Source organism: Plecotus auritus, assembly GCF_963455305.1.
Source record: "Plecotus auritus genome assembly, chromosome: 13".
NCBI lineage: Eukaryota > Metazoa > Chordata > Mammalia > Chiroptera > Vespertilionidae > Plecotus > Plecotus auritus.
In genome coordinates this window covers 7,994,387-8,119,672 of record NC_137779.1, presented here as the reverse complement: position 1 = coordinate 8,119,672, position 125,286 = coordinate 7,994,387, and the positions used below count along the sequence as shown (strand labels likewise).

General features: G+C 49.4%; 1 protein-coding gene across 5 annotated transcripts; it reads right to left on the bottom strand.

The window, feature by feature from the left end:
• Window positions 1-8,597: 8,597 nt before the first annotated feature.
• Window positions 8,598-111,265, bottom strand: NOS1 (nitric oxide synthase 1; the record flags this gene model as incomplete). Of its 5 annotated transcripts, none has more annotated exons than XM_080649548.1 (30): window positions 111,059-111,265; window positions 86,759-87,850; window positions 78,145-78,271; window positions 62,337-62,465; window positions 61,587-61,732; window positions 60,371-60,533; window positions 59,589-59,680; window positions 55,776-55,917; window positions 53,284-53,423; window positions 51,711-51,885; window positions 48,307-48,408; window positions 47,451-47,645; window positions 46,936-47,021; window positions 44,166-44,310; window positions 43,045-43,149; window positions 42,423-42,481; window positions 41,380-41,481; window positions 39,603-39,719; window positions 35,657-35,831; window positions 32,546-32,684; window positions 31,883-31,961; window positions 25,596-25,789; window positions 24,043-24,212; window positions 20,650-20,860; window positions 19,942-20,029; window positions 18,029-18,150; window positions 16,914-17,062; window positions 15,725-15,919; window positions 15,041-15,159; window positions 8,598-14,110 (listed from the first exon to the last, which is right to left on the bottom strand). In XM_080649548.1, the coding sequence occupies exons 2-30, from the start codon at window positions 87,445-87,447 to the stop codon at window positions 14,095-14,097; spliced, it is 4,371 nt and encodes a 1,456-aa protein (XP_080505674.1). In that variant the 5' UTR covers window positions 87,448-87,850; window positions 111,059-111,265. The 5 variants fall into 5 exon arrangements, with proteins under 5 accessions (XP_080505674.1, XP_080505673.1, XP_080505676.1 ...); XM_080649547.1 differs by having other exon boundaries at window positions 8,598-10,035; XM_080649550.1 differs by lacking the exon at window positions 41,380-41,481 and having other exon boundaries at window positions 8,598-10,035.
• Window positions 111,266-125,286: the final 14,021 nt, after the last annotated feature.

Below are 125,286 nucleotides of genomic sequence, written 5' to 3'. Positions count from 1 at the left end.
CAAATGCCCAACAGAGGTCAAGTTCTCTGTGCTTCAGTTCGGGGAACAGAGAAACACTTTTCATTTCTAAAAGATAACTCCTAATATTTCTCAGATCTGGCTCCTCGCTGTCTCCTCGGCCTCGGTCCCAGTCCACGTCTGCCCTGTGGCTCCTAACTGCGCTCCTAGCTTCTGCCCTGGCCCTCAGAATGTGAAAATCAGCTCCCATGACACTCAGACCTTGACAGAGTTTCCAACTTGTTAGGTGGAAGGCAGACTCCACAGCTGCACAGATGATTGGTGCCGTTCTTATGAATGACTATTGCTTTCTTATCAATGACATCCCAGCCCTTCTTCTGTTTTTCTTTCTCCTGATCTAAGATGATTAAGATGTTGTGTGTGGGGGGCGGAGGGGGAGGTAATTAAAAGCTCCTTGCCAATCCAGTAAGTCCTCACCACAACTCTACCAAAGAAGAGCAGTTTTGTTATGAACAAGCATTAAACTAGACTGTGATGTACCTCACTGGTGATCTGCTAACGAGATTACAGAGGCAGAGAGAAATCCCACCCTTTTTAAACACAGCCAAGCATTGCGTTACGTACATGCTCTTGAGATTTGAGATAACTTGCTAGCTCAGCCGAAGCTGACGTGGTAGTTGGGGTACCCACTGTGCTCTCTGATTGCTTTGGTCTCGAGGGATAAGAAAGCTTCTCATTTTTGTGACAAGCAGGTGATTACAGTTTGGAACAGGGCACTCGGGCTGCACTCCCACATACAGGGACGTAGAGACACTACCTGCCTAGAAATCTCATTTCAAGGAGCTGGTTCCCAGGACCTTAAAAAACATTCCTGCCCGGCCTGCGTGGCTCAGTGGTTAAGTGTCAACCTGTGAACCAGGAGGTCATGGCTTGATTCCCAGTCGGGGCACATGCCCGGGTTGCAGGCTCGATCCCCAGTGTGTGGGGTGTGAGGAGGCAGCCAATCAATGATTCTCTCTCATCATTGATGTTTCTCTCTCTCCCTCTCTCTCCCTCTTCCTTCCTCTCTGAGATCAATACAAATATATTTTAAAAAGAAACTTCCTGGTTGTCATACGGGCAAGAGGCTTATGTATTTATTTAAGATTTGTAAACTGTAGTATATTCACACAATGGAATATTATTCAGCCATAAAAAGGAATGGAGCACTGATATAGGCTACAACGTGGCTGAACCTTGAAAACATGATGCTGAGAGAAAGAAGCCAAACAGGAAAGGACAAATATTGCATGATTCCATTTTCATGAAATATCTAGAATAGGCAAATAGGGACAGAGTGTAGATTCTAGGTTGTCAGAGGCTGGGGAGGAAAGAATGGGGAGTTATTGCTTAATGGGGACACAGTTTCTGTTTAGGAAGGTGAAGGAGGTCTGGAGAGGACTGTTAGTCAATGCTGTGAATGTCCTTAATGCCGTTCAATTGCATTTTTTTGTGGTTAATCCTCAACCGAGGATATTTTTCCATTGCTTTTTACAGAGAGTGGAAGGGGTGGGGAGAGACACAGAGAGAGAAACATCGATTGGTCGCCTTCTGCATGAGCCCCGACCAGGGCCTGGGATCTAGCCTGCCACCGAGGCACCTGACCCCAATTGGAATCGAACCCAGGACCTTTCAGTCCACAGGCCTGAGCCAAACCGTCCAGGACTTCAGTTGTATTCCTCAAAATAGTCAAGTAGTAAATTTTCTGCTATATCTGTTTTACCAACATTTAAAATAACAGCACACACAAAATGGGTTTACACACCTATCGAAGACAGGAATGACGCTCACTCACACAGTTTCTCTGGGAGATGCTCTAAGAACGCGAGGAGGGATGTGGCCACAGGGAAAATTCTGTTTTAAAATTTACCCTACGGTACCCTCTTGCTGAACAGCCAACTGTATTCAGCTGTTCACTACCCTGGAACTTGCTGAAATCAGCTAAACCAGCCAGAACCCTAGAGCAATCCCCTCTTGCTTTCCACAGTGTCTCCAGGTGCCCCGCCTGCTGCGGCAAGCCCAGAAACCTGCCTTTGAGGACTATGGATGTCTCCGATTATCTTTGCCTGGAGTTTAAACATTCCTGCCCCATAAGATCGCCACAATCCAGCCATTTCAACTCCCTTCAGGATTGTCACTAGCTTTCCTTCGTTTCCAAATAAACAAAAACATCCTTTCTCTTCTGGTCCATCTTCACAGACTCTTCCTCCCACCCGACCCCGAGGGACTTTGGGGATCCACTTGTGTTTCCCTGGAGGGCTGGCTTCCCAGCTCCTTTAGGTTTCAGCTCACACCCCTGCCTGCAGAAACACACGTCTGCTGACCTCAGACCCTGTCCCGCACTCTCCCAGGACCCCCTTCCTTTCATCCAGCCCACATTCCCAAGTTGCTGTAATATGTGTCCACTTGACTCCTGCATTCACCCACCAGCACGGGCAGGTCTAGGTTTTGTGGGTCCTAAGTCAATAGGAGAGCGTTTGTGCAGGATGCGAACAGAGGCGCCTTGAGTGGGGTCTTGCAAGGGAGGGACCTGAAGTTTAGCTTCCTTAGCTCCAGGGCACATGGGTCTCTTTCTAGAAAATGGTAACCTCCGTGAAAGCAGGGCCTCTGTCCGTTTTGCTCAAATACGGTATGTATTGCATGTCCTGGCTAGGTGAGAGGGTCTATGCTATGGAGACAGTCTGCAGACCAACTAACCCCCGCTCCAACGCCTCAGGGACACGGCTTGCTCCCACCTTCCTCAAGTCTCCCGAGAGCCACCTTATTGATGAGGCCATCCCTGACCACCCTATTTACTCTGTCACTCTGCCCTGCTTTGTTTTTCTCCAAAAATACTCATCACCATCTAACATCCTCCTTAAAAAAGCAAAAACTAGCTGATGGTTTCTCTCCTTCCAGGAGAATGCGAAGGAATCCTGGCTGATCTCCAGTGCCCACAAAAAGGCCTCGTTACATTTCTATCGAATGTGTGAATTAATCCTCTAAATGCAGATCAATTGAGCCAAATGTGCCTTGCATGTGAGTTGTGGACAAGAATCTCAGAGGGCCAGAGGGAGGACTAAGATTGCCTGAATAATGGCCCCCAAGCATGTTCATATTCTAATCCCTAAAACCTGTGAATACACCGGGGTGGGCAAAAATAGGTTTACAGTTGTGAGTACTCGAAACAGAAGACTTTATTCTCCTATTATTACTAGAGGCTTGATGCACGAAATTTATGCACATGGGAGGTGGGGTCCCTCAGCCCAGTGTGTGTCCTCTTGCAGTCCAGGAGCCCTCGGGGGATGTCCGACTGCCGGCTTAGTCCCACTCCCCTAAGCCTGCAGTTGGACATCCTTAGTGCTGCCTTGGAGGCAGGAAAGGCTCCTGCCAGCGCCACTGCGTTCACCAGCCGTGAGCCGGCTCAGGGCTTCTGGCTGAGCAGCACACCCGCTGTGGGAGCGCACTGACCAGTCTGCCTCCTGGTGGTCAGTGTGTGTCATAGCGACTGGTCATTATGCTGTTCAGTCGATTTGCATATTAGTCTTTTATTATATAGGATTATTTATTAATGGTTGTATTATTTGTATTACAGCTTAAACCTATTTTTTAAAAAAATGTCTTTATTGATTTCAGAGGGAGGAAGGGAGAGGGAGAGATGGAAACATCAATGATGAGAGAGAATCATCGATCAGCTGCCTCTTGCATGGGTCCCCACTGGAGATTAAGTTGGCAATGTGGGCATGTGCCCTGACCGGATTGCACCATGACCTCCTGGTTCATAGGTCAATGCCACATCAACTGAGCAACTGTAAATGTATTTTTGCCTGGTATTACTATTATGTGGGGGGTTTTCCTGATGCCACCAAGCAATTCTTTGACACTGCTTAGGTGTCCTGAAATTCAACTCCATTCTGACACGGTCCACCTGACACTATGACCTGGAGACAGGCCCCGGAGGTTAAGGGATCAGTCCTACAGGACTGCTCACCCCCTTCAGTGGCCAATAGCAAGTCCACGTTGTCCCCTGTGCTTCTGACGGACCAGCTATGGGTTGGAGGCGCCCACAACCTCCTCCTCCTGTTCGGCTAATTTGCGGGAGCGATTCACAGAACTCAGAGAAACATCTGACTTACCACTGCTCTAAGAACGCGAGGGGGGATGTGGCCACAGGGAAAATTCTGTTTTAAAATTTTGGCTTGAATACTACTCAGCCATAAGAGGAAACACTGCCATTTGTGACAACATGGAGGGACAAAGGATCAATATAGAATATATTCAACTTCACAGTCATTTAAGTAGTAAAAACGGACTCATTCACAGTTTATAATAAGAGGACATATTTCAGGAAGAGCCGGATGGAAGAGATGCACAGGGTGGGGCCTGGGGAACGGCCCAGAGCTTCCACGCCCTCTCCAGGGGCCCTGCTCTCTCAGTCCCTCCCCACCATCACCAATCCGGACTCTCTCTGACCCTCTTCCTTCTTTCATGGAGGCCTTGTTATAAAGGCATGATTGACAAGTCACCAGCCATTGGGGATTCAACCTCCAGCCCCTCTGCCTGCCCCAAGGTCAAGGGGCAGGACTGAAGATTTCAACCCTCTAATCACCTGGTCGGTTCCCTGGCAACTAGCCGCCATGGCCAGGTGCTTTCCATAAGTCACTCATTAAAATAAACGCAGGAGTGGTTGAAAGGGTTTGTTAAGAATAACAAGGCACCTTTATTGCTCTGGTCACTCAGGGAATTCCAAGGGTTTTAGGAGCTCTTTACCAGAAGGGGTGTGTGTGGGGGGGGAGACCAAATAGATACTCCTTCTTATAGATCACAATATCACGGTTACCTTTCATGGCAAAAGTAATGGTGGATGTGATTAAGTTAGGAATCTTGGGTGGGCCCAGTGTGATCACCAGAGGTCTTACAAGCACCAGACAGACAGATCAGGGGTCAGAGAGGGGAGCTGTGACATTGGAAACAGGTTGGAATGGTGCTGGGCCATAAGCCAGGATATGCTTGCAGCTTCTAGACATTGGGAAACATAAGGAAATGGATTCTTCCCTAGAACAAAGCAATCAGAAACTAATACAGATTTTAGTTTTCTATTGTTGCTTGCATGAATCACCCCAACCTCATGGCTTAAGATCACACGCCTTTATTATCTAACTGCTGTGGATGTCAGAAGTCACAGAGGGTCTTGCGTGGCTAAAATAAAGGTGTCGGCAGAGCTGTGCTCCATCTGGAGGCTCCAGGCTGCCTGCATTCCTTGGCTCACAGCCGCATGACTCCAACCTGCACAGCAATGACGCCCTAAGCAAGGGAGATTTCTCCACTGCTGCTCAACATTATTGTGGCAAATAGATAGCGGCCCCAGAGCGGCAGGTAACACGGACACACACACACATCATGCTGCATAGCAAGACTGCCAAGGTGCCCCGTGACTGGTTCCGACAGAAAGTACAGTTGGGAGGAGAGAGTCCTGAAAAGACAGGGTTTGAGTCAAAATGTCACCATAGACAGGGGGCTCGGCTGAGGTGAGGAAGGAGGTGGGCTGCAGGGAGGGGGAGCGGCGGAAGCAAAGGCCAGACAGGTGGAGAATGAAAGCCGTGATTAGAACGAACTACTGGGGCAAATCTGGAGAAAGGATGGTTTGTGTGACACGTGGAGGGAAACAAATAGAGAAGGCTGCTGGTGGCCGAGCAGGCACTGAATCTTGGCTGGGGCGGGGGGCGGGGGGGTGGGGAGGGTTGGCCCACCTCTTCTGGACCTAGTGGCACCGGATGCCTTTGAGCAAAGGCATGACCAGATGAAAGAGATGTTCCTGGAAGGGCAATGTGAGGGCAGTGCGTGTTTTTCAAGGAAGGCCATGGGTGGCCTCTTAGAGGGAAAAGAAGCAGGTGTCTCTCTCCCTGCAGCTCTTCTGCTAATAACTGCATTTCCATGAGCGACTCTTTAAAGCCCTAACAAAACTGATTCAATTACTCAGTGCCTAAGGCTTAATTAATGCCACAGACTCGACAGCTTGAGTTCACAGGATGTCTCTGAGGCTTTCTTGCATTGATTTCTTTACCCGGTCACATCACTCCCAGACCAGGAAGGGAGCGGAGTGGAGAGCAGAATGCCTCACCCTTGAAGATCTCAAAATTCTCGGAGACAGTCAATGAGGGAGCAACTGAGTCAGGCTTCAGATATCAGCCTCCACACTCACCTGAGTTCCAGCAGAGAAAAGAGTTACAGAGAAGCTGGGAAACCACCCACCCCGTCCCTCCCCAGCCCCCAGGTCCTGTTAAAGATTTAAGATTTTTTAAAAATCACCTTATTAATTCCTCTGGCTTTGATCTTCTGTTATTTGATTAACAGTCTTATTTTCCTCCAGAGGCCCTTGTCCAAGTCATTTCCTTTTGGGGATGTGGGTTAGGCTCTGTCTATAGCCATCCACCTGACTGTAAACACTTTCCCTGATTTTGCCAAGGGCACAAAGAAAAAAAATAAGTCCGTTTTTACTACTTAACTGACTGTGAAGTTGAATATATTCTATATTGATCCTTTGTCCCTCCATGTTGTCACAAATGGCAGTGTTTCCTCTTATGGCTGAGTAGTATTCAATGTATCACATCTCCTTTATCCAGTCATCTATGGAAGGACACCTTGGTTGTTTGGACCTTGAGAATATGATGCTAAGTGAAATAAGTCAGACAGTAAAAGCTGAGAACCATGTAATTCCATTCATTGGTATATAAAACTGAAACTCACCGACACGGACAACCGTGTGGTGGTCACAGAAGGAAGGAGGGTAGTACAGGGGACCAAATATATGGTGATGGAAGGTGATTTGACTTTGGGTGGTGGGGACACAATGCTATATACAGATCTCCTATCATAGAAACCTACCACCGTCACCCCAATAAATTAAATTTAAAAATCCTTTGTTTACCCCCCACCCCCGCCTTGTTTCCCACCCCCTTCTCTTTTGGGTTTGAGATTGGGAAGGTTCTGTTTTGGTGTAAACTTGGATTTTCACATGGTTGCCAGGCAACAGACGCCACCCCAGTCAGGATGCATATAAATGTTAAATGGTGCCCAGCCACCTCTGAAGCTGAGCCTGCGAATGAATCACACAGGGGAGATGGTTAAAAATGTAAGCAGGTGTGAGACCTTATTCCCAGTGAATGCTAATGGGTGGGCAGGCCAGGTGGCTCCTATGAGGGCAGGTGGGCTGAGGAGGCCCGAGAAACCCAGCGCCTAAGTATCAAATGGCAAATGACATCAAGATGGGCTGCTTGGCCTTCAATAAGGGAAACAGCTGAGAAAGTTGGGAGGAACCAGAACACGGATCTTAGTTTACTTGTGTGTATGAAACCAAGGCTCCTTAAGACTTTGATTAAACCTAGCTTTAAATCCTAGCTCTAGACATCATCTCTCTCTCTGTCTCTTTCCATCAGAGACCTAGCCTTTCCCCTGGATAACCAGCAACCCCCGAGGCAGCAGGAGACCAGGGCCCGGCCTGACTGAAGATCACACGGTCCAGCCTCTGGCAGGCTCAAGATAACATCTTGACCTAAGGTATCTTTCAGTTCCTGAGCCCCAAGGTGGAACAACCCCCCGGCTACTTTCCGAGGAAACCAGGCAGAGGGACGCCAGAGCAGACCTCGGAGGTGTGCTCCGGGCTGAAGAAATGATTTACTACCCTCCCACCTCCGACCAAGCCACTCCCAGCACGACCCTCACCCCCTCACCCACGGTGTCCTGAGGTTTTGCCCTGTACAGCCTGCAGCCTCCACGCCATGGGGGAGTTCAGGCTGAGTATTCGCTTCCCCTTCGTAATAAAATAGCCAATCTTTCTGTACCGCAGTTCTCGGTGTTTAGTGTTCGGCTCTGCTAGCCCCAATGGGTGAACTCTTTGTTCTGTAACATACGGCTGTTCCGTTCCGTTCCGTTCCGTTCCATGTTCGTGTTGCATATCTTACAGCGTTTAATCTTATCTCAGTGCAGTGAATTTGAAACCATCGTCTTTATTTTACAGTGAAGAAATGAAGGTACAGAGAGGTTGTTAACTTATCCGAAGTCACACCGCTAGGAAGCGGAGGAGCTGGGATTTGCACGCGGACAGTTGGGTCTCTCAGCAGCAGCACTGGGTGGTGGTGCAGAATGCAGACTCTAGCGTGGAGCAGTCTGGGCCCTAACTCTGCCTGTGACATTCACTAGCTATGCCGACCTTGCTCAAACTGGCCGACCCCCTCCTGCCTCCGTTTCCCACGTTTTAACTGGGGAAAGCAATGATAACACATCTGAGCGTTCTGGTGAAGAATAGTATTTAGTAACCGTTAGCCATTATCTTCACCAACTAAGCACTTCTGACCTGCATCTGACCCTGAAGGTCACCTTCAGAATTCCCTGCAGGGCTGGCGGAAGTTTTGGTTGAGACAATACTGCACCCTTATGCTTTTCCTCTAACTTGTTGGTCTGTGTTGCCCGCTCTGCGCCCGTTTTCCTTTCCTCAAGACTGTCCCCCAATCAGCCTCCTGACCTGTCTCAGGGTTGGCTTCCTGGGGACCCCTGGTCTGTGACAGTGGGCGAAGGCATGAGAAATTCCAAGCAAACCAAACAAAAGACGGCAGTCAGCCGAGTCAAGTCCACTGTTTAATGTTTTAACCATAATGCAAACAGGCATAAGTAGTTTTTGTTTGAATTCCATCCAATTAGAAGATGAGAACTACACAGAGGAAGAGCATGCGGTGAACACAGCCTGGACAACCTTGCAAAGAGCGTGAGGCGGGCGTCGGTCCCTTGAGGAAGGTGCCGGAGCGCACGGGACACTTGGCGGAGATAGCAGCATTGAGAGCTCAGAGGTAGGGGGAAGTCCGCGTTCCTGGTGGTGTGTGTGGTCAGATGAGACACCGCTCTGCCCACTGGCCCAGTTCCCAACCCCGGAATGGAATCCCACGGGGACCGACCAACCGACCGACCGTGCGCTCTCACTCAGCCTTCCGGGAAATCACTGCCGAACCCAGAGTGGGTCTTACAATCACAAGGACAACACAGCAACCTGGAGAACAGGGTGAAGGCAGGAGGCCGGGCACGGAGGGCGCTGGGCCTCTGAGGGTCACAGCCTGTATGGAAACGAACTGTCATCCTTCTGACTTGGGAGTTTGTGAAACCGCATCTTTTCATTCCCCCTCCACATCCTTCCAGTCTCAGTGGGGCAGCAGGTAACAGAAACAAAACCACGGGGCTGAGGAATGCTCGGCTGGCCAGGGACATCTGGTAATGTCCGAAGACCTGTGCGGTTGTCACCGTTAGGGGGCTACTACTGGCTCAACATCCTCCAATGCCCAGGACAGCCCCAACCCCCCAGCCCCAAATGCCCACAGTGCCGAGGCTGACAGGCCCGCGTCTCCCAGAGCCCGATCTGGGCACTCTGATGTCCTGGGGTCTTTTTCTAGAAAACTATGCAGGGCAGCACCTCAAGGCAGATTTGTTGCTGCCTGAAGGGGCCGCCTGGTTGAGAGTGGGCTCTGTCCCGGACCAGACAGGCACGGCCTCCTCATTCAGAGCTGCCCAGCGATTCTAGGACAAAACAGAACACATGGAGGCACATGTGCTCCTGACCCCTCTCCAGCCCGTGCTCTGCCCAGAGGACACCAGGACAGATTGCTTCCCAGGTGTGAGCGCTCACTAGGTCCTCACACCTGCGACGCAACAGTGTGTGGGGAGAGGCAGCTTTTCCTGGGCCACGCTGCCGCCAGGCAGGGACTGGAGAGCCAGGCAGGGGTCAGCTGCCAAGTTCATAGGAACCATCTGAGTTGAGTCCTTGGGAGGCAGGGCCCCTCCCTCAGACTGTCAGATCTCGGTTTCCTCCATCCCTGCTGCTGGCCTGTCATTCTTGAGCCAAACGGGACATTTGGATGTAGGAGGCATGGCAAGGGCCGGGGAGAAGATACGGCGTACGAACAGGTCGGATGGGACGCTCAGGTTAGTGTTTCTCTCTTCTGGTCCCCTGCAGGCGTCTCATTAGCTGGCGGATTCAGACAGAAGGCTTTGTGGACAAGGCGGCACAGTGACATGCTGGAGATAGAGGCAGTGGGGGTGGAAATAAACAGATAAACACGACCGGCTGAAAACAAAACCTTAAGGCCATGGGTTTCCTAACGGCGGTGCTGCAGGGCGAAGGGGCCAGACATCTGGCTTGCCCGTTCTGGCAGGACCCGTGTGCCCCATGATCTCGGTCAGAAAATCTCACGTTTTGGACGTAGGGCAAACCTGACCTCTTTTTGGAGCCCCAAGCAGGTGGCTGGCAGGAAAGCCCTCTGTTCTGAGGCCAAAGTCTCCTGGCCAGGGGGCAGTTCTCTCTGTGCGGCCAAGCCCGGCTGACCCTGGGAAGGATCCACCCTGTGGACTCGGGGAGAAGCTGGCTATCACGTCCGCATCGCAAACTCATCTTTCCCCGGGGCCTGTTTCACCTCCCGAGCCCCGTCTCAGCTGAGAGGCCAGAATCTCTGCGTTCTTGTTTGTTGTCATCTTTCAGGACGATGGTATCCAGGTCCTGTTGACTCAACCCCTGCAACCTCTTGCATCACAGTATCTGTTTCTCTCCTCATTCCAGCCTTTGTTCCTTGTGATCACCTGCCCGGAAGTCAACAGGCCGGCCCTCCGTGCTCTGCGCTGCAGCCAGAACATTCTTGTCCAGGCTTAACTCCAATCACCACCTTATTCTTCCCTTTTAAAAACATTCTTAAGGACGCTCACTGCCTACCAAATACTGGTAAAGTCAAAATTCCTTAACATGCCTCTCCCCCTCCCCACTGCCTGCTTCCTGCCCATCTTCCCAGCATCTCTCTTGCCATTCCAACCCTCCCCAGCCTTCCAAAGCTGGGTACCTCTGACACCATCCCCCACTTACCCTACATGCCCCACCCCAGTCCTTGTCTTTGCTCTCACCCTTCCTACTTTGTGGCACACGTGTCTCCCAAACTTGCTGGTGGAATCCACCCACTTCTCGAACCCCAGACATTTATGTTGATTCTAAGAATCGTGTCTCTGCATACGGATTCTACCCATCTATAAAAGGGGAACTGTGTTCTGCTCTGTACACCGTACCATGCCTTCTGCATTCTGGAGAAGCAAGCATGTTATAGATTAAGTGAAAAAAATAAAACGTGATCTCTTACAGTGGGTCAGGGACTGTCACCGGGCACCTAGGGGCAGTATCTCATATAATCCACCTTGTCCTACAGGTGACTATGCAGACTCAGAAAGGTGAGTAATCCACCAGCCCACAGTTGTCTGTGGAGACACAGGCGGTAGAGATGAAATCTACACGTAAACATGGCGAGCTAAAAACAAGAGGGCAAGCTCTCCCTGGCCACATGAACTCAGGCCAGCTCCCAAACCTCCATGTTGGCGGGTCTGAAGCCTTCTCCCCCAAAAGAAAGTTACCTGGATCTCACTCCATAGAAACCAGGGTGCGGGAATAGATCCTTAGTGATGACAGGAGAGCGTGACTGTTCAGGGGATGACCCATTCCTCCTGCCAAACTCACTGCTGTCTAGAGTTCTGTTTAAATGGGGTTGGAGTTACTGCAGACCAATTCAATGGGGAGAGGGAAATCAAAGGTCTGTAAACTGGGGGACCCCCAAATGCCCAGCCAACCCTACTTTTGCTCACCTCTTGCTAAACCAAATTTTTGGTTACTGGGACTGAGCTAAAATCCGCCACAAGAGGGCAGCATTTACACACCTGGATCAGAGCTAAACCCTCTAGGACTCCACTCTCCATCTCTTGAAAGGCTCATTACAGCCAGGCTTTTGGTGTCAGGGATTCTGACAAAGGAGAGAAACAGATCAGTCTAGTCCTCTGTCTGCGAGCCAGGAGCGGTGAAGCAGCTGTGTTGCAGTGGAAAGGCGTTTACTTGAAAAAAAAAAAAATCCTTCTGGGAAGAATGATGAATCCTGGTTATCTAATCATTTCTTTGGACTCCCTGATAAAACAAGAGGATGTTTCCCTCTGTCTGCCTGCTTCTCCAAGGACGCGGATAGAGGAGGAAGGCGCCTGGCACAGAGTGCTCACAAGTATTTATTCGGCGATGGAAAAGCATTCGTGCATAAAGCTTGATTTGATGGAGGTTGGACACATTCCCCGGGGAGCTAGTGACATTGTAGGCGGTATCTCCAAAAAGCTCAAGGGGTTGGAAAGCTGCTAGGAGACAGACAGTGTCTGCAGGAGAGACGGGGTTTACGAGGGGCTTCCCTCCAGGTTAGAAAGGGTCGGGGAGCATGCTAAGCGTTTGGTCTCGATGCCCTTGGAAGTCTGAGGAGAAAACAGGACTCAAGGAAGGCGGGAGGTCCTAACTCTGTCCCAGGGGACGGGGCACCAGTGGGAGCTCCTAGGGAGGGTGGACAAAGACGAGACAGAATTTGCCCTTTGACTTAGAGTCTTGGAGATTGTCCTCCCAACACCTCTTTGGCACCCCCATTCTAAGGCCTTTCCCAAGAGGCCAGGGCACTTTCTCTTTGGTATCCCCCCCCCCCCCCCAAAAAAAAAAAAAACAAGCACACACGGAGCATCGAGAAAAGAAATGCCCATTGTGCAGGAGACGCTGTCTTTCTGTGACAAAACCAAACAGAAGGATGGGCCTGGCCGAATGCTTCCCTCCCAACCGCGGGGGCCCAGAGCAGACCCTGGAGCCAGTCCCCTGGGGTGGGCACTGGGACTTTTTGGCTCTCTCTAGTGGGCGCTGCCTGCATTGATTGGTAGCACTTCCAAGCCTCCCGTGCCATTGAGTCTGAGAGGGTAAACGCAGCGGCTTGCCTGCCAGGGAGAACTTGTACCAGCTCTGATTCTTGCTAACGACTCTGCTGCCCATTTAAAAAGAAGTCTGTCGAGCACAATTTATTTGTCCCTGTTATTTTAGCAGGTTAAACATGTGGGGGATGCCTTGTAGAAGGCCTACAGCATAGAGGCCAGGCCCTTCCCACCCTGGGCTGTAGGCCTGCAGAGGAAGCCACGTGGCACCCCTGCCCAACCTGATCAACCCTAACTGGCTCCCGGGATTTTACCGCTGAGGGTGAAGCAGCAAGCCCTATTTGGGGGAATAAAAACAAAACGATGACACTTCCTTAATATTGTTTCCAGTCTTCACAACTTTAAAGTTGGATCCATTCATACTTAGCTTTACAGCATTACAACGAGGGGAACCTGGGACCAGAGACTTGTCCAGAGTCAGGGGGTGGCAAAGATGAGAAGATTCCATGTCCAGCCCGTTCCCTTGGACAGCATTACTTCTGGCCTCGTGGGTGGGGCTGCTCTGGGAGAGTTTGGGGTGGGTGGGCTGGGGGGAGGGTTGCCCAATCCAATAGATGGGTGAGTTTCCCAGCCAGGGCTCCCTCGTGGTGCAAGAATCTAAATGCATCTAGTTCTCAGATTCCCCCTTTCCTTGGAGATTTCCCCCTAAATCATCACATGCCCTCTCCATGCCCGGACCCTTTATTTCCGGGACGATTAGGGTGCTTCCAAGTGTTACAGGGACCCAGGCGCAGTCCCTCAGTAAGGACGTGTGAGCAGCCAACGCAGACCGGGCCGGGATTCTGGGCCCCCGGGGTCTGCAGGCAACATGCTCACATGGGCAAGAGGCCTGACCAAGACCCAGGCCCATTGCACGCGCACACACACGCACGACCAGACGTCATCCTATAAAAGGTAAGGTGGGACTTCAGCGGCTGCTAGACTGGCTCAGAAGACTCTTCTGTGTGATCCCTGCGCCTCTCCCGGGGAACCTCCGAAAACAAGCCCGCTGTGAGCGCTGCACGCCCCAGGGCCCCCATGCACCGAGGACTTGTCCTTGTCAGGAGGAGGGCGGGGCAATGCTGCGAGAGCTGCTGCGGAGTGTAAAGGCATTGCATTGCAGCAGGAAAACTCAGGAGGAAACCCAAGGAGGCCAAGGACACACGGAGAGGTGAGAGCCCAGGAGAGGAAAGCCAGGACAGGCAGCGACAGGATGAGGCAGAGCGGGGCCACGCGGGTCCAGTGGGAAGGATTCAGCGGTGTCCACGCTTATGGAACCTGCCGCCACCCCTGCCGGAGCGCATGGGGCGGACCCCCTGCTGTCCGTCGGGGAAGAGCATCCGGTTAGGAGCTAAAAACCCTGTGGGAGAAGTGAGGAGGGAGTTAGCGCCGCAGGGCCAGGCTGCTGTGTCCTTAAAGATACGGGGACAGCCACCTACACTCTGCACGGGCCTTCCTTGCTCTCACTGCCTGCCCTGGCACCCAGCTGGGACCTGCAAGGAATGACCGAACGAATGAGTGAACGCTGGCTCCCAACACACCGGCCAGGAAGAGGGACATTTAAAGCGGCTCAGTGACAGCCAAAGGCGTTGCGGTGTTCACAGCAATAACGTGAGCCTCCTGGACACACGAGTATGTTTTTGAGACAGCCGATGGTAAGGGGAAGACCGTGAGGGTATGTGAGAGACGGAGCGTGTGCCCTCTGCTACTCTAAACGAGACGGCTCCATTGCCACCGAAGTGAAAGGGCCCAGGGCAGGGGTGGCGAGGCGTTCCGGGGCAGGGAAAGGGGGTGTGAGGTTACACTCAAGCTGGTGTGTCATGGCACTGCAGTCAGTCTAAAACAGTGAGACTCAATCCCAGCCTTGTGGAGCCCCAGACTGTTTCCAGCAATTTCTAAGGGAGGAGTGAAGCTGTCAAAATAATGCCAATTGGAATTTGCATCAATGAGAGCGTTCCCAGGATTCTGGGGAGTGAGAGACATGGTGTGAACCCCCAGACAACGTTGCAGAGCCCTGAGCCATCGTTCCACTAGGGGGCGCCCCGGGCAGAAGCTGGGGTTCCTACACTTGAGGGCACAGTCTCCCAGAGGAACCACTGCACCCAGAGGTCCAGGCTCTGCAGGCCTGGGCCTGGAAGGTGCACTTCCAACATGCTCCCAGGCGCTGCTGCTGCTGCGGCCCAGGGACACCTCGGTGGGAAAGCCCCGTTAATGAGGTCAGACGTCCCTGCCCATCGGGACCCAGAAGAGAGGGCTCTGCCACCCCTTGCCTGGGGCGGGGCCAGCTTACTCGTCGGTGTCCTTTTTGCTCTCCTCAATGAAGGCAATGGATTCAGATCTAAGGCGGTTGGTCACTTCATACGTTCGCAGGGTGACCCCAAAGATATCCTCATGGTAGCGGTTGTCATCCTAGGGGACGGAAACAGGAAACAGCCCTCAGAGGCCAGCCCAGGGCACAGAGAGGGCAGGCACACTGACACCCGGTATGAACTCTCCCTAAAGAAAACGGGCCCAAGAGAAACGAGGCGCTCCAGCACCCCGGGAGTGACCTTGGCCTCCAAGACTCTGTTGGAGCAGGACCCTCTGCCCTCCAGGGCACGGGGTCTCTCCAGCCCAGACGACAATGAGCCCCCTGGGTCCATCCAGGAACAAGCTGCTGCTCTGTCGATTCTGAGGACAGGAGGGGAGGTCAAACGGGAGCCTTGGCACCCCCCGTCCTCTCCCAGTGATCTGCCCGCTGCTGCCGTCACACACCACAGCCCCAGCCATATTCAACCTGCTCCCCTGCACGCCCAGCCTCCTTCCTCCTCTCAGCGGGGGTTGGGACACCTCCATCCTCTGCCTGAGCCAGAGATGGCAAAGTGGGAGCAGGGATGTCGTTATGGCTCCCCAGGCATTGAGACAGGTGGGGTGAGGAAGAGGAGACAAGACCACGGATGCCGGGAAAGGGAAGTGAGAGGCCAGCGCCACTCACCCTCAGTCGGCTGATGAACACGCCAGCGTCCTCCACTGAGAGCTTCCCCTGCTGCGCCACGATGCGCTGGATGGCCTTGAGGACATCGGCGGCCATGGTGACGTCCCCGCACACATAAATGTGGCCCCCTTGCTCCTTCAGAGCTTGGTACACCGGTTCCGCCAGCTTCTCTTGCAGGATGTCCTGCACGTACTTCTGTGGGGAGCAGGGGCTGTGTGAGCCCCAGGGAGCAGAGCCAACGTGGGGGCTTGTGGGCAGGGGGTGATCTCTGGGGTCTCAGGAGAGTGAAGTGGGGAGGCGGAAAGCCAACCCGAGGCTGTGGGAAGGAGCGGCTCCCCACTTTGGACTTTGCTCTGCTGAGGCCCCCAGAACTTTTCCTGGAGGGGCATTAAAGGGGAGCATTGTCTATCTGCTCCTCTCTCCAACCATCAGGGGTCCCCCGCGAGTTTAGAGGCCACACACTTGCCGGAGCAGATACATATAATTGATTTCAGAGAGGAAGGAAGAGGGATAGAAACATTAATGATGAGAGAGAATCATTGATTGGCTGGCTGCCTCCTGCATGCCCGCTACTGGGGATCGAGCCCACAACCCGGGCATGTGCCCTGACTGGAACTGAACCATGACCTCACCCACTGAGCCACGCTGGCCTGGCAGGAGTGGGGTTCTTACAGGTGTCCTATGCTGACGTGGCAGAGCAGCCCCAGGCAGACAGCAAGAGGTGGGGATAGGTGAGGGCTCCAGGCCACCTGTGTAAAGCCAGCTGCTGTAGCTGGAGCAAGAAGTGGGCTAAGGGAACGTGAGGGGGGCACCCGTGAGTTTGCTACAGCCTCCAGGGAGTTTGTCTGGCTTGTTCCGATGCCTCTGGCCCAGGAAACTCCCCTCGGCCGAGGCTGACATTCAGCTGTTCACCCTGGCTTGGCTGTCCTGATGTTGACGTACTTCTACAGCAGCTGTCAAATGGCCCCGGCCCAGGTTCTCTGTTTCCCCCTCATCCCAGCTGTCCTGGCCTCCTTCCTGGGATCCCTCCACCCCAGGCCTGCCCCAGATCCTGCAGGAGCGTGCTCCAGGCCTGTGGCCCTTTCCACTTGGACTGGTAGGGTCTCTTATGGGCCATTCAATGTTTTTTTTAAATTCACATCGAAACGTTTTTCCGGCTGGGGTGGGGGCCGTGACAGAGCAGGGTCACCTTTGGTTTGTCTGGCTCCCGGGAGTAGGCCGTGTACAGTTCTCTGAAGACCCCCGAGCTCTGGGCCTGCAGGGTCTCCTCCCTGTAGATGTGGTCCACCTTGGACTGCCGGCACCCGAAGACCAGGATCATGGGGCAGGGACTCATTCCTGGGGACCAGAAGATCTCATGTCACCCACAGCCCTGATGCCTGATTTGGGGGGTGGCTGGTGATGCTGGAGGTGGGTACTGGGAACCCCAGCGGGTGCCATGTAGCTAGAGGGACATTAACACAGGAGCAGGACACACACACACACACACACACACACACACACACACACACACACGGAAGCAGGCGAAGTGTGCTCAGACTTTGGCAAACCTCCCTTCTCTGGGTCTCAATCTTCCCTCCTGACCCTGTGGGAGGGTCTCAGACCCCAAACTTTGGAGCTACACAGCCTGGGTTCCAATCCCAGCTCTGTCTGACAACAAGCAACTTGCTTAACTTTCTCTGTCTCCATTTCCCCCAGGTACAAAACAGGAACAACAACAGCAACTACCTGATAGGGTTATTGTTAGACCTGAATGTCAAACATCAGAACGGGCCTGGTACAAATGTTAGCTAGTCTACGTGAGTGACAGTTCCATAGGGGCAGGTGTTTTTTCTAAGTTGTTTCTGTCTTGTTCATTGGTATGCCTCCAGTGCCTACAACAGTGTTGGCATTTACTAGATGCTCAATAAATCCCTGTATAACGCCAACACTGCGGCTCTCTCCTCCCAAAGCTGATCTGTGTGTATCCCACACAGCAAAGCCTGCGCCTGAATACGAGCCTCTGAGAGAATCCCATAAACACCCCCAACTGAGAAGGCTTCACGTTTACCCTGCTTGAATTGTAAGGGGGGGTCCAATCTTAACCGTCCAAGGAACGTGGGGTTTCAGGACCCAGCATAAGCTGAGGGGAGATTTGTTCGGACAGGTCCTATGAATGGCACCAGGAGTCAGGTTGGAGCGAGGCTCCCCAGCCCTCCCCGGGTGGCGAGGCTCTGGAGAGAACGGTCACGCCTCTCCTGAGACGCTGGTGGCCGTCCCAGGGCCAGGGGGTGGACACCCTGTGGCTACTGGGCCAGGACCCACCTTTGTGTTGGATATCAAATTGCCGCTGCTGCCAGAAGCTCCGGAAAGGGGCGATGCCGGTGCCCGGGCCAACCAGGATGCAGGGCACGTGGGGGTTTCGGGGCAGGTGGAAGCCGGGCGCTCTGGACAAGGAGAGCAGGTCAGAAGGCTTGCAGGGTCACCTGTGACTGAGAATAGCTGGGCCACCCTGGCCAGTGTGCTCAGCGGCTAGAGCGCCGGCACGCGCACCGAAGGATCATGGGTTCAAGTCCTGGTCAAGTACCTGGGTTGCAGGTTGATCCCCGACCCTGGTCGTGTGTGTGTGTGTGTGTGTGTGTGTGTGTGTGTGTGTGTGTGTGTGTGGCAACCAATCAGTGTGTGTGTGTCTCTCTTTCCCCTCTCCCCTTCACTCTCTTAAAAGTCAATGGAAAAAAATATCCTTGGGCGAGGATTAACAATAACAAAGAATAGTTGGGTCTTAGAGAAACCAGGGGCCATCTTGGGTAGAATACAGTGGGATCTGCAGCTCTTCAGCCTGGCCAAGTGCCCCTAGTCAGGGTGGGGGTCCCACAGATTTGGGGAATCCCCAGAGTCTGCCTATCCTTCCATTTCCTAATGATCCCCGTTGCTGAGCTGAGCCACAAAGGGCAGTGGGGTTGATCTGACTTAGGGTTTCCTACCTTAGCTCTACTGAAGTTGGAGGTTGCATATTTCTCTGTTGTGGGGACCATCCTGTACATGGTAGGCTATTGAGCAGCTCCCCTGGCTGCCACCCACTAAATTCCAGGAACACCCTCCAGCAGTGACAACCAAAGATATCTCCAGAATCGCCACATATAAAAACATTACCTCCCCCCCCCCCGCCCCCGTTGAGAACCGCTGATTTAACCACCCATGAGCGCTCCTATTACCACCGACTCCAGGGGACTAAAGAACCACCTGGGGGTGTTAAAAGGAGTCAGGCAGTCTGGGTTAGGACTCTCTCTCTCTCTCTCTCTCTCTCTCTCTCTCTCTCTCTCTCTCTCTCAGTCCTCACCTGAGGATATTTTGCCATTGATTTTTAGAGTGTAAGGAAGCGGTGGGGGGCGGGGGGGGGGGGGGAGAGAAACACATAGACTGGTTGGCTCCTGCATAGGCCCGGACCAGGGCCAGGGATGGAATCTGCAACCGAGGTACATGTGCCCTTGACTGGAATCGAGTCCGCAGGCCGACGCTCTCTCCACTGAACAAACTGGCCAGGGCTAGGGCTCTATTTCTGAAGCACCCCGAAGGTATGTGGACCATCCCATGAACAGCTGAGCAAAGTGGCAGGCCAAGGTCACTGTTCAGGCGGAGAAGTTACTGATTGACAAAGCAGACACTTACAATGGGCCTAAGCTCAGGCATGTCCTTTGTTTGTAAATTTTTTTAAAGTAGTATTTTTTATTTGGTTGACTGACTGTGATAAGAACACGTAACATGTAATCTACCCTCTTAACAAATTTTTAAGTGCACAATGCGGTACTGTAATCATAGGCAGGAATATCCTTTACAGCGGAGTTTGGGAGGAAGGCTCTGATTGGTGGTGGTGAGAGATGCTCGGATCTCCCGTTTCTAAGGAACTGGGGACAGCGGGTGTCCTTTAGGATTTGGATAGAGCCTCCCCTGGTCTGCAAATGCCATGGGGGCTGAGCCTGCGCCCTCTGCATCGATCTGAGGACATGCACCGGATACACGCCCGCTGCGCTGACTTGCCCTCGACTAGAGGACTGTCTTAGCTTCTGCTGGTCCTGTCTCGTGATCCTGTTGCCTTTACAACTTGGAGGGATGCAGAATGCTGAGCCCATGTGATCCAGCTGTCTCTCTAGAACCCTCTGGGCTGGTCCACCCACCCAACTCAGGAGAGCAATGTGCAGACTGGGGGTGGCTGCTCATTTCTCTTCCTTTGCACTCACCCTCTCACGAAACAGGGGACCACGTCGTCAGACTGGATCTGGTTGAGCCAGGAGGAGCACACGCCGTGGTGAACTGGTCCTTCTCCATCTAGCAGAATAAACAAGGTGGGCTGGCTTACCTCCTGTCCCCAAGCTTCCCGGCATTGGTACCCACTCCCTTCAGTCCTGAAGGCCCCCAGCCCCAATGCCCAGTTTCTGCCTTGGAGCTCCTTGTCTGGATCCCTTCCTCTGACAGGGAAGAGGAGGTGGCATAGCTGGGGGAGCCTGTGAGCTGTGAAAGGGCCCAGGGTGCTGTGCGGGAGGGGTGAGCCGGATTCAAATCCCGCCACTGAAAGGGCTTTGGTCAGTGTGTTCCCCCTGGGCTGCTGGGATCCCAGTCTCAGAAAACTCTCCGGCACTGTGCACTTTGATTGCGTGATCAAGGAGGGAAAGCACGGGAGAAAAATGTCCAGTTGGCTGACTGACCTAGGACCAGCAGGGCACCTGCAGCAGGGAGCTCCCCCCCCGCCCCCCTCCGAGGAAAGGCGTTGTTCTAGCTGCCGCCTGGCGTTGGCTCTGCCTAAGGGGACAGTGTGCCTGCTCTGCTTCTTCCCAAAGTTTCCTGGCTGTGGGCATGGGTCTCCAGCTAGGGACTTGGGATTTGGTAGAGTTGCCGGGAACCTGGGGGGGGAACGCAGACCCAGAGGCGCCCCCAGCACCTCTGCCCACCTCCTGTGTGGTAAGATACGATGGCCACAGTGAGGTGCACCTCCTCGGGGTACATGTCCGGGGAGGAGCTGATGGAATAGTAACGAGGCTGCAGAAGGGACAGCTGGGTCAAGAGCAGGCTGGCAGGCATTTGGATGGACTGGAACTCCTCCAGCACCTCCACGATGGTGGGGTTCTTGTTCCATTTCCATTCCTCATACTCCTGCAAGCCCTGCACCAAGGAGAGGACAGAGGAGAACTCGCACTCAGCTCCAGGTACAGATTTCCACTGGAGGCTCCAGGGGGCCGGGGAAGAAGGCAAATAAAAGTAATAATAGTCCATCCAGCTGGCTCAGTGGTTGAGCATCGACCTATGAGCCAGGCGGTCACAGTTCGATTCCCGGTCAGGGCACATGCCCGGGTTACAGGCTCGATCCCCAGTGGGGGGCGTGCAAGAGGCAGCCGATCCATGATTCTTTCATCCTGGATGTTCTCTCTCTCCCTCTCCCTTCCTCTCTGAAATCAATAAAATAAAAATAATCACTAACACTTAACATTGTCAATACTCTGTGTCAGGTTTTAACTCTTGCTCAGACCTGATGAAATAGGTATGCTTGTTATACCCATTTTATAGATGAGGAAACTAAGGGATATAAGAGGTGCCACGGCTGACGAGGTGGTGATTCTGGGTTTTGAATCTAGGTCAGGGGGTGAAACTTCAGCCTGCGAACCAAATCTGGCTAATCCCTTCTTTTGTCCGTTTAAATGGTTTGAGGGAAACATCCGAAGAATACTATTTTATGACCTAAGACTTCTATATAATAAAAGGCTAATATGCAAATCGACCAAACAACTGGTTGCTATGATGCACACTGACCACCAGGGGGCAGATGCTTAGCGCAGGAGCTGCCCCCTCGTGGTCAGTACACTTCCACAGGGGGAGTGCTGCTCAGCCAGAAGCCGGCCTTAGGGTTGCAAGCGCAGCAGCGGTGGTGGGCACCAAGGATGTCTGACTGACAGCTTAGGACCGCTCCCCCAAGGGCTCCAGGACTGCCAGAGGGTGCAAATGGGCTGAGGGGGACCCCTCCCGCCCTCCCCGAGCACATGAATCTCATGCACTGGGCCTCAAGTATGACATAAAATTCAAAATAGAATACTATTTTATGCCCTGAAATACGATATAAAAATCAAATTTCAAGTTCAAAATCCATAAATAAAGTGGGATTGGAACCCAGTCACACCCACTCACTTATGTGTTGTCTAGCTGTTGACTACAATAGCAGAGCTGAGTAGTCAGAGACCGAAGGACTGTGAACCTCAAATATTTACTACCTGGCCCTTTACAGGGAAAATGTGCGGAGCCTTACCCTAGGCAGTCTGGCCCCAGAATCTGGGCTCCTGACCTTCACACTGTCCTGCAGTATGTGAAGGTCAAAAGAGAGGCACCGTGGAGGGAGTCATGACTCCCAGGTATAGAATGCTAATGTGCAATCTGTGGGTTTGCAAGGGTACAGGTGCATCTGCAGAGAGCATGCTCAGACGGTAAAGGACAGTCCCGAAGGAACAGATTAGGGGTGGGGAACTGTGTTCTGGGGCAGGTTGACAGTAAAGCCCAGCTGTGACTAGGGAACAGGGGGGTTCCCCGGGGCTCCGGAGTGGTCCTTCCTACTAGATCTCAGAAGCTGCCCTGGGCAGTCCTTTTTTGGGCTTAGGAGGTTCAGATTTTGAGGAGGGGAAAGGCCATTCCAGTGCATTGGATAATAAAGCCTTTTCCCAGGCCTCTAGAGACCATCCTTGGGTTATTGAGAGCGTGTGGCATCGGTGAGGATGTGACTCCCACACCTTCAGTGACCTTCAACTGCAGGGGCCCAACTGGCCAAGAGCCCCAGCATGATCACCTGTGCTGGCCTTGCCTTAGCATGCCTGTGCGACCAGGACCTGTCCATTCAACCTCCTCTCCTCTCCTTCACTTGGGGTCAGACTGGTTTTGACGTCTGACAGTTCTCCCAGACTTATCTGACTTCCTTCCCATTTTCTCTCACCCAGGTCTTTCCCCTGATAAAAATCCTTGTTCATTTAATCTTGTAGTTTGTGTTCTTTGGAAAGAAATAAAAATACAGTTATCCAATTCTACTTTAAATAATCCTATTGCCTGACCAGCGTGGCTAGGGGTTGAACATCAACCTATGAACCAGGAGGTCACGGTTCGATTCCCAGTCAGGGCACATGGCTGGGTTGCAGACTCGATCCCTAGTGTGGGGTGTGCAGGAGGCAGCTAACCAATGATTCTCTCTCATCACTGATTTTTCTCTCCTTCTCTCTCCCTCTCCCTTCCACTCTGAAATTAATAAAAATATATTAAAATATGTATTTTTAAATCCTGTGGAAGCAGAGCAAGTTCTGGTTCCTCTTATTAGTCACACTTCCCATTAACTTAAAAAATTTAATCGAAGTTATACATAGACAGTTTAAAAAGTTAAATAATTCTGCAAAACTTATGAGGAAAAGAATGCCCTTCTACCTCTCCAATCTGTTTCCGGCTCCCCAGAGGCGTTTCTTCTGCTGTTTACGTATCTATTTCTAAGTCATATGCACCCCTTGCATTGGCCTCTGCCTTGCGGACCACCATGCAATCCCCTCTCTGGGACAGCAGAAGAAAGCGAAACCACCTTTGCTGGTGGCTTGCATACCAGGGAAGAGCCCCACTGGGAGGAACCCGGGGGTCTTCCTGGGTGGGATTCTTACTGGGCAAGGCTTTGCAGCAGCTGGAGCAGACGGGCCCTCGGTTTCTAAGCAAGGGTGGGAGCAGCTGTTTGCTGGCTTCACCTTTCCATCAGAGCCCTCCCTTACCTTAAACCAGGCATCCTCAAACTACGGCCCGCGGGCCACATGCGGCCCGCCGAGGATGTTTATCCGGCCCGCCAGGTGCCGCTGCCTGTCCTGCTTAGCAGCCGATTCGTCCCGGGCCCGCAGTGCGCATAGGAATTTGTTCATAGTTCTTTTTTTTAAACTATAGTCCGGCCCTCCGACGGTCTGAGGGACAGTGAACTGGCCCCCTGTTTAAAAAGTTTGAGGACCCCGGCCTTAAACCTTTACCTACAGCTCCTCTGCACCGGCAAAGGCTTAGCTGTGAAACAGGGCACTGTGAGATTCTCCCTTTCTTTTTCCTCTAAGAAGTTTCCACTGTGGTCCAAGAACTTTGAGATTCAGTGAGGTCACTCTTGTCCTATCAGGGCTCAGAACCAGACGAGATGGTCTGGACTGGACTAACCCCAATGGACTTTCTGGGAACTAGAAAACGGCAATGTCTGCTCAAGACTGCCATCTGCTGGAAGTGTGCTGTAATACCAGACAACTAGGCAAGGCCCAGGGGGTGGAAGGCGTGCCCTGGGGTTGCAGGGGGCCAGGACCCACCTTGCTGAGGATCAGCAGCTGCTGCTTCTCTTTCTCGCTGGTGGCCAGGGAGGCGAACTGCTGCAGCTGCAGGGGCGTGGGCGGCGTGGTGATGTCCAGGTAGTACTTGAAGGCCTGGAAGATTGTGCAGGGCGGGAGGCGGTGCTCATCTGTCCAGTTACGGATGACTCCTGTGGAGGCACAATGGTGGTCGGGGGTGGGTGGGGGCAGGAGAGTGTGAGCTCTGAAGGCTTGGGTCCCAGTCAGGATGGGGCTGGGTGAGCCCAACAACCCCTCGCCTCTCCACCTTCCATATCCCACATCTACACCTCATGTCCAAGGAGCATATCCAAAATCCATTGTATGCAAACTAGTCCAAAAATTAAAAAGCAAGTATTCAAGTAGCATGAGACAGTCCCCAGGCATTCTACAGTGAGCCACCAACTGAGCATGAGTTATGTCTGTCCTCTGGTGGAATCAGCCTCTCCCTCCTCTGAGCGGGATTCCAGTGTTTAAAATGACGAACATGCTTAACACTTACCTAGTATATTCTATGTGGCAAGTACTAGGCTCAGCACTTTATATTAACTCCTAGAATCCTTCTCATCTCCCCAGACTCACAACCATCCTAGGTGGTACGTGCTATTATTATCTCCCTTTTGCAATTGAGATCAATGGGAGCCCAGAGAGTTGAAGGATTTTGCCCCAGGTCACACAGCTCGTAAGTGTGAGGTGAGTAGTCTGTCTTGTAACTATCACACTGTACTGCTTCTGTGTACTTTTCATTCAATATAACCCCCAAACACAAGCCTCTCCTTCGTCAGGGACTCAACCCAAGATAAACAGGCGCAGTTCCAACCTGGAGTAAAAACCGGCTGTGTGGGACTGATTACGAGGTGTGTCTCTCCAAAGTGGTGCCCTCCTAAGGGACCTTCAACAGGGCTGTGACTACATACTCTGCTCATGTTCTACCCTGGCTGCACACCCGAGCTCCTCTGTAGAGGTGACATGCCCCTGTATCACAGGCTGCCACGCAAGGCCACTGCCGTTCCTCGTTCTGAGCTCACCTGCACCTACTGAGATGAAGCACTGACCCCTGTGCCTTAGCAAGTTCTTCAGTGGGAATGTCAAGAATGGCCACGGAAGCAGGTGGGGACGTGAACAATGAGGTCTGATATGTGGTTCCATGCCTAGTGGGCATGGGGCTGCATACAGTGCCTTTGGACCCTAAGAGGAGGCAGGGTCAGACTCCAGCTGCCGTTTACTCTGTGGGCAGGGGGGCGGTGGTGACACAAAAGGAAGCAGAGTGGGCCCAGCTCAAATCAGTCTCCCCATCGATGTCCTGGCATCCCAGACAATACAGCAGCCCGTTGGGACAAGGATGTTCAGCCAAGAGAAATGCGGTGTTCCGTTCCATAAGCTGGAGGCAGCAGAGACCCACTCTCCTACCTGGGTTGGTGATTGGGACCAAGAAGGGGGTCTCCTCTTCCCCAGACACCCCCTGCCTCTGGGACTCCCTGAGAAGGGGAGGGCCTAGGAGTGGGCGGGTGGGGTGCCCGCGTGGCCATCGTTACCCAGAGCCGTGCTCCGCTCTTCTAGCAGCTCCACTTTCACCAGCTGGTTGATAGGGGGCGCGTCCTCCAGCCGCTCGATCAGGGCATTCACCAGGTCCTCCTGGTTGCCAGGGAAGACGCCCAGGTGGTCCCCAGGCTGGTACTGCAGCTCCTGATGCCCATTGGTGTGGAGACGCACGAAGATGGTTGACCGGCTGGAGGGAAGGACCGGGAACAATGAGCTAAGGCATCACCAGCCACCGCCCCCTTTCTTTGCTCCTTTGGGGGTCCCGTGACTGCAGTTTCCCTCCTTCATTCTCCTTGGGGCCCAAGCCAGCCAGACTTCTGTCCCCCTCACTTCCACAGCCCGGCGTTAAGCAGGGTCACCTGGGAGCTCACAAATCCAATAGCCAGTTCTAGTGCTCAAGCTGGTCATGGGTGCAGCACACGCACAGCCGCTCGTGTCTTCCTTCTCGCGGATCCTGGCACCGAGGCTCTGCTGCCTCCTCTCTGGCTGCCCTGGCTCAGTCTCCTTTGCTGGTTCCTTCTCATCTCCCCAAACTCTGGACATTGGAGCTCCCAGGGCTCAGTCCTCAGATCTCTTTGTTTTTCTATCTTCCTGCCCCAGCTTTTCTTTTCTCCATTGCAGGGACCATCCCCTGACCCACAGTAGCATTTACTTCATGATCCAGTCTCTGGTCTGTCCCCCTGCCCATCCTCTGGCCCCCACAGCACCGTAAACTCTAGAGGACAGGGGGTTGGTGTGTCTGTTTTGTTCAGGGCTCTATTCCTGGCACCTAGGACAGTGCATGGCACACAGTAGGTGCTCAAGAAATATTTTGTTGGTTGAAGGGACCTCAGTCTCCCAGATGCCAGAACAAGCTTTGTCTCAGTAGCAATGGGGGTCCTCTCGACACCCGGAGCTAAGGCAGTGCTGATCCCTCCAGAATCCTAAACTTCACACCTTTTGCAACTGGATGTCCTCATATTGCCATGGGCAAAGGGAAAAGGACCTGGCCTGAAGCCTGGGTTGTGGTTAAACACATATCCACCCGATATTACAAAAATGGAGAGATCGTAGGAGAAACCCAGAGAGAGCCTCATTCCCACCTGCCAGGCACCCTTTCTCATGGATTCTTGTATGTCAAATGCAGGGAGGCCTGTACCAGGTGAATGGGGGCCTCAAGAAAGAATTCTCAGACTTTGGTTATTTTGGTTGGTGTAAACTTTTAGTACAGATACTACATTTTACACAGTATTTGAAAACCTGGGGATTGATCACACGTTGGTCAATCAAATCCCTCATACACCTCAGGTTATGATCGCATTTCAGCTCTGCTTCCTCTTCTTTGACAACTGGTTTTTAGTTGATAGAGAACTTGACATTCAATATGAAGTTTCTATTCTCCCTTGAATAATCAACATTTGAGTAAACCAATGGGGCTTGTTATTTAAAGGAATTTTTGATGGAACCAGAGCCCTTTTGTGCTGCAAATTGCCGCCATTAATAAAAATAGCTGTGCTGGCACACTTGCTTTTTGGTGTGTCAAGTATTTTTTTGAAGTGGGGAATTTGGTGACTGAAATTGTGAATGGCAGTGTTAGGGTCTGGGGTCCCACTCTCCATCCCTGGGCAGATTATGCCTTCTCTGGGGCACTGATTTTATGCATGATTGATCCTGCTTTGAGCTCACACCCATGTTGGTTCCCAAAGAGCCAGAACATTACCCACTGCTAGCTCCAGGGAGGGAATTAGCAGAGACTGACGGCCAGCAGGTGGCGCTGTGGGGTTGCTAATTTGGGAACCTCCTGAGACAACCACAGGAATCCTTTGAAAGGCCTGCAATCAATTCCACTTTCTCCCAGATCATCACGATTTCTTTCAGAAGTGTATTTGCCTCTGTTCTTTCGGCTGGCACAAAATACAAATGCAGAGGACACGAACCTGCTGAGCTGGCTCACGTTCACAGCCACTGGCCCCAACTCCTCCTGAACTAGCAGAAGGTGGTCAGGTAGATAAGGGGCAGGGATGGGGGTGGAGCTGGCAGGTTAGCTAGGAGGCCGGCCTAGGCTCTGACCAGGTTGGGCTTGCTGACAACCCCAGCACAGAATGTCTGCATGGTCCTAGGGCAGTTTGCCGACCACTGTCCTAGGGCACCTTGATGGGCTGGTCTTTGAAGCTTCGCAGGAAGCTGCCCCTCGTGGGTAACACTAGCCTGGAGACCGAATGCCTTAAATCTCAGTCCTGTTGGAGGTTTCTAAGTGTAGGACTTTCTAGGCCTTCTTAAAAAAAACTTGGGGCACATATGGACCATTGAAAAGTATTAGGGGAGAAAGAAAGGGAAGTATTGGGGAGCAGCCATTTGGGCCTTCACCTCCTCCCCCAGAGTAACACTTGCCTATACTGTATTTATATCCACACACAGAAGCAGAACACACACACACACACACACACACACACACACACACCCGCGTGCATGTGCTTGGCAGTGGTTCAATGCCAGGTTCCCACAACAAGTCTGCTAATGTGCAGCATTAAATGGAAAAAAAAAAAAGCTACTGCTCAATTTTCCAAGAAAAGGGTAAACACTGTCTATCGAGAGCAGTTTGAGTTAATAGGTTCATTCCACAAATTTATATTGAATGTCAGGCACTGTTCTAGGCACTGGGGAGACAGTGGCAGATAATGCAAAGTACCCTGACTTCATTGGGAAGTGACTTAAAAAGATCTCAGATGGAGTTGCTGATGTGGATGGTGGGTGGTGATGGGTTGGGGGCAGTGGGCTGAGACCACCAGATAAGAGTGATCAGGGAGGCCTCTCTGAAGATTTGACATTTGAGCAGAGACCTGAACAATGAGAAGGGGTAGACATGCAAAGATCTAGGGGGAGCGTGTTCCCGAAAGGAGGAGCAGCACATGCCAAGGCCCCGAGGTAGGAAATAGTGTGGTGTGGCCGAGGAAGGGAAAGGAGGCTGGAGCGTTTGGAGAGTGATGGACACAGGGCTGTGTGGTGGAGAAGGAGGTCAGGGAGCTGGGCGGAGGTCACCACCTGCTACCGCAAGGAGACCGGAGGTTTCGTACGTTCAGTGGGAAGCCACTGCAGGGTGTGCAGCTGTGGAGGGACAGGCGTCAATGTACATTTTGAAAAGATTCCTCTGGCTGCTGTTTGGAAATTGGATCTTTGAGAGAAAAGCCAAGAAACAAGGAGGCAGGGTAGGTGCCTATTGCAGCCCCTCAGACCAGAGGTCATCATGGTTTGGCTCAAGGTGGCAGCTGGGACCTGGATGTGCAGTGTGAGAGGAGGTGAGGAGACTTGAGTTTTGGCTTCAGCCAAATGTTGATGTTTTCTGTTGCGATGGTGAAAGCTGGAGAGAGGCAATGTATCCGAGGGGAGATGGAAATCAAGAGCTCAACCATCTGAGCACTGATCCATGAACCAATAGGTCACTGGTTCGATTCCTGGTCAGGGCACATGCCGGGGGGTTGCGGGCTCGATCCTCAGCAGGGGGTGTGCAGGAGGCAGCCAATCAATGTATCTCTCTCATCGATGTTTCTACTTCTCTATTCCTCTCTCTCTCAAATCAATAAAAAAGCAGTTATACTTAAAAAAAAATTCGAACATCAAGACCTCTCCTTTGTATGGTCCCACCAGTCTCTAAGGCAGCTCAGGCCCTTCTGTACCTTGGTTCTCTTCTGACAGGTCCCTCCACCACACTCACCAGCCTAGCTCAAGCCTGTCCTGCATTTCCCTCCTCCTTCTGCTCCAGGACTCCCAGGCTCATCCCACCCATTAGTGCTCCGGTATACTCTTCTGTACTGTTTGCTAATTGGTGCTCAGACATTAGAAAATGTATTTTCTGGCCAGGCAGTAACTGCCATCACTTTTCTCTTTAGATTTGCAAGGACCACCCTTGAAAGGCTGTTTACTTCCTCTTAAGCACTTTGCTTGCAATTAAGGGTCTCCAGTGGGGTCACTGCTGATAGCTTGCTTATGGTCTCCTGGGTCCAACAGCCCAACTTGGGCCTTGGGCAGGGAAAAACAGGAGAGAGTGTCATGCTTTTTCACTCAATTAACCCTTAAAAAAACCGTATAAAGCTAGAAATGGTAGTACGCCCCCAAATAGGTAGAGATACAGAACATGCTTTTAAAGAGATAAACTCTCGACACAAGTTGATCCTTTTTGTGCTAATCCATACTGTCTTCCAGCTCCCGACCTTGTTGAAATACTCTTGGAGAAGCCACTCGGCATGGAGTCAGTCAGCTGCCCTTTGCAGAGGTGGGAGGGGAGTTATTCTGGGACTTCAGTCCAAATTAGCATCAAACATTTGCAAATTAACTTGCTTTTTAGGTGCTATGGTAGGGAGTGATTTTTATGATCTGGTCTTTTCTAGTAGGTTCTTAAGTCCCTTCTCTTATAATGCTGCTTAAGTCACACTTTTGCACAGGACAGAAAGGGAAAGTAAGATGTGTAGTATTTCAAATGCAGAGTCCTTCTCTATATGAGATTGTTAGGTTGTGCATTTAACTAGCTATTTAGAAGGCGCAATTTCCCAATCCATTTCTTGAATGTTTGAAGATCTAAGAGAGAACAAGAGAGGCCTGGGATTCCATCCTGTAGGTCACTCTATCAAAGTCTTGTAGCCCACGTAGGAAAGCATGCACATGCAACTTTGCAGGTGCATGAAGTTGGATGGATAGAGACTAGCCATGGGAAAGTAGGATATAACTGTTGCTCTGTGTATGTGTCTATAATATAGCAGCCTTGCAATGTGGTGGAGGCCACATGGATAGGCATTCAGTGTCTTGACCTTGGAGTTAGAGAAACCAAGTCTGTGTGACCTTGAAAAAGTCACTTGCATTTCTAATGGTCATTTCTCCTATTTAAAATGTGGATGATGATGGTACCTCCTTCCTGAGCTGGTCAGAATTATGGGAGATCCTGCACAGAATGGATCAGAATGGTGCTTGGAACACAAAGTACTAGATAAATGTCAGTTATCTTTGTGGTCCTCACTGTCATTTGGGATAAGGAGACAGGAGCTCTGAGGACCTGAAGGCCTTGCCCAAGGTCACACAGCTGTTGCATGGCAGAGGGCTGTCCAGCTCAAGAGACCACTCTTTGTCCTATGTCATGCACGTAAAGAATCAAGATTTAAAAAGATCTTCATGTGCTATAACTGCAAAGTGAAAAAGATTCCAGTCGATGGGGATCAATCCAAAGATATTCATGTGTGCTAAAAAGTTTACTTATGCAAGTGGAGGGATGGACAGACCTGGCTGGATCATGCTGAAAAGATTTGAAAACTAAGTCACCCTGGCCAGGTGGCTCCGTTGGTTGGAGCATAGGCTTGTACACCAAAAGGTTGTGGGTTTGATTCCCGGTCAAGGCAACTGATCGAAGTTTGTCTCTCACATTGATGTCCCCCCGCCCTTCTAAAAATCAATAGAAACATACCCTCAGGTGAGGATTAAAAAGTGAAGACGTGATAGCTAAGAGCAGCAAATTCCTAAGCTTACACGGGAGCTCAGCATGGCTGCGCATCGGGGCATCATGTTCCCATCAGGGATGGTAACAATAGCCTCAGCGCACTTGGCAGTCGTCACAGGACCTGCACTGCACTGCGACCAGGTCTGGAATGACACTTCCAGCAGGACAGTGTGTGTCCTTTCACTAAAGCAAAAGGCGTGGGAAACCAGGTCTTAGGAAGAGCAACTGGAAGGAATCAGCAGGGCCCAGGAGGGATTGGTCAAGGTCTTGACTCCTTGCAGGTGTTTCATCTGGAAGAACCGAACATTTTTTTAGGTGTCCCCGGAGAGTGTCACTGGGATCAAAATGAAGTGCTAGGAAGAGATGCTTTGTAAGCTATCGTAAGGTAATTTCTAACAATTAGGACTTCAAATGCACAGTGGCTGTTTTGTGCAGTAATGAGCCTCCTGTCATTCCAAAGGACTGTAAGCAGGGCTCTAGCGAAGAATTACTCACCAGGAGAAAATGCCTGGACTAAGTGATTTTGACTGAGATGCAATGGCACAATTAGCAGTTCTACAAGGGAGAGGTCTATATGGGAAACTTTTTATAGAACCATTCTCTTTCCACAATGATCATCACCATCTCCTTTTCCTGTCCCTCCAGGTAGGGGCTTGGCAAAGGAAAAGCAGAAAACCAAGATGCTACAAAGCAGCAATGGGTTCTCAATGGCACTTGGGATGGTAACGGGAAACCAGTTTCTGGAGTCAGCAAGGACGCCGCCTCCCTGTGGGGGCTTCTAGAGCAGCGGGGTGATACCTGAGTGAATAAGGTTCCTACCTGGATTTAGGGCTCTGAAGGTTTTGACGGCTGAGAAGACGAGCGGCTGAGACCCGCTTCTTGTGCACATTGGATAGACCTGCGGGGAGAAAAAAAAAAAAATCCTCCTGAAATGGGTTAAACAGTTGTCAGTAGAACATTTTCAGCTTCTATTGACCCTCTACTCGCACTCCCACTGTCTTCTGGAGCAGCAGTCACCAAATTTTCGGACCTCATGGACCACAGTGGTCCGCAGACCACCAGTTGGCGACCGCTGCTCCAAAGGTTTCCTTAAACCAGCCGTCGCCAACCTTTTAGACCTCACGACTACCAGCTGGTGACCACTGCTCTCGAGTCAAGTGAAGGGAAAATAAGGAAGAGGTCAGGCAGGCAGTGGTTGGGGTGGGTGGGGTGGCTGTGGAAATGCAGAACGCAGAGCAAATCTGGTTGGACTTATTGAGAAGAGGACGGTTCGGGGTAACGCCCCATTCTCCGGGAGAGAGAGATGTTCATGCGCATTTTTCACTGAGCGCAGGGCAGCAGCAGTGTATTCGTTGGGAGGACTGAACGTAAGGGACTAAGCGATGAAACCCACTTTCTCTCAGCACCTTTCCATGTGACAGCTCCAGACTCTCCTTTGCCCCACTGTCCTGAGTGCCGACCCCGGAGCCTGGTGAGAGGTACCTTGTGTAAGTTCTGGAGCTTCGGCCACATAGGTGAGGCGGAACTTGTTCCTCTTCCAGCTGCGGTCATTGCTGATGAGGGAGTTGTTCGCCTTCTCAATGTTGACATCATCTCCCACGCAGAACACGTCACAGGCTGTCTGTGGCACATACAGGGCTTTCAGTGGCCTCTGTCAGCCAAGAGGGACTCTTCTCCAACAGCTCCGAGTCATGGCATGTATCCCACCATCCATCCTTCAATCCATTTACCCACCTACCCACCCACCCCTTAAGCACTCCATCTATCAACCCCTCCAACTCCCCTTCCGCCCACCCACCCACACACCCATCTACCCACCAGTCTGTTGGTCCATCCATCCATCTATCCATCCATCCACTAATCTATCCTATATTTTTTGAGTGCCTTTGATGTGCTGGACATATCACATTTACTATTGTCTTTAGGACCTCACATCTATTTCGTATGTAACTCTATGCACTTATTTATAAAACCAACATGTGTAGAGGTCTACTATTAAACAAGAAAGTAAATATTTTAGAATTTCCTATCCATTTTCCTCTACAGATTTTAAAAAGTTACATTCAAGGCAGAATATATTGAATGTCTGTATACCTGTACATAAATTTTGTTTTCATTTGCTAAGTTTATAAGTTCTCTAACTCTAGTGATCCTAAGAATTACTGTTCAGAATTATTTTTTGAGAAAAAAGCCAAGGATAACACCAAAGGTTTTCAAAGATAGCTTTTCACCAATTTTTGGCCTCGTGTTGATTTTCAGATGATTCAAATGTTCATCAACTGATGGATAAACAAAACATGATATATCCATACAATGGAATATTTGGCCATGAAAAGGAATGTGCCTTCATCGAGTGATCATGGTTAACATCTCTAAAATAAGTCATGGTGACCCCAGGTGTCCTGGCATGATGTGATGAGGACACCTCTCTTTGGGATATTCTTCCCCCAAACCTATCACCCCCCTCTAATCTTGAAAAAAAGATGAGACAAAGTCAAATTGAGGGAAACACTACAAAATGCCTCACCAGTACTTTTAGAAACTCTTAAGATCATAAAGGGAAGACTGAGAAACACAACTGAAGAGATGAAAGAGATATTTTGACAATGCGATATGGTAACCTGGATTTGATCTTGAAACAGAAAAAGGGCATCAGTGGGAAAATGGGTGAAATCTGAATAAAGCCTGTATCACTGTTCCTAGTTTTGACATGTGTACCATGGTTATGTTAACAGTGAGGCAAGGTGGGTGAAGGGAACTCCTTGTACATCCTTGTTACTTTTCTGTAATCTCAATTTATTATAAAATAAAAAATATTAAAAAAGAAAGGAATGAAGTACTGATACATGCTACAACATGGATGAACCTTGAGAATATTATGCTAAAGTGAAGGAAGCCAGGCATGAAAGACCACATTCATATGAAATGTTCAGCATAGGCACATCCATAGAGACAGAAAGCAGATGAGTGGTTGCCAGGCCTGGGGTTGGAATGTGACGATAGGGGAGTAATAGCTAAAGGACAGGGTGGCTTGTAACAGACTCTGCTTCTGGGATACTCAAAGGTGGCCGATTGAAGTCAACAACCACACAGTTATCTTGAGGTGTGAAAAAAGCCAAGTTATCTCCATTCTCCCCATCCAGGAAGAAAGCAGGAACAGGCTTATTGACACAGCCTCCCCACACAGGTTTCTTTATAGCTCAGAGGCCTCAGTTTCCCTCTTGCTCTACACCTGCATTTGCTTTCAGAATAAAAAGTATCAATTGGATCACAGAAGATTGTGTAGCCCCTTTTCTCCAGGGGCTGCTGGTAAGAAGGTACTCCAGGGCCGAGGAAAGAGCAGGTAAAGGTGGGTCTATAGTTATTGCTTTTTCTTTCTCCCCCAAGGGGCAACTAAATCATGCCCCACACACAGATAGGAGGCCATTAGTCCTTTATCCTCCTGTGGCCTCAGTCCAGAATAGGATGTCCTATCATGATGGAATGGTTCTATGCTGTCTGACAGGGTGACCACCAGCCACTTGTGTTTTTTGATCACATGAAACATGGCCTGTGCTACCGAGAAATGGACGTTTTAATCCAATTTAATGTATACATTGAAAAGTAGTATAGAATAACATTAATATAGGATGAATATATATAGAATGAGATAAATGAACTATATGTAAATGAACTATATTTTATATAATTACATATTCTCATAAAGAGTGAGAAGGGATAATTCATATAATATAAAATTCACCATTTAAAAATGTACAAGTCAGTGGTTTTTAGTATATTTACAAGGATGTGCTGCCACCACCACCGCTATCCACTTTCAGAACATTTTCGTGACCTCAAAGACACTCTGTATCATCATTAACAGTAACTCCCATTTCCACTTTTTCAAAATCTTGGCAACCACTAATCTACTTTCTGTCTCTACAGATTTGCCTATTCCAGACATTTCATATAAATGGAATCATATAGTATATGGCCTTTCGTATCTGGCTTCTTTCACTGAGATCATGTCTTCAAGGTTCATCCATGTTGTAGCATGTGTCAGGACTTCATTCCTTTTTATGGCCGAAGAGTATTCTTTTGCATAAGCATACTGAATTTTATTTATCCATTCACCATATTAAGATTTAAATAGCCACATGTGGCTAATGGCTCCCACATTGGCTAGTGAATATTTAGCACAAGAGGAATATGCTTCTCCAAGTAGACAAGTTGGTTGGATCTGAGTTCCAGGTCAAGGCATGGCCCTTGGTTTGGTTAATCAATTCTATGTGTTCTGTCTACTTGTCAACCAAATGTGAGTGAGTGAGGGATGGATTCCTCCCTGAAATTCCAAGATTCTGTCATTTCTTTTGTAGACTAACTCCTCAGACACAATGCAGGGGTTTGGGTTCAGGGTGAAGAATGTGTGTTGTAAGGCCACCCAAGCTCATCTGCGTTGTTTAAAGCTGCCTCCTGGGTGGATACATGGGGGAAGTACCAGGGGTCCTCTCAAGTTTCTTCTCTTTCTGATGGTTTAGGTAGTCTGTCTTTGGGGGTCAAGGGGAGCATGACTTTTCCCCCTGGGTCTCTGAGATCTGGGGGGATGGTTACCTTGAAGACCTTCTTGGCCCAGGTCCTGAACGCCTCCTCCTGCCCACAGAGCTCATCCCCTTCCTTCATCTTCAGGATCCTCTCTCCTCCCAGCTCTTCCAGGAGGGTGTCCACAGCATGTCCAAAGGCGCAGAAGTGTGGGTATGCCCTCGAGCCAAGGCCAAACACCGAGAACCTGCCAACGAGACAACAGAAAGCTCGTGAGGTTAGGCTGAGGGAGGTGCCTGGTGCTATGAATAAAACTATGCCTCCCCAAATTCATGTGTTGAAGCCGTACCCCCAATGTAACTAATTGTATTTAGAGATGGTGCCTCCAAGGTGGTAACTGAGATGAAATGAGGTTATAATGTGAGGGCCCTAATCTAATAGAACTGGTGTCCTCATTAGAAGGGGAAGAGACACCTGAGTCTCTCTCTCTGCATGTGCACAGTGGAAAGGCCACAGCAAGAAGGTGGCTGTCTGCAAGCCAGGAAGAAAAGCCTCACCAGAAACCAGTCCTACTAGCACCTTGATCTTGGATTTCCAGCTTCCACAACTGTGAGAAAATAAACTTCAAGTGTTGAAGCTACTTTGTGGTGTTTTGTTAAGGCCACCGAAGCAGACCAATACACCTGTGTGTTTTTTTCCAGAAGGACTGTGGTTAGCCATGGTGGTCAGGCAACCCCAAGCCAATTTGGAGAAGGCTATCATTCAAATAGCCCCCCAGGGGCTTCTCCCTTCCTCTGCTATCTACTAGGCAATACTGTCCTCAGGAGGAAGTTCCAAATTTGTCCTAAGGAAAATGAGCTGGGGAGAGTGATCATCCAGAATCACTGGCTCTTTCCTGTGTGTCCCTTTCTAAGTTGGACTAGTTGGGAGTATTTGTCTACATTGGGAAGCTTAAATTCTACAAGTTTTGTAATTCTACAAAACCAGAGCAGTTTCAAGTACAAAGACAATGGGAATTATGACACAGAGGTCCTCGGGGGCCTGAATCAATGAGGAGACCAAGAGGACTTGTCGCTGACACGTCACATGTGGGTGTGGACAGGCTCTTCTGAAAGGGGTGGAAGGGTTTGTGAACGTGCTAGCTCCGCCCCTTGCAATGTCTATGAAATTAACTGGTTTCACAAACCCCCCTGGCATAGACACCACCAAGAAGATGCTGCTGTTTGAATAGATGGGGGTCAAGTTAGTGACATTTTGGTTGATGTGGAGATGGGGGCTGGCGGCTTTCAGGTATGGGAAGTGGGGGGCTGGCCTCAGGTGGCCACTCTTCCTATCTCGGTGTGTCCTACAGACATTTGATGTCACACTTCCAGGGCTTGGTCCTGGCTGTAGGCCTTGACCTCTTTGGGACTGGAGTGACAGGTTCCCAGTGGGACAAGTACACCCCCTACCACTTCTTTCCCAGGTCAGAGTGTTCTGCTGTAGACTGTCATGTCAGACAAGCCAAAGAGTAGAGCTGTTTAACCTACTCCATCCAGGGTCTGGTGCTGTTCCCAAATCTCATTTTTAGGACAAGGGGTCCAAGATGGTGAGATGGGGTATCAGGAGACGCTGGGAAGAAATTCCATCATTGGAGAATGAACTTGAGATAGGTCCAGGTGTCTCACATGTGAAATGAAAGTTTTCCACTCCTTTCTCATCTCACTCTCCTCTTCTTTCCTGCCCTCCATTCCTCCTGGTTCCAGAGCCTTTCCAAGGAGAGTGGATGAGATCAGGCAGTGTTTTCCCCATCCCTCCTTCACCTATGATCTTCCTGGACCTGGATTCCTCCCCTTTTCCTCACAGGGCAGTGTGTAGAGAGCTGGTGACCAGGAGTGGACTGGTTGGAGGGCCACCCTTAGCCTAAGCAGATTTGGAAATGCCCAGTACCAGCCTGCCGTGTGGTTAAGGCATTGCTCCCCAAATCTGCAATATGTATGTTTGTGACATCCACCATACTTGACTGTCACCAACTCTGTTACTCATTAGCGCTGTTTAACCTGCGTTTAATTTGTGCTTACTAGCCCATCCAGCCCCCATGTGTTCATAGCAGATGGTTCAAGAGATGAGTTCATCAATACGCTTCCCGGTGCACCTGAAGACCTACATCATCGTCACTTCCCAGACTCACATTTCCATCACCGTCTTCACCTCATGGCTTCAGAGTTCCTATTTTAAGCCTCTAAACCAGGAGTTGGCAAAGTTATTGTATAGGGGGCCAGAGAGTAAATATTTTTAGGTGAAGAAACAAAATTGAAATGATTATCATATAGCTATTTCTATAACAAGAACAAATTCACACACATTTTTTCTACTGACAAAGTTAAAAATGTACTACTAATAATGATAATAATTATAGCTCAGTATAATTTTTTAGTAATATATGTCTACTCATGAGAATTCTTTTTCATGGGAGATAACATTTTGCTTAATTGGGGCTCAAAGGTAGTGTTTTTGTTTTTTTTAAATCATTAAATGAATTGCAAGTGTTCAGGTGTAAAAACCATCCTTAGCTCATGAGTTGTACAAAGACAGACAGTGGCTAGGTTGGATTTGGACCACGGCTGTCACTTGCCATTGCCTGCTCTAAGCCATGGTGATTTAATAAGGGAAAAATGGGTCCGACTGTCAAACTATGCAGCTGACATTTCAATGTCAAACTAAAAAAATGTACAGATTTTAAAACCTATATAGAATGGACAGCACCAAGGGGGAACCCTAATGTAAACCATGGACTTGGTGTGCTCATGATGTGTCAATGTAGATTCATCAATTGTACAAATGTACCCTCTGGTGGGAATGTTGATGGCAGAGTAGGCTATGTGTATGTATGTGTTGTGGGGCAGAAAGTATATGGGGAGTCTATGTACATTCCCTGAATTTTTCTATGAACCTACAACTGCTTTAAAAATTAAGTCTTTTAAAGAGTGGACTGATGGCCACAATGCTTCAATATCGAGGAGCCCTGTGATCTGAATCATCTACTGAGCACTACTCTGAGCATCTGTGAAGAAGGTTCAATTAGTGGCCAGGTTTAGTTAGAGATTCCTGGCCAGGCCTGGATACTCTGATTGTATCAGCCTCGTCTTGACCGATATCTGTGAAATCAAGGGTTTGACATGACATCCAGTTTTATTTCTTTCCAAATACCCATTAAACTGAAGACACAACTATTGAAGTACAAAATATATGTCCATGTACTACCTAAAGTTACCTCATGGCATGTGTCTATGCTTTTGAAAATAAAGGAGTTAGGCCAGTATCTTTTGAATCTGACTACACAATGGAGTCAATTGGGAAAATATTTTCTGTTTTTAAAAATTGATTGATTGATTTGAGAGAGAGATTTGTTGTTCCACTTATTGATGTATTCATTGGTTAATTCTTCTATGTGTCCTGGCTGGGGATTGAACCCACAACCCTGGCGTATTGGGATGACACTCTAAACAACAGACATACCCAGCTGGGGGGAGAGGAGAAGTAGGCATTTTTTTTTTTTTTTTAGTAAAGCAATGCTTGGTCCCAATTGTAGGCTGATTACACCAGAATCTCTGGAGGTGGGGCTTGGTTAGGGGTGTATTACATATATCTCCAGGTGCTTTTAATGCACACCCAGGTTTGAGAACTACTGGGTTATGGCAGTTTGTCTCCAGAAGCTTCTATCAAGTGTACAACATATCACTTGGGAAGGACAGCTCATTGCGTAATTTCTAGGGGTCAACGTTCTTCATCAACAGTGATGTGCTGATGAGTGGGTGAAAAGTGTGTGATGGGGGGTAAAAGGTGTGTGGTGGGCAAATACGGGATTGTGGGGGCAATGAGGCTGTGCATTTACCAAGAGGAGTCAGGTGAAACTGGTTGTTCCAGAGATGAATAGGTGTGTAAGGAAGACACCCCCACAACAAAGAGCCCACTTTGCAGCTGAGTCCAGTTCCCCAAGAGCCTTTGTCACCCCTGATGCCCCGAGCCCTTTGCTCACCTCACATTTGCCAGGGGGCCAGTGCTCTCAAAGTTGTCTCTGTGGTTCGGCCCACTGCCTGATGATTTGTGGATGTCGGAATAGGAGGAAACACTATTGAACCTGACCTTGTAGCTCCTGCCAAAAGGAAAGAGAGTCATGAGCTCTGTCTTGAGCCCTCTCCTGAGGTCAACACCCTGGATCTTCAAACGACCAGTCCTGATTCTAGGACCCTCTCATGTGTGATGAGTGAGACCATAGCATCCTAAGGCCTCCTCTACAATAGATCAACTTACCCTCACCCACCACCGTGCCAGCCAGCCATCTGTACTTGATGCCCTGTGTATTAAAGGTGTCTTTCTGACCACACTCAACTCAGGAAATTGAAAGCCCAACAGTCAAAATAATTGAATAGGCAAGAAGTCAGGAAGGAATAGAACAGACCACCCCTAACCATTAGACAATGCTTCCTTGCTACCCAAATTTTAACGTGTGTAAGGATCAGCCTGGGACTGTGTTAGGCAGATCCTGATTCTGAAGATTTGGGGCTGGGCCTGAAAGTCTGCATTTCTAGTAAACTCCCAGGAGATGCCAATGCCGCTTGTCCCCAGACCTCACTTTGCGTAGCCTGGACCGAGACTTGTATTGTCCACTGTGGTAGCCATTGCCTACCTGTGGCTATTTGAATGTAAAGCTAAATTAATTCACACTAAATATAACAAAAAATTCTGTTTCTCACTCGCACAAGCCACACGTCAGTTGCTCCTCATTCAACAACCGTGTGCGGCAGAAATATAGACCATGTACGTCACCCTAGAAAGTTTGATTGGACGCTGCTCTTTCCGTCAAGTTGTGGTCCTTAGACATTTCCAGGGTCTGTCACATCCCACCTTCCATGTCAACATGGAAAGTGCTCAGCACTGACATGTGGCAGGAAAGGGGACTGGCTTCCTCATTAAATTGTTTTGAAGGGGAAGGAAGATGTCATTGGGACTCAAACCTCAGCATTAGAGGCTCAGGAGCCTTAAGCCTCAAGAAAACACACAAACCTGGTTTTCCAGTTTTTCTCTAAAAGTAAGTTTTGATCTCAGACAGGGCAGAAACGTAAAACAAAACAAAACAAAACAAATCTCCAAGACAACCCCTCCAAAACAAAAACAAAAAATCCAAACCTCCAAACAAAAGAAACAAAGCAAAAAGAAACACAAACATTCAATACATCAATCTGAGTGCAAAAGACAAAAAAAGAAATTGCGCATTCTGGCAGCAGGGTTCCTAAGCGGGCTATCTTCAGTGCTTGCTCCAGGATCGGGAAAGGTCTAAATACATGTAAGCATAGTTTCTGCCCTAAAATAGTCATACGTTGAGTCACTTCTCCAAATAAGGCATGCAACATATCAGGGGGTGGCCGTGGTGTTAGTGGGAGGGATGGTGGGTGGTTGTGGGGTAAGAATAACAGCACATGTTTTTGTATGAGGTTTACGGTTTCCCAAATGCTTTCCTCTCTGTTGTTATCTTTTGACCCTCACAACAGCTCCCAGGTATAGTCAGGACAGAGAGAGCTTCTCCCCATTTGGTGGATGAGAAAGACTGAGGCCCAAAGAGGTCAAGGGACTTGCTCCAGGTCACTTAATGAGTTAGTGGCACAGCCCGGGTTAGAACCTCAGGTTTCCTTGACACTTAGATGTGGCCTTGGAGATTCGAGCATCGGGCATGCATGCGCACGCGTGCACACACACATCTCCCTGCACACATGCATGCACACAGGTGCATGTATGCACACGCACACCCGCTCTACCTGTGCTGGCTGTCACGGGCTGCAGCCAGACCATGGACTTCTGTGTCACCTCGGGGGAGGGGAGGCCCTTTACGGGGAGAGAAACGCAAGGGTTCCGGGTACCTAGAGGGGAGAACGGATGGTGCCCTATCTCTCCCTGAAGGAGGGGACCTGCTGGAGACCACCCAGGATGGGATGGGCAGGAGAGGGGCAGGGACATTGAGTGCTGGAGTTGGGCACAGAACAAGGGCTGAGTGTAAGGGACTCAGCCACCCCCTGGATATGGAACGCATGCGAGTTTGGCAACACGTGCTCGGCTACAAGAAAACCAAGAGGGATTTTCTGTGAACCACGGCCAGCGACGGCATTTGGTGCCCAACTGCAGGCATGGGGCCTGCTCTGAGCTGGAGGAAGTGCTGTGCTGGCCTCACTGAAAGGCAGCTCCGTCTGCACCTGCCATATGTTCTCCACTTTGTGGGGGATTTAAGGGCTTTTCAAGGGTAATTTAGATTCCAGGTGTTTTTCAGATCACCGAATCTCTTTAGAACCCAGCCCCACCGTGGATGCAATGTCATGTGAACATCGTTTGACTGCAGGCATCTCTCTGCCTTCTTTTGAATGCAACCCCCACACGAGCTGCAATGCCATTGTGAGCATCAGGTGGAACAGTTCCAGGGAAAGCAGCTCATTTCACTGATTCCGCATGTCGGTTCCCAGCGGCAGGAGAGAACTGGTATTTGCACAGTGCTCCTAATTTTTCACAGGGCACATATGTCTAGTTTCTTACAAATTGGAGAGTTCAGGCAGGTGCAATAAACCCTATTTGATAGGAGAAGAAACTGAGGCACAGGGCTGTGAAGTGACCAACCCAAGACCTTCTAGTTAGAGACCAAAGCATCAGCTCTGGTGGGGCACACGCACCCTCCGGCTAAAATCGGCCACAGATGGACTGTAGGTCACAACCACCACCCACCCAGATCTCAAATGTGAACCCCAGGTGCCAAAAGACAATTTCCAGTTACCCCCAAGGGGTGTCATGCGACCTTGGAGGGCCATTCACTTACTTCCTTTCCTCCTGCACAGAGTTGGGGTGCCTCATTTCCATCAAAGCACAGCCGAATTTCTGCAGACCGAAAGAGGTGAGTGACATGTGAAGCGTGTATTATTAAAGCTGGAATATGCTTAGGCACCGAGAGTCTGGGGTCCTAGCTGGAAAAAGAGGAGTCTGCTGCTTGGGGGCCTGGATGTCCGAGATGGTGAGATGGTGAGGGGCTTGGCAGGGCAGCAATGCTTGAGCTGCAGACGCACATGGGAGGGTCAGCTGCTTAAAGAACTGCCGAAGTGGACTCCCAGCCCTCAGCACACCAAGCCCCTTTGTGGCTTTCCTCTATAAAAACATTGTCCTCACTTCTCTCATCTGGAGCATCAAGCTCCAGGGGACACCAAGCTCTTGGTTTGAGCATCCGTTCTAAAGAACAAGCTCACTCAGATGACAGCAATTTCACTAGGAACCAGCCAGTCCCTGGGTACCAATAGACAGAGAACTTGGAATTGTCCAATCTTTGCCAAGCTTAGATCCACATTGAAACCACTGTCTTTGAGGCCTTGGGAGGACTTGCTACTGAATAGCAGGTGCAATGGTAGCCCCTCTTTCTTCCTGCTAGAACAGGTGAAAACTCATCTTACCTCCCCATTTTCAGGGGGGTCTCCATTGCCAAAGGTGCTGGTGACCACCAGGACCAGAGTTTCATGTTCCAGGTGCACAATGTCATAGTCTTCCATGGATATCACCTAGGTGGGAGAGCAGAAGGGGGGCAGGAAGGAAGAGGTGATGAGGAGAGAGAGAAGGTGGGAGAACAAGAAGGATGGGGGAAGGAGGAGGAGGAGGAAGAGGAGGAGGAGGAGGAGGAGGAGGAGGAGGAGGAGGAGGAGGAGGGGGAGGAAGAGAGGCAGAAGATGAGTCATCTTGAGCCATCTCCTTTGGAAGAACCAAATGCATGGGGTGTGGCTATTTCAATGGGTAGAGCGGAAAGCCTTTGGCAGTGTGGGACCTTCCTATGGTCACTGTGGCCTGAAGGACGTAGGGAATCTGGGGAAACGGTGCAAGGGGTTGACTGCCAGGAGAGACAGATCCTGAGACCCTTCAGCTTGGAATCTTCTTGACCACATCTAGGCTGGGAATGACCTGGCTGACTGGATCTGACCAACTGCTGCTCAGCTCCTTTCTAACCCTCCCTCCAGAAGGGTGGATGACCTGGGCCAGACAAGTCTGAGATACCTGCTTTAGGGCAAGATTGTTGCCCTGTATCTTAGTATCGCTTGAGAAACATTTTTCAATGGCGGTTTTAGGGAAGCCCAGTCTCTGGAGATGCTTCCCAAAAATAAGTGAGCCATAAACAAACATGTTTGGGGAACATTTACATTCTCTGCCCTCCTCTTTTGGAGATGATAACACAGACTTGCAGACTAAAGGCTCTGAGAAGTCCTGCAGCAAAGAAACCCACTGAACTGTATTTAACGCAGAGCTTCTTAAACTGACTCCAGAATTGATTTTCATAAAATCCTCTAACAGTTTCCTCTAGATCTTGGGGTTTCATTTTGTGATTCATGGACTCCTGGGGGGTTCACAGAGAGAGGAACATCAGAGTCCCCTGAAATTTATGAAAATGTGAGCGTGTGTGCTGATGGGCAACTTGAGATGTGCTTTCATCCAGTCTCAAAGGGTTCTACTCTGTGGAATTCCCTCTCTCCCCTCCCAACTTTAATCACCACGAGGGGCTGGAGAGCTGGAAATGCCCCCTACCCACCTTGGCATCGAAGGCGTGCTTGAAGATCTCACACAGGGTTTTGGCATAGGCCTGCGATTTACCCGTCTCTGTGCCATAAAGGATAGTCGCCTTGACCCTCTTGGCCATTGCCTGCCCCATCAGCTTGGCTGAGAACTTGACGGCTCTGGGAGGAAGGAGAGGAAGAGGACCATGGGAAATGCCAGGCTGGGACTATTGGGCAGAAGCATGATCCATGACATTAACCAGAGAGAACTTACTGTCCTGATCTTTGATGGCCTCGGGAAACTCAAAGCCTGAATTTAGGCACCATTTGACCCCTTTAAGTCCCTCCAGAGCAACGAGTCATTAGCTGAAATGGTTGGTTAATTGTGTTGGGTTGTTAATTGATCAATCCCAGTCTTGAAGACCTTGCTTTGCCAAGCATTGTCCCAAATAGATGATCATTCATTCATGCACTCATTTGTTCATTCATCAAATGTGTGTTAAGCACTTACGTGCCAGGCATTGTTATAGGAGCTGAAGAACATAGAGAATGTAGCTGTGGACAAGCAGCTGTGATGGGGCTTACATTAGAGCGTGTGTGTGCGTGTGTGTGCGTGTGTGTGCGTGTGTGTGAGAGAGAGAGAGAGAGAGAGAGAGAGAGAGAGAGAGAGAGAGAGAGAGAGAATCACTAGGTATTGAGCTCAAAGGGCTTTCAGAAGTGGAGGACCAGGTCTGGTTTAGTCAGCCATGCATATCCAGGGTCTTGCACAGCTGATGCCAAATAGGCACTAAATATATATCTAGCAAAAGGAAAGAATTTTAAAGATGCTGCTACCACTGAAGACTCGGGGAGTTCAAATGTCAAGTCTAGGCTCTTTGTATTTAAATGGAGAATTCAGAACCACTGTTCTTCCTTCCTGTCCATGAGGGCCTGGGTGAGGCAGCCAGGCCAGAGGCCCAGGAATGTCTGGGCTCACCTTCAGAGCAAGCATCCCTTCTCTAAATAGGCATCTCTGAGCAGACAACTTGCTAATTACTCCTACCTGGGGATTATTGGTGGTAAATTCATCATTTTTTAGAATCAGGGAAACCACCCACGCTGCAGGAGCACTTGGGCTAAGGGGGAGAAACAGAGAGAAATAAAAGGTGCCTGGAGGGTTCCCTTTGAAGGATGGAAGCATAAAAAAGCAGCTATAATTAACTTCCATTGTTTCTAGCCCCATCTTAATAGAGCAGTTAATGTTTTAGATCCCCCCTTCTTCCTCCACCAGACAGCTGAACTGAAGGGAAGCCAGAGGTTGCCTCCCTGAGAATATTTGTGATCTCTCATTAGTGAAAGAATGGCTGCTGAGGTGCCCTTGCTTGGCTGGAAGATGGGGTTAGGTGGAAGGAGAGAGGAGAGGAGAAAGGGAGAGAGATGCCATGGGCCATATTAACAGAGCCAGCACCCAGGGTTGAGTCCCTGCAAGACCCACCAGTGTCTTGCTTCTGGGGTCTGTGGCATGGATGGCACCAACTTTTTACTTTTATATTTTACAACTACCACCGTGCAGAGAGAGTTCTGGACCTGAGGGCATTCAGGAAAGAGAGTGAGGAGCTCAGTGCATACTTAGCTCCTCTGCCAAAAAGTAAGTTAGTTCCAAACAGGGTGTCTCCGAGTGCCGGCAGAGCTCTCCTTCTTAGAAGCCTGCATGCCCATTAGAGCACCTCAGTTGGCTCCAACCCATTTGTCAGCTGGTCCCTTGCAGGCTACACGTTCTTTATTTTTTCAAATGTTTTTATTGATTTTTAGAGAGAGAGGGAGAGGGATAGATAGAAACATCCATAAGAGAGAAACATTATTGATCGGCTGCCTCCTGCACACCCTCTACTGGGGAATCAAACCTACAATTCAGGCATGTGCCCTGACTGGGAATTGACCTGGTCACCTCTTGGTTCATGGGTTGACACTCAATCACTGAGTCACACCAGCTGGGCTGGCTATACGTTCAGGACAGTTATTCTGTGGTGGCCTTGGTCCATAACCTCCCTCCCGCCCTTCTGTGCTCAGTTAGGACTTATTCATCTTATTCTTCAGCTCAATTGTCATCTCCGGAAGGAAGCCCTCTTTGACCTCCTAAACTCGGTGAAGTCTGTTCTTTGGCACCACGGATCATTCCTCGATGGCACTTGAAGTGCTGACTGTATTTGTGTGATTCTTTGACAGATGAATGGTTGTGAGCTTCAAGAGGGCAGGGACCACATTTGTCTGGCTCGTGATGTCTTTCCTAGAGCCTAGTACAGTGCCTGACAGGGAGTAGGCTCTCAGTATTCATTTGTGGGCCAAATGAACGAATGAATAAATGAATGAAATTAGAGTTCAGCCCTGGACAAGAGCACTACTGGCAGTGATGTTCTGGACCCAGCTCATCCCAGCTCCTCTCTACTACAGGTTCAGTGACTTCCTGTTGGTAGCTTAAAACTGGCCATAATGGGAGTATTTACACTATGGAAATTGGCCAACATTAAATACCTACTATTACTTTTACTTTTAATATTATTATCAGGATAGCTGGTTTACCAACATACTATTGCCTCCAGGAAAAGAATTTATGAAACTGGGTGAGGAAAGTAAAATTGGGAGGGAGAAGAATTGTGGCGACATTTACATCCCACACTGAGGCAAAGAAGGCATGCGGGGGTGAGAGAAAGTAGAGAAATTTTATCACACTAGAGGTCAGAGGCATGACTAGCTGCCTGGCTTCCTTTTCTGGGGCTCTCCAAGCTTTGGGGCACATACACCCCCCACCTACTTCAGGAGACTTACTCTGCCAGCTTCTTGAAGCCGATGGCTCGCCGCTTTGTGGGGGTTCCGTTGGTGCCTTTCCAGAGGTGGGTGTTCCAAGGGTCAGGCTGGGAAGAAAGGACTACGGTTACTGCAGTGAGGGAACCTGGCTCCTATTGGAAGATGCTCAGGATCCCTGGGGGCTGTGGCTGCCCAGCCATGCCCAACCCGCAGCCCTTGAAGGAAGTGCTTCTGCGAGTGATGACCACAGGGTCCTTGCACAGAGGGGCTGGCCCAGCCTTTCTGCACTGTCCTGCTAGACCTTCCCACGCAGTCCTCAGTCCCTTCCAAGACTTTCCTTGAGACCCCAGACTACTCAGTTAGTTTCCATGAATCTTTCTGCTAGGGCTGCGTTGTCCAATATGGTAGCCACTAACCAAGCATGGCTACTGAGCACTTTGGTGTCCAAAGTGCTAGTCTGAATTGAGACATGCTCTCAGCATAACACACACAAGGATATCGAAGACATAGTGCGAAGAGGCAGGGAGGGGCAGGACCTGGTATTCGAAAGAGGGGGTGAGCCGGTAGTTGAGCATCTCCTGGTGGAAGACAGGGGTGATGCTGCCAGACATGGGGGGCACAATCCACACCCAGTCTGCTGGACAGCCCCCCCGGCAGCGGTATTCATTCTCCATGTGCTTAATGAAGGACTCGGTGGCCGAGTGGTGGTCGACGATGGTCACTTTGTCACTCTGTGGGTGGAGAGGGGACAGGAGCCAGGAGGTAAGAAAGCTGGGGTGTTTCAGGATTCTCCCACAGAATGGCGTTTCCCGAAGGGCAGGTCCTGGAGATGGTTTAGTGCCCAATACTTCTCTGCATTTCTCCTTCTGACTGTACCCAGGAGAAAGTCTTGGTTTGCTGCTAACAAGCCTCTCTTGCTAGTCTTCCTCTCTCCCCACCATCCTTTTTTAAATGAACCTCTCTCTTATCTAGCTGGAATTAAACAACTTGGTTTTGTTATTCCTTGTATTTGTTTATTTATTTAAATTTACAATTCTTTTGTACTTAAGGCAACTGATCTTGGTTCTCCATTTATGGCGGTGATACAAAATCCTGTCTCTGTTAGCTGATTGTCTGAGACCCTAAGCAAGAAACAGACCATACCTGACATCTCAATTCTAAAAAATCACAGGTGACAAGTCACAACCCCCCCTACTGGTCATCTCCTCCTCAAATGTCCACACTCAAGATCAACACGGAGAGGCAGGCATGCATGATGGGCAGTAGACCTTGCTGATGGACAGATCTCCCCAAAGGTGGTTCCTGGCAGTGAGGGCTCTTGGACTTTTTGCTCCAAGGCTCTGAACGGTTTAGTTCCTCCCTGAGGCTTGATGGCCAGGACCCTGGCACTACCTGGAAGCTGTAGAGAACTGCAATGTTGATCTCCACCAGCGCCTGGTCCTTCCACAGGGAGGACGTCTTCCTCATGTCCAAGTTCATCTTATTGGCCACTCCCTGCAAGAAGAAGGGAACACAGACTCACAGGCTGGGACACTTCAGACTAAGGAGGGGCAGGGCTAGCTCGTATCATGAATGAACGTCTTAATTATTAGTCAGCTCACTGGCAGAGTGAGTCACTCACTGAAGATTTCTTATTGAGGACCTACCGGTGGTGGGAAATTAGAGACGTGGCTGGCCACTTATTATTGAGCGGAACTTACAGTGGGAGAGAACAGTTTATATTGTGATCAGTGCTAATTCCTACGAAGAAAATAAGACGAGGATACGGGATGAGGAGGGATATGGGGCAGGGGTCATTGAACCACGATAGTCAGGAAAGGCCCACGTGGAGGTGGAGTGAGACCACAATGAGGAGAAAAAGCAGGGCATGTGCAGACAGAGGGAGGCGAGGGTCTCAGCAGGGAGACAGCATATGCAAAGCCCCCGAGGAGGGTTCAGACTCGCAGCATCAGAGATACAGAAAGAAGGACAATGCATGTGGAGGGTGTGGAGCCAGGATTTTTATTCCAAATGTAACAAGGAGGGTCTTCACAGGGTTTTAACCAGAGATGTGGGCCTGGGAGTGACCTTGTCTATTTTCTAGTGGGAAAAGCTCTCCACCCAACCTGCTCCACCCCCGGAGTGGTCACTACTTGTAATCTAGATCATGGACGTTTTGAGCTTGACTGACTCCATCTGACAGATGAGGAAAGTGAGGCTGAGAGGTGCCTAGATTTGCTCGACTTCTGTAGAGCCACTTGGCCTCAGAGCTGGAGCCCAGGGAGATGCGTACCGCCCAGAACCTGGGAGCTGCTCCCCAACCAGCTGGCGTCTCTGGCAAAAACAACCCCTGATGTTTGTTACAGCTGAAGCAGGAGCTGATGTCAAGGGTGGGGAAGACCGAACAGCAAATGCACTAATTAGAGCCTAGCTTTTCTCTTACTCTGTCAATTCTAGTCACTCATGGGAACCCGGGTCTCATTATGGGGCTAGAATGCGACAATTTCTCAGCTTTGGGTAAATCGCTTCCCAGCCTCAGCTGTCAACATTTGTACAGAATGGCAGCTGGAACTGGAGGCAGGGATGGGAGGGAGTCTCACTTAAGTTACCCAGTGACTACTCGTTGCAGTCGAAATGCAAGCAAGATCATGGAGGCGGACTTATTGATTCACTGTTTGGGGCTGAAGGGTTAGATTCCGCTTGGGGTCCTTGGGCAGCGACACAAATGCAGGAAGTAAGGAATTTGCTGCTTTACGTAAGTACATATAAAGCTCGAGTTATATATAAAAGGGGAGTGTGTGTCTAGCCAGTCATGCTGCTACTATTACTTCTACAGAATTATTTTGGTTAACAAAAGAGAAATTAATTGCAGGGGAAAAAAACACCTATACAACTTTAAAAAAAATCCCCAAATGTGACTCAAGGCATCTCTATGAACATTAACTAAAATGTTTTTCCTTTCTTGCCAGAAGTCTGTAAGATCGGTGGCTGCTCCAGTAGAATCCTCTAGGGAGCTTTGAAAAATGCTGACGCCCGGCCCCGCCCCCGCCCCCATAGAGCAATTCCATCCAAACCCTGGGAGCGGGATCTCGGGCACTGCTGTGCTCCCCTGGTAACTGCAGGGGATAGCGAGGCTGAGGACCTTGGCTTCTGTCTTGCAGGCTAACAACCATGGATTTTTTTTTTTTTTAAAGTGAGATATAATTGACATACGATGTTGTGTACATTTAAGGAGTACAAGGTTTAAGGTGTTGGTTGGGTACATTTATATATTGCAATATGATTACCACTGTAGCATTAGTTAACATCTGTAAGTAATTATTGTGGTGAGAACAATTAAGATATAGTCTCTTAGAAATTTTGAAGTTTATACTAGAGCAGGGGTGGACAAACTTTTTGACTCGAGGGCCACAATGGGTTCTTAAACTGGACCGGAGGGCCGGAACAAAAGCATGGATGGAGTGTTTGTGTGAACTAATATAAATTCAAAGTAAAGGAGCGGAGGGGAGAGCAAGAGAACCGGATAGAACAGCTGGATCCGGCCCGCGGGCCGTAGTTTGCCCACAGCTGTACTAGAGTGTTGTTGATTATAATCTCAATGCTGTGCTTTAGATTTCCAGAAATTATTTATCTGTACGACTAAAACAACATCTTCCCCAATTCTCATGCATCCCACCCTGACAACCACCATTCTAACTCTCTGATTTTACCAGAGAGCAGAATCCACATATTAGCGAGATCATCTCGTGTTTGTCATTGTCGGTCTGACTTAGCCCACGTGGCCTATGTCCTCAAGGTCCATCCAAGTGAACACCTATGGATTCAGCCACATAAACCTAACGCTTGGTTCTGGGTTCTAATCTTGACTCTACCTTATTTACTGTGTGACACAGGCCAGCACTTCAGTTCTCTGCTTCTCAGTGCCCTATTTTGAAACAAGGCCAGTGACAGCAGACTGTTGTCAGGAACAACATTTGCTGACAAAACCACAGCAATCTTGATGCTTTCACCAGAGTTGAGCACCAGGAAGCACTCTGCCCGGCACTTTTCAGCAGATGAGGATGATTCAGCCAGGGAGGAAACCAGACCCTCCACCGAGAAACATGTATGGCAGAAAACCACTGACACTCCTCCTCCCTGGTTTTCCAGAAAAGAGACAAAAAAGGTCCCAAGTTCATTGGTCTTCTAACAGAGTTTGACACTGAGAGGCAGTGTAGCAGCGTGGTGATAAACTTGGACCACAAAACCAGACTGGGTTTGCATCCCAGCTCTGCCACTTTCTAGTGGCACGACCTTGAGCTCATCATTTCATCCCTGCAAAGGCCTTGGTTTTCTCATCTGTGAAAGGGTTTTTTTTTTAACCTGGAGGTTGTGGTGAGGATTACATAAGCATGTTATACATGCAAAGTGCTTTGAACACTGCCTAGCACACAGTCCATACACGGTTAGTGCCACGGATGCGTCACTGAGATTGCAGGTTCTGTTGTAACCCATTTCCAGTTTCTTTTTTTTTTTTTAATATGTTTTATTGATTTTTTACAGAGAGGAAGGGAGAGGGATAGAGAGTTAGAAACATCGATGAGAGAGAAACATCGATCAGCTGCCTCCTGCACACCCCTTACTGGGGATGTGCCCGCAACCAAGGTACATGCCCTTGACCGGAATCGAACCTGGGACCTTTCAGTCTGCAGGCTGACGCTCTATCCATTGAGCCAAACCGGTTTCGGCCCATTTCCAGTTTCTAAGCCCCAAAGCCTGGCTGTGGGAAGAACTGCTGCGTCCACCCCTTTTGCCTTGTGACTAAGGAGAGACCTCACCTCCAGGATATTGTACCGAGAGTTGTCACAGTAGTCGCGGACGCCAATCTCCGTGCCCATGTACCAGCCGCTGAAGGGACAGGCGCTGAACTCCAGGCCGCCAATCTCCAGAAGCATGTTGGACACAGCAGGGAGGCCGTACCACTTTAGCCCCAGGTCCTTGAACCATTCAAACCTGCGGAGAAGGACACAGCCCAGCTCACCACCAGGCAGGAGTCTCAGGCAGACAGAGGGTGGGATATCCTGAGTCTGGGGATGCTGAAATGCCAGCGACTGACTGGGGCTATGTCAGAACCTGATTCCTGGGCTCTGCTTCAGAGCTGGAGAATCACAGGTCCAGAGCTGGGGCCCGAGAATATGCATCTTACCATGTTTCCCAGGTGATCTGCATGGATATCCAGGCCTGGAAACCACTGCCTTGGACTGCTGTTTATCTGCTAAGCCCACTCTGAAAGTTAGTCCAGGAGAAAGTGAGTTCCCTCCTACCCAGGGACTTTGCACGGCCACTCTTTCCTCCTGGGACCTTCTCTCTTCCTCTGTGTTTGTCCAGCTCTTATTTGCACTTTAATTCTCAGCTAAAATGTTGTTTACTCTTTTAGAAAGTCTTCCCTGATGCCCAATCTGGGTAGGGTCAGGTGACATCATGCCTCTAGGCACCATACAATTTCTATTGCAGCATGTTATTGGAACGAAGTTATTTGTGTAAGATCAAAACTTTAAATAAAGACAGGATTCCACCCTACACTCACATGACTCACCTGGTTTGCCTCCCTCTAGTCTCAGCCCTGAACTGGATCCTGTATTTATTTAAAATGCTGTCACATTGTACAGCACAGAATTTTTTTAAAACTATTTTTTATTTTCCTTTCTTTTTAAAAATGTATTTAAATATATTTGTTGATTTCAGAGAGGAAGGGAGAGGGAGAGAGAGATAGAAACATCAATGAAGAGAGAGAATCATTGATCGGCTACCTCCTGCATGCCCCATACTGGGGGATCAGGCCTGCAACCCAGGCATATGCCCTGATCTGGAATCGAACCGGTTCATAGTTCATAGGTCGACACTCAACCACTGAGCCACGCCAGCCGGGCTATTTTTGATTTTTAAAAAATATTGCATTAAAATATTATTTATCTTGATTATTGAGTTTTTTGGTGCCCGCCTCCATTTTGCCCCCAAGGCCACTGTGGATTTCCTTCACTCCAAATTCCTTTCAGACTTGACTCCCATCAAGTCACAGGGTTTAAACAGCTCCCTCTATTTAAAATCTGAGCCCCCAACAGGATAGTAGGTACCCCTGTTCTCTAATCCTTCGGGCTGGAAAAGGGCAGGTCTGGGTCGGTAGCTTAGGAGTGGGGTAAAAAGGGAGATTATGATTCAGAAAAGATAGCAGTCCCCCAGCTGGTCAAGGAGGAATTAATCTGTACCCAGGTGCAGTGTGAGGACTGAAATCAAGAGCCCCTTTCAGCCTGTGTCTGGGCTGGAGAGAGAAAGCCAGGGAGTACAGGAATGGGCAGAGGAGCACTGGGAAAATCCACCCACCCTCACCGACTCCATGCCAGGCCCTCTTACTTGGGGTGCCTGATGGGCACTTCCAGCACCAGCTCTGGGGGAATCTGGAAGAGCTCGGGGTCATTGCCGTTGGCCTGGAGCAGGAGTGGCAGGACGTCGAAGCGGCCTCTCGGGGGCTTCCAGCCCTGCAGTATGCAGATCTGCAAGCAGACCCGCCGGTAAGGCACCAGCTCAGGCCCCAGACTCTCCCGACATGACGGCATTGGGAGGGGCAGAGCCCAGGCAGCCCGTTCCTCCAGAGGGTCTGGGCCACGCCGCCTCCTTTGTCAGGGTCTCCCCGACATCACCACGTAACCAGTTTTACCCTTTAGTCCAGTGGTTCTCAACCTTTCTAATGCCGTGACCCTTTAATACAGTTCCTCATGTTGTGGTGACCCCCAACCATAAAATTATTTTCATTGCTACTTCATAATTGTAATTTGGCTACTGTTGTGAATCGTAATGTAAATATCTGTGTTTTCTGATGGTCTTAGGCGACCCTGCTAGCGGTTCTCAACCTGTGGGTCGCTGCTGTAGAGCCTAAGACCATTGGAAAACAGATATTTACATTACAATTCATTAACAGTAGCAAAATTACAGTTATGAAGTAGCAACGAAAATAATTTTATGGTTGGGGGTCACCACAACATGAGGAACTGTATTAAAGGGTCGCGGCATTAGAAAGGTTGAGAACCACTGCTCTCGTCCCTTAGACAGAGGGTAAAACTGTGCCCCAGCACCAGGCTTTGAGCACTCGAAATGTGGTAGGTTCAAACTGAGACCATAAGTGCCATAAGTGTAAAATATCAGGCCACCGAGACAGAAACCATGCTTTATGTTTTCTGGGTCTTTCCCGCCCACTGGGGAGGGAATCTATAACATTTAATCAAACATATTAGGTATAATTTACTTGTAATTAGAGGCCCAATGCACGAAATTTGTGCAAGGGGCTCGGCCCTCGCAGTCCCAGCTTCGTCCAGAAGGTCATCTGGAAGGTCATTTGGCTATCCAGTCTAATTAGCATATTACGCTTTTATTATTATAGATAATAAATTTTAAATAAATTATTAACATTTAAAGCTATTTACACAATTACATATATTAACTCAATAAGTATATTACTTTATTAATAAGTATAATAAATAGGTTAGTTCAATATTACCCACTATAACATTTTTAATACATAAATGAGATAAGAACTTATTAATAAGATATTCTCCACTCTCCCTCTTTGGTTTCTGTCTTGGTGATCTGGTGTATATGCAGACTATGTGCTCACGAGCCATGTGTGACCAGCAGCTGCCGTATTGTACAGCTCAGAGGAGAGGGTTTCAAAAGATACAGCTATGTGGTTATGTTTGGGTGATTCTTTCTGCTGTGTTAGTACAAAAAAGGAGCATGAAATTATGCACTTAAAAGAACATGTCCTGTCAGTGAGGTTTCTGGAAACAGGAGAAGAGGAAGAGGCCCTGGCATCTATGTTCTGGTGGCCATGAGGACAGGGTCAGCCAACTCTACACTCAGCTCGCAGCCAAGTGGAGCAGAAAGTCTGGCTGAGTCTAAATCCGCACAGGTGCCACTCCTGGTCGCCCTGGTTACTGCCCCTTCCTTAGGATAGTAGCATTTAATCAGAAAAGCCAGATGCAAAGGCAGTCAGCAGCAACTGAGGGAGTTCAGTGGCCCTGCCTGGCCAGCTCCTCTTGGGGGAGGTACTGAGTGGAGTTTGAGGGGGGTTTGAGGAAAGGACAAAGATGACCTTCAACTGTCGATGATGGGGTGATTAAGAAAAGGGGGTACCAGGTCTGTGTGCCTGAGGTCACGGTAAGCATGGCATCTGCTTGTGGTGTCTGCTAGGGCACAGATGCTGTAAGCTGCCGTGCCTCAGCTGTGCTACCTGTCTGCATCACCTGGAAGGAACCCTGGATGGTGGTGTTTGTGTTTCTGGTGGCTTTTATGAGTTGACTTGGGCTGTCAGCAATAGTGTCTGTGCTGGTACCATGGAGAGTCCAGCCCATCCAATGAGGGTTGTGTGGGTTGAATAGTTGTTAAATGAATGAATAAATGAATGAATGATATGAATTTGACATATTACCCAACTCAGAAAAGGTGGATGCAGGCATGGTTTTCATATGTCAGTATGTCAGCTCCTCTCCTCCAGGTGGGAGGCAGGAGATTTGGACTGTATTTCTAGCTTTCTCTCTGTTCACTTATTGCCTTGGATAGTTCATTTGGCCTTGGTGAGACTCAGTCTACCCACCTGTGAAATGGGACAATGGTTACCATCATGAGGGTCAGGCAAGGTAATGGCATGAAAATGACCAACTGACCACCTGTAAGAGAACCAGCTGGTTCTCTCTGGGGGCAGCCACAGAGAGGAGGAGGTTTAGAAAAGAATAAGCGGTAGTTCATTTGCTGCTCTCCTTATGATGATTACATTAAAATAAGAAAAATCTGTCGGTAGAAACAGTCTGGGAGGTGAGAGCCCAGGTGGGCATGGACTGGGGGGCACGCACCTCTGTGAACTCCACATTGGCTGGGTCCCCCAGGATGGAGCCATCAGGCTGCTTGTAGCCAGCATAGCGGATAAGCTGGGAGTTCCAGACTCGGAAATCGTGCTTGCTGTCGATCCTCTGGGGAAATATGGTGATGGCGGACCTGTGGGGGATGGAGGGGAACACCTGGTGTCAGGGTGAGGCTTGCACTTTGGGGACACCCTGGAAAAGGTGTCACCCAGGTCAATGAGTGCATGAGGCTCAAGGTGGATTCCATCTGTGCCCAGGTCCCCAGGCCCATGGAGCAGCTGTCGGGAGGAAGGGGCCTTGCCCTGTCCCTCCCCGTGTCTGAAGAAGCGTGGAACGGGAGACCCCATGCCAGCTTGCTGAAGGAGAAGGAATGCATCTCAAAAATGGGACTTTCAAACAATCTTGACTTGGGCCAGTTTCCCAGGGAGTCCTTTAGCAGCAGGTAATCTCCAGGGAAAGACCATCAGACCCCGCTTCCCTTTAAGAATGCACCATCAGCCCTGGCTGGTTTGGCTCAGTGGATAGAGCATCGGCCTGCAAACTGAAGGGTCCCGGGTTCAGTTCCAGTCAAGGGCACATGCCTGGTTGAGGGCTCAATCCCCAGTAGGGGGCATGCAGGAGGCAGCTGACCAATGATTCTCTCTCATCATTGGTGTTTCTATCTCTCCCTCTCCCTTCCTCTCTGAAATAAAAATATATTAATATTAATAATAATAATAATAATAAAATGCACTATCGCCCGGCTGGCATGGCTCAGTGGTTGAACTTCTATCTATGAACCAGAAGGTCAAGGTTTGATTCCCGGTCAGGGTACATGCCTTGGTGTGGGCTCGATCCCCGATGTGGGGTGTGCAGGGGGCAACCTGTCAGTGATTCTTTCTCATTGATGTTTCTATCTCTCTCTCCCTCTCTGTCTCTCCCTTTCTCTCTCTAAAATTAATAAAAAATATATATATTAAAAAGAGAACACAATCTTAAAAAAAAGAATGCACCATCAATGTCTAGTTCTAGTCTTTCTCCTACTGTAATTATCACAGTTGTTAATTCTCGTCCGACCCTCACCCATTCCATGCCAAAGTCTACAGACTTACGACTAAAACAGATACCAACTTCCATTTGTATTCCATGTATTTACTCCGAAACGATAGATTGCCACTGGCCTCGCCTACCTGGCTAGGCAACGATGAGACTGTGTACTGTTATTCAGTTGTAGTTGTTGCCTGCTGAAGGCACCTAGCTGGAGCCCTGCTCTCTGTTAAAAGCGGTGTTAGAGAGGTGTTAACGATGGGTTAGCACAAAACGGAGACTTTCTCCTCAGCAGCAACAGAGGGATTCATAAAAACTAAAAGGAGAGTAACTTTTCACAATGGGGTTCCATGTTGTCTCACGCCAGGAGTTCCTGCCACGTGATCTATTGGTCCCATCACTGGACCGAATCCCAAGCTATGGCTTGTGCTGGCATGGGAGTCGCACTGTGGGTCCAACCATTGCTCACAGACCTTCTCCCATCCACATCCTGCTCCTGGAACTTTGCCCCCTTGGCTGGAATCCCTCTCCGCTGTCATGCTTCCAAATTCAAGCCCTGACTCAAATCCGCTTTCTCCACATAACATCCCCTGCCCCATCTGGTTCCCAAGGCCTTCTACCTGAGCCAATTTAGGTCTGTCTGCACAGGACAACATTGCCTTTAACACTGCAGCGATGGTGCAATGCACCTGGCGGTGAGTCCAGGTTGGGGAGGGGGTGAAAGTGAAAGTCACAAAGAACCACAGGCACTCTTAAAAATCTCTTAGCAAAGGCGCCATATTGGGGAATCAACACAGGATAAGTCAATCCATCCGTTTTCCCTCCAGCAGTAAAACACATTGTCGTTCCTTTGGTTGAGCACCAGATAAAGGGCATTTGTGTAATACATATATTTTTAAAAAGTATGTTTGGAAACAGCAGAATCACACACAGTAGGATGAGACATTCGTATGCAGGCACCGAGACCAACGGCAGAAATGTAACACATTATACCTCTCAGATCCCACGTCTCCTAAGCCTAATCTCAATCAATGGCCAGTCGAAACCCCATGCTGTTTAAATTACCTCTCTCCCCTCCCTTCTTTTACCTGGCTTGCCTTTCTTTCCTATCTTTAGATTATTTCTATACATAGCATACATGCTCTTATGTATGTGTTTAGATGTGTGGTTTTAAAACTTACTTAAAAAAAAAAGAATCTGCTGAATATTTTCTTTAATAGAAGATGTCATAAAGACTCCCCAAAGTGAGGTGCACTGCCTGGTCTGTGACCGCCCCCATTCCCCCTCATCATTTGAAAGCTACTAGAACAGCCGACAAGCTCCTTGAGGCGGAGATCCCAACCAAGCCCCCTTTAACGCTCAGTATATGCCGGATTTCCTCTGAAGGGGGAGATCTTTTATTAAAAAGATATACAGTTGACCCTTGAACAATGCAGGGTACAGGGACAGTGACCCCCCAATGCAGCTGAAAATCCACAGCTAATTTTTAACTTCCCCCAAAACTTAGCCTACCAATACTGGAAGCCTTACCGATAACATAAATAGTCAACACATTTTTGTAGGTTACATGTATGATATACTGTATTCTTTTTTTAAATTTTTTTTATTCATTTCAGAGAGGAAGGGAGAGGGAGAGAGAAATAGAAACATCAATGATGAGAGAGAATCACTGATCAGCTGCCTCCTGCACGCCCCCTACTGGGATGGAGCCAACCACCCAGGCATGTGTCCTGAGTGGGAATCGAACCATGACCTCCTGGTTCATAGATGAGCTCTCAACCCCTAAGCCACACTGGCTGGGCTACATACTATATTCTTACAAATATAGTTAGCTGGAGAAGAGAAAATGTTATTAAGAAAATTAAAAGAGAAAATACATTTATTACATTTCTTGAAAAAAATCTGCATCTAAGTGGGCCTGTGTAGTGAAACCTGTATTGGTTCAACTGTGCTACTTCCCCATGCAAGCCGGGGGCTCAGATTACAGGCCTTCTCCTACGGTAGGCTTAGCTGGCAAACACTGTTTCCTTCTCAAGGAAGGGACACATGCAAGAAAACCCATGCTTCATGCCAACAGGCCACATGAGCTCAGTGTAGCCCTGATGCTTAAGGGAATATCCCTGCCGCAGCTTTGAGATGGGCTGGTCCTCGGGAGCTGGGTACAGATGCCAGGGAAGGACTGAGTGGGCAGGACGAACAACTATAACCGCCCATCTGCGTGGCCCCAGCTGCTCCCTTCCAGCTGCTCCTTTTCCGGCTGCAACTTGCCAGGTGAAAGCCACCAGCCCACACAGGTGCCTTCCACCTTGGCCTGCTCCTGGTGGCTCTGTTCTTCACATGGGGTACGAGGAGTTGGCTTAGTGGAACCTGACGAAGTTGTCCCCATAGCAGTGGGAAGACAAATTAATTGCCTTTCCAACCAAAGGGAGATTCTAAGGGTGCTCCAGACAAGAGCAGGAGCCGGTAGAAGCAGGTCACCACAAACAATGGGATCTTCCTATTCCTGGGAATGAAAAACATCCCTTCCTGCCCCTCCATGGTGACATGGAATGGTGGGCTGAAAGTGATTTTGGCTGCTGTAGCTTTGAAAACCACTTGGAATTCTATTTTTCCCAGGAGAGAAGGGACATGGCAGTGGAAAAAGGATGCCAGGCCACCACTCCCAGCCTGGTACATCTCCCCGAGAGGAGGCGGGGAGGATTTCCCTGGCAGGTGAGCCAACTCCAGACCCAAGGGTCAGTGCTGGGGGACTCCCCTTCCCCAGGCTGGTCAGCTCACCTGAGGTTCCCTTTGTTGGTGGCATACTTGATGTGGTTGCAAATGTAGTTGAACATCCCATGAGCCGTGGTGCAGTCGCGGGCATCAAACACCTGGAAGAGGTGCACTGTGGGACCGATGGCCTCCTCCTTCCCTCCTCAGCTCCCCCAGGGCAGCCTTCCCATTGGAGGAGAGCCCAGAGCCCACTCCAGCTGCTACCCCATTGGAGTAGTGAGCACCTCACCACTCCATCAAACCAGAAAAATCCCCTAAAAGTAGGCATGGAGTGTAAGTGATGTGGGAAAGGGATGGTGAGGAGAGGAGAGACTTTTAATGGGCTGGTTATATTTCCTGTTAGGTTATTAGGGATCAAAAACAAACAAACAAAAAACAAAGAAGAAACCCCTGAACTCAAAAACTAATGTACTTCCAACTTGAAACTATTCCCCAGAGAAAAGTCATACCAAGAGACACAGAATCTGATATTTTTAGTCAGCAGGCAGATAATATAAATAAGCAAAGAGAGTAGGTGCAAGACAAAAGGGAGTGGTGGGGTCTGTGGTCAACTGGAGTGTATAAGCCTTAACAAGAGATACACAAATTCATTTTAAAATAAACACTGTGTTGGCTATAGTCATGAAACATGATTAGATTTGGCCATGATCTGAGAATCTGGGACCCCATGTCGACCATCTGGTGGAACTTCACCTTGGCCTCCAGCTAAGCCATTTTAAAGCTCATCCCTGCACCTACCACCCTCTCCACTAACAGGCTCATCAAGGTATCTAAGCCTCACCACCTACCTGCAGCTTGGACCATTGGATCCTGCCGACGCAGCGAGAGGCATTCCTCCAGGCATGCTTGGCCCCATAGATGAGCTCTGTGTCTTTGAGCTGGTAGGTGCTGGTGGTTTCAATCTCTTTGTTCACCTCTTCCAGCCTCTCCATGTGGGCTTTGGAGCCAAATCTGAGTAAGGAGGGGAGGGAGCATCACCTTCTCTCCAAAATTAGAGGTTGGTGAAAGGAGGGAGCTATGACAGGAGGCTAGAAGCCACAGAAAGTCAGAGTTGATTTCTGGACACAATAGTTCCAGCATAAAGCGGAGGCTGCAAACTAAAATGCCCACGAAGGTCCAGCAGTGACTGAACTGGCTGGGTGGGGTCCATGCCTGGCCCGAAAGGGACAGCCACTGCTCTGCTTCAGCCAGCTGTCGTCCTGAGAGCAACAGGAGCCCCCTGCTGCAGATCTTTCAAAGAAACTGGAAATCTGAGTTTTAAAGAAAACTCTTCTAATTTTAAATGATGGCAGTGAATTAAATTTTAAAAAGTAAAAAAAAAAAATTATTATGAAAACTGTCAGACTTATGAAAAGGTATAGAGAATAATACAATGAACACCCACACCCCAACCCTAAGAAATAATAAATAGGGACTAATATTATCGATCCTTGGAGACTACTTCCCCATAATGGCCCACCTTCTTCCCAGAAGTGACTGCTATTTTGCATGTGGCATCTACATTCTCATGCTTTTGGTTATACTTCTGCCCCTAAATCATGTACAGTATTGTTCTGCAAGTTTAAAATGTTTATATAAATGGCAATGACCTAAATGTACCCTTTTACACCTGTCCTTTCTTTTTTTCACTCCAAGTTATTTGTGAGCTTCATTCCCATGAGCAAACAGAGTGCTAACCCATTCATTTTTTACAGCTGTATAGTATTTCATTATGGAAAATATCACATCTTATTTATAGATTCTCCTGTCGATGGTGTTGAGGTGGTTTCCAGTTGGTTCTTTAATTTTAATTTTTTCTCTATTCGAACAGTGTTTCAGTGAACATTTTTATGGATGACTTCTGTGCAAAAGTGTGAGAGTTTTTTTAGGTTATATATCCAGGCATGGAATTGCTTGAAATGTTTCAAATGTAAGCAGCACTTTGCAGGCCAAACAAAAACATTTCTGGGGTCTAGATTTGGCTCTTGGGCCACCAAATTCCGACCTCTGTGTATGTAAACTTGCCTTTTAATGGACGAGTAGTACTGATCAATGAACTCTTTGGCGAGAGGGAAGAGCTGTTCTTTAGTGCGGACGTCTTCAGGCCTCCGTATTTGATGAGAAGGCTGCATGATGGAGCCCATGCAGATGTGTTCGCTGCATCCCATTTCCTGGACAGAAAAGAGAGATTTGGGCTATCACTTGGTTTTTCCCAGGTGTGGCACGTACTCTGCTGCGGACCCAGATAGGATACTCATGGTGGTGTTGATCTGGCCTTTAATTCCCAAGGGGGATGTCTCGAGCACCAGCTTCATATCACTGTTGGATGTGGTCATCAGCCAAGGTAAGGGATGATAAGCAGCATTTAAGGTTCTGAAAATGTTTGTTCAACTCAACAAGGGGAAGAGCAGCTTTGCGACTGGCCTTCCCCTCGGTACTGAATCCCAAGGAGCCAGGGGAGTGGCCACAGTGGCTTATTTGAACACATCTATGATGTGTTGATTGCAAGAAATAGCCCGGATTGTTCCCTCCCTATATTCCTTTGCAATAAGACTTTATGGCCACTCCCCACGAGAAGGGGGAGCCTCTTCCATCACCTCGTGAGTGGCCTGCAAGACACTAGATGTCAGTAGCCTCTGATATTGTGACAACCAAAAATGTCTTCAGATATTGCCAGGTACACAGGAAGTCCCCACCACAAAGAAGTATCTGGTCCCAAATGTGGGTAATGCTGAGGTGGATAGATCCTGGCCTACACCCTCCTGAGATACTCACCAACGTGCTCTTAAGGTGGAGGGTGTCAGTGAGAACCACGTCAGTCTCCCAGTTCTTGACCTTGAGGAAGCGGGGGCACTTGGAGGGGCTGCCGTTCTTTGGGGGGGACTGTTTTCCTGAGGCAGGGGCCTGAGGAGAGAAGGTAGATGGGACGTTAGGCAGGAGGGCACTGGAAAATGGCCTCTGCTGGGACGGGAGCGGCACTGCTCCTCCTGGAACCTGTTCAGAGTTACCAACTGTCTGCACAGAGAAGGGGTTCGACTCTCCCTGGCTGACACGTGAGAGGTGGCTGGGAACCTGGTCCCTCCACCTTTGCAGAAGGAGGTGCCTCAGAAGAGCCTTTCGGGTTCTGTTCTGGGAGGAGAGTCAGGAACCCAAAGACGGCAGGAGCTCCCTGGTGTGTAGCACAGGGTCTGGCATTGAGCAGGGCCTCAGTGAAAGTTTGCTGAATGAATACACGACTGAAAGGACCCCATCAGTTTCTCCAAAGGATAAAGTCCTCAGGGCTGAGGAATCAAACCCGAGGCTGGGTCAAGTTACTTTTCCTGGCTTTCCTGCTACAGCCCGATTCACCATTTCCAGCAAGTACTGGGGCAACAGAAGGTTTAAATTAGAAAGGTCTGCAGCATAGAACGTTTCCCCCAAATTTCAGGTTCCTGCCTCTCAAAAATGCCCGGCATGTCCCTGTCTCAGGGCCTTTGCACTTCCCGTTCCCCGTCTTGAACACCTTCAGTTCTCCATTTGTCTTCACCTCTGCAATAAAACTGCCCAGTAGGTGAGGAGGATAAGTCCTGGGCCGACCAATGTTGGCCCCTCTGTTTCAAACCCACATAAAAGGATCACATTTTGTTCCTAGCAGTTGTCTACCTGCCTGGGAGAGGTGTGCCCATGCATCAGGCAAGCATCGTTCACTCTACAAGTGTAAGGGGGAGGCAACAGGCACGCCCTGACGCGGTGACAGCTGAGCAGGGGAGGGGAGGAGAAGAGGCGACGTTCAGTGACGCTCATGCCAAAGAGTAGAGCAATGGGCCGTGACCTTGAGGCAGGGCCCCTTCGATGTGCTAGGTGCTGCTAGGCACTGGGACAGCTTGCTGAAAGAGTCAGACAGGCTCCTTGACCTGGAGCACTGCTGTGGGAGAAATGGAGACAGTAAGTAAGTGAATACACACACACTATAATTTCAGGTGGTGTTAAGAATATGAAATAGAAGGAGGTGATGACAACTAAGTAGGGGAGAAAGGCAAGTGCAAAGGTCCTGAGGTAGGGATGAGTACGCTAAATTCAAAGGACCAGCAAAGAGGCCAGCGTGACTGGAGTATGTGAGTCATGGCAAGGACAAGGATACGAAGTCAGAAAGAAGGCAGGGTGCACGTTACATCAGCTTGGAGGACCTGAATTGGGTGAAGGAGCTGTGAATTACCATTAAACGGGCTAAGTCCAGGACAGAGATCACAGAGAACTCTGAAAGACTACTACTGAAAACTAACCATTCAACAAGTACTTAATATGTGCCAAGCAATAACCTTATCATCCCCATTTCACAGATGAGAAAATTGAGGCAAAGAGTGGTTAACCGAGTTGTCCAAGATCACAGAGCTAGTAAGCCGGAGCCAGGAGTAAACCCAGGCAGTATGACTCTCAAACCATGCTCCTGTTTGACAATCCTGCTTCTTGGCCATTATGCATAATTCATTTATGAATTCATTCATTCGTCATTCATTCATTCATTCAACACATGTTTATTCAGTATCTCCTATGTGCTAGGCAAGGCAGCAAAGGCCAGGGCTACTGTGACAAACTAGACAGATGTGATCTCTGCCCCCATGGAGTTCACAGCCAGTGGGAGGGGGATCACAACTGAATGAGCCACTATAATTGAGAGCAATGGGTACAGTAACACGGGGGAGTGATAGTAACAGGGGACTGTGCAAGTACATAGAAGAGGCATCTGGCCCAGAGCATTTGGCTTCTAAGTAAGACCTGACGGACAAGTAGGTGTTCACCAGACAAAGAAGGGGGAGCAGCAAGGCCTTGGAGGCAGAGAGAACAGCTGTGCGAAGGCCTATCAGAGCCACCTTTCTGGCCACTGGCCACCTCTGTGCTAAAGCATCCATACCATCATGTTAGTGGGAAACAGGAGGCAGGCGAACAGATAGCTCCAGAATAGAGCAGGGAACGGTAGCAGAGAACAAAAAGAAACGCTGTAACTCATGATCTCCCACTCCTCCCTGCCCTGGCCAGTGCTGGTCATCCCCAGTGGTTCCCATCTCAGCGCCGGACACCACCATCCATCCATCTGTGCAAGCCACAGTGGGGAGCTGTCCTGGGCATCATCCTCTTTATCTCCCATACTTACCCCATCCCCCACTCCCACCCACTTTAGTTTTCTAAGTAGCTCTAGAGTCCATCCACTCCTCTGTCCAACCACCACCATCTCTCACTTGGATGACAGCGGTCACCTCCTAACTGTTAGCCTTTACTTATTACAATCGGTGTTGTTATTCTGCAAATACAATGCAACATCTGGTATTACTACTATAACTATCACTATAACTACACTACTGCCCGGCTGGTAGCAGGAGAGGGACCTGGGTGAGTTCTTCCCTTGTTCCCTTTTGGCACTTTCCATCCTGCCAAACCTTAAGTTCTTTTCCTTGTGTCCCCGTGTGAAGCTACATACAAACAACCGCACTTCCTCTGAAGGCCCGGAAAGACATTCTAAGTACTTCTTTAGACCTCTGTCTCCACTGCTGTCTCTGCCAGCAGACAAAAAGGTGGTGGAAGTCACATCTGGACAAGCCTTTGTCGCAACAAAATCCTCTGATGGTGCTGACAACCTGTACCATGAGAAGAAGCAGTCCTTCCTTGCCCGTGTGGGAGGCACCCGGACATCCTCCCTAAATATGAGGCATCACTAGGCCAGTTTAGAAACTCTCTGGACCATTCCATTAACACCCTGGAGGCTGAGGAGCAGCTGGAATCCGGGCGGGGCGGGGGGGGGGGGGAGAGGGGGAAGGGATAACAGAGGTGGTGCTGGTGTGGGGGTTGGACCCAGGATCCAAGGAGAGGGTGGGAGGGCAGATGGGTGGGAGCCCAGTAAGGCAGGAGGAAGAGGTGTGGCAGGAGCAGAGCTAATAGGACAAATAAAAGAGGCCATCTGTTGAGGTGCCAGATGTGTGAGGGGTGGTCATCAGGAGCCGAGTAATTGGGGCCCGAGCGCCAGGCATGCCACTCTCCACCCTGGGCTGTGCTGAGTACACACTTGAAACCCAGCATTAGGAGGCCTCTGGCAGGGCTGCTGTATTATTGGGGCTTTGATGTTTTAATTAGCCAGCAGTAATATTAGATGACTCAAGAGGGGACAAGTGGGAGATTAATATAGCAGTCAGGGGCCCTGTGTGGGGGATGCAAATGACTTTTCTGAGTGGGGGCCCAAGTTCAGGTTAAAAATGCAATTAGTGGACCTGTGAGTCATTATGCTGGGAACAGGGCATGAGTGGGCTTGGGCTGGCGGCTCTGAGTCCTTTTCTGAATTTGTGTCTGAGGGAGCTTTCCAGGTGGCGGGAGACACAGATTTGATCTTGTGGGTTCTGAGGGCTGCCTGCTCCTAGATTTGGAAAGAAGGCTCTGAGTTCCGGGGCATTTCAGAGGCTGGGTCAGCACCTCTTAGCAGAGGCCCTGAGGAAATGAAGGGAAGCGGCCTTGCAGCCCAAGGGGGGACAGCTAGGCAAGGTCACTGTCAGCCTGGGGCTCCAAGCCAGGAATTCATGCTTGTAGGACTTCTGACACCCTGATTGCTTCTCCTGTCCTTCCCTCCCTTTCTTCTCTCCTTCAGCAAGTACATACAGAGCACCTACTGTGTGCCAGGACTGGTGGTCTCCACTGTCATCCCACAGTGGTCCCCACTGTCATCCCACAACTGGGAGAAGCACCTACGGCTGCATGTCCTAAAGTCGTGGTCTGGAAACTCAGGCCCAAGAGGCAAATCTGGTTTGCTCCCTGTATTGGCACAGCCTATAAGCTAAGAATGGCTTTTCCATTTTTAGTTTAAGTGAAAAAAAATCCAAAGACTAATATTTCATGATGCATGTGAGTTACATGATGTTTAGATTTCAGTGTCCACAAATAAAGTTTTATTGGCACACAGCTACATGCGTTCATTTCTGTATTGTCTATGGCTGCTTTTGCAATACAATGATAGAGCGAGTAGCTGTGATGAAGACCAAGACTTATGTCCACAAAGCCAAAACTCTTTCCCACCTTGTTCTTTATAGGGAAAGTATGCAGACTCCTGAGCGAAAGCACTAGATTCCACTGGCTGAACTGTAAGCAATTTTACTGTGTCTCCATCTGCTTAAATGTCACTACATTAGAGATCTTTTGTAATCATTTGTTAAAACAACCTCACCTGTTACTCTGTGCTGCCTCCCCACCATTACTATGTTTTATTTTCCTTCATAGCACTTACCCCTGCTTGCAATTACTGTATTTGCATGTGCATGTATTTGTATCTTATACATTTATCTATGTATCTCTACTAGTAGATATAGTTTTCAGCCTACCCACTGTTCACTTTGTCTATCTCTAGCCCCTAGACCAGTGCCCAGCATGTAGAACATGTTCAACAAGTATTTGAGGTCAGTTGTAAACTGAATTGTGACCTCCTGAATTCATTCATTGAAGTCATAACCTCCAGTGTGACTATATTTGGATATGGGGTAGTTAGGAGGTAATTAAGGTTAAATGAGGTCATGAAGGTGGGCCCCTCATCTGATAGGATTGATACCCTTAAAGGAAGAGGAAGACACACCTCTTTACACACACACACACACACACACACACACACACACACACACACACACATACACAAAGAAAGTCTATGTAAGGACACAGCAAAGGTGGCTGCCTGCAAGCCAGGAAGAAAGCCCTCACCAAATGTGACCACGCTGGCACCTTGACCTTGGACATCTGGCCTCCAGAACTGTGAGAAGTAACTTTCTGTTGTTTAAGCCACCCCAGTCTGTGGTATTCTGTTATGGCAGCTCGAGCTGACTAATAAAAGATCAAACGCATTTCAAAACTGAATAGTCTGCTTGACTGACATGACTCAGTGGTTGAGAATCAACCTGTGAACCAGGAGGTCTCTGTTCAATTCAGGTCAGGGCACATGCCTGGGTTCAGGGCTTGACCTCCAGTAGGGGATGTGCAGGAGGCAGACGATCAATGATTCTCTCTCAACAATGATGTTTCTATCTTTCTCTCCCTCTCCCTCCTTTTCTGAAGTAAATAAAAAAATATATTTTTTAAAACTGCCGAGTCCCTTAAATGCTTAGCCAGAGACTAAAGAACCCCTGAAGCTACCTGACTGAAGGGGTGACCTTATCAAAGTCGAGTATTGAAAATATGTGACTGCAAGGCCTGCAGGCCAGGAAGGGGAGAGATGGAGATTGGGGTGCCAGGAGAGAGCCCTGAGGTGTGAGAGGGTGGGAAGGAAAAGGACCAAGTCAACACTGACTCAGAAGCTTCCGGCCTGAGTGGTGGGAGCCAGTGAGCCTTATAGCAGGAGTTGGGGGTGATGAGAAGGTGAAGAGAGGAAGGGAGGATTTTCAGGCAGGAAGGTAGATACCAGACATAGGAATCTGGAAGATCTCGAAACAGAAGCCAGGCCCCTGCCCTTCCCCGGTTATGGGCTGTCACCATCAGGAGCCTCTCAGTGATTCAGGGACAAGAGCATGGCAGCGGGGCCCCTGGGAGACACAGAGCATCTCAGGAACGGCCATGGGTTGAACTGTCCCTCCCAAATTCATATAGTGACACCCTACCCCCAGGAGCTCAGAATAGGACCTCATTTGGAGTTGCTAATGAAGTGATTCTGTTACAAGGAGGTCATCAGGACAGTCCTAATCCAACATGACTGGTGTCTCATAAAAGGGGAAATTTGCCCTAGCTCAGTGGTCGGCAAACTGCGGCTCGCGAGCCACATGCAGCTCGCAAGCCGTGGTTTGCCATTCTGTTGACTAATGAGTTTGCCGACCACTGACCTAGATAGACTCTTGATTCCAATAATTACAGGCTGTTGTTCCTTGTGATTAAGCCCCTATCCCAGTGGTCAGCAAACTCATTAGCCAACAGAGTGGCAAACCGCGGCTAGCGAGCCATGACCACTGCCCTAGCTGGTTTGCCTCAGTGGGATGGAGTGTCGGCCACTGGACTGAAGGGTCCTGTGTTCGATTCCAGTCGAGGGCATGTACCTCAGTTGTAGGCTCGATCCCCAGATCCCCAGCCCCGGTTGGGGCACATGTGGGAGGCAACCAATTGATGTCTCTCTCACATCAATGTTTCTCTCTCTGTCTCATCCTCTCCCTCCCACTCTAAGAATCAGTGGAAAAATACCCTCAGATGAGGATTAACACACACACACACACACACACACACACACACACAAATATAAAATAAAAAGGGGACATTTGGAGACAGACGCGCACCCAGGGAGAATGCCATGCAGACATGAAGACCGTCACTGACAAGCCACGGAGAGGCCCGGAGCAGCGCCTTCCCACACAGCCCCCGAGGGAACCGGCCCTGCCCACTCCTTGAGTTCAGACTTCTGGCCTCCGGAACTGGGAGACCATTGATTTCTGCTGTTCCAGGCCCAGTCTGTGGTGCTTTGTTACAACAGCCCTGGGAAACTGACCCAGGGACTAAGGCCCCAGCCTGTACAAAGCAAGGAGCTTCCTTTTCGTTCACTATTGACGCCAGTGACAGCTCCTCCATGATACGCCTGCAGCAACCTGCCCGCTTGGCTTCCGCGCAAATGAGGGCAGACACTGGGCTGAGCTGGGCAGCAGGCCATCCACACCAGGGGCCAGATGCCCCACACCGTGCCCTTTGCTGCAGCGCCCCACAGCATGCTCCACCCTGCAGGCACCACCTCCCCAGGGAAGCCAGTGTTACCCAGTTACAAGCTGCGGCAGCTCAGGGTTCAGGACCACAGACCTACAAACCAGCAAGTACCCATCCATCCATGCAATTAAAAAATTGCTACTTAACAAACTTAACCAATTGTGTTTAATGCCTTGGAGTATAATTTCCTTGTAGTGTATTCAAAGCATTATTTTGAAAGTGATTCATTCTTTATAATAACTCGGTGGAAGCTTGAAATCGCTTATTCTTCTCCCCCTACTTTGATTTTACAGTCCATGGTCTATACTCTGGAGGGGGATAGAAAGGAGGTGCTTAAGAATCAGTCCCATCACAGGGTGGGTCCACAGATGAGGGCCTCTGGAGATGAGGGGTCTTTAAGTTAGATTGTGGATACTTTATCCAAGTGGTTTATGCTTATTGTTGTAATGAAATCACAAGATAACCAGATAGACAATTTGCAACTTGGTCCCATTACCACAAGAGAATGTATATGTGCGCTATGAATTAATTTTATTTATTTTTATTTTATTTTTCTAATCCCTAAGTATGGACACTAGCCCCAAACAGCTGAAGCCAGTCCTGAAGGGCGGAGCCTAGCCCCATAGAGCAGGGCCCATACGGGAACAGTGGAACCCAGTCCCAAATGGCGGAATCTAGTCCTGAAAGGTCCAGTGTAGCCCCGGATAGCCCAGCCAAGGCCTCAGAGCCGAATCCAGTCCCTAAGTGCTGACACTAGTATTGAAGAGTCGCGCCTACTCCTGAAGAGGCAGCCTAGCCCCAAGAGCTGAACCTTGTCCTGAATAGTTGAGCCTAGTCCCGAAGGGCGGAGCCTAGCCCTGAGGAGCCGAACCTATTCCCCTATGAATTAATTTAAAAGAAATCCTGTGATTATCTTGTGGCCTACCTCCATTATATTACACTGGACTGTGTGTGTGTTTACTAAAGGATTAAATTGCTAAATGTAAATCGTTATAATGCATAAGCTTTGTGATTATGTTTCTACCTTTTAAGATAACCTGGGACGCTCAGAAAATGGACGTGGGTTGGGTCTCTACTTGGGTTTTGGCCACTGATATTGATTTGCAAAGAGAGGAAGCAAAAATGACTTTGACCCCATGTGGCCTCTCTGGGCAGAACCTGAATGTGGCTGGAGGTGGAGGGGATGAATGAATATGCAGAGTTGTGCCACTGGTCCCCGAACCAGAACATCATTGTCCCACTCAGACAACATCTAGCATTGAATATACTCACTATTAAAATAAATAGTTAGCAAAATAAGTGGAAATTCCAGCAGGGCTGAACCCAAACACCCAACAATTCAGGCCCCACTTCCTGGCTCCATCCTGGCTCTGACCACCCAGGGAGGTTGGTCTCACGGCTAAGTGACCTACAGCCATCCTGGGGGTCACCGAGTAGGTGACGACTTGGGTGAAGGAAAGCGAAAGGCAAGATTTGGGTTCTGCTCCCCGCCAGGGCCTGGGGGCATCTCTGTTCAATATAAATTCCTGGAACGCATCTTTGCTGAGGGTCCTTGTCCTGTGTTTGAGGGCACCTGGGAACAATGGGTAACCTGGGGAGGGGAGGGGACTAAAGATGCTGTTGGGGAAAATCCAACCTGGTGTCTAACTCTGGTCATGAGCCAGATGGAGATAAGAAATAGCCATCTTGATGGAGCTGAGGGCAAAAATGAGTTCATTGACCACTTATAACTAGGGATTTGGGGCACCCTCCCACAGAGAGAAATGAATTTCAAAACACAGGAGGTTTCTCAAGCTTCTAAGAGGCTTAGGGAAGGGAGTTATCAGCTAGTACCCTGAGATGTCAACCTGATTGGGGCCAAAAGAGTCTGCTGAAGGCAGCCAGGTGGGGAACATCTGGGCACGATCCTACAAAACCCCAACCATCACGGTGACTGCTATGTGTGTGTGTATGTCTGTAGCTTGTCTTGGATGTGGAAGTTTCTGGAGGTTGAGGCCGATATTTGATGAAAAGCTGCCACTTTGGCTGTGAACTCCTCCAGGGCAGCGATCAAGGTCATGTTTAGTAAATGCCTGTTTTGCGCCCAACTTGGGTTAGGCCATTGCACATTTGCTGGTTCATTGCATCTTCATGGAAACCCATTTTTTCAGATGTGAAAACAGAAGCTCTGAGAGGTGAGGGGGACAATCTGCAAATTAACAACTAAGAGGCAACAGGGCAGGGCATGGGATCAGGGCTTGGAAGCTCCTACCTTTCCACTCCAGGCCTCACTGTGTTCCCCTCTGTGCATTCCCAGAGCCTGGCCCCAGGAGGCATGAGTGACATATGCTGCAGTGACTTGAATGATCAATAATGATGATGATGTGGTCGTAATGGGACAGAGGTGCAGCACTGTCACCAAGACTCCCTTTCCCTTTCTGGGCCACAAGGGAGCCATCTGTAAAACGGGAATAGTGCTTCTTGCCCTATCTGCCTCACATTAGCAAAATAAGAATTAGTAATATATCTATACCTAAATTAGTGACATAATAATAAGCCTATAAAATTATAATGACAACAACAACAATACACATTTTTGGAGCACTTATTCTATGCCAGGCTCTATAGAGTTAAGAGTGGACTTGTGGCTCCATGGCCTGGATTCAAGTCCCATCTCCCCAGTCACTAGTCATGTGACCTTCATCAAGCTACTAAACACTTTCTTTGTGCCTCAGTTTACTTATCTATAAAGTGGGAACAATAATAATACATCATTGGGTTTGGCTGGAGATGAAGTGAGACTGCACACCTCAAGGGATTAGCACAGTGCCTGATCTGGCTCAAGAAACATTAGTTATGCCCTGGCCGGTGTGGCTTAGTTGGGTGGAGCATTGTCCCATGCACCAAAAAGTCAAAGGTTCTATTCCTGGTTAGGGCACATACCCAGGTTGCAGGCTCGACCCCCTATCGGGGCACGTGCAGGAGGCAACTCATTAATGTTTATCTCTCATATTGATATTGCTCTCTCTCCCTCTCCTTTCCTCTCTCTCTGAAAGAACATTTTTTAAAAAGAAACTTAGCTATTATCCTATATAATAAAAAGCTAAAATCGACCAAACGATGGAACAACCGGTTGCTATGACGCACACTGACCACCAGGGGGCAGACGCTCAACACAGGAGCTGCCCCCTGGTGGTCAGTGCGCTCCCACAGGGGAGTGCTGCTCATCCAGAAGCCAGGCTCACAGCTGGCGAACACAGCAGCGGTGGCAGGAGCCTCTCTCACCTCCGTAGCAGTGCTAAGGATATCCGAATGCCAGTGAGCAGGCCTAAGCTGTCAGTCGGACATCCGCTGAGGGCTTCCAGACTGCAAGAAGATGCAGGCTGGGCTGAAAGAACTCCCTGAGTGCACAAATTTCGTGCAACAGGCCTCTAGTATACATATAAAAGGCTAATATGTTAAGTGTCTCTCCCTCCGTCCGACCGGTCGCTATGATGCACACTGACCACCAGGGTGCAGACGCTCAATGCAGGAGCCAAGCTGCAGTGACTTGGCAGCAGCAGTTCTCAGGTGACACACCCCGAAACCAGAGAGGCTGCGCGATTCCACCTTCGGACATGGATTATGTTGTTGCTGGGGCACTGCTGGCCCTGAATGTGGTTTACTGCACACTGCATTTGCATTCCACACCCTGTATGACAGCAACTTTGCAGAGTGCCCTCTCACACTCCAGGACCCTTCAAAGGATGTCGGAGAGCCGTTTTTGGCCTGATCTCTGCAGGCCAGGCCGAGGGACCCCACCTGCCGGAGGGACCCTGCTCACTCCACAGATGCCTTTTGAGCCACAGTTCCACCCCAGGTGCTGCCAGGGAGGGACCAAGAGAGGTTGTCTCCAGGGCATGTCCAGTCCGCCTCACCCAGTCCCGCCCCGCCAGCTAACTTTCAATTAATTTCCTTTCAATGTGCAAGAATCTGTGTACCAGGTCAGTAGTTATTATAGGTAATGCTATCATCTCACACAGGATCTCATTTCATCCTCCCCACAACTCCATGAGCCAATCAGACCCACTAGGAAATGAAGGCTCAGTGCAGATGCTGTCTGCCCAAGGTCACCAGCAGGAAGAGGCTGACCCTGGGCTGACCCCCATACTGAGTGCTTGGCCCAGGACTGTGGGTAAAGGAGTAGGAAGGTTAGGATGGCCACACCCCCACAAGGTGGTATTGCTATCAGTATTATTGTTATTGTTATTTTTATCCCGACATCTTTAATGCGCAGTGAGTCAGAGCTGACTTAGAAGGTTTCAGGGCTGTCACTGAGAGCAGAGTGTTTTGCTGGTTTGTCTTCATTTGGACACAATCGAGCTGGCTCCGGCTGTCCCCTTTTTGGTTTTCAGCAAAGCCAGCACTCACTAGCCAGTTGGGGTGCGAAAAAGGTCCCTCACGAGGCCTGGTCTTTTGAAGATTGGGACCTACAAGCACTCCCCAATTGCCTCATCATTCGGAGCTCTCCAGAGTGGGGCGATATTGACACTTACTTGGAAGCAGAGAATAGCTTCTCAACAGATTTTGACATTTGGAAAACATCCAGGAACCCCATGTCCCTAGGGGAGAAGGAGTGCCAGGTTCCTGATGAGGTGGAGGAAGTGGAGAGGGCGTTTCAATAGGAGCCATCTCTCTGACCACCTGACTGCCTCTGTCAGCCAGAGGCTGGGAAGAGGAGCAGCAGGCTGAATAATAGGGAAGAGCGCCAAATGGAAATCTCATTTCCCTCAGTAGCGAGACCCCCTTTGCACCCACTAAGGACTAGACTGATGCTTAATTAGTTTGTGAAAATAGACGTTCTGCCTTCAAGCAGGGCACAGTGCCACCCCTTGCCCCTTAGGAAAGCAAATCAGGTAGGCAAAGGAATAGGTGCTTAATCAGAAGGGAAAGCAAGAGGGCTTCATTCAGTGCTAAGGTTTTGCAGGGAGAATGGACAATAAGCAGTTTCTCTTTGTCATCTGATCTTGCACTTCCCAGCTTCCAGGACTGTGAGAAAGAAATTTCTGTTGTTTATGAGCCACCCAGGCTATTACTAGTGGTCCTAGTAACCATGTCTGCTCTGTTCCCAGCGTTGAGCCCCACTCCCCAGGCTTTAAGTTCAGGATCATGTTCAGGGTTAACACTGTCTAACTGAGGTGGACGGCATAAAAGGAAATGGCCAGAGTCCTGCCACTCAGATTTTAGCAGAACCTAAGGGTCCTTCTGGTGGGGGCAAGGTCTCCTCTGCTTCTTCCCTATACCCCAAATCTCAATGCTACTTATAACTTACCGGGAGAGACACAATAGGGAGTGGTGGGGATTGCAGCAAACCAGAGAGCCCTGTCTAGAGGGGCAGCTGCTACTCAGTCTAGGAGATTATCTATATATATAACAGGCTAATATGCAAAGTGTCCCCACGGAATTTTGACCAGGTGACCGGGAGTTCTATCACTTGCTATGATGTGCACTGACCACCAGGGGGCAGTGGGGAATGAAGAAAGGCCCCGACCGGCAGCAGGGAAAGGAGACCCCGGGCAACAGCTGGCAGCTGGGGAAGAGAGGCCCTAGACTGCAGCCAGAAGACCCCAATTGGCCCTGATCGCTGGCCAGGCCTAGGGGCCCTATCAGTGCACGAATTTCATGCACTGGGCCTCTAGTTTCATCATAAGAATAAAGGTCAATGTGGTCAGGTTGTCTACATTTTAAAGAGAAGTTGTAAATATGATATTTATATAAAATTTTGAAATATTGGCAATAAATTCAAAGTTCAAATAGAGCCCTAGCTGATTTGGCTCACTGGATAGTATGTTGGCCTGCAGACTGAAGGGTCCTGGGTTCAATTCTGGTCAAGGGCACATGCCCAGGTTGCGGGCTCGATCCCTAGTAGGGGGCATGCAGGAGTCAGCCAATCAATGATTCCCTCTCATCATTGATGTTTCTATCTTTCTCTCCCTCTCCTTTCCCATCTGAAATTAATAAAAAATATATTAAAAAATATATTTAAAAAAAAGTTCAAATAGAAATTATCTCTTAGGATATTGGTCACCAACCTTTTAGACCTCCTGGACCACCAGTTGGTGACTGCTGTCTTAGGTTAAGACAGTATAGCTCCAACAAATCATGTCTATAGCCCAAATCTGGTCCGAGGCTGCCTCCTTCTGTCCTTAGACTTAGGAAGATTTTCATTATGGCAACACTTCTTTATTTCAATTAAGAAAGAAAATATAACTCGGCCAGCGTGGTTCAGTGGTTGAATGTTGACCTAAGAACCAGGAGATCATGGTTGGATTCCGGGTCAGGGCACATGCCCAAGTTGCACACTCGATCCCCAGTAGGGGGCGTGCAGCCAATCAATGATTCTCTCTCATTATTTATTTACTAGAGGCCTGGTGCATGAATTTGTGCAGTGGTGGGGATCATTGGGGGCAGGCCAGCTGGGGCGGGGGGCCAATTGGGGGTGGGGTCGGCCGGGGCATGGGGCCTTGGGCAGTTTGCTGGCTGGCCCTGCCCCCAGTTGGGATGGGTGTGCTCACTGGGGGGCGGGGCCAGCCAGGGTGAGGGGCCACAGGAATTCCGGTTGTTCTGCTGTTCGGTCTATTACCCTTTTGTTATATAGGATTTATTTTACAAATATTTTCTTACTGATTTCAGAGAGGAAAGGAGAGGGTGAGAGAGATAGAAACATCAAAGATAGAGAATCATTGATCGGGTGCCTCCTGCATGTCTCACACTGGGGATAGAGCCTGCAACCCGGGCATATATCCTGACTGGGAATCAAACCGTGACCTCCTGGTCCATAGGTCAATGCTCAACCACTGAGCCACACCGGCTGGGCCTCTCTCATTATTGATGTTTCTCTCTCTCTCTCTCTCTTCATCTCTGAACTAAAAAATGCATTTTTAAAAAAGAAAGAAAATATATAGATTATTTTAACTTTATCTGTTCATTTCTTCATTAATGGATAATAGTCCCCTCATGCTCACAATGTGACCTTGATTTTTCCACTTATTTATGCATTCCTTGGTTGCTTCTTGCATGTGCCCTGCCTGGAAATCAAACCCACAACCTTGGCATATGTGGACAACACTCCAACCAACTGAGCTACCCGACCAGGACATGACCTTGATTTCTGAGGCAGCATAAGAAGCTACAATTGTGCCTGTCCTCCAAACATTTCCACAAGTCACTGCAAGAGGCAGAGGAAGTGGCTAGTGGGACCCTGGGTCTGACCTACCACAGAATCCCTCATGTTCCTATCTTCCTAGCTAAGGAAGCAATCCCCACAGAGGCTCTGCAGTGTCCCACCCTCCCCCTGAAGCTATGCAGAGAGACTCTGAGTCCTTGCTTAGATGAGCTGGTGGAGAAAGTGCCATAGATCTTGCACCAGAAGAAAGAGCTTGGCAACCTGGCCTGTGCCACCAGGGGCTCGGGGCAGGTGTTGGGCAGGAAGAAGATGACCCGCTGAGTGACCTGGACCATCTCCACCTAGACTTTGCTGCATGCAGAGCTGTGGTGGCAGATTCACATGCCTCCCTAGGGCTGCTAGGACCTGGCCCGTTAGCTGCCTGGGCAGGGGAAAAAGAAATGCTGCTGTTCTCTAGCCAAATCGAGCCACTCTCGGGAACCATATCTGCCCAGCAGCCAAACTACCTCTGGGCAAACTGGCAAAGATGGAGCTGGTGAGGCTGTGGGGAAACAACCATGCTCCTACTTAGCCCACAGGATTGGCATGATCTTTGTGATAAGCAATTTCTCAATTTCTGCTGAATAACAAGTGAATATGACCTTTGACCCAATAATTCCACTTCTAGGAATTTATTTTATTGAAAAGCCTGCCCATGTGTCAAATAAGGTGTTTATACAATATCATTCTTTACAGCAATGTCATAGCAAAATATTGGCAATGACCCAACAGTGTTCATTTTGGAGAATGGGCTCAATGAATATGGCAGAGGCATGCAATGGAAAATTATGCACCTGTGAGAAAGAATGAGGACTCTCTTTATCTACTAGTTACTGATAGTACTAATTTCTAGATATGCTGATAAGTGCAAAAGCAGGGTGCAAAACTATATGTATAATGTACTCTCATTTATGTAAAAAATGTAAAAATAATTATGTGTGTGTACTTGTCTATCTATGCTAAAAGGACCACAAAAATTATGACTATTACTTACTGTAGGGAGAGAAACTTTGTGGCTGGGACTAGGGAGAAACACTTTTCATCATGCATATTTTATAGCTTTTTAAAAAAAATATTTTTATTGATTTCAGAGAGGAAGGGAGGGGGGAGAGAGATAGAAACATCAATGATGAGAAAGAATCATTGATCAGCTGCCTCCTGTATGCCCCACACTGGGGACTGAGCCTGCAACCTGGGCATGTGCCCTGACTGGGAATCAAACCATGACCTCCTGGTTCATAGGTCAATATTCAACCACTGAGCCATGCCAGCCTGACATATTTTATATATATTTTTAAATCCTTATCCGAGGATATTTTTTCCATTGATTTTTTAGAGTGAAAGGGAGGGAGGAGCAGGGGGAAGAGAGAGAGAGAAACATCGATGTGAGAAAGACACAGAGACTGGCTGCCTCTTGCATGTTCCCCAATTGGGTGCAGGGTGCGAACACACAATGGAAATACATGCTCTTGACCAGGAATTGAACCCACTACCCTTTGGTCTGCAAGCTGATGCTCTAACCACTGTGAAAACTGGCCAGGACTCTATTTTATCTTTTAAATTCTGAACCATGTGAGTGCCTTTAATATAGAAACAGAGTTAACATGTGAAAAATGGCAAGCTCACAAAGAAAATGAAACACGCCAAAGCCAAAATCCATATTCCAGGATAGGTGCTCCTGGCTTCGGCCCCCACACCCTCCCAGCGGACACTGCCCCTTACCTGCTCCTTCTCTGAATACGGGTTGTTGAGGACCACAGGCACGTTGCACTTCCCCCACAGGTCATTAAAGACACGGTCGTTCTCCACGCCAAGGGGCAGAGGTTTGTGTGACTTGGCATCCAGGTCTCTGCAAGGCAAGGGAGTGGCGTGAGGAAAGCACAACATGAGGGGTGGCCAGCTAGCTGATGGCCCTGGCCTGGAATTCCCGAGGTAGTCCAGAGCCTCCATGGTTCACCCACATGACTATGTGGAGCCAGAGAGCATTGGGTGCCCAGCCTGCTGCCTTGTAGGATTGACAGCGCCCCATTGTCAAACACAAAGGTGAGCTCATCCAAGTTGGCACCTATGGCTGGCATCCACCCATCTTCATGGACATCATTTCTGATGGCCATGACTTGTACTGTGCTCCTTCTTATCCCCTCCCTCATTTCAAAGATCTACGAATAGAGGAAGCCCACCTCCTAGCAGAACCCCAGGCAGAATCCCTGGACACAGTGATGCCCATCAGCCTTAATTATGTAGGAAGTAGGAGGCAGGAGGGATACGGAAGGAAACCAGTCCTGTGGGCCAGAGTGGTAGGTCATCTCAACACTAGGCACTGACAACAAGACCAATGACACCAGGCCAGGGTAAACAGGAATGCTTCTGAAATAAGGGGAACAGAGCAGGTAAAATAATACTATTAAAATGATGGCTAGTGTTTGTTGTGCACTTTACATATGTTTTGGTTAATTTAACCTTTGTGACAACCCTGTTAGATATGAATATTCACCGTTACATGGATGGTGGAGGTGAGACAAAAGCTAAATTGCTCAAGGTCACAGGATCCCAGCCTACTCTTCACATCCTTCTGAAGTGGAGGCTCTCATTGTTATCATTGTCATCATCATCACCACCATCACACTACCATCACCACCATCATCGCCTCCACCATTCTCAGGATCATCACCATCATCACTATCATAATCAACACCATCCAACTTCTCTTCATCAGCATAACTGTCAACATCACCATAATCATCATCACCATCATCACCAGTGTTAGGATTGTCCGTATCACCATCACCACTGCCATAATCACTCTCATCATCACTGTCACCACGATCCCCATCCTCCTCCATCACCACTATTATCAGCCTCACAGTCACCATCAGATGAGGAAACAGACTCAGAGAGTCTAAGTAACACAGCTAGTGATGGTGGAGTTAGGATTCAAACCCAGGCTTATTCCTGACTCTAGAGCTTGACTTCAGAACCAGAAGCTCTCCTCACTCCCAGGCTTTGACCTTGAATAGGTTCAGGAGGAGGCTTTCTCAGCCAGGTTCCACAGGCTGGCCATCCTCTGAGATGGAGGGGAAGCAAGGCTGGGGTGGGACTGAGACTGCATTAAAATCCAGACCTGTTCTTCCTCCCTCTGAATGCTACCCTCTGCTTCCTGACAACCTGCTTCCTTTCAACCCTCCCCCCAGTGTTATCCTGACTATGGCATATGTCTGCTCCCCAACCTTGAGTGTCTAAGTTGGCCCTTGTCTAGCCTTCTGTTTTAAGTTTCCAGCTTTGGGGACTCTGGTCTTGGCTCCCTAATTTCCCCTGATCAGCTGTTTGGGATGAATCAGAAGTCAGGCCCAAGTGAGTGCATGGCCCTGGGCAGCCAGCTGCTCTAGCTGCTCACTGGGGTCCAGCCAGACCCCCTCTGGGCTGTGTTTTGCAGAGTTCTGGTGGTTCTCGTTAAAGCCACTTCTGCTCTCTTGCTTGGAGAGCTCTGCAATTGTCAGAGGGAACATACTGTTTTACCCTCTTTACTAGCAAAATGTCACTAAAACACACCGGGAGTAGTTTTTGATTACAGAACCCAAGTCAATAGTTTACCTATGTGGTGAAGAACAGAGGAAGCGTCTGTTGAGAGGGCTCCTTTAAATGTCACTGAGCTCCCTCTCAGCTCCGAAACTCCTGACTCTGTGAGATCACACGACCATAAACCCGGATTCAGCAGAGAATGGAGGAGGCTAATACTGTTTTAGCATCTGTCATGTACCAGGTCCTTGCACAGAAATTATTTCATTTAATTGCAACAGATATTAAAAGCCCAGTTTTACAGCTGTGAAAACTGAGCCCTGAGAGGTTAGGTTAGTTTCCCAAGGTTTCCTAGTAAGCACACCGCAGAGCTGGGATTTGAAACTAGGTCTGACAGATGCTCAGCCCAGATCCTTCCTTTAAAAAAACACAAAACCAACAACAACAACAAACAGAGACAGGAAAAAAAACTAGTCAGGATGCTCATGCTAAGCCAGAGGCTAAAGAGCAAGTAACCCAACATCGCTCACAGAAGGAGGCCCGTTTACAAAAATTACAGGGTCCAATTACCTAGGCAACTCTGAAATGGCTCCTGGGCTTGTCCGTGTGAATCTACAGGGAGCGAGCCACTTTCACCATCATCCTTTTAAAAAAGCCTTTAACAACTTTGTTTAAATAATGCTTTTGAAGTGTTTTGTTAACATGCACTTATTTAAGAGTCCTGTGTGGTCAATAGGAGAAAGAATATTTTGAATATGGCACCAGGGGGAACAAGAAAGTTGAGTTATTTGGCTGGCAAAATTAGAAGTAGATTTAGGTAGATGCCCAACCCCCAGTCTGTCAGTGATAAGCAGGTCTGAGGGAAATAATCTGGCTTATTGCTACAAACTCACTCGCCCTGGGACCTATCTGCCTGATGGGCTTGTAAGGGCAGTGCAGCCTGTGTAAGCACACTGGCTATGGATTGGATTCAATGCTTAGCGTTGATGGTTCTAAGCTGTGCAACTTTGGGTATTTTGGATACTTGTCTTTTCTAATTCTCCATTTGTTCATCTCTAAAATAGGGTTAATCATAATAATGCCTTGTAATGGTTAAATGAGGTCACGCTCACAGCACTTACACCTACCATCAACACTCTTACTACTAATTTGCTTATGGGTTGATGAGACAGAAGCAGAGAAAGGAAAGTGTACTTCTGTGTAAGACAGTCCAGATTCCTCAAAGCTGGCGTGGGCTAGCAGGACCTGCCATGACGGACACATTCTCTATCTGTGCTGTCCAGGAGTAGGGCGCCACTAGGTACATAAGGCAACCGAGCCCTTGAAACATGGCTTCTGTCAGTGAGGAACTGAATGTTTCATGTTTCTTTGTTGTTAATCCTCACCTGAGGATATTTTTCCATTGGTGTTTAGAGAGAGTGGAAGGGAGGAGGAGAGACAGAGAAAGAAACATAGATGTGAGAGAGACACAAGTATTGGCTGCCTCCGGCACGCGCTGACCAGGGCTGGGGATTGAACCTGCAACTGAGGTATGTAACCTTGACAGGAATCCAACCCAGGACCCTTTGGTCCACCCGTGGGCCGACACTCTATCTACTGAACCAAACCAGCTAGGGCCTGAATGTGTAATTTTAACTGTAAATAGGTGTAGATAGCTATATGTGGCTAGTGGCTATAGCATTGGACAGTGGTGCTGAAAATTTTAACGTCTCTGAAGACTGGGAAATGAAGGCATCCATGGCTCCTACCTGGGACGGGGGCGTCTTTCCTGGGGGTCAGAGGACAGAGGCAGGGATGTCGCACTCAGCCCCTTTTTGAACCATCACATCTTGTTCCCGGAGCCCAGGAATTTGGGAATTCTCTGCTTTCCTTCCAGACTCCCCCCTCCCACCTGCTCAGCCCTCATATTCACTCTGTCTCCCACCTGGAGCATTTCCTGTGCTTTCTGGCAATGACTAAACCAAAGCCATTTTTCTTCCACTTTGCTAGCTGGGTGATCAGACCCGAGCCAAGAGCCGGTCTAGCATCTCTACACCTTCTGAGAACCTTTGCCAGATCCTTCCAACTGAGGCTCCCTGCGAGCCAGGACGCTCTTACTTCGCACCCAGTGGGGATGGGGATGCGTGAGGGGTCTGGGCCTGACTCCACAGAGAGTTTTTGCAAGTGTTGATCAGTTCAGTGCTGACTGTTAATCAACCCCGAGGACCCTGGAGGGGGAACAGGTGGGCCAGGCCTGTGTTCAGGGCACAACCTGCAGGTGGGGGCTACCGGCTCTGGCCCAGCCAGGCAAGAGGCCGCTGAGGAGCAGCCGGTCCTGGGCCTCTCAGCAGACACCACACTCTCTTTGACCCCCCTTCTTGCCCACCCCACTCCAATAGCCTTGGGTTTCTGCCTCCACCTGGTCATGGATTCTGGGAGCTGAGTTATAGCAGGAAGATGTGGGGACCGTGGAAACCAGGCCTGTGGTATGAGCAAAGCTTTTCTCCAAGATTTCATCATGCTAGAAAGGAAACGGTCTCCATAAAGAGAAAAATATGCCTTTGAGAGTCAGGATTCTACGGTGAATGCTGTAGCTGAGAAGTGGGGTGAGGGCCTCTGGTTTCGGGAATAGTCATGACTGTCATACCTCATATCACAAACACTGGGCAGGATTCTCCAGTGTCTCCAGGGCCCAGGCTGGGTGGATTGGGCTGAGTTTGGATCCTGGGAAACTGGAGAGCCCTCAACAGCCCCTGCTCAGCTCCCGAGGCACCTCAGGGCCTCAGTTTCCCTTTCACTAGTAGACTCTGAGAAAATATTCTAATGACCTCTGAAACTTGATGACTAGTGGTCAAGTGATCTGTGGCCAACACTGCAATCTACAAAGTCAGTAGAGGGTAAGAGCGTGGGCTTGCAGTCAAGTCCTGGCTTTGTCACTTACTAGCTGTGTGACTTGGGACAAGTGATAGGAAAACGGTGCATAGGAGCAAATGAAGTACTCGATGTAAAGACCTTAGTATGGGGCCAGACCCACCTGAAGTGCTCTGTAGGGGCTGAACTACAGATAATAAAACCCAGGCCATTTGTGACAACATAGATGGAGCCTGAGGGCATCCTGCAAAGTGAAATAAGTCAGAGGAAGAAAGACAAATACTGTATGATTTCTCGTATATGCCGGAAGCCAATTCCAGCATGTCAGCAGGACTGAATCATCTGGAGATGTCTGAGGGCATTTCCCCAAACCTGAAAAGGATGCATAAATTGATTGCTTGCTGCCAGACATCTAAGGGCATCTTAATCTACATGTTATTGCCTCCTACTGGCCAAACACCTGAACAGCCGTAGGCAATTCTTCCAATCTGACAATGGATTCTGTGTACTGAAACCTCAGCCCTTTGATGTGTATATCTAACTTGCCTTAGGACAAATTGTGTTAATAAAAAGCAAGGGGCTCTGAAACAAGGACAACTTGGGTTCTTTAGCCAAGCTCCTCTGGCCCCCCATAATGCCTTCCAAAATTATGTTTCGTCTCTGGACTCTTTGTTAATTTACACACAGAGCTTCTCCAGATTCCTGAACCCTTCTAGATGCTGGATCAAGAACACCGGCATTATGTATACGTGAAATATAAAAAACAAACTAAAGCAAACTCATAGATACAGAGAACTGGTGGTTACCAGAGGTAAAGGGGTTTGGAGGAGGGACAAAATGGGTGAAGGGGATCAATCCTATGGTGAAGGATGGTAACTAGATTTACAATAGTGAACACTATGTAGTATATACAAATATTATAATTTTATACGCCTCAAATACATATAATCTTGTATACCAATTTTACCACAATAAAAAAACCTGCCAAAAAACAAAATCAAAACTCATGCTTGTCACAGAAGGCTCCCTTGCCCCCAAGTTAAGCTAATACTCTAGGGTCAAAATTGACTTCCGTTCCTCCAGCCACATTCTATTGCCTGGTTTCTCTTTTAACTCTAGACACTCATTGTGAGATTTCTAGGTAGAACCAGGACAGTGCTGTGTGTCCCTGGGCAAGTTGCTTAACCTCTCTGAGCTTCAGTTCTATAAAAGGGGGCTAAAACCACATGTCCTACTTAGGGAGCCTAACTCAGGCAAGGAGGTAATCTGTAAGTAACCCCAAGTGGAAAAGAAGTTATCAGAGCCCAGGGCGAGGCTGACCAGCTGGTCCAGATGGAGGCTGGACTGGGGACCTTGGCCTCTTTAGAACCCTCCTTCAGGGCAGCAAGCTGACAACCTGGTTTTCCCCTGATAGGAAGGATTTTAAAGTGATCGCTCCCAAGTGTAGGAGGACTTGGAAGCCCCGAGTTTCTCTTCCTTGCAATCCCTCACACACTGCCACCACCTGCCAGGGCCACCCTGCCACCCTGGGATGAAGGGATGAGGCTAGACCAGCCTTGGGCAAACTACGGCCTGCGGGCCGTATCCGGCTGTTCTATCCGGTTCTCTTGCTCTCCCCTCTGCTCCTTTACTTTGAATTTATATTAGTTCACACAAACACTCCATCCATGCTTTTGTTCCGGCCCTCCGGTCCAATTTAAGAACCCATTGTGGCCCTCGAGTCAAAAAGTTTGCCCACCCCTGGGCTAGACTAAGCATCACTTCTACCCCCAGGTAAGAGCCAGCACCCCCAAACAACAGGACCAGGGATGCCCCATGAGGGAAAGGGACTAGATGGAGCAGAATAAGTCTGTCCAAAGGAAAGAGGGATGGAAGGAAGGGAATGAGACAGAGAGCAGAAGGTCAGGGGCACTGCTGAGAACCAGCCTCTGCTCAGACCCCAGAAGTCACAGACCAGTAAATGTAACCTGGGTGTGGGGCTCAGGGCCTGGCGGGCTGCCCGCCTTATGGTCACCTGTTCATGCAGCATCTGGGATGCCAGTTCTGATCCCAGCCCCCAAATGTAGCTTGGATGGAGAGGTTCCTGAGAGGATGCATCATTTCCAGGCAGCCAAATGCTCCAAGGGGCCTGAACTGTGCCCAGCTTGCCAGCCCTGAGAGTGACCCCAATGACACTGTCTCTGCATTTCCCTTTCCTGACCTGGGACATGGATTCTTAGTGAGGCACTTATTTCAGCCGCTAAGAGGCAGTTTGGCAATTTATGGGGGCACCTGTGGTTGTCATAGTGGGAGGGAGGTGGCTTCTGGGGTCAAGGACATCCTGTAATACCAGGAACACTCCCACACAAGCACTAAGGGTCCCGACTGCCACACCACCTTTGAACATTCACACAGATTTTTAAAAATACTTAAATTTCCGAGCCATGATCCCAATTTGTTATTATTTATATATAAGGCTTTAAAACAGACTGAATTTTCCATGCATGCCACTGTTGCAACTAAATCAGAGGAATGGCATTGTTTTATTGGGAGCCGTTCACCATTTCTGGAAATCATATCACCAAGGCGACGATGCTGTTGGTGGCATTTGAGGTACCAAACAACACACATGTGTCAATCTGCATCTGACTCGGCTGTGTTTGCGGCACTTCTATGTTTAGGTGCAAACAGCTGACCATTCCAGTGGAGTCGGGCCTGAGCACTGATATGTGAAATTATAGGTTCTTTTATCATCAATTATTTTTTTGCTCTGTCTCCTTTATTTTGTAGTTAGGGCATTAAATTGATTTTAAAAATGTCAAGTACGGGTAGGTTATATGATCCATGAATTAGCTGCTGGTTAGTAAAGGGACATTTAAAAAGATTTGTTAAGCCCAGCCGGTGTGGGTCAGTGGTTGAGTGTCAACCTATGAACCAGGTGATCATGGTTTGATTCCTGGTCAGGGCACGTACCAGGTTGCAGGCTCAATCCTCAAGGGGGCATGCGGGAGGCAGCCAATCGATGTTTCTCTCTCATCATTTATGCTTTGATCTCTCTCTCCCTCTCCCTTCCTCCATGAAATCAATAAAAAAAAAATTTAAATAAGATATTTGTTAAAAGGGGGGGGTTGCTTTGAGTCCAGCATGGGTGTAAACCATTGAGTGTGGGGAACACGTGCTATTATTAAATATCCCTCATCCTTACCATTTATGTTAGTGGTTTCATGGAGCCCTGGACTTGTCCTGCATTGCTTTCTCCCAAATCTTACCTCCTGCAAATAGTTTTTCTGCTGCTTTCAGTAAAACAATTGCACTACGTGCAAGGTTGGCCCAGCTGCTGCTTCCTCCCCAGAGAAGGAGCTGGAATAACCCTACTGGGTTGCCAGTTTTCCTCCCCACAGAATCAGAAAATGCCAGCCTGGGCAACACAGAGGGGCTGGCACCCACTTCTTCAAGTTCCAGCCTCGGCTCCCACCTAATCTGAGCAGGAGCCCTGTTTTGGGGAGTTGGGGCCAATTCTCTACCTTGATTCCTCCCCCTCTGTTAGAGCCCTCGACAGGCTGCCCAAGGAGAGAACCGGATTAGCCTGAGGTTTGCCCGTGCTCAGCTCTCACCTCTCTTTCCAAGGCCTGGACACCCACCTTACCTACTGGGTGACCTTGGAAAAGCCCCTCCTCTCTGAGCCTCAATCTTCTAACCCATGATATGCGGATTGCAAACATACCCATCGTCGGGGGTGGCTGGAGGGTTACACGGAATCAAGACTGGAAAACGTGACACCAGCTATCATGATTTACAGCTCTGGGATTCATGGCAAGGGATACCTCCTAGACCTAGATGCTATGCCCATTCTGCTCTTGCAATTTTAAAGGAAAGAGGCAAGGGTGAGAGAGTGGCTGTGTCCAGCAGATGTCGGGGACAGTTCAAGTTGGCTTCTGGGCTGCGAGGTTGAGCTGCAGCACATGCACGCATGCACACCTGCGGGGCTTACCTGTCCACCTGAACTTCTGCATCTTTTGTCTCCAACTTGGCAGGTCCCCCTCGGTTGATCCCTCTGTCAGCAGTGGTGAGAAGGTTCAGCACAGGCTTGACCTCTCTGAGCAGTTCATTGTGCTCCTCACTGCACTGAAGGGCGACCCCGGCATTTTTCTTGGTAGGGTCCAGACCGTTGGTGTGGGACAGCGAGCCAGTTTCTGGCCCATTGTCCTGGGCGTGCTGTGGCCCACTGCTGGGACCTGCCAGCGGCTGCTCTTTGCAGGATGACGACTGGTGTGACAGATCGACAGCTGTGGTGGGGGGACCCAGGGGCCGTGTCACCCGGATGGTCTTGGGGGTCCCATCCCCAGTAAAGGTGGTCTCCAGGTGCGTGGTGAAGCCCTCCGGGCCCCTCAAAATGAGGACCACGTGGGTCTCAGAGGCAATGCCTCTGAGCACCTCCAGGGCGCTGGCGTAGCTCAAGTCCACCAATGGCTGGCCGTTGACCGCGAGAATGATGTCTCCGGCCTGGATGAGGCCGCTCTGCTCTGCAGCACCCCCTCGAATTAGGTCAGAGACGATCACAGGGGGCTTGGTCACCCGCTCCTTCACCAGGAATCCCAAGCCCCCCACTTTGCGCTTGAAGAGGCGGACAGAAATCACGTTGGGTTGGATTTGTTCAACATTAAACATGTGATTTTCCATGGTGTCCGGTGTCCGAGGGTCTGAAGACCTCAGACTTCGTTGAGCCAAGGTGGCTTCGCCAGGAGGAGCCCAGCTCAGGCTGTGTGGAGGAGGAGCCGGGGGCTGTGGTGAGTCTCTTGGGCTTGTCTGACTTTGACGTCAACTCGGTATCACCCACTCATTGCTGTTCGGCGGTCGGTGGCATGATTTCACGCGCCTGCCTCCTTCCTTGTTCTCTAAGGAAGTGATGGTTGATCAGGCAGACGTCAGGAGAGGCGGTGGGACGTGTCCCTAAGCAACAGGTCAGGAGAACTGTGAGGGGAAGGATCTGGTGGATGTGTCTAGAGGCGACGCATGCTCTTGGGGACTATTCCCTGGGCATCGCCAGCCCATGAGACGCAGATGCGATCCAGAGCTTCCTGAGCTGAAGAGAAGGAACAAGGGACAGAATTTAAAAAGAGGTTGAGGAGGGAGTGCCCAACACTACTTTCAAAAGGAAGCCGGCAAATAAGAAGTCTAACCCTAAGACGCCCTGGAGGGCCCAACCCAGAAACAAAATCCCTTTTCTTCAAGGAAGATACTTCCCAGTTGGCTGCAAACTGCCTGGGTTCATCTCTATGACCAAAGCCCTGGGTAACCACGCACAGTCCTTTCAGCCCCAGGAATCAGAAGGCAAGAATCAGAAGACCTCTCTTACTCTTTTTCCCGCTGCAAGAAGCCACCCCTCCAACTTGTCACACCCGTGGCCTTTGTCTCTCTGTTTCACATTTCCCATCCACGGGTCAGGAGCTCAGCCAGCACGGATCCGTGGGCTCTCCTATCCGGCTGCTCCCAAAGCCCTCGCAGCAAGCCCTGGAAGGGGACACTGCCTTTTGTGGAGTCACCAATTAAAGATGTCAATTGGCTTTTATGACCATTTTTAAAATTATTGAGTTGTTCGATTCAAAAGGACAGACTTGGCCACCATTACAAACCAAATTGGTATAAGTACAGACATAGGTCCATATAAAGCTTTGGAGGACATAGGTACTTCACAGACCACCTGAAACCCTAACAGAGAAACATCAGGAAGAGTGGATTGTGTATGCCCAGGTGAACATAAGCAAATAGCAGGTGCTCAGTGAGTGTTTGTTGAATGAAGAAGAAAAATCCCAAAAGACTAAAGAGAGCGGACACTTACTGAGCACAGACACTCTTAACATATGATTTTTCTTCTTTGATTCGCACAGTAACCCTTCAATAGACAAGAAGACCAAAGCTTGGGAAGGGTCAGTGACTTATCCAAGGTCAAGTAGAGAATGATGGCAGAGGGAAGATTTGAACTCAGGTTGGTCCCACTCTTGAGCCTAAGCTTTTAAACTTATATTCTAGGTTTAAAAATTTATATTCTAGTTATTTTTACAACTCCCACCAGCTCCTCCAGGCTCAGGGAACCTGAGTAGTGTGCTTGGAGAACCAAAGGCCAATAGGCTGCCGTGGCTCAGGTGAGGTGTGTGCACCTGTGGCATGTACACAGCGGGCAGCGATGTAGGTGTGTCCTTTGTGTCTAGGCTGGGGCAGGTGATCTGGGGTTGTGGGTGGATTGGGGGACAGATGGGGGACATTGGAGAACCAGTACATCCCTGTCCTCATCCCCAGTTCCATCTCTACCCCTCTGCGGGCATTCACCATGCCTTAGCGCAGTGAGGGCTCCCATCTGCCACTGCTAACAACTCACTCCCTCCTTTCCCTTTTAGCAGCTTCCCGGGGTCACCCCAGGGCTGGGTTGAGGCAGATGACAGGCTCCTGCTACCTCTGAGAGCAGGAAGTGGACGCAGACACCCCCATGAGCAGGAGGTACCCCTTCCTGGGTCCCCTGCGGGGCTGGTTAGCAAGTTACCCTCCCCCCCATTTTACAGCTTGCTTTACGTAACTCCGCCAGTCCCTCTGTGTGGGTGAGGGAATAATGACTACCCGGGCCCAGCCCAGGCTGTGTTCTCCATCTGGTGTTGCTGTGTGTGTGTGTTTCTCTCTGTGTATTCATGCATCGCCTCACGCGGTGTCATTTCTCTGCTGTGTGAGTGTGCGTGTGTGACCCGTGCAGGGACGGGCTGAGTGTCTTCCAGCATCCTGCTGCTGGGGGCTGGAACCATCATGCTCTCCTCGCCGGGGAGAAGATGGGTCCGCCCTGCCCCGTGCTTCCTTAATTCTTCGTGAGCCCATTGCTTCCCAGTACCAAACCCAGGATGTTCACTGTGTAGCTGGAAGCAGAGCCAGCGGGGACCTCCCGACTGCTCTTGAGTGGGCACTCGGCTGAGGTCTTTAATTAAAGAAGAGACTTGAAAGGGAGCTCCTGGGGTGGCAAGGCCCCATGCTCGCTTCCTCCACACGCTGGCCTGGGCCAGGCTTTCCCAAAGGACATAGGCTGGACTTGGCTCAAGAAAAAGCAACAAGCAACCCCCAGCCCCCCCAGCCCCGAGCCTTGCCTCTCTCTTTCTTAGCTGTTTTCAAATCAGACAGGGCTGTTGGCAGGTGCCGTTTCTCAGACTTTGGCTCTAGAAAGGCAACTTGAAATTTGGAAGGAATTGGAAAGGGGCTGGGCTCGAGAGGCAGGAAGAAGTCAGGGTCCAAGAGACAGAATGAGAGTGGGCAACAGAGAACACAGCCCTGGGACCAGGTGAGTGGATTCTGAGTACTCACTGTGGCCAATCCTCACCCTAAAAACAGCCCCACAATACGAGGTGTCTCTCTTTTTCCTTCCCAAAGCACACCCTCCTCTGCTGTCCTATTTTTATTCTCACCTGGACCAGTGTCAGGGTTGACTATGCCCATTTTACCGGTGAATAAATTAAGCAACTACAGGAAGAACCCCTTGTCCCAGCTCGCAAATGCCCAGTGTCCAGCAGGCTCCTCAGTCCTGGGCCAACCCGGAGCGCTGGCCACCCTTCTGCTACAGGGAAGATTTTTTAAATATATATTTTTATTGATTTTTTACAGAGAGGAAGGGGGAGGGATAGAGAGTTAGAAACATCGATGAGAGAGAAACATCGATCAGCTGCCTCCTGCACACCTCCCACTGGGGATGTGCCCGCAACCAAGGTACATGCCCTTGACCGGAATCGAACCTGGGACCCCTCAGTCCCCAGGCCGACGCTCTATCCAGTGAGCCAAACCGGCTAGGGCAACAGGGAAGATTTTAAAGGTCCTTTCTGGCCCTATCTGTGTGTTTCTGGGTGAGTTCTCTATTTTCTTGGAGCCTCAGTTTCCTCATCTGTAAAATGGGGTCATTGTGTAATGACCACCTCCCTGGGAAACTGGGAGGATTAAATGAACCAGTGAATGCAGGGTGCTCAGCAAGGTCACAGAGTGAAGGCTCAGGAAGAAACGGCATCCTGTCATTGTGGCACACTGCGTCACGCCTCAGGCTTTCTGGCTCACCAGTGAGCTCACTTTCTACTCCACTGCAGTCCCTCTCGCCAAAGGTGCATCATGTGCCACCTAGAAGGAGGCCTTTTGTTTGAAATCACACCGAGGACTCACGACAGTCACGGTGCGGCGCACTGACTACAACCTGGCCTCTGCCCTTTGGAGCTGCGACTTTAAACAAACCCTGTGTGCGTGCCCGCTGGAGCACATGCCATGGAAACGATACTTGGACCGGGCCTCGTTCAAGTAGCTCAGCGGTCTTGGTGTATTTGTTTCCGTTACCTGGCTGCGCGAAAACAGGCGCTGGCTTTCGGGGATGACTGCCAGAGAGAAGCAGGGAGCCAAAATAGGCCAGCGTCTGCCACCACCACCGTCTCGCTGCTGTGCGACCTTGGGCAAACCGATCCCCACCCTAGGCCACGCTTCTGCGATCAGAGGAATGTGACAGTCACAGTTCAGAATGACTGAGAGTTTACTGTGTGCTAAGCATGGTGCTGAGTCCCATGAAGCAAGAGCTGACAAGGTGATCGAGGCTGAGAGAAGTGTGCGGGGAGGCAGCCCTGGTTCTAAGGGAGTAGATCCTAAGGACTCGCCAAGGTGAATCCCAATCCTAACAATAATCCCACAAAATCATGCCTCCCTCCTTTTCCTCCCCAAAGCACATCCTCCTCTGCAGCGACCTGACCAAGGTCGCGTTCGACTGTCTTCATTTTACCGATGCAGAAATTCAGCTAAACAGGGAGACCGGCCTGCCCTGGCTTGCCTGTGGCTTTCCATTTCTGCACTGGGGTCAGAGGATTTGGGAATCAGCAACAGTTGAGGGGTCAAGAGCTGTGCCACCAACACAGCAGCCCCTGGCCACAGGTGGCCATGGAACTCCTGAGCTGTGGCTGTATGAGTAAAATGAACATTGGATTTCAAAGACTAGCAGGAAATAAAGAACATAAAATATCTCTAATTTTCCAGTTTCTATTACTCATGTCAAACTGATAGTGTCTTGGATATATCGGGTCAAGCACGATGACTGGAAAATGTATTCACCTGTTGCTTTTGACTCTTGAGAATGAGACCACTGCACAATTAAAGATCACGCCTGTAGCTCACACTGCATTGCCACTGGCAGCGCCGGTCTAGAGTCTGGTTCTAGCGTCTGGCTCCTGGACCAGAGCTCTTCCTCGTGTCCCCCAGTCCCTGATGTCCCCCCGGGAATCTACTTAGCCAGGCAGTAGACACTTCCGCCTAAAGATAGCAGAAAAATGACACAGAAGGTTAGCAAACATCTCACCACCGTTCGAGGTTGACGGCTGAGAATGAGGCTGATGGGGTTAGAATGGGGAAAGAGAAAACCCACCGAGAACCCTGTAGAGAGCCAGGTAACAGGAAGGTGTTACCTGGGCTAACGGTCAAGTACTCAGCATCCTGCCACCCAAACGGCCTTTAAAATCTAACCTGAGAATACATGTCTCATTGAAGAGAATAAAGCAGATCCCCACATGCAGGTAGAAAACGAGCTACAAGATATACCATTAGGTAAAAGAAAGAAAAAAGAAAAGAAGAGAAGAGAAAAGAAAAGGAATTTGGTCAGGGAATATCAAAGTCATCACAGGCCAACCGTAGCCAGGAATCTGGGGGAATAAAAGGAAAGAAACCAATGCATAAATGCAGAGACCATTCTAGAAGGAAGGAGTATCACCGGTTGCATCTTACAAGGAGTACTGGAAGTCAGAAGTAGGAGGAAGCACTGAATATCTTTCTTCTTCCTATCTGAATATCATTTAAATTATTTTTATCATGAGTGTGACCTTTTAAATGAGCAACACTGAAGAAAAGAACAGCCCGCCTGTGAACGCCTCGGTGTTTTCAGTTTGCGCACCCACAAAATCTCTAATGGATTATAGCCCTGTATCCCATCTCCCTCCAATCTCATTTAAAAACAAATTCAAGTCCTCCACGTCTTAAAACGAAACAAAAACTGCTGCCTCCAACACAAACAAAAGACCGAAAACGTAACCCAACTGTGCTCTCAAAAAAACCCTCAACAAAACCACCAACTTCCCTCCATCTCTCAAACAGCTAATTTGCAGTCTTTCCCCAGAGAGCACACCCCCGGGAACAAGCTGATGTGCCTTCTCCCACGCCAAGTCACAGCCACAAACCCACCAACCTCTGCAAATCGGGGGATACGTTGTTGTTCCGTGTTTTGGGGATGCCAGAGACAGACACCCTGGTCCCATGGGATCATCCCAGACACCTCATTCCCCCAGATTCCTGGCTACGGTTGGCCTGTGATGACTTTGATATTCCCTGACCAAATGCCCACACCTCAGAGGCAGGAATGAGCACGATTTAGAGTTAGGAGCATGAGGATGGACAGTTATTTAAAGTCTAACAGTACACCTTGCACCTGAGGGTTTGGGAAATCCACACTCTCTTACATCATTGCTTCGTACAGTCTCTCTGTGTGGTGGTGTGACAATATCTACTCCCTCACTTAAAATACAAAGATCTTTGACCTGGCTGCCAATTTCTTGACCTGGCAATTCAGTTTTTAAAACTTGCCCCTGCAGATGAAACAAACACACACACACACACACACACACACACACACACACACACACACACGACTCTTCCTTGCAGGGTTGTTCAGAATATCAAAAGATTGGGAAAATCTGAATATCTACCGTGAGGATGGCACGTCCCTGCAATGGAATCCTGGGCAGGCATGAAACACAGGGGGCTAAGATCTAAAAGGGTCAATAATCTTCAAGATATATTACTGAATTTAAACAGCGAGTCAGAGAACATGCATAGGAATGTATTTCTATATGCACCCTACTTAGTTATCCATACTCCCATATAAGCTTGAAGGTGCACTGAAAATCTCTGGGAAAAAACACCCAAGATATCAGTAACAGGCTGCTTCTGGGAAAGGGAGCTGGGAGGCTGGGGGTCGGTGGAAGGAAAGCTTACTTTCTGTTGTATATTGTTTTGCTTATTGTCTATTGAGAACGCCAAAAGAGAAGGATTTGGTGTGTTGGGACATGGAACTCAAGAGAGGCAGCCACAAACGCAGGCCCTGGACCTTGGTGGTGAGTCACTCCTATTGGGGTGGGCCGGGGTGTTACTGGTCCCTGGCCCAGTCCATCACAGGAGAGAGCTCCAGGGCGGGCATCTCTGTGTTGGAATAGACCTGGGAAATTATAGAGCCTTCATTTCATCTTCATTTTTCAAAGCTCATTTTTATGAGTTAGTTCAGCCGGCTGTAGAGCACTATATCCATCAGATAGACAGAAAATTCCAAGGCTTAAGACTGAGATTCTTTTTTTTGTTTTAATCCGCACCTGAGGGTATGTTTCCATTGATTTTTTTTTTTTAGAGAGAGTGGAAGAGAGAGGGTAAGAGAGAAACATCGATGTGAGAGAAACACATCAAATGGTTGCCTCCTGTATAAGCCCGACCAGGGGCTGAGCCGGGAGGAGCATTGGGGAGAAGCCTGCAACCAAGGTATGTGCCCTTGACAGGAATCGAACCTGGGACCCTTCAGTCTGCAGGTGGAGGCTCTATCCAATGAGCCAAACTGGCCAGGGCAGGACTGAAATTCTTACATTGCTTCCATCCAGGGACCCCGCCACGGTACCCAAATCCCCAGAGATGTCTCTCTCCTCACCTCTGCCAGACCTCATGGCTGGAAGTGTCATGTTTGGTCCAAGGCATGGGCCTTGGGGCCAGGAAGACAAGGGTTTGTGACTCCCCCGTACCGCCTGTTAGGTTCAGACTCCTAATCTGTAATATGGAAACAAATTACGTGGGACAATTAAATGGGAAAGCATTTGGTGGAATAATACCCATAATGTACACGGCACTGTTAACTTCCTTTTTTTAGTCAATTTAGATCACACCTCAAGGAAAATGAACTATTTCAGGCCAGATATGCAAACATAACCATGGCCAGAGGATGGCCTTATTACTTACTATACAAAGGAAACAGTATTACCAGTGGTCTCTGAGACGTTCCTTAAGAACCATTAAAAACAGATGGCACATTTCCTACCTCCAATAAACCTCATCCTCTTTTACTTTCTTCTTCTTCTTCTTCTCCTTCCCTTACTCTCTCCCTTCCTTTTCTTTCATCCAAGCCATCCCCTCATTTACTAATTCTTACATTCCTGCTCTCAGAGCTCACAACCTGGGGGCAGAGGTGGGTGTAGAGAGATTTATCAACTAGTGACTAGAACAAAATAGAAATACAGTGTGTTAACAGGGGCATGGACATGATAGCTAACGGTCTTGGGGGTGGTCAGGGAAGGCTTCCTGGAGGAAGAGTCACGATACAGAGTTGGCCAGATGAAGGAGTGGGTGTTGGAAGTGAGGAGAGACTGTATTGATGTGGGAGTGGAGTAGGCACTGGAGGCACCAGACAGAGTCCACTGTGGCAGGAGAATAAAATCAATGTCTTCTGAAGCTGGCGAGGTCTTTAGGAGCTGGATCCTGCAGGGCTTTTAGTATCATGTTAAAGATTTTGGACTGTATTCTTAGGGTGATGGCAAGCCGGAAAGGTTTTGAGAAGAGAAGTTCTGGGGTCAGATTTGGATTTTGTAAACATCACTCTGGCTGCTGGATGGAGACTGGGTGGAAGACAAGGCTGGCTACGGGGAGACCAGTCAGGAGGCGGCTGTAGGCCAGAAACGAGAGATGCGGCTGGTTAGGATTAGGGTGGTGAAGGGGAGGAAGTGGGTGGATTAAAGAGATATTTAGGAGGTTGAGCCAACAAGGTTTGGTGTCTGACTGGATGGAAGGGGTAAGAGAGGTGATGATGTCTGTGGCGACTTTCCAGTCTGGCCTCCACAGACAGATAGAAAGTGAGGTGAGTAAAATTGGGGTGAAAGAAAAGATAAGAATAATCATTCGATAGAATTAGTCTTCCCGAGTAGTAATAAGTAATATAACGGTGGTCCAGCATCTTGCAAGAGTCAACGTCTCCTTATTCTTTACCCAATTCTGAAAATAAAGAGAGGATTACAGGAAAATACACTCGACTTGGCTCACTCCCCAGCTGTGCCACTGACTGGCTATTTGATCCCGAGCAAGTCATCTAACATTTTGAATCTCCAGTTCCTTCTGTGAAGCTGAAAAAGCAGAAATAATGACCTCCCCTCTGTCAAGAACACTTTGTAAACTGTAAATGTCTGTAGTGGCCCTGTCTGAAGGAGGACATCAAGAACTATATCTTCCAAATCACAGCTGAGTGTTGAGGTTCAACCAAGTTGCTTGTCAAGATAAATTTTTAAAAGAACCATTTCATGAGAGTAAAAAGCTGATTATAGGTATTTAGGGTTTATTGGGAGAGCCATAACAATAATGTGTTTTTTAAAATAAAAAGAAGGATCATAGTATTACAGACCCCTGCTACAACTCCTTCATTTTTCAGCTTTTATGGAGTAACTACTTTGTTCTAAAAACAGATCATCCTAATGAACTAGGAGACTGTATGCTCCTGGATGACAAAGATCATGGTTTCCTGGTTTACTGGGATACCCTCAGTGCACAGCAAAATGCTTGGCACATAGCAGTTGCTCAATAAACCAGAGTCTCAATCTCCAAGTCTACAGCCATTGAATCAAGGAGCCCAGGTGGGAGGCGAGAGGGAGCGGTGGAGACTACAGACAACTGGAGAGCCCATGTCATGCCTAGAGCACCATTCCAGATGGTGGTTGCTATGCAGGAAGGCAGCCCTGGTATCCGTTCACTTCCTGCCAAGCAGCTGCAGGGAGGTGGTCACATGGCCCATGACAAAAGAAAGAATGAATAAATGAGTCTTCACATACTTGGGTAACAACACTGGATTCAGAAAAAAGAGAGCTCAAGAGGAAGGTCTTGATGAAGTTTGTACAGTGACCAATGATGAACATGGTCAAATGCCCTGTGGGCATCACCTGAGAGTTGTTTAAAATGCAGAGCCTCAGGGGCCACCGCAGACCTATTCATCAGATGCTGCATTTTAACCAGACCCCCGGGGATGGGTGTGCATATTGTAGTTTGAGAAACCAGCTGGCCTCTAAATGCCTGTGTTACTTTTTTTTTTTTTTAAATATATTTTATTGATATTTCACAGAGAGGAAGGCAGAGGGATAGAGAGCCAGAAACATCGATGAGAGAGAAACATCGATCAGCTGCCTCCTGCACACCTCCCACTGGGGATGTGCCCGCAACCAAGGCACATGCCCTTGACTGGAATCGAACCCGGGACCCTTCAGTCCGCAGGCCGACGCTCTATCCACTGAGCCAAACCGGTTTCGGCCTGTGTTACTTTTTTTGCTGTCCCGCGATACTTCAAGCAGAACACTTCAGTCTAGGGCAGTGGTAGGCAAACTGCGGCTCGCGAGCCACATGCGGCTCGTGAGCCGCGGTTTGCCTCTCTGTTGACCAATGAGTTTGCCGACCACTGGGATAGGGACTTAATCACAAGGAACAACAACAGCCTGTAATTATTGGAATCGAGAGTCTAGGTCAGTGGTCGGCAAACTCATTAATCAACAGAGTGGCAAACCACGGCTCATGAGCCGCAGTTTGCCGACCACTGGTCTAGGGAGTGTGATGATATTATGTTGAACCTTGTAAAATTGCAGAGTCAATTCTTTTGTGACCTACAAAAACGGCAATTTTAAATGAGATTGCAATTTTGACCCAAACTATAAACTGTTCTGCACAAAAGTGCTGCAGACCCAGGTGATCGCTTGCCTGGGTCTGTTACAAACCTCCACAGGCACACAGAGGGGTTAACACAGTTACAAACTGGGAGTTCCACATGAAATGCAAATTTCTGGTTTTCTTAGAACAGTGGTCGGCAGACTCATTAGTCAACAGAGCCAAATATCAACAGGACAACGATTGAAATTTCTTCTGAGAGCCAAATTTTTTAAACTTAAACTTCTTCTAACGCCACTTCTTCAAAATAGACTCGCCCAGGCCGTGGTATTTTGTGGAAGAGCCACACTCAAGGGGCCAAAGAGCCGCATGTGGCTCGCGAGCCGCAGTGTGCCGACCACGGCCTTAGAACATTGCAAGGTGTGCCCACACTGCTGCTGCCTGCCTGAATGTCAACAAACAGCTGGAGTGGGGGGGTGCCCCTTTGACAGGGCATGAGCTCTCCCGTTCCTCTCGGCCCCCAGGTGACCCCCTCACTCACTCGTTTCTTGCCAGGACCCTGCAGGTATGTGACTGTGGGACCCCTGCTAGATAGTGAGGTTTAAAGGGAAGCAACACAGTTCACCTTTAGAAGCTGCTCAGTGAAGGGGCAGGTGTGCTCGGTGATTTGGGTCCTGTCATAGGTGCCCCCTATCCACACGGTGGCATTTTGTTCAGCCATAAAAAGGAATGAAGCGCTGACACCTGCTACAGGTTGATCCAGGCCCCCACCCTCCTGAGAGCTCTCTGCATCTGTCCCAGCTTGTGTCCCGTGGCTGCTGCTCACCTGACCTTTTTCCCTAAGCCAGTGGTCGGCAAACTGCGGCTCGCGAGCCACATGCGGCTCTTTGGCCCCTTGAGTGTGGCTCTTCCACAAAATACCACGGCCTGGGCGAGTCTATTTTGAAGAAGTGGCGTTAGAAGAAGTTTAAGTTTAAAAAATTTGGCTCTCAAAAGAAATTTCAATCGTTGTACTGTTGGTATTTGGCTCTGTTGACTAATGAGTTTGCCGACCACTGCCCTGGGCTACAGCTTCTGAGGGCAGTACTCTCCCCTCGGGGTGTTCACAAAGACCCTTCCTGGAGTGACACCTTTCTCTGGAAATAGAGCTTTTGCTTTTGATGTCAAACCAGCCCATGCCTACTTATTCCACAAGAGCTGAAGGGAACCAGCCTCCTTCCTCCATTCACAGGGAGCACACAGGCCCAGGCCCCAGACGTTGTCCTGAGTGTGTGCCTTGGGGTTACCTGAACGGGCTGGGTTTTTACCTCCTGTTGCACTCGGTCAGCCCCTAGAAGACAGCCCTTCCTCTGCACTGAGTGACATATTCCCACATGATTCAGCCTCACCTGGCAAAACTCTGCAAATTTCCCCCTGAAATAAAAATCACGGAAGAAAGAGAATGACGTCAGTATCTAAGCTGACATCACAGGAGGGAAGGAAGGCTTATGGGGAATCTATAATAATAAAAGCGTAATATGCTAATTAGACTGGATGTCCTTACAGACGAAGCTGCGGCAGAGGCAGAGGCAGCCGTGACGGCGTGGGGGCCAAGCCCCTTGCACGAATTTCGTGCATCGGGCCTCTAGTGTAGCGGATAAGATGGCATAGGTCCTGGGTTCCAATCCTGACTCTGCCATTTACCGACTATGTAGCTTTGGGCAAGACATTTATCTCTGTGCCTGTTTCCTTAGCTGCAAAATGGTGAATAATAACAGGATCCACTTTGTAGGGCTCTTGTGAGGGTTACATGAAATAATGTCGTATATCTCTATGCCATTTATGACTTGCCTATACAGTGACTAATTTACTATTTTTCCTTTAGTTGGCTCACTTTTTACCTTTAATATTTACTATAACTGCATCTTAAGGAATAATATCCATGAATCATGGTATGAAGTGGCTGGCTACCTTTTTTTATTATCTATCCAAAGGAATAATGAGTAAATTTAAAAAATGGATACCCCCTCGCTCCAATCAGGAGAAGACACTGAACAGCCTCGAACTGGGGGACATTCTACAAAACGACTGACTAGTGCTCTTTGAAAGTGTCAAACCCACCGGAGGCGAGGAACAACAGTCACAGATCCGAGGAGACGGAAGAGCACTATAAATGGTGTGGCCTCCTGGATTAGATCCTGGAACAAAAGAAGGCCATTCGTGGAAAAAGTGGTAAAATTCAAATAAGGTCTGTAGCCTAGTTAATAATATGACATCACTGTCAATTTCCTGTTCTTGATCACTAACTATGGCTGGGAATGATGTTTACATTAGGGGATGCTGGAGAAGGAGTGTAAAGACTCTCATTGCACTATTTTGCAACTTTTCTGTAAGTCTAAAATTACTTGAAAATAAAAAGTTCTTAAAAAATGGGTGTGCCCTAACCGGTTTGGCTCAGTGGATAGAGCGTCGGCCTGCGGACTGAAAGGTCCCAGGTTTGATTCCGGTCAAGGGCATGTACCTTGGTTGCGGGCACATCCCCAATAGGAGGTGTGCAGGAGGCAGCTGATCGATGTTTCTCTCTCATCGATGTTTCTAACTCTCTATCCCTCTCCCTTCCTCTCTGTAAAAAAATCAATAAAATATATTAAAAAAAAATGGGTGCAAGGTAAACAGTCCTTTACTTTTGCCCCACCCCATTTCAGCACCTGGCAGAGTTGCCCGTGAATCCCAGCTCCTTCATTTCACAGAACAGAACATTGGGGCTGAGTGAGTAGAAGGGGTGCAGCCCCCATCAGCTGGCTAACTAAATGGGTCTCTCCTTCTTGAATTTCTTTTTAAAAACTATTTTTATATGTTTTTATCGATTTCAGGGAGAGGGAGAGGGAGAGGGAGAGGGAGAGGGAGAGAAACACCAATGATGAAAGAGAAACATCAATCTGTTTATCATCACTAAACACGGTCATGTCAAGATCCACGTCCACTGTATCCTGTTGCCTCTACTTCTATTGGGGACTTAGGGGTATTTTCTGTTGACAGATCATTTCATCTCAATGGATCTGCCTGTTCTGGCTGTTTCACTGGAATCCCACAGTGAGTGGCCTTTTGTGTCTGGTCTCTTTCAAGGATCATTGATACTGGAGCACATATCAGCACTCCACTCCTTTTCATGGCTGAATAATATTCCATTGTGTGGGTAGACCATTCACCCGCTGATGGACACCTGGGTTGTTTCCACCTTTGGACTGTTGTGAATAATGCAGCTAAGAACATTCACGTACAAGTTTTTGTTTAAACGCTTGTTTTCATTTCTTCATGGGTAGGGGTTTCCCATTGGGATGATGGCAATGTTTTGGAACTAGGTAGATGCAATGGTTGTAAAACATCGTGGATGTACTAAATGCCACTAACGTGTCCTTCAAATTTTATGTTATGTGAATTTTATCTCAATACAAAAAATGGGTACCACCCATGGAGAATCTACCACATTTTGGAAAACCTGTGCTTATGTGAGCCCAACACTTCAAAACAGCGCCAGGCTCTGAGTGAGTGTGCCGAGAACATGGGCCAGTGTTATTATTATTGCCAAAGCCACGCCAGATTCCCAGCTCCCACTCCAGAGCTCTTTCTACAACACCACGCTGCTTTCACCGTGAAAGTTCCTCCAATTTAATCTCCTACTCTCCTTGAAGGTCGGCAATAAAATCCCAGGGCCGCTGGGAAACCACCACAAGAATGCTTTGCTCTGTCACCCAAGAGCTGCTTTCACAAGATGCACACCTGGCTGGCACGACACAGCTGGCCATCGCCTCCGATGTACGCTCAGAACAACACAGAGTGAACATTCAACAGACACCATACTGGTTACTTGTTGACGCAACACAAAACCTATTTCAGCAGCTTATTCAACAATCCTTGCCTCCTCAACAGAGTGCACGCTTTATTTCCCCAGAACTCGACCCTACAATTTGCTGCTTAAGTCGCAACACCCTGGCACCGTTCAATGGAGTTTAGAATGCCCACTCCCCAGTACCTGGAGACATATTCTGGCATTTGGGATGGAAGGAAATGCCTGGTTTGTTGTCAGGATCCCATGAGGACCCTATGGAACACTGGACACATCCCAGCATGCCCCAGCTCGGGGAAGCATCTTTCTGCTCCGCACTGGTGGGTTGGGGATAGTTTATTGCCAGTGATCAGTGAGCTCTTCCTCTTCCCTCTGCCTCTAGATCTGTTCTCCCCCTTCTCAAAATGTAACTGGGCCCCTGGAAGTGGCTGGCCTTTATGGCTATCAACAGGCTCCTTGTCTTCTGGCTTTTGATTGGGTTTGGCCGATGGCAGGCACAAGGGAGATGAGAGGGAGGGAGGAGAGAGGTCACTCTTGCTTCCGCTGCTCACTCCTGTCTTAAGGATGTGGTCTGGAGAACTTTGCCTTCCTCTCCGAGCACAGCTGCCCTATTCCTGGGCCCAAAGGGTTTTGGACATACTGGTCCCTCCCCTTCTTCATCAGGCTGGGTGGCACCACTGCCCCTGTTGCTAGACCCTGGACACTTTGCCCTCCCTTGTCAGTACTTTAAACTGTGTCCTTAAATAATTCTTCCATTAAATTATCTTGGAAATCTGAGCTGCAGGTCTTCTGTATCCTAGTTTGACCCTAACAAATCCACATATCTATCTATCTACCTATCTGCCTTTAACATAGAACCATCCTATCTAATAAAGAGGGAATATGCTAATTAACCATCACTCCATCACAAAGATGGCTGCACCCATAGCTGAGGCCAAGTTCCCATAAGGAGCCTTAACGAGCAATCAGCAGGAACCTGAGGCTACGCCCTCCCCCACCCCCGTGGGGCTTGACAGGGGACCTCAAGGTGTGCTTCCCGTCCTGGTGCTGGGCTAGGGGACCTCAGGCTGCTCCCCCCGCCCCAGTGCCAGGCCAGGGGACCTCAGGCCGTGCCCCCCACCAGGTGGGGCTTGACAGGGGACTTCAGGCCACATCCCTCACCTGGCAGGGCTTGACAGGGGACCTCAAGGTCCACTTCCCATCCTGGTGCTGGGCTAGGGGACCTCAGGCTGCTCCCCCCACCCCAGCGCCAGGCCGGGGAACCTCAGGCTGCTCCCCCCCACCTCAGCATTGAGCCAGGGGACCTGAGGCTGCGCCCCCCTGCCTGGTGGGGCTTGACAGGGGACCTGAGGCTGTTCCCCCCTCCTGGTGGGGCTTGACAGGGGACTTCAGGCCACACCCCCCACCTGGCAGGGCTTGACAGGGGACCTCAAGGTGCACTTCCCATCCTGGTGCTAGGCTAGGGGACCTCAGGCTGCTCCCCCCACCTCAGCATTGAGCCAGGGGACCTGAGGCTGCGCCACCCCTGCCTGGCGGGGCTTAACGGGGGACCTCAGGCCATGCCCCCCACCCAGCGGGGCTTGACAGGGGATCTCAGGCCATGTCCCATACCTGGTGGGGCTTGACAGGGGACCTCAAGGCATGCCCCCCACCCCAGTCTGGGATGGGGGACCTCAGGCCACGCCCCCCGTCCTGGCGCCGGGCCAGGGGGCCTGAGGCTACGTTCCCTGCCCGGCGGGGCTTGACAAGGGTGGGACTAGCCAGGTCTGGATCTATCCCAATGGGAGGGGGACCAGCCGGGTCTGGGTATCACGTGATTTTGAGGCGCGTGTGGGTGGGTGGGGACTTGACTCTGGGTCCCGTGGTGCGCCCCAGACTCTGATAGGAGGAAGGTTTTCATATACATTTTACTAATTTTCTTTCATCTCTGACATTTCTATTATAGAGACAGGGCAAAGAGCAATATTAAATCATTTCCTCTAATTAATCCCTTTGTAATGTGCACGAATTTCGTGCACCGGGCCACTAGTTTGAAAATAAGATACTTCAGCCCTAAATGCTTAAATCCCCATTGTACCTCGGGTCTAGAAATGAGGACTGTCAGAAGCAACCCTAATGGTCAAGGCATGTCTAAGTGGAATTATCCAAATGGCCATCCTCACCCTTACTAATAACCTGACAGAACACCCAATATGTGCCAACAATTTTTTCAACTTAAAAAAAATATTTTTTTATTGATTTCAGAGAGGAAGGGAGAGGAAGAGAGAGATAGAAACATCAATGATGAGAGAGAATCATTGGCTGCCTTCTGCACGCCCCACACTGGGGATTGAGCCCACATGTGCCCTGACTGGGAATCTAATCATGACCTCCTGGTTCATAAGTTGACACTCAACCACTGAGCCACACCAGCTGGCTGTACCAACCATTTAATGGTCGCACTAACCCAGTGAGGTGAAGTTATCCTCCAGCTTACAGAAGAGCAAAAGGTTTAGAGAGAGACTGAATAACTTGCCCAAGGTTACAGGGTGAGTAAGTGGCAGTGGGTGGACTCAAATCCAGCCTGGATGGGCTCCAGCATCCTGCCCCCCGCCCCTCCCATCCAGAGCCCACATCACGGCAAGTCAGACCCCTGTGCCTGGGAGAAAAGCTTGCTGACCCCGAGAAGGATGTCCAAGTTGCAGTTTTGAATCACCCTTCAGAATTCATATGCATTCAGGCACGCCAAGGCTAGGAAGCCAGCGGTGGAAGAGGCAACCTGAGAAGGCATTGCAGGACGAACCTCAAGCTCATTCCTGAATTCCTCAAGAGCCTGGGAGCCTGCTCTGCCTCTGACAGAGGGAACTGTTGCCTGCTCAGTGTCCCAGATGCAATGCGCCACGGAAGAGGGCTCGATTGGGATGCTAAACAGCCGTAAACGACATTGTCACCAGCCTTCATAAAGCACAGTGACTCACAGCCTTAATTAAAATGCAGAGGGGAAAATGTAAAAAAGGCTACCACGGAGAACAGTGACCTTCTGCAAAACTGCAGGGTTGTTTCTTCCAGGAAAAGAGGTGCCCATGAGTGTGAGTCTGGGCATGTGCAGGTGTGTATAGGTGTTGTGTGGGGGGCAGGGCTAGAGTTGGGAGGGTGAATATTATTCTCCTAAGAAAAGTCTAACTAAAGCTATTCTGGCTGCCCAACTTTTATTATGAAATACTTCGACGCAGAAAATTAAAGAGCACAGCACTTACCAACTTCCAACCAAATTTAATGACTATTAGCATTTGCTGTATTTGCCCTGTCTGCCTGCCATATCTATCAATCAATTGATTGACCCATCCTTCTATCAATCCACCCATCGATCTATCATCTATCTCCCTGCCTCCCTCCTTCCCTACCTTCTACCTACCTCCATCCTTCCTCCCTCTATCCCTTCCTTTCTTCCTACCTACACGCCTGCCTACCTACCTTATCTTTTACAATGAACCATTTGAAAATAGAATGCTTCAGCCCTAAATTCTAAAGCAAACATAGTCTAAGAATAAATATAATCGCCCATAAAATCCATAGTTCCATTATTACACCCAAGAAAGTTAACCATACTGGGAAAATGGCACCGAATACCCAGTTAAGGCTTTTTACACGATGGTAACCTGAATAGTGAATCTGAACCTGCTGCTTAGGAGAGAAGCTCATCTACAGCCAGCAGTGGGCTGCTGAGGGCTCTGGAGGGGAAAGACTTTAGGCTTCCTGGGAGCTGGTTCTGGCTGTCAGTCACAAGATGAAGTGTCCAGGGTTCACTGCTTGGCACCAGTTTGGGACCAAACAAGATATCCCGTCTGGTTACACCACGTGGTTTTAAAAAGAGTCCCCCTCAAAACTGAATCTCATCCAAGACAATCATCCGTTTCAACTGCAAGATGTGGCTCCTGATGACTTCTTGCCGTTTCTGAAATATAAACTGATAAGGCATCGCCACTCAAAAAGAAATATCTTCATGTCTTAGGGCAAGTCTTGAAGAAGGTTACCCCCCCTGCCCCCACCAAGAAATCCTGGGTGGGGAAGGCCGCAGTTAAGGAAACCACATATATCTACACGTAGGGGTTTGTGCATGTTTTTTAAAAAATAAAAACAAAAATATCAAGCCAAAAAAAAATCCATCCAGTCTCATCATTTTATATCATGCCTTGCAACAAAGTTATTTCATTTCAGTGACTACCATACAGGGGAAAATGACAATGAAGGTTTTTCCAGCTAAGACTGATCTTAATAAACTAACACCCAGATGTTATTGACCCCTTTCATTACCTGAATTCTGGTACATGAACATAATTGGCTTTCATTTTCCTTACTGAGTGTTTTAGAAATAAGAGACTGCTTCCAAAATCAAAGAGGAAAACGTGCCCAAAGCATGTCAGTTGCTAACGAGTATAACTCTGATTTAACCCTGTAAGTTACATTGTTATGCTTAAAATTCTTGAAATGAAATACAGCACCAATGTGATCCACATGGCCCTTTAAATGACCAGAGGGGATGACCGGACCACATTGTTTGTCCCATTGCGTCCTAGTTACTGGCAAGTTGATCCCTGCCTCAGACACTGAGAGTACTTGAGGGTCTTCCACCTCTTTAGGCCCCACTCTCTTACAGGATCTGGCACGGGCTGGGGGTCAGAGCTTGCTTGTTTGATGCAGAAGCGGCTTTCCTGACTTGTTGAAGACACAAAATCCTTTAGCTGAGAAACACTGGATGCTCATCAGTATTATCTGATGTTGAGCAAGCTCTTTTGAGTCCACAAGCTCCTTTCTTCATTCCCACCTGGAGACAGGTTTCAGAAAGGCCTGCCTCTTCGATCAACACGGTAGTCACTTAGCTGCCAGGTTTTGCATAGAGATTCCCGAGTGTTAGCTAATGCTAGTGGGCAAAGGTTCCCGGCAGAAGTGGGGACACTTTTCAGGACACACCTGAAAAATCTGTGGGATTTCTCTCAGGTGCCTTTAGTCCAAGGCTCCCAAAGCATCGTGGATAGCCCTAAAGAAGGCCTCTGTTTTCTGGGGAATCCCCAATTGAGAAGTGGTGACCTTAAAAAGGAGGTGGCAGTGTACAGAAATCAGAGGTGGGGAGAGAAAATGCCGCCAGGCTGGAAATGGGAACTGGCTCCTGCAAAGGGCTCCGTGCTTCCGTCCCAGCAGAGTAGTCTTTCTCTTAGGACCTGTCAGCAGAAATCACAGATGCAACGAATGGACGAGGACTGGGCAAACGTTTGTCTCGGGCAAGACACAGAACGTTATGATTAAACATGTCTGAGGGAAGTTAGTCTCAGGGTTGTAAACTCAAATGTCTTAAAGGTCCAGGCAAGACATAAACAGTATTTAATGGTGTGGCCTGTGACCCAAAGGCAACAATAAAACCAAACCAAATGAAACCAAAATGCAAACTCAAACACACCTGCAGAGTTACCCTTGAGTCCCAGCTCCTTCATTTCATAGAACAGAACAATGGGGCTGAGCGAGTGGAAGGGGCGCGGCCCGCATCAGTTGGCTAACTAAATGGGTCTCTCCTTCTTGCATTTCTTTTTAAAAAATATTTTTATGTTTTTATCGATTTCAGGGAAAGGAAAGGGAGAGAGAGAAACACCAATGATGAAAGAGAATCATCGATCAGTTTATCGTCACTAAACACGGCCATGCCAAGATCCACGCCCACTGTACCCTGTTGCCTCTACTTTTATTGGGGACTTGGGACGTTTTCTGTTGACAGATCATTTTCATTTAATAAGGTCAAGTGGACTCAATTTTCCAGACTTACAGGATGATGCTCATGATTCTCCTTCCTAGAACATGTGTGTGAGCAACATCAGCATATGCAGGACTTGCAAAGGTTGGGGGTGTGTATGGGGGGGGGGGCAACTCAGCTGTCCAAATGAATCGCTTTGATGAAACCAGTGGTGGTTAGACAGGGTTTATTAGCTCCTGTGTTACTTGGTTCATAAAGTTGTATCTGACAGGTCACTTTTTAAAATATATTTTTTATTGGTTTTAGAGAGGAAGAGAGAGAGAGAGAGAGAGAGACAGAGAGAGAGAGAGACAGAGAGAGGAGAGAGGAAACATCAATGATGAGAGAGAATCACTGATGGGCTGCCTTCTGCATGCCCCCCACTGAGAATCAAGCCTGCAACCCAGGTGTGTGCCCTGACCGGAACTGAACTGTGACCTCCTGGTTCATAGGTCAATGCTCAACCACTGAGCCACTTTAAAAAGGAATTTCCTCTTTGAAAGGACAGATGAGTCAACCAATGGGGCTAAATGTGACATTATGATATATAAGCACTTCACATAGAGTTAAGACACTGAGGTTCTATCCTAGCTTTGTCAATACTGTGCTGTGTGACTTTCAGCCAGTAACATACCTTTTCTGGGCCTCAGTTTATCCCTCTGCAAAATGAGGCTGATGGACAAGAGCTGAGGGCATTACAGTCTCCTGGATAAGTCTCATTAACAACATAGAAACTTCAGTCTCCCCTGTGGACACTGATTCATTAGATGTGGGTGGGATCTCTCTTCTAACCAGGACCTTGGTGGAGTCTGATGCTGATGGTCCCCTGGGCTGTTGTTGAGCATGTGCTAGATCAGATGATGACTTGATACTATCATATATTAGAATGAGAGAAATGGTCACATCTACCATCACTGCAGCCTTCATATTGTTAACCACACAAACCCAACTGACCCTCAGTGGCAAGCACGTCCCTTTGTTCACAATGAACACTGGTTCTGGAATACCAAATTCAACTTCTGCGCAACCTGGTTTCCAATAGGAAAAAGCTCCAGTTCTAAAGAGTACAGATTGTTGCCTGTGGCTCTCAACTGCAATCCAAGACTCAGACCCACAGAAACTGAGTGACAGGCAACACACGGAATCTTGTCCTAAGACACCCCAAGACATACACTCCAAAAGGCAGCACAGCCACACCTATGTGTGCTCATAATACCCAGGTGAACTGACACTCAAATCTTCTTGCATCCTTGAAAATCAGAATCTGCAAGGCGTTTTTTGACAACTGTCTGGGTGGTACCTTGGACAGCACCTTGCAGTTCAGCTCCAGAGACCCTCAGAAAATAGCCTACCCCACCAGTCCACTCCTAGCCTCTCACCTTTCCCAGGGGTGGTCCTTCCCTAATGAAAAACTCAAACTGGGGGTGGAGGGTTGCTTTGGCCATCTGGAGAAAATAAAGAGGCAGGAAGAGCAAAGGGCAGGCTAGTCTGGAAACCATATCCACATTATTGGCCCCAAATGGTTGCTACTTCTTCTGGGGTTCCCTATTTTGTACAACCACTAATCTTAGCATAAAGCTATTGTTTCCAGAACAACTTATCACAAAATCTTCAAAACAACCCTTTGTGGGAGTTATTGTTCATTTTTCAGATAATGGAACTGAAGCTCAGGTTAAGTAACCAGCCAGAGGTCACACAGCCATGCAGTGAGCTAAGGTTGGTTTCAAGTAGAGATCCTTACCAGATCTCTTTACTGTGCTGCGTGCTCTTTTTCTACATGGTCTGGGACTTTGGGGAAATCACAATTTCTGGAGACAAAGTCCGCCCCTGATTTTGGAGTAGCCTCTGGCTGAACAGATGTATCAGGACATGAGGCTGTGGTTGCTATGGGCGGAGCACACGTAAAAATGCTTACCTCCTCAGGGAGGTGTAAAAAATTCCCTGAAGAAGAAGCCCTAAACCAGGACTGAGGTCTCCGGTTGTGCCACTTACCAGGAAGGTGACTGTGGGCAGGTTCCTTGGCTTGCCCAGACTCAGTTTTCATATCTGCAAAATGGGATTCAGAACACCGTGCCAGTGACCTGGGGGGAGTATTCCTGAGGATATTCCAGGAATACCTTGCATGTGGCAGGGCCTTGGAGATGGCACAAAGCTGTGCATCCTTCAGGCTTCTGAAATTGGGGCTGGTAGAAAGGACGGGGGTGGGGGTGCTGGACATGGTGGGTCAGAATGTCTCCCTTCAGAGACCTGCCAAGGCTTCTCAAATCTGTCTGCTGAGACGCTTGAGGGCAGTGGAGAATGGATGCCACTCCCGCAGGCTGGGCAGGAGGCTTCTACCCTGTTTTATCTAAGTTCTAAATAACGATGGGGAGAATCAACGCTACTTTGCATCTTTGTGAACCCCTAGTGCTTGCCAACCCCTGTTAGAGACATGGAAGAGGAGAGGCTTTCCTTCCTTTCCCTGGGGACCAGCCTGAGGCTCAGCCCCTTCCTCCCTCCTGGGCCATCAGAGGAGGCCAGACAATGTGCCTGCACCCACTGGCCAGCCCTGCACCTCTGCCTGGGGACGTCCTAGAGCCTTTCCTCTGTGGTCCCTGCTTGTGCCTTCTTCGGGGGCCTGAGCTCCCAGGCTGAGCGGGCTGTAAGGATTTCATCTGCGAGAAACCATCTACGCCCATTCCCCGGGCTACCTGGGTCCCACTGGAGGTGAGTGCAACCCACTGTAGCCTGAGGGACGGTCCCCCAGTTTCTTTGGGCAGGAAACCACTGACCACCAAACCGTCTGGATCTGGATTTTAAATAATAAAATAGCAGCAGCGTTTCCTGTGAATTGAGCACTCAACCTAGGCTTCACTTTCACATTCATGAGCGCAATGAGGATACTTGCAACAGTGCCGCGATAGAGGTCTGCACTGTTTCCCCATTTTACAGACAGCAGAATGCTGGCTGGGAGGTGAAGGGATTCACCTAAGGCCACACAAGCACAGGGTACATCTAGGGTTAGAACCCAGGGGTGTCCCTCCGAAGCCTCCTGCCCTAGTTCGCCTGCCTTCCTCTGGCGCTCGCCAGCCACTCCACGCTGGGTGCCAGCCAGCAGGGAGAACCTCCGCACACTGGTCACAGTGCCCTGGGGCCTGGAGCAAAGGTTTGCAGTCTCTAGGGCTCGGTCTGGGGACCCTCCTCCGACCCTCAGACCCAAGGGCCCCTACGTGTCCCTGGAATTTGGATCTTGCAGGGACCCTGCTCCAACCCTTGGCCACCGGGAGCAAACACATCGCGCGCAGTGCACACGGTCCCGGCTGCTTATCCCAGAGAAGCGCACCCCTTGCCAGTCAAGGAGGCGCACGGGGAGCCCTAGAGCCGCTTTCCAGCCGGAAGCACAACTTTCCCAGGTTCTGGGAACCAGAGCTCTTACACCCCCGTCCCGCAGGACAGAAGGAAGAGGTGCAGGGGCCCCTGCCATTACTGCGGAGCGCAATGAGGATCCTCTCAAAGTTGGAAGCCAGGCAGGAGCGACGTTCCAAGGAGCAGAGCCCGCCCAGTCTCAGCCCCCCACCGAGGGTGGCTGGCGATGCTAACGAGGCCGCCATTACCCCGGGCTCGCAGGTGCCATACATCAGAGGAACCAGGCATGAAGGAAAGCTTAAAGTTCAGGTTGGGCAGGTGCCCAAATGCCCAGGGCTAGCGTCCCCCAGCCTCGGCTGCCCACTGTGGGTAGCAAGCGGTGCCAGGGTTCCGCCATTAACGTCGGCGCACAGCTCTGAGCGAGGAGCGCGCGGTTGGAGGGAGACGGGGTCCCCGTAAAGTTGGAGCAGGGTGGGCGTGAGGACCCCTGGACCAGAGCCCCCTACCCGAGGCCGCCCGCGGGGAGGGGACTGAGGCTGCCCGAACCAAGTTGGGATTTGGCAAACCCCGCGCCTCTCGCGCGCTCTGGGGGCTCACGGGGGAGCAGGTAGCCAGAAGGGACCCAGAGGAAGCCTGGGCCGAGAACTCACCTGCCACAAGCCGGGCGGCACTGAAGCTGCCTCTTCGGGCAGGAGGATCCTCGCGCCAGCCGCCTCTTCCACCTTCCCCTCCTGCTTCTCTTCCTCCCAGGTCCGAATCCTTGGTCCACCGCCCTGCACGGCCGGAGGACGCCAGTCGCACCCACTCACGCCGGGTAGGAGCTGCGCGCGTCCTTCCCCCGTCCGCTCCGCTTTGTGTTTCTCCGATCCCTCCCCACCCCCTCTTGCATACCCCTCACCCCTCCCCTCCCTCCTCCTCAGCGATCCCAAGTTCAGGCACGGAAGCGGTGGGTCCCCCTCGCAGTGTCGGGCGCCCTGCACGCGCGCCCCTGGCTCACCGGGTCTGGCCGCAAGCTGGCTGCCCCTCGGAGGAGCCGCGGCTTGGAGATGGCACAAAGCTAAGTAGCTCCTAGCCCAGTGGCATAGATATGTAGGGACTGAGCCATGCGCTCAGTGAGGGTCCTGAGGGGGAATTTATTTCTTAATGTCCCTCCTTTATCCTATCATCACTGAAACGAATTAGCGGTGACGTCCAACCCCGCTGGTTTATTGGGTGTGGGGAGGGAGACGTGGCAACCCTCATTAAAAGAGCCGCTCTGGGCTCCAAAGCATACATCTTTTATATAACCTAATTTCCATTTTTTTTCTATCAGGAAACACACACACACACACACACACACACACACACACACACACACACGCCAGGACAATTTCTGGGAGCCAGGAGGGGGCTGAATGTACTAGCCACAGGGGCAGTTCTCTTAGGCAGAGAGGACCAGAATGGAGGCAGGGATGTTTATTTCTGTTTCTACATCAGTGTTGGGATAACATTCCTAAATGGGACAGGGATGCACAGCCTCTCCCACTGGGTAGGGCTGAGGGCCCCCAGGAACCACCAGAAGATTGCTGCCCGAGTTCTGACCCTGGCTCCTGGTGGGCAGACAGGAAGACTGGCAGCCAGGACTGGGAATGCTGCCTTGTTCTGGTCTTCCCTGGAGCAGGACTTAGGCCCGGCAGCTGGGCAGACGGCAGGGAAGGGGCAGGCTCACCTGTGGCCTGGTGCACCTGCAGGTGGAGAGAGGCTGAGGGCTGGGCTGGGGGAGGGGAAGACGCAGAGAACCGAGCTCTCCTTCCTTTCTTAGGGACCCTAACATATGGGTAACCATATAAACCCTTCTCAAAGCTGTCTTTTCCTGGGCAGATTGCACAGGATTTTGCATTTCACTGTTGCTGCTGCTCACACACTCTTGGGGAAATCAAGCAAAGAGGAGAATTCAGACACATACACTCAGCGCCTGGCTCTGGGTGGCTTGACCCTGCCCTCTCCCCAGTCTCACCCAGGGGAGCAAGCCCACTCAGGCTGGGAGCTGTGCAAAGAGGGAAAGAGGAAACACCAGCCCCCTTTGTCACTAATAAATGCTTTTCACGCTGTCTTGCACATCGAGCATGAGAGAGGGGTGTGACTTTGGGGGAAGGAGGAGGGCGTGAGGGATGAGGAGAGGAGGAGGAAGAGTAAGCTGGCAGGGGTGCATGGAGGTCTGTGTCTTCAGCACGCTGGAAAGAACACATGAGACATTCCCTCTTGGTCCCGGGGCTATGCCACTTCATGACTGTGCCCCACGGGGCAAGTTCCAGAGCCTCAGTTTCCCCAGCGGTGAAATGGGCCAGGGGTCGTTGTGAAGATTCATACAGTAAGATGGTAGTGGTGAAGCGCTTGGCAGAGTGCCTGGCATATAGTAAATGCTCAGTAAACAGGAGCCAAGAATAATAACAACGATGAGAATAAGAACAGTGACATCAAGGCTGGATGGGGCATCCCAGGGAAGCCGGGCTGAAGCCCAGCCCTTCCCGCCGGAGCCCTACTTCCCCTGCCAGAACCATTTCAAAGTTGAGTGCTGGGCTTCAGTGGTGTCAGACTCAGAACACTGCTCCCCTTAATTACCATGGCAACTGGGGAAAATCAGGAAGCCAGGGGGAAGGGAAGCTGCTCTTCCACTGGGCTGGTGGTTCACCTGCTCAGAACGGGGACCATGCCTGCACGGGTTCAGGTGGGGCCAGAAGAGGCCCACGCTGGGGACACCTCCTGTTTTGAAACTGGGGAGAAGGGTGGTTGATACACAATGGGCAGCCACGAGATGGTGGGGTCAGGGCCAAGGTGGGGCTGGGCCTGAAAAAGGCAGAGTTGGCCTGGATTCAGGGAGAGGGGGCAGAAACCCCATTCCCTGAATTCTGTCCTCACTGTCAGGGGTCCTGTGCAATTGAGAGCAAAGCACCAGTAGGTAACATAGTGCTTGAAGCAGATTTGGAAAGACAGGGCTTCCCAGCCAAGGTGGGAGCTGGTCATCACAAGGGTATGTGCGTGGGTATGAGAGAAAGAGAAAGACAGAGAGAGAGAGGAAGACTCCCTCACTCTGCTTATTTCTGTGGGGTTAGGGTACTCGTAACAAAACCAGTTGTAGCAATAGAAAAAACAATGGTGAGCTTGTGTGAGCACTTAGTATTTCACTAGTCTTGAACCAAGCATTTTATAGGAACATCTCACTGACTCATAAAAATCGCAAGAGATGATTCCTTTTCTTGTTCCCACTTTACAGAGGGGAAAGCAGAGGCTCTGAGAGGTGGTGACTTGCTCCAGGTCACCCCGTGAAGTGGTGGTAAAGGAACTATTAGGGCTCTGGTCCTACTGACCCCAAATCGAGTCTCCTCCTGCCTCCCCACCGCCACCTTGTGAAGAAGGGGGAGTGATGATTCAGAGCTGTCTTTGGGGTGGCAGGGGAGTGTCTGGCTTTTGGGGACATTCCCCACTTCACTTGTGCTGGGCCATGACCCTAGAGGGCTTCAACAACTGGTGCTGAAAGACCAGAGACTCGTAGCCATGTGATTGCCCTTGGACTAGGCAGAGTGACAGTGTCCCAAAAGCTCCTGGACATGGTGGCTCTTTAAGTCGTTCCCCTGGGCATTCACTCTAACCTGACTCCACCAGGGCCCCCTTGGTCTTCAGAGGAAGATGTCGATAGTATCACCCTTTTCCCAGATTCAGGAAGCATAGACATATCCAGGGCTCAGCACAGAGCAAGCTCTCCCTGAATGGTCACTAAGATAACAATTATTCTTGGATCTTCTCTCGGGCTCATAGCCTCCATCCGTGTGGATGGCAGGTGGTAAAAGGCCTCTCCAAACCGAAGAAAGGCTCCCCCTTTCCCCACTCCTTGCCACCTAGACCCTAACCAGTCCCCACCCAGCAGCACAGAGGTGGCCCCTGGGGGGAGCCTAGGGGAGGAGAGGGAAGAAGGTTCGTCGATGCGGCTGCCACCGAGGGGGTAATACATTATCCAGGGCTAATGAAAACATAATTATCTTCTTTTGGCTGCAGAGAAGGGCTAATTTAATAGGCTGCGATCGAAAAGCATCTGCTGAATTCACCCAGCAGTGAAAACACTTGAAGGGCTTGAGCGGCAGGGGCAGCAGACACACTGTGGCTGGCCATGTCCTGCAGATGTATCAAGGTGGCAGTGGCCCCAGGGGTGGGGGATATGAGGGTGCAGGGCAGAAGCAGCAGGGGGGGGGGGTGCGGCAGCTGACAGGTATCCTATGAGCAGACAGACTGGACTACTTTCCTGCTATGTGATCTTGGTCCACTTCTTTGCTTCTCTGAGCCTCAGCTTTCTCATCTGTAAAATGGGAATAGTCCTCCCTCCCTCCCATTGTCTGGGAAGAATAGATGAGAAATGTGAGAGGTGTTCTGGAACATTCTTAGTAAGTGTTTAGCAAAGCTCACCCCTTTCTAACACATTGCTGGGTCAGTTCTACTTAAAGGTCTTAGCGTAGCCACCCCCTCTTTGGAGATGCCCCTATTCCGAGCCCCCACAGCACCTTTCATAACACATCACACTTTAGAATATACACTTCTTTAGTCTGGGCCAAGAAGAGCTCCACAAAGGCGCGGCGCATCTGTCCCATGTCTCCCTCCAAGCCGGTGCTTCCCAAAGCATGCTCCCTGGGCCAGAGGCCTCAGCACTCCCTGGAAACGTACTAGAAAAGCCAGTTCTTCAGACTGATGGTTGCCGGAGGAGAGGGGGATGGGGGACAGGATGAAAAAGTGAAGGGATTGAGAAGTACGGATTGGTAGTTACAAGACAGTCATGTACAGTCTAGAAGATAAGAGTCAATCATATTGTAATAACTATGTGTGGTACCAGGTGGGGACTGGAAATATCAGGGGGATCACTTTGTAAAGTATATGATTGTCTAGCCAGTATGCTGTGACCCTGAAATGAACACAAAATAATATTGAGTAAAAGAGAAGGAAATGCCAGTTCTTGGACCCTGCCCAGACCTGCTGAACCAGATACACACCGGGCCCAGCAATCTGTTTTCCACAAGCTCTCCAGAAGTCCCAATCTTGTTCAAGTTTGAGAACCTCTGCTCCAACCCAAAACCACATCCGTGTTTGCTGAACAAATGAGGGCTCCAGCTATGTAACAGTAACTCTCTCCTTTTAGCCATCAGCTTTATGCCAAACCCAATGTGTGATGTCAGCCTCTTATTCATCACACACCATCCCTCACACCCTTCCAGCCTGTCCTGAGCTGAAGGCCCACAGCGTGCCCTGAAAGACCCAGCGGGTGCCTTCTGTGTCCCCTGCTCCCATTGCACATAGATCCCCTCCCTTAAGTAGAACTCCCCCTACCCCACCCACCCAGGTCCCCTGATTCTGGAAAAGAATCCAGCTTTTGACCCTGTCACTAGGCACTTGGCTAGAGAAGTCGCTCAGATGTGCTTATGCAGGATTATGTCTACTGGTCAGTCTTGCAGTTAGGAAGAGAGGGGCAGCGCCATGGAAGGGCCCTTGGAGACGGCTGTCCCCAACTCGGGCACTTTATATGTGGGGAGGCCAAGACCTAGGGAGGTTCAGTGATTTACCCGAGGGCAACAGCCTGTCGGTGGCCCATCACATCCCTGTCCTGGCTTCCAGCTCAGGAAGTTGATTCTGGGGTCCTTAACTAAGCCAGGGGTCTCCACAGTGCCCTGGGTCCTCGGGTAAGGCAGGCCAGCAGGGCCAGGGAGCGAGCTTGTCTGAGAATCTAGAAATGTCAGGATGGGTGCAGGTGACACAGTAGCTGCTGCTGGTCAACATCTCCCTCCACCACCCCGGAATATTTGCAAAACTCTGACAAGGAAGAAAGAGAGAGGAGTATACGAAAGAACATTCTATTTGAAGCTGGGACATCTGGCCCCTCCAGACCTGGCTCTACCACCCATGGGCTGTGTCAGCTTGGGAAAACCCCTTGGCATTTCTGAGTCTTAACTGGAGGACTCTGAACTCCCTGGAATTATATGCAAAATCAAGTACAAGTGTGCTTTTCTGGGGTAGAGGGTTCATAGTGTTCAGTGGCTCTGAGAAGGGTCTGAGATCTTGAAGAGTTTAAGAGCACCTGAACCAGACATTCTCTCAAGGTGCTTTAAGGGGCAAATGGAGTCAACTTCTTGCCCGAGAAACCCCTGCTGGCTAGTTTGCTGGTGGTGCCCTTTGCTCTATGCAGCCCAGCCAGGCAGAGTGGCAGTTCCCTAAGTGCCCGACAGATGGCGCTGAACCTTCACTGTAGCCTTTCTGTTTTCCAATACCTGCCATGTAGGTCTGAGCTTCTATTTACTCAGCTTTGGAGATCTCGGCCTGTGTTTCAACTGCTGAGCTGACCTGAGTAGGATGAGAGTGCTGGGCATACCTGGGACTGTCTGTATCTTCTGGTTGCCATCCAGTCTGGTAGCATCTGTCCACAGAGGAGGCAGGTGAGGGTGGGGGCGTTAGGGTGTGGGTGAGAGGAGGGGTGGGGGCCTGGAGCACCCCAGGGGACCAAGTGAAAAATAGGATGGAGCCCTACGTTTGCTGTTCATACCCCAATTCAGTCATTTTGTTCTCCCCTACACTCCCATTGCAGGGCTCCCTACCTATGCTTCCCACCTCAACTCAAGGCACCATATCTCAGAATCCTCTAAACCTGGAGTGACTGATGGCCTGCCTCACCGGGGTGTGAAGGGTCACAGTATTTGCATTATGAAGTCAATGGCAGGGAGAAGCAGCCAGTGCTTCCAGGGAGCACAGGGAATGGGCTGGGTCTGAGACATTAGGGAGCAGTGAGGCCTGCGGCCATCTGGATGGGGGCATGCCCACCTAAAGGCATTCGCATTCAAATGTTTTCAAAGCAATGTTCTACCAAACTAGACCACTTTGGCTGCCAGTGTGAGAAGTCAGACCAAGGTCTTAATCAGAACACAAAGTGGTGGTCCTTACATTGGCAGATGCATAAGCACCGCCTGAGAAAGAGAATACCAGTTCCTGGATGCTGCTCCCAAAGATTTTGAGTCTATGGGTCTCAAGTGGGACCCAAGAGGTTGTATTTGTAGTGAGCTACTTAGGGGAAACTGAGGCAGTGGCCTTCTGGTTCCGAGTCAGCTACTCTGTGCTAGTAAAGCACCCCAGGGAGCTGGCTGGGTCCTCATTCTCAGCTTGCAGAGACTTCAAGTTCAATGACACAGCATCAGCAACAATAACATCCCTCACCCCCATCAAAGCAGACACCGCTTACAATTCTGGCCCTCCCTGTCATACCACAGGCCAGCAGAGAAAAGATGACACACCTGGCCTTATTTCTAAGAATCAGGAAAACCCTGAGACCAGTCCTTGGAAGAGGGTAATGGGGAGGTGGTAGAGAGAGAGGCAGGTAAAATTTCATCTTGGTGTTCTGGAAAGCGACCAAAACTGGGGTCAAGGTATTTGACTTCTCATCCTCCATCTACTCTGGGTATTTGCTTCCCCGTCTATAAAATTAAGGGGATTGGATGGAGCATAACCTCCTCCTCTGTTCTAGAACCCTCTTGGGCTCTGCAGCAGTATCTTGGGGCTGCAGGTTGTGCAGGTGGTGGTGGAGGGTAAGGCTGGGGGTCTTGGGGACTCCTCCCCTAGCCTCTCCCTCCATTCAGAGCTGAGCTGTTTTTACCTATGTATCTGGCTTCCCATTTAACTTCCATTTGAAAATCCAACTTGAGAGCAACTGGTCTGGGAGCTCTCCGTGGCATCTCCTATTGTCCATTTAATCATTCTGTTTTGGTGGGCCACGTGCCAGACACTGTGCCAGGGCATGGGGTACCTGAGATCCCCAGGCAGGAATTCTGCCTCCTGGAGCACTCAGTCTAATAGGGGAGCCAGACGAGTTCTCGGTCATGAGTAGTGACAACCCAGTCTGCTATTGTGCTGACACTTTGCAGCTGATACTGCCCCAAACCCTGAAAGGGATCCTGCTGGCCTCACCATGGCTTGTAAACCTTAATGACAGAACCCCCTTCCTTGTCCCCAGCTGACAGCTCAGAGTTCTGTTAGCTTCATATGTCTTGGCATTTGATTTATTCAAACTGACACTCAAGCAAAATGTCTCACACTCTGCTCTAATTGTGTGGAAGAGGGGAGTGTGCAAGTATACGGTGTGATTAAAAGGCTTTGGAGTCAGTCCTGGGTTTTGCCACTTCTAGCTGTGTGACCTTAGGCAGGATAATTACCCTTTCTGAGCTTTCTCATCTGTCAAAATTGGGGATGATGACTTCCCTACCTGATAGGATTGTGATGATTAACAGAGGTAAAGTATGTGAAGCCCTTGGCACAATCTTTGGCACATAATACATGCTCAATAAATCCAGGCTCTGCCTCTTGCTTGCTGTGTGACCTTGGGCAAGTTACTTAACCTTTCTGAGCAGTATTTACCTGCCTTTCAAAAGCTTTGAAAATCATATTAACAAACAGCTATAAAGCACCTGGTATTTAGTAGGCATTCAACCAAGGTCCATTCATTGATTCATTCAATAAATATTTACTGTAGCACCTCTTGGCAGTGGCCCACTTATATCCCCTGGCACCTACCATTCCCAGACATGTGGCTCCAACTTCCAGCTGGCAGCACCCACAACTCTTTCGCAGATGAGCTGTCAGGGAATTAGCATAGCCCCCTACAAGTTCCCTCAACCAATGCTGACAGGCGTTGAGCTGTGTGGTCTACACTGGCTCCCAGGCCTGCCCTGCAGGATTCTGCTCCCATTATCCACAGTGGTAACTTGCCAGCTAACACACCCTTTCTTGGCTCCTTCCTTTCCCTGTCCCACTCCCCCCACCCCCAATCACCTCCCAAAGAAATTCATTGCAACCAACACTCGTCTGAATCCATCTGCTTCTGGGAGACGGAAACAAAAACTAAACTAAGACATTGACTGATCTCTTACTATGTGCCCTGCCACACAATGGACTCCATCTTGGGCCTAGATTAATGATTAACTGAACAGACAGGGTCCCAGTCCCGCCATCAGAGGAAACAGACAGAAAACAAAGAAGTCCATAAAAAATTAATTGCAGTTGGTAGAGGAGGCCCCTTCTCTCTCCCCCTGCCCTCAGAGAATGTAAGGACTTTCCTTAGCACACACCTAATTCTCTCCAGAATTGTAATTATTATTTTTCCTTAACCATCCAACGAATAAGCATTGGCCAGAATCCACATCTTACCGATCATGTATTTTTCCCCCTACAAATGCCTGGCCCAGTGCTTTGCACTCTTCTCCTGATCAATATTCCAGGAACATCCAGTGTATGTTCTAGGCTGTGGGGACACAGCAGTGAGCAAAACAGACCTAGTCCTGGCCCTCGTGGAGCTGAAAGTCTGGTTGGGAAGTTTGACCATAAAGATAATAAAGACATCCATAATAAAAATAATCTACAAGTAAACAAACAATATGATGTCCAATTGTGGTAAATACTATGACAAAAATAGCAAAGTAATGGAGCAGAGAAGGGGACTGGGCTGGGGGTAATTTTATTTTATTTTTTAAAATATATTTTATTGATTTTTTATAGAGAGGAAGGGAGAGGGATAGAGAGTTAGAAACATCAATGAGAGAGAAACATCAATCAGCTGCCTCCCACACACTCCCCACTGGGTATGTGCCCGCAACCAAGGTACATGCCCTTGACCAGAATCAAACCTGGGACCCTTGAGTCCGCAGGCCAACGCTCTATCCACTAAGGCAAACGGGTTAGGGCAGTGGTTGGCAAACTCATTAGTCAACAGAGCCAAATATCAACAGTACAACGATTGACATTTCTTTTGAGAGCCAAATTTTTTAAACTTAAACTTCTTCTAACGCCACTTCTTCAAAATAGACTCGCCCAGGCCGTGGTATTTTGTGGAAGAGCCACACTCAAGGGGCCAAAGAGCCGCATGTGCGCGAGCCGCAGTTTGCCGACCACGGGGTTAGGGCAACTGGGGGTAATTTTAGATAATGTGGTAGAGAGGGCCGGTTGAAGGATATACATACAATTGGTGCTCAATAAAGGAATGTTCAATACAGGAAGGAAAATCTTTAGGTATCCAGCCAATGAATAATAGCACGGATGAGGATAGCACCTTCGATATGAAAAAAATAGGAATTTCCTAAGCACTTCAAGGAACCCTGACCCCTCTCTGAGTTGATGCCACAGGAAAGGTATCAATGATTCCATTCAGAGATCGGTTGGGTCTATTCTTTAGCTAATTAACACCCCCAGAGAGGAAGCAGCCTTGGTATTTGATTAATACTAGTAGGAGAGCTGCCAGAATCAATGAGGGGCCTTCTGGGGTCTCGGGAAATCACATGGCACTGGAAAAACAAGGTCTGTAGCAGATTCTGCAAGAAGTTTCATGACCGAGAAGTGGCCAAGGCCAGTAGCTGCTAAGACCTACTGCCTGCCTACTTGCTCTGGGCACGATGCTCGGTGCATCACATCCCACACAGCTTAAGGCTCACAAAGATCCTGCGGCTACTATTATAACTCCATTTCCCAGGGGAGGAAACTGAGGCTCAGAGAAGGTTTGGTATCTTGCTCAAGTTCATGCAATGACAATGCAGTGTGTTAAGGGCGGGTGATGAGAGGAGGCGGTAGTGGGAGCCCAGAGGAGGTAATGCCTCCTCAGCCTGCAACAAAGAAACTCCTTCCCCATGGAAGTCTGACCTCCAGGCTGAGGTCTGGAGGAGACTGGAGCTTGCCCAGCAAAGGTGGACAGCGAAGAGCTCATTCCAGAAATATACAAGGACCTGGAAGTGATGGCATATCCAGAAACCCCTGGGAGGCTGCATTTGCCAACAGAGAAAGTAACCCTTTGCCTAATTTTGTGTGGCTCAAGGTTTATTTAGCTGAATGCAGGTCCCATTTCTAGAGCCGTGGTTAAATTCTAGGCTGCCCCTTACTCCCCAGAAATGCAGTGTGGAGGCTGTGGGCGTCTCTGGATGGTTCTGGGCCGTCAACAGCTGTGGTGGGTTCCGGGTGACCGCAGCATCTGACAAGTTTGCCTGCACCCGCTGCTGCTGGCACCCAGAGCACCTCGTCCCCTTGCCCAGGCCTGCGCCTCCACCCAGGCCCAGCGATGGAGCTCTAAGCTTTTTAGCAGCTTGATCAAGTGTCTCTGTGCCTTCAATTCCCAAATTGCTTGATGTAACCCAGTCTTTCCTTCTCTATGACCACCTCGCAGTCTGCCATCTTCTTGGGTCACGCCATCAGCCTGCACCCTGCAATCCAGTCTCCCCTCCCAACTGAGAGACACCTTTCCAAAATGCAAATCTGACCTTGTCACCTCCCGAGCGTGGAGCACTTCAAAGTCTCATGCGCCCTCTGGACGAAGCCCAGATTCCTTAGCATTCCTTGGTTCATTTACTCTTCCCAACCACAAATAGTCAATTGTGCACAAATGGATGGTCCTTCTGAGGTTTGATGAGGCTTTAGCTTTTCAGTGGACTTGGATTTATTTCCATTTGGTAGGAGTGGGTCCTGTGAGGACACCTCTTGTTTTTGTGGGCTCAGCATTCACATCCCTACTCAGGCCACAGCACATCACTTTTCTATGGGAGCTCCCCTCCCTCTTCACATGCAGTCCTGGGGCTCTGGTTCCTGCCCCTTAGTTATCCAGCTTTTTCTTGAAATCATAGAGCTACCCTCAACCCCTCCAATACATTCCTCATTTTGCTGGAGTTTTGTCAGTCAGCTTACAGCTCTTGAAACCTAATGGATGGGGCCACCTCTCACCTTTCAGCCTGAAGAGCTATGGGATGGCTGTCATCTGTTTGCGCCCCCCACCCCCACCCGCCCGCCCGCCACAGGTCCACTTGCCCCCCTTCTGTTCCCTGCCTGGTGCCCTTGGAGGCTGACTCAACCAGCAGAGTCCCTTGCCTCTGGCTTATGGTTGGATTCAGCCAATGGAAGCATCAGCACAACAATGGAGGCTAGAGGACAGTGAGGTTGGATTTATTTCCTCCAAGGTCCCTCCCTGTGGGCTAGAGAAGCAGGCCGATGTCCTCTTCTAACGGTAGTCCTTTGCACACAGCTCATTCCCAGCTTCTGCTAGCTCTCCCTCCTCTTGCTCTTTGAGGCATCTCATGGTTCTGGGTTCTGCACGACCCCTGTGGTTCCCGATGACCTGACCACATGTTTACAAACAGACCCTTCATTAGTCTCTCTACCATCACACAGTCTGAGTGTGCATCCCTTGTCGTCAGGACTCTGATATAGGGGAGGTGTCTACCAGGATCTGTGCCTGCTTAGGATCAAAATGAGATGGGAAGCAGTGGTGAGTCTCCCAGGATCCTGGGAGATGGAAGGGGGATAGAAGATCGGGGGAAAGACAAAGAGACATCTATGTATCCGAAAACAGGAGTGCTGAGACGAGACCCAGCTAGAAAGAGCTGAGTTGCAGGTCCATTACTTCCTTGCTGTGTGACCTTGAAAAAAACTATTTCCTGTCTCTGAGCCTCATCTTCTCATCTGTAAAATGGGAATAATAAAACCTCCCACATCAGGTTGTACTGGGGTGTCAATGACATCACTCGTTCACTCAACAAATAAGTACTGAGCCCCTACTATGTGTGGTTTTCCTGCCTTCTCTTTTCCTGTCCACTGATTGGAAGCAGAGGCCCTAGGGCAGCTGTGGGCAAACTACGGCCCGCAGGCCGGATCCGGCCCGTTCAGCTGTTCTATCCGGCCCGCGGAGCCGAAAGAGCGGAGGGTTCTCTTGCTCTCCCCTCCACTCCTTTACTTTGAATTTATATTAGTTCATACAAACACTCCATCCATGCTTTTGTTCCGGACCTCCGGTCCAGTTTAAGAACCCATTGTGGCCCTTGAGTCAAAAAGTTTGCCCACCCCTGCCCTAGGGGATAGTGGCATCATAAGATGAGAGCTCCCTGGGTCCCTGGATCACCACTCAATTAGCCTTTATTTGACCTAAGTATACATTTTTATTCCTTTGAGCCACTGAGATTGTAAGGTCTATCTGTTACAGCAGCTAGTACTATCTTAACTTACCATTAAGATAATGGTAAGTTGGGACAATTAACTAGGAGAAAGAACCAGCAGGACTTGGTGATGGACTGGCTGTTGTGAATGAGTGAGAAGGGGGTCAAAATGACTTCTAAGTTTTATCTTGAACAACTGTGGAGATGAAGTTGATGTTTCCTGAGCTGGAGAATATGTGAGAGGTTTTTTTTCCCCTTTGGGAGTAAAGAGTTGAGTTTAGAACACGATGTCTGGGAGACATTAGAATGGAGATAAGGAGTAGAAAGTAAGATGTAAGGACTCAGAAGAGGTCTGAGCTAGGACAGTTCAGGAATTTGTTGCCTTGTAGTTGGAGTTTGAAGTGCACAGTAGGCACTCACCATTCTCTGAATCAGGATGTGAATCCTTCCTCACTTCTACTCAGCGTTTGGAAGTTGGTGGGCACAAATTGTCCAAAAGCGACTAAAGAGCCTCCCCCACTCAAACCCGACAGCCGAAGAACCATCTATCCTTGCTACGTTCTTGTATACCCATTGCAGAAGCTCTCTGAGCTCAGAGAAGCCTGGAAATTAAGCTATTCAAAGGCTGAATGAAGGTAATTCTGAAGATGCTTAATACTGCCTTCCTGCTGTGTTGGGTAAAACACTCACTCATCTTTGATGCAATGAAAACCACTTGAATCTCTGCCTTTTATTTCTTCAAGCAGCTTCACCTAACAGGCTGGGGTGTGAAAGCAGAGTGTGAAAAAGGCAAGGCCCGCCTTCACCTGCCTCTGGATCAGGCCACCTGTCTCTCCCCCGGCTACAGGTCTTTTATTCCACGGGGGTGGGGGTTGGTGGGTTCCTGGGCAGGCTGGGGAGGCAGCTTGGCTAGAAAGAGACCCTTGGCAAAGCTGAGACTTTCACCCAATAGCCTCTAATCCCAGGGTAGAAAACGCAAATGGCCTGCAGGAGCCAGCCAGTTAATGACACAGAAAAATGAGTTGCATGAGGAACCTTGGAGAACTAGAGAGCACCAGTCCTGTTAAGGGGGTGGATGCTACGTGACTCCAGCTGACTGCTGCCATGGGAAATGGAAGTCCAGTATTACTAGGTCCTTTGGCTTCTCAAGAAAAGCTTCAAATTCAGATTTCATATGAAATCTTCTGAGTTTTAACTGATGGTAACTAATTAAATTTAAACAGCGTGCTGTGGGCCAAAACAAGCAACGGGTGCATGGTGCATATGATACCTATGTTCGAACCCAGCGTGAACCCTCAGGGAGTTATGGAATGGACATGTGCCTCCTTCCTAAGAAACGGCCCGAGGGGGAAAATATGTAATCATTCTGGAATTGTTAATGAACTGACACAAGTTCATTGACTCAGCTACATAAATTGTAAACCATAATTTACGGTTCTTTTTCTCCCTCCTTTGGTGAGGTAAACATTTTAAGTTTTTCAACAGGTGAGAAAAAAAAATGTACTGAGAGCGAGCTGGGCTCTGAGTGAGGGCTGTGTGTGTCTTGTTCACTGATGAATCCTCAGGCCTGAGTAGATACAAAAATATATTTTTGAATAAAATAATGAATCAACCATAGAACCAAGTCTGCATGCTTCAGGGCCCAATGGTTCCCCAAGGCCCATGTTTTAGTTCTGCTACATTTAAATTATTCTCTAAAGAGGGCACCCTTAGGATGCTGGTGCAACATATGATGGTCCCCACTGAGGCACGCACACTTAGCATTGACAAGGTCTGTGTAGCTGGTCTGGAATTCTCTTTACTTCTTCTCTTACCACTAGAACCTTTTAAGCTCTTAAGCTGCAGCTTGAACCTTCTCTATAAACAAAACTGTCAGTGACCTACAGACAATAGCAGCAACAACATTTCCATTTAATGAG